At 48.0% G+C, this 141,776-nt stretch overlaps 4 protein-coding genes across 6 annotated transcripts; 1 reads left to right on the forward strand and 3 right to left on the reverse strand.

Annotated features, from left to right (window-relative positions):
* The first annotated feature begins 13,039 nt into the window (after positions 1-13,039).
* Ctsb (cathepsin B) lies at positions 13,040-33,531 on the forward strand. 2 transcript variants are annotated; one of them, XM_051160689.1, is made up of 10 exons: positions 13,040-13,174; positions 24,692-24,842; positions 25,368-25,453; positions 26,949-27,063; positions 27,921-28,039; positions 29,755-29,840; positions 30,065-30,208; positions 30,698-30,814; positions 32,766-32,894; positions 33,326-33,531. In XM_051160689.1, the coding sequence occupies exons 2-10, from the start codon at positions 24,717-24,719 to the stop codon at positions 33,421-33,423; spliced, it is 1,020 nt and encodes a 339-aa protein (XP_051016646.1). In that variant the 5' UTR covers positions 13,040-13,174; positions 24,692-24,716; the 3' UTR covers positions 33,424-33,531. The 2 variants fall into 2 exon arrangements, with proteins under 2 accessions (XP_051016646.1, XP_051016647.1); XM_051160690.1 differs by lacking the exons at positions 13,040-13,174; positions 24,692-24,842; positions 25,368-25,453; positions 27,921-28,039 and having other exon boundaries at positions 26,990-27,063.
* A 3,733-nt stretch (positions 33,532-37,264) lies between these two features.
* Fdft1 (farnesyl-diphosphate farnesyltransferase 1) lies at positions 37,265-63,971 on the reverse strand. The gene is made up of 8 exons (XM_051160678.1): positions 63,778-63,971; positions 53,731-53,828; positions 52,431-52,614; positions 47,867-47,995; positions 45,241-45,432; positions 40,980-41,156; positions 40,040-40,192; positions 37,265-37,843 (listed from the first exon to the last, which is right to left on the reverse strand). The coding sequence occupies exons 1-8, from the start codon at positions 63,874-63,876 to the stop codon at positions 37,622-37,624; spliced, it is 1,254 nt and encodes a 417-aa protein (XP_051016635.1). The 5' UTR covers positions 63,877-63,971; the 3' UTR covers positions 37,265-37,621.
* Positions 63,972-67,935: 3,964 nt separating this feature from the next.
* Positions 67,936-80,476, reverse strand: Neil2 (nei like DNA glycosylase 2). The gene is made up of 5 exons (XM_051160692.1): positions 80,327-80,476; positions 77,394-77,533; positions 73,260-73,603; positions 70,922-71,118; positions 67,936-68,507 (listed from the first exon to the last, which is right to left on the reverse strand). Exons 2-5 carry the CDS (start codon positions 77,529-77,531, stop codon positions 68,194-68,196), a joined length of 993 nt encoding a protein of 330 aa, XP_051016649.1. The 5' UTR covers positions 77,532-77,533; positions 80,327-80,476; the 3' UTR covers positions 67,936-68,193.
* A 5,955-nt stretch (positions 80,477-86,431) lies between these two features.
* On the reverse strand, positions 86,432-120,732 carry Gata4 (GATA binding protein 4). 2 transcript variants are annotated; one of them, XM_051160677.1, is made up of 6 exons: positions 119,912-120,732; positions 90,695-90,861; positions 89,755-89,880; positions 89,452-89,539; positions 87,802-87,956; positions 86,432-86,848 (listed from the first exon to the last, which is right to left on the reverse strand). In XM_051160677.1, exons 1-6 carry the CDS (start codon positions 120,522-120,524, stop codon positions 86,666-86,668), a joined length of 1,332 nt encoding a protein of 443 aa, XP_051016634.1. In that variant the 5' UTR covers positions 120,525-120,732; the 3' UTR covers positions 86,432-86,665. The 2 variants fall into 2 exon arrangements, with proteins under 2 accessions (XP_051016634.1, XP_051016633.1); XM_051160676.1 differs by having other exon boundaries at positions 90,695-90,864.
* Positions 120,733-141,776: the final 21,044 nt, after the last annotated feature.

The raw sequence follows: 141,776 nt of genomic DNA on the forward strand, positions 1-141,776 counted from the left end.
ATTTCTTCGCTTGTTTATGGTAATATACCTGTATTCAAACTACCCAGGCTAAAGTTGAGAAGTAACACGCTTCCTTCTGGAAACCAGTGAAACAACAAAAGCTACCTAACAAGGACATTCTTTGGATGTTCTGTGGGACCAAGAGACTCTGATAGCAGTCGTGACAAAGAAAAGTAGCCATGGGAAGGAGGAGTCTGTGTGCACAGTCCAGCAAGAGAGGAGGGAGAGGGGGACTGAGAAACCCAGCACAAGAACGCTGATAGTGGACTCCTGACCTTACTCCTCCAGACCCGGGGCAGACAGCACATGGAAACACTGCCTTCTTCCTCTCTTTCTCTTCCTCCCTCCCCTCCCCTTCCCTCCCCTCCCCTCCCCTCCCTTCTCCTCCCCTCCTCTTTTCTCTCCTCTCCTTCCATGCCTCCCCTCCTTCCCTCTCTTTCTCGATTTTTTTTCAAGACAGGGTTTCTCTGTGTAACTCTGGTTGTCCTAGACTCACTTTGTAGACCAGGCTGGCCTCGAACTCACAAAGATCCACCTGCTTCTGCCTCCTGAATGCTGGGATTAAAGGTGTACATTATCACATCCAGCACACACACACCCCTCTTCCCTCCCTCCCTCTCTTCTTCCCTGCCTCTCTTTCTTTCTTTTTTTTTAAAAGACAGGGTCTCATGTAGCCTAGGCTGTAGCCTGAGGATGACCTAGAACTTCTGATCCTCTTGCCTCCACCTCCAGAGTGCTAGGAACTCAGGTGGGAGTGTTCCTTTTAAAATCTGAAAATTACATCAGTCTATTGAAAACCCAAATCAGGAGACTAGAGAGATGGCTCAACAGTTAAGAGCATTTAACTGGCAGGTACCTGGGTTTGGTTTTCAAAACCCACATGGCGGGCTCAAAACCATCTGTCATCCCAGTTCCAGGGGTTTGACTCCCTCTTCTGGCCTCTCTGGCACTGCATACATGTTGTACACAGACATGCACGCAGGTGAAACAAACACACAAAATAAAAATAGATCCTCAAATTACTTAAATATTATGGGTAAGTCTGGATAGAGTGTTCAAATACAGTCTTTCAGAGGGTAAGGGGGAGCTGTGCATAGAGTCACCTCATTTGTAGCACACATGCCTAGCATGCACACACCCCAAGGTCAACTCCCAGCACTGTAGGGGAGGGAAGAAAGTGGAAGAGCAAAAACTCAACGGATCTAAAGAAAACAAACACAAATACAAATACATTATCATGTATAACAGTTCAGGCCTATAATCCTACCACTTTGAGAGGTCGGAGGACTGCCATGAGTTTCAGGCCAACCTAGGGTACATAACAAGTTTCAAGCCATCCTGGGTTGGGTATTGAGTATCTGTAAAACAAGCAAACAAATAAAACAAAACAAAACAAAAAATTAGTTCTCATGTACAAAAACAAACATGTATGGAATGTTTTAATTTATCAATGTGTAAACTGTGCATGGTGGCCTTTGCCTATAGTCCCAGTACTGAGAAAGCTGAAGCAGGAGGATTACTTGAAGTTCAAGGCCAGTCTGGGTAAATATCTTAAACAAACAAACAACAACAACAAAAAAAAAAAAAAAGAGAAAAGAAAAGAAAAAGAATTTTTAAAGGCCATGTATGGTAGTGTATTTGTGTAATCCCAGCACTCAGGGAAGCAGAGGCAGGCAGATCTCTGTGAGTTCAAGACCAGCCTCGTCTACAGAGCTAGTTCTAAGACAGCCTGAACTACACAGAGAAAGTCTGTCTTAAAGAAAGGAAGGAAGAAAGAAAGAAAGATAGAAAGACTAGACAGGGTCACATGAGACCCTATCTCACCCTCCCCACATGATAATTAGGAAGCATTGCAGCTAATTCAAAGGACACTATGATGAGCAAGCGCATTTATAAAGCAAAAATACGGCCACTCGTGGGCAAACGGAAACAGGAGGAAAGGTGCTGCACCGGGCCTTCCCAACCAGAGGTCTGTGCTCAAAAGAGAAGAACCAGTGTGTGCTGCTATCACTTATCTACAAATGACAGGGCCGTCACAGAAAACTGGAACCACACCCTGGGAGGAGGTGCTGAGGAGGCAGGACTCGGCAGGTATCGAGGAACAGCATGGAGGGTGTGTTCCTAGGGGTTCCTAGTAATCATGGCGTTATAGATGACAAACCGGCCACAGGTCCCTGATGTGTACCTGTCGCTGCCTAATAGGAGACTAGTTCCTTGGGAGCGTAGGGGCAGGAACGACTGTTTTCTATTAGATAACTGGCTAGCTCAAGTTTTTGGAAAAAGAGAAACTAAAGCCTACCCCCACCCCCCACCCCAGGAGTAGTTTTTGTAGTGACACAGGTACCTAACATGCACGGGCCCTGGGTTCAATCTCCAACACTGTAGTGAGGGAGGAATGAGGTGGGGTGGGGGGAGGTAAGTCAATAGATCTTTAAAGAAAAAAAGTAAATACAGTAGTTCGTGCTATTGACCCAGCATTTGGAAGGCTGAGGCCGGGGGATTTCTATGAGGTTATGTAGCCAAAACTGGCCTTGGTCTCCTGATCATCCTGCCTCTACCTCTCAGTTGCTGGGATTACAGTTGCACGCCACCAGGTCTTGCTTATGTGGGCTACCCCAGGGTCTCACGCATGCTGAGCCACATCCCCACCCACGTTTTACTTTAGATTGTGGTTTTGTGCTTGTAAGACTACACCACTATTCCAATATTTTATTGTGTCATTTTTCCAAATAATGTCCCTCTGTACTCATGGAAAATTGGTTCCCAGATACTATCCTCCTAAGGATACCTGAATGCTCCAATGCTCACATCCCTCACACAAAACAATGTATTGTTTCCATAGAACGGTGAGTCTGGACCCCTTTGGGGGTCGCATATCAGATATCCTGCATGCCAGATGTCTACATTACAATGCACAACAGTAGCAAAATAACAGTTACGAAGTAGCAACAAAATAATTTTAAGGCTGCTGGTCACCACCACATGAGGAACTGTAGTAAAGGGCCGCAGCCTTAGGAAGGTTGAAAACCACTGTCATAGGGTCTTTGGACTTCCTCCTGTGTGTGTTAAACCATCTCTGGGCTGCCTTCTAGACCTAATGATGGAATGCTATGTAAGGGTTTGTCAAGCTCCATTGTTATCAGAACAATGACAAGAAAATGTACTGCTTGTGTTCATCTCGTGTGTGTGTGTATGTGTGTGTGTGTGTGTGTGTGTGTGTGTGTGTGTGTGTGTGTGTGTGGTGTGCCCAGAGGAATACGCTGGGTCTCTTTGTTTCACTAATTTCCTCCTTAGTCTCTTGAGACAGAATCTCTAACTAAACCTGGAGTCAGGCTGAGGTTCAGCAGGCCTCAGCAATCCTCCTGTCTGCACCCCCCACAGCACTGAGGAGATTTCCCTGCAATCTTGCAGCCGGGCCAGGTTTTTATATGAGAGCTGGGGGTTCAGCTCAGGTGTTCTTGTTTGCACAACACGCTCCCTGACCCACTGATTGGTCTCCAGCACCAGACACAACTTTTTGTGTTGTTATTATGGTGAGTTGTATAGCGTTGTGTCGCAGTATACCTGTGGAGGCTGGAGGGTCACTTTCATGAGTCACCTCTCTCCTTCCACCTTGTTGAGGCAGAATCCTACTTGTTTTGACCCTGCTGGCTACTCCAGGATAGCTGACCTGCTGTAAAATGCAGCTGTGACAACTGTATGTCCCACGTGTATTAACATGTCTACACCTGAGGCCAGGCATAGTGCATACATGTACTCTCAGCAGCTGGAAGATCATGAAGTTGAGACCAACTTAGGCTATATGAAGAGCTCCCAGCCTGCATGAACTACAACGCACAAACATAAAAAGAAGAAAACACACCCCTCAACAACACCCAAGAAATGCAATTCCCATGGAGAGACGGCACATGAGTCTCACTCAGGAATTTCTTGTGAGTCTCCATCCTTACCACCTTCCTCGGTGGTACCAGGGCTAGGATACCTGCTGCGCCCTCCGTGAGTTTTGCGTGATCTGGAAATTCACTTGAAAGGACTCATCCCATATTTCCTCTCTACCATTGCATTTAAAAAGGTCTTTACGTTTGTATATGTGTCTGCATGCACATATGGGGGGCAGAGGACAGCTTGCATGAGTCATTTCTTTCCCACCATGTGGGTCCCTGGGATTGAGCTCTGGCTGTATGCTTGGCGGCGATTGCTTATACCAACTGAGCCCTTTTGCCAGTGCAGTCAATATGTTTGTTTTTGTTTTTAAAAGTGTATTTGTATATGTAGGTTCTGTGTGTGCTCTTGCCATAAAATGCATATGGAGATCAGAGGACAATTTACGGGAGTTACTGTGTGGGCCTAGGATTAGAACTCAGGTTGTTAGGCTTGGTGGCAAGTGGCTTTATCCTCTGAGACAAATATCTACAGGCCAGTGTGTACTCTTTTAAAAGGAGGTTTCTCTCTCTTTTTTTTAAATTTTAATTTTATTAATTTATTCAGATTACAACTCAATTGTTATCCCATCACTTGTATCCTCCTGTTCCTCCCTCCCTCCCCCTTTCACCCTATTTCCCTCTCCTATGTCTATGACCGAGGGGACCTCTTCCCCCACTATATGGTTATAGGCTATCAAGTCTCATCTTGGTAGCCTGCTTATTCTTTCTTTGAGTGCCATCAGCCCTCCCCACCAAGAAGAGGTGGTCAAATATGGGGCACCAGAGTTCATGCCAATTTACAGATTCAATGAAAAAAGAGGTTTCTCACACAGCAAAACGCCTTTGTATGTGACATCTCCTCAGCTGACCAATTTTTGTAACTGGAAAGTACTATGAAGGTGCCGTGCCCTGTTGACTGGGTTTTCTGTAGGAGATCACCTGAGCTTTGAAATTTTGGGCTGCATTTTTTTTTTTTTTTTTTTTTTTTTTTTGTCTGTTTGGTTTGTTTTCAATCAAGATCTCACTATGAATCAAGGCTAGCCTTGAATTCACAGGCCTCTTGCCTCAACCTCTTGAGGGCTAGTATTATAGGAATTTGGAGCTAGTTAGAAGAAAACTGCTGATAGCTCTTCTACAGGTCACTTTGTGGCTGTGTTTTCTACTTACCTTTTCTTCACTAAAAACAGAATTTCTGGGCCATAAAGTAACTCAGCAATATTTGTGTGTTTTGTTCTTGGTTTTTAAACTGTAGTTCTCAGAAAAGAGACTAATTGTCATCATTAAATTATGGTGTCTCTGGGGAAGTAGACACACCAACATTATCTTTTTTAAAACATTTGTATTTATTCTTTGAAAGTGTATATGTGTATACTGTGCACTTTGTTTTAATCCATCTGTCCTCACTATGTTCAATTCCACTCAGAACTTACCAACTCACCTCTCTCCTCACTTCACAGTCTTCTGTGGCTGTTGTCAACAGTACCTTGCATTAAGTTATTGCTGCCCATGTGCTAATATAGTTAAACTATCCACTGGGGCCTGCAAATTCTACTAGCAACCACAGTGGCTTGCCTTCCATCCACCCTCCATCAGCAACCAATAGCTCCTAGGCCAAGGGACACTTAAGACAAAGTGACTGTCTCAACAATATTCCCCAAGAGCCGCCATTGCTCCCTGTCTTGGCCAACATTTGATGGTATCAAAGGGTTTCTCCCCCCAACCCCCAGTATTTTTTTAATATATTTTTTGTTTGTTTTTGTTTTGTTTTTCAAGACAGGGTTTCTCTATATAGCCTTGGCTATCCTAGACTTGCTTTGTAGACCAGGCTGACCTTGAACTCACAGAGATCTGCCTACCTCTGCCTCCTGAGTGCTGGGATTAAAACCACACCCTTTTTTTTTTTTTTTTTTTAGAGATTTATTATTCTTTATTTATGTGCGTATGTGTGGTGGGGCACACCTTTAATCCCAGAATTTGAGAGGCAGAGACAGTCAGATCTCTGAGTTCAAGGCCAGCCTGGTGTACCTAACGAATTCCAGGACAGCCAAGGCTACACAGAAACCCTGGCTTGAGAAATGCAGCAAACAAAAAAGTTCTTGGATTTTTGTTGGTGTATTTGTTTGTTTGCTGTCTTTGCTTTTGCTTTGCTGTTTTGTTTTGGGGACAGGGCATCTTTGTAGCCCAGGCTGGCCTTGAACTTCTGATCTTTTTGTCTTAGCTTCCAGCCCTGAGATTACAGGTGTGGATGCCTTAATTGGCTTTATTCTATAATCCTAGAATAGGGCAGCTCCTCCTTTCATAAAATGGAGTGTGTTCCCGTGGTTGAGAAGAAACCAAAACAAAAGATGACTGCTGGGGAGGCCAGATCAGAAAAATGGAACATTAGCTCAACAATGCTGGTTTGAGGCCTGGCCAGTTCAGGTCACCTTTCTGTAGAAAGCGTAAGGCATGTATGGTCGACTTCATTGTTAGGTCAATTAAACTTGCCCTTTGAGTGATGTCTCAGATCAGCTCAACAGCTTTGTTTCAGCTTAATGACATGGAACTTTAGCTCTACTGTGTGGTGTCTACCGGAAAAGACAGTTCATGCATGGGTTTAAGCCAATAGAAAGTCTCTATGAGCTGGCCGGTGACTACACTGGGTGTTTGGGATCCCAGTACAGGCTGGGTCCTTCCTCAGTATGAGCTTTTAAGCACAAAAGTCATGTCCTGGGTTGACATACCTCAGCTAACAAGAATAGTTAGCCAGAAGAAGAACCATAGAGGCCAAAAGGAAAGTACATTTAGAGACTTTCCAGAACTATGGACTTTGATGGTTTAGCTCTTTGTTTCATTTTGGCTGGTGTCTCTGTGCTAGGTTTTATGGATACCTCACAACAATTTGTTTTACTTTTTTCCTTCTGTTTTGTTTTGTTTTTTTGTGATGCTGAGGATCTACCAAAACCTCAGGCAGGCTGAGACTCTTCCACTACTAAGCTGTATTTCTAGCCTTCAGTTTACTTTTTATTTTGAGGTTGGGTCCCACTAAGTCTCAGGCTGGCCTTGACTTGTCTCTCTAGTACAGGTGATGGGTGCAGGAGGGACAGATGGGGCACTTCATAGTCTGTATTATGAAGACACAGGTGTACTCGTTGTTGTAAAAAGAACCAGCACACCACACACACAGCAGTTTGTTGTTCTAAGTTAACCAACGGCCCTTTCGCCCAGGTGCCCCTAGAGCGGTGCTTCTCAGCCTTCCTACACTGCCACCCTTTACTACAGTTCCTCGTGTGGTGGTGGCCCCAACCATACAATTATTTTCATTGCTTCTTCATTGCTGTAATTTTGATACTGTTGTGAGTCATAATGTAAATATCTGTGTTTTCCGATGGTCTTAAGTGACCCCTGAGAGAAGGTCATTTGTTGACCCACAGGTTGAGAAACACTGCCCTTGGGTTCAAAAATCTGTATCTTCACCTCTTGAAATTCTTCTTCCTTTCCCTCCTCTTCTGTCCTTCTCCTCCTCTCTTCCTCCTCCTCCTTCTTCCTCTCTCTCTCTCTCTCTCTCTCTCTCTCTCTCTCTCTCTCTCTCTCTCTCTGTCTCTCTCGGTTTCTTGAGACAGGGTTTCTCTGTGTAGCCTTGGCTGTCCTGGACTCACTTTGTAGACCAGGCTGGTCTTGAACTCACAGCAATCCACCTGCCTCTGCCTCCTGAGTGCTGGGATTACAGGGGTGCACCACCATGCTCAGCTATCTCCGTCCTCTCTTTTTTTTTTTTAAATAGAGGCAGGGTCTCATAATAGCCTAGGCTGGCTTTGAGCTCACTATGTAACCAAGGCTGGCCCTAGATCTCTGTCTCAGACTCCTCAGTGCTGAGATTATAAGCATGTACCACCACAACCAGGGTTTTTTTTTTTAACTGTTGGGATCATGCTGGCCTCAAGGCTGAGACCCTCCTGCCTCAGTCTCCTGCGTGCTGGGATTCTGCTCATCAGGAGTCACCTTGTGGAGTTCAAATTCATCCTTATGAGACAGGACTGGCCAACACTAGAACCATCATGGAATAGTCTTTTTGTTTTGTTGTCTTTTGTGATAGGATCTCATTATGTGACAGTGGCCTGCCAGGAGATTTGCTGTGTAGACTAGGGAAGTTTCAAATTCAGAGATCCAGCTGCCTCTACCTCCCAAGCGCTGCCACTAAAGGAATGTCCTGTATGCTTCAGTGTATGGTGGTACACACCTTTGATCCCAGCACTAGGGAGGCAGGAGCAGGAGGATCTCTGTGAGTTCGAGGCCAGCCTGGTCTAGATAGTGAGCTCCAGGACAGCCAGCACTACATAGAGAACCTTGCCTCAGAAAACAAACAAACAAACAAACAAACAAACAAACAACAGCAACAACAAATCCCCCTAAAGTGTTAAAAATAAGATGAAGTGTATGAGCCCGCAGTTCTCAGCACTTTCACTGGGTTGTGCACCCTCACCGAGGTCTTAGAGAATTTTTTTTTTTTTTTTTTTTTTTTTTGGTTTTTTGAGACAGGGTCTCTCTGTGTAGCCTTGGCTGTCCTGGACTCGCTTTGTAGTCCAGGCTGGCCTCGAACTCACAGCGAGAATTTTTTTGGTTAAGATTTATCTATTTATTTTATGTATATGAATGCTCTGTCTTCATGTACACCTGCATGCCCGAAAAGGGCACCAGATCTCAGTATAGATGATTGCAAGCCACCGTGTGGTTGCTGGGAATTGAACTCAGGACCTTTGGAAGAGCAGACAGTGCTCTTAACTGCTGAGCCGTCGCTCCAGCCCATAGAGGATGCTTATAACTGCATGCTCATAGGGTCCTTTCCCAGGCTCAAGCTCTTCTCCCCAGGCTGGGGCATCACTGATTCACCTGCTAATCTATCTCTATATTGGCTTTCTCTGGACACTTGCCATAAGTGTAAGTGGGATGGTACAACATGTAGTCCTTCCCTTACTTAGCCTTTAGGAGGCTTATCCACGCTCTATGTGGTAGCACTTCTTTATTTTTATTTTTATTTTTATTTTTTTTATAGTTGAGCAATACCTTGTTTAGCAATCATATCACATTTTGCTTATCCAAGCCTCAGTCGATGAACATGAGTTGCTTCCACCTCTAGGTGTGCATGGTTGGTAACATTTGTGTGAAGACCTATATTCATTTTCTTGTCGTTTCTTCTGGAATGTGTGCCTAATCTCCTGTCCACGTGCTTAGCAGGAAAACATTTTGACACAATCAGGCCAAGATCCCTCTAAACATTCTAAGAACAAACCTTGAGCCCCAGACATGGTTTATGAGGCTGAAAGTGTACCCCGTTTTCAAGGTCCACTTCATTCACATGCACACTCATTGGATAGGTATCTTTTATCTTCTGGTGACAGGCACTGTGCTGTATACAGCAGGGAGCAACACAGAACATTCTTATCCTTTAGGAGGCCGAGGATTCAATGTGTGCACGAAGGGAATTAAATATGCTGGTATAACTTCCTCCTACAAGCTTCCCACAGCATCTTGAGAAGAGTCTACTGTGGTGGTATTAATTTATTTACTTGAAACACGGTCATTTGTAACCCATCATGCTGGCCGCAAATCATTACGATAGCTTTGAGCTTCTAAGATTATTATTATTAAAGTGTGTGTGTGTGTGTGTGTGTGTGTGTGTGTGTGTGTGTGTGTATCAGAGTGCAGGGGGTGTGTGCTATGGCATGAGTGTGGAGGTCAGAGGACAACTTTTTGGAATGTGTTCTCTTCTTCCACTGGTGTTCCAGGGGTCAAAGTGAGGTCACTAGGCGTGTGGGAAGCACTTTTTGTTTTGTTTGTTTGTTTTTGTTTTCTTGAGACAGGGTTTCTCTGTGTAGCCCTCACTGTCCTGGAGTCGTTTTGTAGACCAGGCTGGCCTCAAACTCAGTGATCCGCCTGCCTCTGCCTCCTGAGTGCTGAGATTAAAGGTGTGCACCACCATGCCCGGCGGGAAGCACCTTTTACTAACTGGTGCTGTGGCCTTGAGCTTCTGACCTTTCTGCTTGTAGCTCAGGAGTTCGTGAGCCACGATGCCAGCTTTATGTGGTGCTAGGGATGGAATCCAGGACTTCATGCATACAGTCAGGCATTCTACCAACTGAACTATATTCACAGGCCCCCCGCCATGTTGGTCATTTGAGACAGGGTCTTGTGTAGCCCCAAGTTGAGGTTGCTGTGTAGTTCAGATTGGCCCTCTAGCCTGCAAATTTCCCAAGTGTTGACACTACAGGCTTACGTCATGTTTGACTATTTGCCATTGTCTTGCTTCAAAAGTGACTTCTTGATGAACACACTATGATAACGCGCATGCCCTTGGCACATCAGAGTGCTATGAAGGAAGGATTTGCCGTAGTCTATGTGTCCTCCCATTTGTGCCCTTGTGAAGGATAACATATCAAAACACTGGCTTGCAGTCTGGAATCCTCAGCTCTAAGGACAGGCTGGGGCGAGCAGACAGCAATATGGGACTAGGTTAACGTTTAAAATAAAGCCTTTTTCAGCTCCACCAAGGTCACCGCAAGCCAGAGGCTTTCGGGTTCTTTTCTTTCAATTTTGAATAATGAAATTCATGGACCACAGAAGGTGAGTTTTGGGGGGGGCGGGGAGTATTGTGGGGAGCTGAAAGGAGAGAAAGAATGCAGGACTTCTGAGCAGTGGGAGGGTTGTAGTGAGACTTTTGGTGGTTTTGTTTGCTTGATTTTTGATTTTTTGAGACAGGGTTTCTCTGTGTGGCTTTGGTTGTCTTGGACTCATTTTCTAGACCAGGGTGGCCTCAAATTTACATCCATCCTCCTGCCTCTGCCTCCCGAGTGCTGGGATTAAAAGTGTGTGCCACCACAGCCTAGCTTGAATTTTGGTGTCTTTAAAAATCCAGTTATGGCCGGGTGTGGTTGGTGGCGCATGCCTTTAATCTCAGTGCTCGGGAGGCAGAGGCTGGTGGATCACTGTGAGTTCAAGGTCAGCCTGGTCTACAAAGTGAGTCCAGGACAGCCAAGGCTCCACAGAGAAACCCTATGTCGAAAATCAAAACAAAACAATGAAACAAACAAAAAACCAGTTATGTTACATAAACATGATTTTGTTTTAATCCCAGGTGTGGAATACAGGGCTGCTTCAGATTGTCCACAGCAGCTGACTATTTGCCTCGTGTGTGCTCTGGTGGGGGGGCATGCTGCTGCCCCCTGAAGGCAGTTTAGTTCTGGGGACTCTACAGAGGGTATACAAAGACCAGAGCTCAAAGAGAGGAAGCACGCCTGTTCATCCTGCTGGTTCGTCAAGTGGTAGAGAGAGAAAAGACAAGAAGAGGTTAGAGACGTCCAGACAAGATGAAGATGGGACTTGCCTCAAGGCATTCTACACCCCCAATCAGGAGGAAGTCGTCCAAAAAGAACTCAAGGCCCCTTTTCCCCTCTAACCTTCTGTCTCTTTGACCTGGTGTTGGGGTGCTGGAGGGGATGGGGTGGAGCAGCGTGGTAGACATAAGAACCGAAATGAGGTAGCATAAAACAAATATGGGAAGAGGAGGAGTCCCGGGAGGGAGTGGGATGCCCGAGTCGAGCTTCCTGCCGCCTTTAGGAAGGAAGGAAAGAGGACGAGCTGGTAGGTCCAGCTTCATTCCAGGTGTTTAGGTCATTGCAGTGTGGGTCATGTCCTCAGTATGGCCTCCAGGGAAGGGTACTCCTTTGTGGAAAACAGATGAAGACCCTCTTCTGGTAGCCTCTGGCCGCGGCAAAACCAGAAACACTTTTGGCTTAGGCACTCTAACCGATGCCAAGGATAAGTCTCTGGACATGCTCCAGGACACGCTTGGCTTTTAGTCAAGAAAGACTGGTCGTTTTGCTTGTTTGTTTGTTTGGGCTTTTTACCCTGTAGTGACTAGCCAGTTTCCACCTGTTGTCAGCAGCCGGTATGGCTTGCCTTGGACCTGCCTTTCCCACAGGTTTCCTGACTTCCCCTCAGCATTCCACTCACCTGGGGTTCAGTAACCATACTCCCACTCCTGTCCTTAACTTGGAGCCTACTAGACCCACAGTGTTCTTATCGTTACAAGCCTGGCTGGAAAATACTATGCTCTCATGGGGCCATTCCTATATTACAACGTAGACCCCTAGGGGTTGGAGAGATCTGAGGTTGCTTCAAGGAGACCCTGGGGTGGTGGTAGGGAGGTGTTATGACCTGTCAGAAGGACCAGGTCAGCCAGTTTCTTTGCTGGCTAGCCTTACCACACAAGGCTCCTACATGGTACTAATGTACCTGGCAGAAGTTCTGAATTTCATAACATAGAAGTTCAAGGGGCTTGGGTTTTTTTTGTTTTATTTTAACTTTTATTATTATTATTATTATTATTATTATTATTATTATTATTATTATTATTATTATTTATTTTTTGGTTTTTCGAGACAGGGTTTCTCTGTGTAGCCTTGGCCTTCCTGGACTCACTTTGTAGACCAGGCTAGCCTCGAACTCACAGCGATCCGCCTGCTTCTGGCTCCCGAGTGCTGGGATTAAAGGCATGCGCCACCACGCCCGGCTTTGATGTTTTGAATGCATGTATGTCTGTGTGTGGCTGTCAGGTTTTGGAGCTACAGACTGTTGAATTGAACCTAGGTCTTTTGGAAGAGCAGTCAGTGTTCTTAACCACTGAGCCATCTCTCCAGCCCCAGGTTGTTTAAGAACAAAACAAACAAACAAACAAACAAACGGGGGATTGAACCCAGGGCTTTGGGCTTGGTAGGCAAGGGCTCTACCACTGGGCCCCAGCCCCAGCCCAGTTCTAGTTTTGATTGCTTTCCTTGGTCTGAGTACTTCTAAGCCTGGGCACTAAACCATTATGGTCTGAGTTTAAGAATATGAGACCAGAAGACTCCACTGGGACGCCACCCATTTACAGGTCCGTGATCCAGCGGGGCCTTCCCGATGAATGCAGTAGGCAATGCCACATCTTCCCAGTGCAGGGCTCCCGCGGAGGTCCCTGGGGAGCATCTCTGTGCCGGATGAACACAGCAGACAAACCGAGCCGTTTCTTTCGGGTTCAGAATAGAGAGGAGGCAAGGATGTGGACTAGGGGTCTTTCGAGTCCCGGGACGAAGAGGCGGGGCCGGCGGAGATAGGGGCGCGGCCGGCGGGTCACGTGACGAATCAGCACGTCGGCAGGCGGAGCTGCGTGAGTACTTAGGGGTGCACCGGATCGGTCAGGAGTGGTTCGGTTCAGCTCGGCAGCGGTGCTGCGCTTGGTGAGTGCCCGGGGCGCAGCGGAAGTCACTTTGGCTGGGTCGGGGGAGCGACTCCGCAGCGGAAGTCACCTTGGCTGGGGTCCCGGGGAGCGGGAGCTGGAGCGGGTTGCGCACGGGCGGCGGTGATCGGCCCTTCGCCAGCCCAGGGCGCAGGCGCGGTTCTTGCGCCGCCCTAGATGCTGCGCCCTGTGGCGGGTCGCGGTCCTCCTGGAGAGGAGTCCTAGACTCCTGCGGGCGGGCAGAGCTTAGGGTCTTCACGCTTTAGGCCCGGGCCTGGTGACCCCCTCGCGGGTCGGCTTCCCTCCAGTGGCCTTGGCGCACCCCAAGGGCGGAGTTGGGGACTTCGGAGAGCTCCGAGGGAGGAGCCTGCAGGGAAGGGCTCTGCCCTGGCTCTCCTTCCAGCCAGCTGGCTCCAGGTCTCAGGGGTGCTTAGGACGAGTATCGACGTGCATTTAGTGCAGGTTTGTGGTTTATTCTAAAAGAATTTGCCCCGGGAACTTTCCACATACAAACCCACGCAGTGCCTGGCACCTTAGAAGACCGGTTCTATTGAAAAACAGGAACCTGGTAGTGGGTGGCTGTGGTGCATGGAACCTGCACGAAGAGTTAAACCGAGAAACAGGAAGAGAAACAAAACGGAGTAGAGGATTGGGGCTGCAGTCCCTTTCTCTGGAGGAGGATGGCCAAGATAATAGGAGCGTGGTGGGGAAGAGGTGCATGCAAGACAGCATCCTTCAGCCAGGACCCTTGCTGGCCGGCCCAGGTAGCATGCTGGAGGCGGTGTGGGCTCTGCACTGGTAAGGTGTTCGGGCGTGCCGATCAGGAGATGAGTTAGTTCGACTTGGTCCCTTGGGGGCCCGGAGTAAAAGACTAAAGCCCACTCTCACCTTGCCTCCTCCCGACCAGATCTTCTTACCTGTTGGGAAGGGAGGTAGATTGTGGGGTTCAAAGGGAAACCTAACACCTTTTGGGTGTCTCAGGAAGACCGATCCCCAGGTGCCTGCACTCCAGATCCAGAAGGGGAGCGCGTGCAGAACGTTGGTGAAAGTCCTCTCTTTTTCTGCTCACAGCCCTTTTAGGGGAGCATTGCTTCCCATAGCCTGGCCATGGGGACCTAAAACTTGAGAGCTCCCAGAGGCATACTAGAGCCAGGTAATGAATGACAGCACTTGGAAGGCTGAGGCAGGAGGATTCTCTGCATTGGAAACCAGTCTGGGCTACATAATGAATTCCAGGACAGTCTGACTGTAGAGTGAAACCAGTTCACCTCAGAACCCTCCTTACCTAAAAAAAAAAAAAAAAAAAAAAAAAAAGTGTGATTGGAAGAAGGCACCCTGGAGGAAAGTGACCTCTGCTCCTTAAAGACTGGTGTCCCAGTCCCACAGGGACTGCTAGGGGGTGAGGGGTGGCCTCATGTGTGTGCTGCTTCACTGGCCCAGGTGGCTTCAGAGGCTTTGCAGCACTTCCCTTGATGTGTTGGAGCAAGTGTTTTCAGACCATTCAGGCAGCGGAGGGAGGCTAGGGCCTCTTGGCTCCAGGTTGAAACGGCCCTCCTGGAGGTGCTGATCCGGCAGTTTTAAGCGGAAGCTTTTATGTGATAGGGGTGGAAACCTTTAGGGTCTCAGGTTGGCCACTGACTTTTAATGGTCCGATGTGAGGAAACTATTACATATGTGTGAGGTTGAACTATAGGCGATTGAACTTTTGAACCTCAAAGAGGAAACCAGGGAGGTGGTGGGGCCGCCAGAAGGCGAGGTGTATTAAGGCATGATGTATAAAGCGTGTATTGTCTTTGCTTAGTTAACACTCCCGAATCCATGCCCCAGTCGTCTGGGCACTCCCCTGGAGCTGCCTAGGAAAGGGCGGAGGACGGCTCTGGAGCATGGTGGACGTTGTAGGGGTGTGGCTCGGCTGCATGCTGAAACTGTCTTAGCTGTCCTGCTGAGATCCAACCCAGAGCCTTGGCCCTCTGCTACTGGACTGTGTCATACCCAGCCAGCTTCAGCCAGTCTCCTCCCTCCATTATCCCTCTTGGTTTTTTGAGACAGGTATTACCCTGTATAGTCCACCCTACCTAGCAGTCATTTTTAGTTCGAGCCTGAACCCCAACACCCCTTTCTGCAGACCTGAGGCCTCCCAGGTTGAGGTTTCGGATAGAGGTGGGTGCCCTCCCCACATGGTCGGTTTGGCTCCTGGACTTGCTTTGTCCTTCACTGGGACTTTGGCAGCTGTTCTTTTCCTTATTCTTAACTGCTTCTGCACTTGAAATACAACATATCGGTCTATAAGTTGTTTTATGTAACTTAATCACCTGTCTTATTTACTTGGTTTATGACATTCGCTGATGCTGATACCTGCGGATTTAAAGGTCGTTTTAATTTGTTGGGGATAGGTGGCAGTGTGACAGGAGGAACTCACCACATAGGTGAGATGGCTTTGAACTGCTCTTCCTGCCTACCTCCCAAGTGCTGAGATGACAGGTGTGTACCCTGACATAACCAGGACATTTAGCTTTAGTCTTTTTCTTTCTATATTTGAGACAGGGTCTTTCTATGTAGTCCTGCCTGTCCTGAAACTCAACTATGTAAACCAGGCTGGCCTTGAACAGAGATCTTCCTGCCACTGCCTCCCAAGTCAAAGGTGTGTGCCACCACTGCTCAGCTTTGGTTTGTTTATTTGTTTGTTATAGTGCTAGGGCTTTATCTCAGCATGGTAGCGCTCTACTTTAATCCCAGAACTCTGGGAGTTCAAGGCCAGCCTTTTCTAATATAGTGAGTTCTAGGTCAGTCAGGGCTACATTGTGACCCTGTCTCAAAAAAGCAAAATCTCTCATAGCTCAGTATGGCTTCAAACTTGATGGGTAGCCACATGTAACCTTAAACTCTTCTGTCTGTGCCTTTTAAGTGCTAAGCTTAATATGCCAGCACACATCTATAGCTGTCTGGGTTCTTTAGGTCACAAAGCTGGGTATCTGCAATTGGATGTAGTTTCTAAGTACTTTTTTGTGTACATGTGTTGGTGAGTGGGTAGCACCTGATAGAGGCTGACAGTGGGCGCGTTCCCTGATCCGCTCTCCGATTCAGGAGGCAGGGCCGGTGACACTCAGAGCTTATCAATTTGGTTAGTCTGTCTAGCCAGCTTGCCCCAGGAATTTTCTTTTCTCTGATTCCCTATAAAGGGGTTCAAGCCAGGTCCTCATGGCTGCACAGCGATGCCATCCCCTCTGAACCATCTCCTCCAAGCCCTAGTTTCTAATTTTTGAAGTTCAGGAGGTATGTGAGCTTGGGGGACTTTCTGTCAAAGTGAAGTCACCTGCAAGGCCGTGAAATGATTAGTCACTTAGGTTATGGTGGTGGAATGTGACCTAGAATTCCATCTCCTAACGGTGATTGATCTTTTTACTCGGGTATATCCACTCAGGGTCTTGCCCAGTGGTCTCTTCTCATGTCTCCAATTTCCATGTGAAATAGAAGCTTTCTACAAGACTGGAGGGCTCTTTCCAAAACTGTCATTTTATAAGAGTTTATAAATGCTGGGAAGGACCTGTAGTCTGTGATCTCTGTTAACCTATTTTTTTGAGGGGGTGGGGCAGGGGCAGGGACTCTATAGTCTGGCCAAGATAATAACACTTTTCCAGCAGGCTGGGTGGAAGAGGATAGGCTGATAAGTGCCAGGTTAGCATCCATAGACCATGCGAGGACTCTTAAGATAATCTGCTCTCAGAGCAGAGTTGGCTGCCCTTTGACCCTCTGACCTGCTGATCTGGCCCAGGCAAGAGGTGCTCACCCACGGCAGTCACATGCTCTTCCCAGCTTGCACAAGGTAGATGGTATTGGCCAGCTTGTGCCAGTCAAGGGTCTGTCAAACCGTAGCAGGATTCAAGCAGCCTGCCACTCATTCTCAACTTATTGATGCCCTCTGGGTTTGGGGCTGTGCTCTGATTCACTAATCAAATAGTAGAATAAACATCAGCCTTGAATTTAGTGTTGCCACGGATGACATTGAACTCCTTACCGTGCCTCTTTGTGAGCTGGTGGCATAGGCATTGTATCACTCACTACCTCTGGTTTTAATGGATGCTGGGAACTGAACCAGGACACTAGGCAAGCACTCTGCCGGCTGAACTGTATCCCTGGTCTCAAACTGGGACAGGACAGTTGAATGCTGACTGCTGTGTGCAGAGAGAGCTCTGGAGTCAGCATTGACTGGAGGTTGTATCTGGTGGCTCTGCCTGCTGCTGGCTGCCCCCAGCCTGGTACAAGGAGGCCACTTTCCAAAAGAGTAGCTCTGTCTATCACTTCCATAAGCCTTGAGAGGGACTGATTTCTTCCTGGCACACTCCCCCCCTCCCCCCCAAAAAAGGAGAAGGTAGCCAGCTGACAAAGTGTTTCTGTCGCTTCATTACCTATCTGCCTGGGCCTCAGTCTGGCCAGCCTGGAGCTTAATTTAGCCTGCAATCGAATTAGGGAGCAAGCTGAGAAGCATAAAACACTAATCTCATCTTACATCTCAAGGTCTTTAAAAGCCTTGCACTGTGTATAGTCTAGGAGCAGACTTGGGGAATAATATACTAGCCCGAGCGTCTCGGAAGCATCTCTACAGGTCTTGAAGAGTTGGAGAAGAAAGGTTTCTGAGAACGTTGACTGTCCGAACAAATTGTCTTGTTTTCTATCAACAATTAAATGTTTTTCCCTCTTAAATGAGGGCCTGTCCTAGTTAGGGTTACTAATGGCTGTGATGAAACACCATGCCCAAAAGCAAGTTGGGGAAGGAAGGGTTTATTTGGCTCACACTTCCACATCGTAGCCCATCATTGAAGAAAGTCAGGACAGGAATTCCAACAGGGCTGGAACCTGATGCAGAGGCCATGGAAAGGCACTGCTTGCTGCCTTGTCAGCCTGCCTTCTCTTATAAAACCCAGGACCAGCAGCCCAAGGGTGCCCCACCCAGGATGGGCTAGGCCCTTCCGCCTTAATCACTAATTAAGACAATGCCCTGCAGTTCTGCCCACAGCCTGACCCTACGGAGGCCAATCTCAATTGAGGAGTAAGAGTTCAGCCTCTGAGTGATGGCTCTAGCCTCCCCTTCCAGGTGTGCCGTGGGTGGATGGTAGCTGTGGGCAGCAGCCCTTATAAGCTGTTCTTCTTCTTAAGGGTCAGCCATGAATCAGTTACAATTCCCTGCTAGGAGCAAAGATGTGAAATCTGGAAGCCCACGTCAAGGCTGTGATTCAGACTGAGCCAAAAGGGGAGTCCCTGGCCTCCCTCAGGTCTGCTCTGCTCTGCACACCTTTGAGACTAGGACGTCTGCTCCCACTATAGCTGCCCCCCCCCCCAGCCTTGGACGCACCTGGGCGAACCAGTCAGAGGGGAATGAAGAGAAGATTCCCAAGGTCTTGTTGTGTGGGTAGACTGAAGTGGTCAAAACTTGAGGAGCAGGTGCCCTTAATGACAGGCAAAGCCCAGACAAGCTTGTTATGGAGGAGAAGCTCATAAAGTGCAGTTTCATGGTCCCCGCAGGCCTCTCCATCCTCTTGTCCCACCTTCCTGGTGTAGAGCCCCCTGCACACCTGTGTCACAGTTTGTGGCTGCTGGCAAATGAAGTCATCCCATGCTTCTGATAGTCTAGAGCTGGTGTGTGAGAGGTCAGCCCCGCCGGTGTTCCTGTACTGCTATCAGGGAGAGAAGGAGGAAGATGGCTCTGTGTGTGTGTGTGTGTGTGTGTGTGTGTGTGTGTGTGTGTGTGTGTAAACTATCCTGTGACAGGTGGCCTGTGGGACTCTCGGGTCTACATATTCTGCCTCCTTACAGCCTTTAGATTGTAGATTTAGACTCTAGTCTGCCAGAGTCTGCGTGACTACCCAAGAGAGCTTGGGGTCCCCCTAAATTTTTAGGGTGTCATTACATGCGGGTTTCCTTCACGCTGGCATCAGCTTCTCCTTGAATGGTTTATTCCGTTTTCTTCCAGAGCCCCAGGGGCTGTATTTGAGGAAGGGCATCCGCTAGTTGGGAAGCAATTGGGCTGTTGCTGTATAGGTTTGGAAAGGAAGAGAGCTGTGGAACCCAGGACCAGCTGGCATGAGCTAGAAATAAACTGTGCCCACAGCAGCCCTCTGCTTGCACACCTGGAAGAGGAGGCTAGTTAGCGGTGAATGTACTCGTCTGTTCCAGCCCCCTACTTTTGTGAAATGAAGACTTTCTGTTAACTAAAAATAAAAATCACAGAATTGGGAAATAAAGAGAAGTAAGTGTTGGCTAAGCCAGGGGAAGTGAAAGCCAGTGGCTATTTCAGGCAAAGACGTGGAACCCATGACAGGTTGACAGGTTATGGACAGCTTAGCTTGTCACTGTCGGCAGTGTCACCAAAGTGCCTGTGTGTGTGATGTCTGGGAAGACTGGGAAGACTTCAGGGAATCAGCTCTTGGTGCTCTGGGTGGGGACAGCAGGCTTCACACACGTCAGGCGACAGTCTCAGGACCCTCAAGCCTTTTGATAAGGCTGGTGGATTTTCCTGAGGGGAGGAAGCTTGTTTTAATTCAGACTCCTGCCAAGTAGAGGCTTTAAGAGTGGGTTTGGAACAAACTGGAATTATCCAGCACAAGCTAGAAGGTGGGGGGCTGGCTGGCGGGGGAAGTAATAGAGCCTGCTCTAGCTAGTGGCCATCTTTCTCTCCTTGTGCACTGAGGCAGGGTTTCCTACCCCCCTGTGCTCTTTACATCACCTGGAAACATGGGGCTCTAACATTACCCCCTCCGAGGTGCAGAAGCTGAGCCTAGGAGAAGGGTGCTGTCCAAGGGTGACAGTGGCCGACAGTGAACCAGTACCTGGATGTTGGTGTCCAGTCTCCGGGAGAGTGTGGCCTCCTCATGCAGCCACAGTGGCTGGTGACCAGGTGAATCACATCTTGATCCCACCCCTCATCCCAGCCTCTTGGAGGAGGAGTGGAGAACCTAGGGATTTGGGGCTGAAGTATTTTTTAGATATTGGTACGGTTAAGCTACTGAAGCCTCGATACCTAGGTTTGCCCCTGGGCAGAGACCTGGTGATGAGGATAAACTCCTGTGACTGCAGTGGCCAGGGCTGTAGGCTATGGAACCTGGGAACCCTTGGGGGCATGAGAGTGCCTGTGCTCTTTGCCACCACAGAAACTAAAAAGTTTCACGTTACCATAGAAACGAGCCTCTCTCTCTATATATATAATACATATATAACACATATTTATATTTAGCTTATATTTAACAGCTCAACAGATGCCAAGTCCCTATGGGGCATCTCAGGACACTCTTACTCTCTAAGAGAGTATGGTGTGAACCCAAATATGTCAGTCCACCAACCCCTTCCTTTATCCAGACTCCAACCCCAGGGAGTGGACGATGTTCCAGTGTTTCTGCATCGGTGTCTCTTGTCTTGGAGGAAAGAGTCAGGTTTGGGGTTTAGGAGATGACTTAGCTGAAAAAGAGTTTGCACAAGATCTGAGTGATTCCCAAGGACCCGAGTGATTCCCCCAAAACCCATGTTTAAAAAAAAAAAAAAAGCCAGGTGTGTTGGTGCACACTTGCAATCCCAGCCCTGGGGAGGCAGAGACAGGCTCACTGGCAGTAGCCAGCCTTGTCTGTTTGGTAAAGTCCGGGCCTTGTTTGGAAATAAGCTGGATGGCACCTGAGCAACAGCTGTTGTCCTGGTCTCCAGAGGTACAGACATACAAACATTCTTATATATACTTGAACATGGACACACACCAAAAAATGCACAAAAAGGTTAAGATGCCAAGTACAGGTCAGAGAGTGCATCTTAAAAAAAAAAAAGGAAGAAAGGAAACAGTTATCTAACAATATAACCACGGAGGCCATTCGATGGTGACACATGGTCATGTGAGACAGGCTTCCGATGAGTCAGTGGAAATGGGGACTGTAAGTGTTGGATAGAAAGCCTTCAGGGAGGAAGTCTTACTGGTGGCAGGAGATAGTGATTTTTCAAAGGTCTTTGGTCTGTGTGGCTGTGATTCTTTGTAAGACAGTGGGTTCCTTGCTAGGTGTGTTGGGGGTATGCTTGCGGTTGCAGCCTTCAAAAGGCAGAAGCCCCAAGAAGGGACTTGATACCCTGTGAGCATATACAGGGGGAGGAAGTCTCCCTCAGGCACAGTCATAGGGGAGGGGAGTAAGGGGAAAATGGGAGGGAGGGAGGAATGGGAGGATACAAGGGATGGGATAACCATTGAGATGTAACAAGAATAAATTAATAAAAAAAAAAAATTAAAAAAAAAAAAAACAAAAAACAAAAGGCAGAAGAAGCCAGAGGGTCACTGTAAGTTCAAGGCTGGCTTGGTCTGTCTAGCAAGTTCCAGGCCTGTTAGGGCTACACCCAAGACCCAGTCTTAGAGGGATGAGGTAAGGAAAGGAGAGAGGACTCTGAAATACAGGAACGTGTTTGTTTAAAGATGTGCGTATATGTACGTTGTAGACCATTTTCTGCTATTATAAGGAGATACCCAAAGCTGGGCACTGTAGAGAAGGGCATTTATATAACTCACTGCCTGGCCGGGAGTGGGGTGCACTGTGAGTTCGAAGCCAGCCTGGTCTACAAAGTGAGTCCAGGACAGCCAAGGATACACAGAGAAACCCTGTCTCAAAAAACCAAAACCAAGACAAACAGCAACAACAAAAATAACTCACTGCCTGGGAGGCTAAAAGCTCAAGGCCAGGCCCCGAGGTTTTGGTCCCTGTCCAGGCTCTCCTGCCTCAGAGCACACAATAATGTCGGCGCTGTGGCAGGAGTGCCTGTGATAGGGGCCCTACATAGCTAGAAGGGAAAACAGAACAGCAGGGAGGAACCATACACCAAGACCTCCCTCCAAGCCTGACCTTTTGAAACCACCTATTTCAGCTGAGAACCGGGCGCTCTACACAGGAGCCTTTGTGGGGCACTCGGATGCACCGTAGCCATAGGAGTCATCAAAGCGCAGTCACTGCCTTTGTGCGTTTTCCGTACAACAGAACCTTGTCTATGCACCTGACCTGCCTGCTTAGTAGTTAGTAGTCACAGCCCCTGTGTGCCCCCCCCCCCCATCTTCTACTTTCTTGCCTAACTGTCTTAGGGTGGTTTTACTTCATTTCTGCAGTATGATTTGCTTCAGGTGGTTCATTTTCAGTGGCTGTTGTGAACTGTCAATGCCACTTGTAGTGATTTAACAGGCACTATGCCATTGGACCTTTGCCTCACTTAATGTTCTTGTGCTCATGCAAATTTCTCGGTGGACATTGGCGTCCTTGAGTTGTGTTTTGGGGTCACTGTATATGTGTCCAGGTGATTGTTCAATGCTGACCCCATGCATACAGGTTTCAGCTGACAGGTCTAGGCTGGCTTCTCTGTGGTGGTTCCAGGCTCTAAGAACCAAATTGCTTTGGCCTCTGGGACCGACAGTTTCTCGATTTTACCTGAGCCTCCCTGAGGTTGAACGTATTCATGTCTGCATTAACCATTTGCACTTTTTCTATAGTCACGCTATCCATTTTCCCATCATGCTCTTTGTTTTTGATGTGAGAGAGTGTGGGGCTGCGGTTGGAACCAGAGTCTCGTGGATGCCAAGTCTTGTTTCATCCAGGACACAAACCCTTTAAAGGGAGCACTGTTTTTCCCAGGTGTCTTGGTTGCTGTTTTTATTATGAAGACTTATTTATTTATTATGTGTGTACATGTGGAGGTCAGAGGACAACTTGTAAGAGTCAGTTCGCTCCTTTATCAAGCAGGGGATCGAACTCAGGTCATTGGGCTTGGCAGTAAGCACCTTTACCTGCAGAGACAAATCACAGCATAAGACTTTTAATTTTAATGTGATGCCTAACAGGTTATGTTTTATGCCGGTTTTAGGCTTTCCAGAGAGTTAGTTTTGTTTGGGGCTTTTCCCTCATTTTTTGTTCTGTGTATCAGAGTATAGCCAAGGCTAGACATGAGCCCTTGCCCCTCATGCCTTGGCTCCTGAGCCCTGGGATTGCAAGCATGCCTCACAACCAGCTCAGACTTGCATGTTTCTGTGGTCTTTTTACCATGTAGCAATTTTTTGGGGGGAGCCAGGTGTACAGAATTGGCCCTCCTTGTTTTCCAAGGGCAGACAACCAGCTGTACAAGCACATCTGCAGGAGTGTGTCACTTCCTCTTTTCCTGGCCCCCCGCATACTCTTCCCACACCTAAGATGAGTTTTGAGTGGTCTGTCGTCTCCTCCTCCTCCTCCTCCTCCTTTTTAATAGAATGTTTCTGAGCCAGTATCACCTGGCATTTTATAATATTTGTGATTTTTAATTTATTTATAATACATTTTATGGTATTATATATAATAGAAATATGGTTTATAATACATAAATACAATGTGATTTATTTATATTTATAATATATTGTGAAGGTCTCCACTGGAGACTTGCTGCGTGTACAACACATTGTTATTATAGATGGGTTGTTGCTCAGACCCCCCTCCCTCGTACTCCTCACACACCCACCAGACTATTGTTCTAACATTGAGGACACAATTCTGTTGCTTGAACTCAAAGGAGGATTTTTAGTTTTCCTTCAGGACAATTTTATGCCCGTGATCCAGCACTGAGGAAGTAGGCAGGAGTAAGTCTGTGTTCCCGTGTCCTTTGACCTTTGACCTTGATAGAGAGCACTCGCTCCTGTAAGCCCTAGAGTCAGGACAGGGCCCCAGCCTACCTACACCTATTGTTGCTCCCACCAGGCTCAAGCCTCATGTCAGCACCCAGGAAAGACCCTGCCTTTATTAGCTGTTTGCCTAAGAGGGTGACTCACAGGTTGAGCTGGAAATGACTGGTCTCCTGACTCTGGAGCCAGTTCATAAGGTCCAAGGGCCAGGGTATTGATGTAATAGTTTTCCTTCTCAGGACCAGGAAGCAAAGCCCTTGGTTGACTGGAAAAATCAGAGGAGCTCTGGGAGCCTGGTGCCCCTGGCGTAGTTAGTAGGCTTCCTTAATTCTTAGCAACTGGCTTGAAATGTGCCAGGAGTGGGCCTCACAGAGCTGGGGAGATGACTCAAGCCTGAAGTGGAAAGAAAGAACCAGCTCCCGGAAGTTGTCCTCTGACCCATGCACAATCACATGCACATACAAACAAAATAAACGTAAAATGTTTTTAAGTGAGGCATATGAACATTACTTCTTTTAGTTTTTTTACGCATTGCCTCTCCTTAGGACTTACGCAGATTGACTTTTCGGTAGGTTATAGCCACATGGCTCAGGCTGAACACTGACACCTCGAACTCCCAGTGCTGGATTTACACCACCACATCCAGCCTAAAGGTACTGTTCTAGAACTCTGGAGAGACTCTCTTAAACTTAGTTCGTCGGGCACATACAATTTAAAAATAGCCAGGAGGTGACATCCATACTGTTGAGTTGCTACAGTGTCCCGTCAAACCACGCTTCACTCACAGCGGGACCGTAAAGGCAGCCGGGAGGCCTGAGCAGTACCCTCGTGTGGAACTTGTTCTGATGCCACCTGTGTCCTTTCTAGGTGGGTGCAGGGTCTGGCTCCCAGAATGTGGTGGTCCTTGGTCCATCTCTCGTGCCTGCTGGCACTGGCCAGTGCCCACAGCAAGCCTTCCTTCCACCCACTGTCGGATGACCTGATTAACTACATCAACAAACAGAATTCAACGTGGCGGGTAGGTTGTGCTGCTGTTTCCTGTCTGTCTGTCTGTGTGTCTGTCTGTCTGTCTCTGTGGGTCCCTGCTTTGGGTCACCTTGTGCACACTGCTTCAGAGGTGATTAGCTGGCTGTAGGACATTATTTTCTGGAAGGTGAAGCTCACAGACCACGCCAGCTTCCTCTCTGGTCTCCACATTGTGTGCATGGGAGCACACATACGTGTGAACACTCGTACATGGAGGTGTGTGGGGGGATGTGAGCTCCAGAGCCAGATGGACCCTGGGAAAGCTACCACGGAAGATGAGATGGTTTCTTACTACTTCCCTGCCGTCATTTCCTCCAGGTCTTGGGGCAGGTCTCCCACTAACAACTGAAGGTAGATTAGAGAAGACGCGATGGTCTGAGGGCTGCGCTCCGACTCTGAATCACTCTGCCTGTTTCCCCAGCTCCCTGAATCGGGGAGGACCCCTGCCCTACACATCCCCATCTTGGGAAACCCCTTGGGTTGGTGGATGACCTGTCCTGGTGTGACTCTCTTCCAGGCTGGACGCAACTTCTACAATGTTGACATGAGCTACGTGAAGAGACTGTGTGGTACCAAACTCGGTGGACCCAAGCTGCCAGAAAAGTGAGTGACACAGTCTGGAGTAGACATGGTCCCCACACACTGGCGCGGGAGCAGTGGTGCTAGTGTTGGGGTGTAGGGAGAGACAGAGGAAGCCCCCTCTGAGTTCCCTAAGTGTGTTCTTCAGAGACTGTCTCAAATGCTGGATTTGGTCCCTTATCTCCAAGGCGTCTCACATCCTCACGTGAGGCCCCAGGCATGGCAGTTGAGGTGTGGCTACAGTCCATAGGAGCTGCCATTAATATTTTATTTTTCTGGAAAACTGCAATGGACATTTATTCTCCTGTGTGTATTGTTCTCAGCAAGGCTTAGGGATGTCTGCTAAGGGTGCTAATGATGTTGTCTTAACTCAAGTCAGGCGCTAGGCAGGACACTGTGTAGTATTTTAGGAAGCCCAAGTCAGAGCAGTGGGAGAAGACTGAAGGCATTGCTTTAGAACTAGGCACACTGCATAGAGAAGCAAAGGTTCACACTGCACGTCTCTGCTTCGCGCTCTCCCTTCTGATCCGATGACAGACACACAGTGTAGTCCTCGGATACGCTGTGCCCTGTGGGCTTTGGCTGTGGCCTTCAACTTCCTGCCAGACACACACCTTTATATCCAGCCCCCACACCAGTCTGGGCATCAAACTGGGGACTCACACATGCTTGACACGTGCTCAGCTGTCAGCTACTTCTGCAGATCTGAGGGGAGAATTTGAATGCTTTCTGTAGACAGCTGTAACACCTCGCCTAGGCACATCGACCCAAGGGCATTGCTAAATGTCTCTTCAAGGAAAATGGAAATAGAATGAATGCCAGGGCTGGAAAGATGGCTCAACGGTTAAGAGCACTTGTTGCTCTTTCAGAGGATCTGGGTTCAGTTCTTGACACCTACATGGTGGCTTAAACACATCCATAGCCCCAGTTCCAGAGGATCTAATGCCTTCTGACCTCTGAGGGCCCCAGGCACACATGTAGTGCCCAGACACACATACAGGCAAACCACTCACACACTAATTAAGTCAAACTAAAAGAAAAGGATGAATCACAGCTGCCTCCCCCTGCGTATCCATTACATCAACTTAAATATCACCCTGGAGAATCATTGTTAAGTGGCTTGAATGAGATGTGATGAGGTAAGACTAAGGACTTGCTCAACGTGGGAGGATGAAGAGTCCTAAGCTAGCCTGGGCTACATAGCCAGACCCTGCAGAAGAAGGAGGAGGAAGAGGAAGAAGGAGACGAACAAGAAGAAGAATAGGGGTTGGAGCGGGGGAGACTTACCTGTGTCGCATGGGTAGGACAGTTGACCAATATCCATTAAATAAGCATAGGAGGAAAGGTACACAATGCTGAGTCCCACTGGAAAGTGGTAAAGGATGCCACCTGCCTGTGTCTCACCACCTCTCTAGGAGATGCCGCCTAATCTGGGGACAGCTGCTCTCTGAGTCTTTCAGGGGTAAGGGAGTGAACTGCAGTTTGTAACAGTCCTCTTTTTTTTTTTTTTTTTACCCAGGGTTGGGTTTGCTGAGGACATAGATCTGCCTGAAGAGTTTGATGCACGGGAACAGTGGTCCAAATGCCCGACCATCAAAGAGATTAGAGACCAGGGGTCCTGCGGCTCTTGTTGGGTAAGACCCTGCTGGTTGGGGAGGGCTTCCGGGCCGAGATTCGGCATATCTAAGGAGGGACCAGCTGTGACAAGGCAAGTGAGAAAATATTTGAAGTCAGTTTCTTTCCCTCACTGTTTGTCGGGAATTACTGCAAGGCTAAAGTGAATGGTGGACATACGATGAGGAATGGGCACTGGGTTTTTTTATATCTAGGTCCATGTGCACAGGCTGTGAAGCCACTTTCCCTCAGTAAACACAGCAGCTCTGATCCAACACAGCTTCAGGAATGTTCTGTTTGTCAACAAGCTGTCTTGTGTCTTTTCTTTCTTTCTTTCTTTTTTTAAATTTATTTTTATGTATATGAGTGCTCTACTTACATGTATACCTGCATGCCAGAAGAGGGGATTATAGGGTTTAGATGATTGTGAGCCACCATGTGGTTGCTGGGAATGGAAGAGTAGACAGTGCTCTTAACCTCTGAGCCATCTCTCCAGCCCCTGTCTTGTGTTTTTTCAATTGTGGCAGAATAGTCACGGCAGAAAATGCAACCCTTTTAACTAATTAATACAGTCCAGTGGCATTAAATATGTTCCCAATGTTGGGTGGCCATCTACACAGTCCTTTCATCTCCCCGTATATGAATGGGTCAGTCATACTGACTCCTTGTGTGGCTCTTCTGTGCCCATGCTGGCTCCCATCTGCTCCGTGTGAGCCAATTCCCCAGGCAAAAGGCCTTGATTGGTCTCTTTGATGCTAAGTGTGAGCCCAGGAGCCTCACCTGACATTGAAAGGGTCTAATCATTCAGAAGATTGAGAGCCCTCGGTGCTTTGAGCAAGGCGGGCTCCTTTTGAGGTGGGACTTACTATTACCACAGGCATTTGGGGCAGCAGAAGCCATGTCTGACCGCATCTGCATCCACACCAAAGGCCAAGTCAACGTGGAAGTGTCTGCTCAGGACCTGCTCACCTGCTGTGGTATGCAGTGTGGGGATGGGTAAGTGTTGGGCACCTGTTCCTGGAGAGTCTAGCCCCGTCCTCCTTTCCGCTGAGTAACTCAGGGCTCCCTAGGGAGGGGAAAGCTGTTTTCATGGCTGCGACAGAGGGAGATGTGAGGGACTCAGGCACACTGTTGTAGTAGCTACCGTTGAGTTTCTTGGAACCTCAGCTCAGTGGGGATAGAGTCCTGGCAGGACATGGCCTCTAAACGTGCTTGCTTGCTGTTTCCTGTCTGGCTTTTGCCCTCACTTGTCCCCAATCCTACCCCACCCCCTGCTCAGGGACACATACTGCTGCTCTGGTCTGTAAGGATGGCAGGCCATAGTTGGGGCTGGAGGTGGGTGGAGGTGGGTATGGGTGGGTGGAGGGTTGGGGGGGGGTCACATTAAACTTAGTCTGTAACTCAGGTGCTCACCAGTGTCATCTGGCTCTTAGTCTGTAACAGTGTTGCAGGTTAGATACTCCTGAGAGTTCCAAAAGAAATGTGTCTGGGCCTCACACCAATAGTCTAGGAGCCGCAGGAAGAGGAGAGGAAGGGTAGTTCCCACTTCTCACCAGGCAGAGCCTCACACTTCCATAGTCTGCCTAGTGCATTAGAGCTGCGAGGGACAGCACACCTTGTTTCTCAAGGGGCTCCCCTAAATACAGCCCCCAACCCAAGTGGATGCCTTAAGCCAGGGGCAGGACCCGGTGTTGGCCTGTTCCCTCATGGCTTGTTTCCATCTTAGTTGAACATACATTTGCTGTGCCTGTGTCTCTTTAGAGTCCAGTGGGTGGCAATGAAACCTACATGAATCCTCCTTTCTTCATAATCAAAGGCATAGAAGTTGTCCTCAGCAACCTTACTTTATGATTTTCTTCCTCTCATTACGTTCAGAACTTGGCCTTTTCACCTGAAGAAGGCGTTTACAGCTTCCGTTTGACATGTCTGAGCTGCCAGCATCACCACTCTTAGGCTTGGCTGTCGAGGGTAGCTCGAACCCACCCCGCAGCATCACAGCTGTGGATTTGATAACAAAGATGGCTAGTGATAGGAGCGTATGCTCAGTGGATACTCTGGATGGAGATGCTTGATACTCTGTGCTGAGCTGGACCAGGGAGTGTGAGGTCTTATCACGCTACTCAGAACGGTGTGCAGTTTAAAGCTGAGGGATGAATTCTGGAAAGTTTCGCCTAACGTGTTTGGACCTTAGTTGATGGCATCACTAAAACTTCAGCAGTCAGACTACCCTGGGTGTGGTGGTGGCACATGCCTTTAGTCTCAGCACTTGGGAAGGCTGAGCAGGAGATCTCGGGCTGGTCTATATAACGAGTTTCAGGACAGCTAGGACTACATTGAGAGACCCTGCCTCAAGGGGGAAAGAAAAGGAAGAAAGAAATCAAACTACAGATAAGGGAGGGCCTGCCATACTCCAGGAAATTGTGCAGTTGAGAACTACTGTTTCAGAAAGGGGAGTATTGAAGCTCAGTTTAATACGCACGTTAAAAAGAGTCCTTGTGGCCTTATGGATGGAGGTGGAAATTAGTTAAATCCCTGGCGGAGGGACAGGGACGAATTGGAATGTTGAGTTGTGGGAGGAGTCCTGTGAGGGCAGTGTCTCCCTGGGGATGACCTTGGTGTCTGTGCCATGTAGTGGTATGTGGGAACAGCAGGAAGTGTCGCGCCATTGACCAAAAAAAAAAAAAAAAAAAAAAAAAAAATGTCTTTTTCAGCTGTAATGGTGGCTATCCCTCGGCAGCATGGAGCTTCTGGGTAAGCAAAGGCCTGGTTTCTGGTGGACTCTACAATTCTCACATAGGTGAGTGAGTGTGCGCATATAACCCCTGTCTCTCAGGTGGATTTCCTAGGCAAGTGTTGGTGGTTTTCTTTTTCTGTTGTAAGGGGAAGGTCACGGGCCAGCTGGTAGATAGATAGATAGACCACCTACAATACAGGAGCGGCCCTCGCAGGGTGTAGACATGGTATGGCCGCACCCCAGTTCTACCTAGCCTGGGATGACATCCTGTCTCCTCCATCTGTCAGGCTGCTTACCTTACACCATCCCCCCGTGTGAGCACCATGTCAATGGCTCCCGGCCCCAGTGCACTGGAGAGGGAGAGACTCCTAAGTGCGTCAAGAGCTGTGAGGACGGCTATTCCCCATCCTACAAAGAAGATAAGCATTACGGTAAGCTGGGGCCTGCGAGGGAAGAAGAGGCTGGTATCATTGAGTGTTAAGAGTCCAGAGCCAGGGATGGGGTGGGGTGGGGGTGGCACACACCTTTAATCCCAGCAGAGATGGAGGCCAGCCCGGTCTACAGAGAGAGAGAGAGAGAGTCCCAGGACAGCCAGGGCTACACAGAGAGACCCCAGGAGCTGCAAGAAGGGAAGCTGAGTATTCACACCTGTCCTACTGGACAGAGCTGCACACTTCATAATCAACCTGGGTTCACACTCTAAACCTGTCTCAGCCCCTTGTGATCTCCAAGGGACCAGGCAGACAATTGCTTAGCAAGGGGTTTGCAAGAACCTGGCTTTAAACCGTGTGGTCTTCTTGGCCTCTTCTAGAACTGTATAGCTCTCCTTACTTCTCACCCAGGGAAGCCTTCCTTGACCCCTTCTGGAGGGCTGGAGGGGCTGGAGGCACTTCCTCACCCTGACCAGCTTTGTTCTGCAGGGTATACCTCCTACAGCGTGTCTAACAACGAGAAGAAGATCATGAAGGAAATCTACGAAAATGGCCCAGTGGAGGGTGCCCTTACTGTGTATGGAGACTTCTTGACTTACAAATCAGGTACCCTTTGACCCCCAAAGGCAGCCAGGGTTGGAAGGAAGAAAGGCAGGGGCTTTGGGAGGGTGGAGCCCTGGGTACTCGGTCTCCTTCCTCAGCCCTCTGGTCTGGACAGCCTGTGGCAGTGTGTCACTGGCTCCCTCTGATCATGGTCTCCACAGAGCCTCCCTAGGAGTGGGGTCCCTTTTCATCCCTGCCAGCCCAGCTCAGCTTCCTATTTGCTGGTGCTTCTTCCTTTCATAGCCGCTGTCACTCCTCTTTCTTTTATCTTTGCAAAGGTGTAGATCACCTCAGCGTTCCACAAGCTGTGGCTTGTGATCAACAGTTCACAGTGTCGGGGGGTTCTCCAGAGCAGTGGTTCTCAACCTCTGGGTCAAGAGACCCCTTTGATTCCGTTGGTAACAATGACGGCACATCCTGCTTGTCAGATACTGACAATTCATATTGTGAAGTAGAAACACGAATAATTGCATGCTTGGGGGTCGCCGCAACATGAGCTGTTTTAAAGGGTCTCAGCATAGTAGGAAGGCTGAGAACCACTGGCCTAGAGGAACGGAGCTTACGGACTGAAGACTCTGCAAGCCATATATAATGCTTGACAGATGATCCCTGATGTAGGTAGACTCTCAAGGTGGAAATCAGATAATTGGCCCTTGTGCTTTAAGTATGCTTTATAACTTAGGGTTTATCAGAATCTTTATTTTAAAGGCAACCAAGCAGTGTTTTTGTAGGATTCCCACTTTTTACATTTGCATACTTAAATGCGATGGGCTTCCAAAAATATTTTTTACAGTGCCAGGCATGGAGATTATACCCTGCTAGTCCCAGCACCCAGAAGGCAGAGGCAGGCAGCTCTCTGAGTTTGAAATTAGTTTGGTATACACAACAGATTCTAGGCCAGCTATTTTTAATAAGACCCTGTCTTTTCTCTCTCTCTCTCTCTCTCTCTCTCTCTCTCTCTCTCTCTCTCTCTCTCTCACACACACACACACACACACACACACACACACACACACACACACACACACACACACACACACAAAAAAAAAAAAATCAGGTATAGTGGTACCCATGTGTAATCCCAGCATTTGGAAGCAGAGGCAGGAGGATTGTGAGTTTGCAACCAACTTGGGTTTTTTAGGCCCTTTCTCAAACACACATTTTACATCTCCATACATACATAGCTATATAATCTCCTAATACCGTTGGTGCCCTGTGTCATAGACAGTGTCGAACTGCTGTAAAAAGACACTCTTTGTCTTAGTGACTGTTCGGTTGCTCTGGGGAGACACCATAAATAACCAAAGCAACTCTTAGGAAAGAAAGCATTTAATGGGGGCTTGCAGCTTCAGAGGGCAAGCCCCTTATTGTCACGGCAGGGGACATGGCGGCCCATATATGCTGGAGCAGTGGCTGAGAATGACATCTTGATCCTCAGGCGGTGACAAGAGACACTGTGCCCACCCCCAGTGACACACAAGGCCACTATTCTCTGACTCTTCTAATCATTTCATACAGCGCCGCCCCTGGTAACTAATTTAAATGTATGAGCCGATCTTCAAACCGCACACTGAAGCCCTCTGATTAGGACTGTGGTTTTGTTGGTGCTGGAGATTCAACTCAGGGCTTTGCCATGCTAACAAGTGCTCATCCTGAGCCCCCTCCTCCTCCAGCCTTCTAGAGGTTTCTGTGTTGGAGGCCAGTTGGTTCCTGTCAGCCTGTTACTTTTTTTGTTTTGTTTATTTGCTTGTTGGTTTGTTTTTGCCTGTACAAACGTCTGTGTGAGGGTGTTAGACCCTCTGAAACTGGAAGCACAGATGGCTGTGAGCTGCCACGTGGGTGCTGGGAGTTGAACTTGGCTCTTCTGGGAGAGCTGGCAGTACTCTTTTAACTGCTGTTTAACTGCTGAGCCGTCTCGTCATCTTCAGTCAGAACTGCCTTTTTTCTTCCTCAGGAGTATACAAGCATGAGGCCGGTGACATGTTGGGTGGCCATGCCATCCGCATCCTGGGCTGGGGAGTAGAGAATGGAGTCCCTTACTGGCTGGCTGCCAACTCTTGGAACCTTGACTGGGGTGATAATGGTGAGTGGCAGCCCCCTTCCTCAGACTGCATAAGCCTTGGGTCAGACCATCATAGCACCTTCGCTCTGCTGTGGCCTGAGGTGTGGCCCTGCTTACATGTATAGATACTTTGGTCTAGAGACATCTCTGTACCCAGCAGCCCCACATGGTTGTGTGCATGGTTCCCATGGCATGGGTAGCATTTGAGGGGAGCTGAGGGATGTGTCTCGGATGCTGCTGGGGCCAGGTGGCTTACCCTAGGTCTGACGAGTCTGAGCATATCAACAAGGGTCAAGGTCCAAGGCTGCTGGACATGGTGGCTGTAGCCCTAGCACTCAGGATGCCTAGGCTAAGGATGAAGTCTGTGGCCAGCCTGGGCTACAGAGTGGGGCATCATCTGAAGAAGAGCATACTTTGAAAACACCTTACTTTTTTCCCCCCCCCCCCCGTAGGGCTCTTTAAAATCCTCAGAGGAGAGGACCACTGTGGAATCGAATCAGAAATTGTGGCTGGAATCCCACGCACTGACATGTACTGGGGAAGGTTCTAATCTGCTGTGACCTGGTTGGCCAGTCCTTAGGGACTTTTCCTCTACCTTTAGCCACCCATGCTGGAAGTGAGTGATGCAGACAAGAGAGTATTTTATTCTTTGAGTTCACCTAACATACACGAAGCTTTTGACAAGGCGTGAGCGACTGGACCAGAGCGCCTGCCATCAGAGCTGCCCTCCCAGCCTTATCCCATGACAGGGATCACAGCCTGCACCCTCGCCTCCCCCTAGACTAGTGCTGTTAGTGTCTGCTGCTCTGGCTCCGCCTGCCACCCCTGCCACCTCCATCCCACCAGCCCAGCTTCCCAGCAGGACAGACCCAAGGGCTTTGGCTGCAGGTTTTCCAAAAGAGTGGAATGGCAACTTCAGGATGAGGACAAACGCCACCCGTCAGGTGCTCCTCGAAGCTAGTCACTTCCTGGGTCTGTGGCAGGCACTGATGGCCCAATGCAGTTCTCTGGGGAAAGCGACCTTTTTCCAGGGCATCTGCGTCCATCTCCCTTGGTACTGTGGGAAGCCCTCCCTGCTCTTGTCCTCAGCCGATGGTCTTTCAGTAGGGGTTTTACTTTTGTGTACCTCGACTGAGAATGAAGAGCTGCACTGGGTTTGCCGATTGTCTCCTAATTGTATGGCTAAGTGGTCCTGGTTTGCTGGGTGACCCACTGGCCTCAGATACCACAGTGAAACTAGCCTGGGAAAAACCTGCTTTTTTTGTTGTAGAGTCACTACTTAACCCTGCCAGTTTAACAAAGAATGATTGTGCCAATAAACCAATTCTATCCCCTGCTTGACATCTGCTCTGATGGCCTCCTGGGGCAAGGTGAACAGTTGAAGATGTTTGGGGTGTCTGTCTCCCTGGCTTCCTGTAACCCTTCTCTAAACCGTACCCAGAGCTGGGCTCAAGCCTTAGAGCGCTTCATCTGCTTGGAGATAGCGGAGTTGCACTTGAGGTTTTATTTACCAAGCCCGGCCCTGCTGGCCGTGCTGGCAACTCAGAGGTTGAGGCAACGTGGCTCGGGTGCGGGGGCTTCAGGTACTGCAAGATGGCTCCGCATATGTCCCATCTAGCTCCCTCCATCACTGCCTTTCTTGCCTCACCACATGCTCACCTGTATCTGCATTCCTACCCCCCAGAGCCAGTGGAGAGGCACCTAAACTAAGAACAAAGGGCCTGGGGTATTGGCACTCTCGCTGAAGGAGCCGCCCGAGAGAAACCTTGTGGGTACATGTTTGGCGGACCCATCTCCTGTGGGTCATTTCCTGTGCCCAAGTCAGTGGCAGTGTTCCTTGGGTACAAGATGACAGTTGGGCACTCAGGAGGCAGAGGCAAAGGGATCTCTGGCAATTTGAGGCCAGCCTGGTCTACAGTGAGAACCTGTCTGGAAAATTAATTTTAAAAGTAGCTAGAGGAGCATATCCGTTTGAACCTGCCTGCAGGGCCTGATGATTCAGTGTGGACGTGTCCCACCCTTGCTACAGTCACCTGGAACAGTGTTTTAAGAATCCTGTTCCGCATGTGGGCCTCAAACTGAGCCAGTGTCAGGCCTTTGCATCGTCATTGCAGCCTAACTAGGCCACTCTTAGATGCAGTAATTAGTTTGAGCACTGGTCTTCAAACAGGTCCTCTGACCAACAGGTTCATGCCACGCATGAACTCGTTAGGTACCATGCCAGACCTACTTGGTCAGAAGTCTGGTTCCAGAGTGATTGTGATAACACACTGGACCACAGCCTTAGGGCTGTCACTTCCCACCACACAGAGACTGGAAAAATGACTCAGCAGGGGAAAGCTCCAGGCACGATTTACAGATAACCAAAGGCCCCTGAGAGGTGGAGAGCAGGCCCTTCCAGCTGTTAACAGCGCTGGATGTGGATGTGGAAGGAACCAAGTGGCTACAGCAGAGATGCTGTGGATTACACTGTCAAAAGCAGGCTGGGGATGGCTCGGTGGTACAAAGAGGGCTTGTCCAGCATATATGGTTCAGTGCCCAGCACAACAAAATGATGTGGGGAGGGAAAAAGGTCTGTCAGGTGTAGTCAGTATACAGAATGCCCAACTAAATTTATTTCAGATAAATGGCTGTGTAGAAATGTTCCATCCTAAATATTTGGGTATAAACAAAACTGCTATCTGAACTCTAAGTGGAGCTTGGCATCTTGTTTTATCTGCCAAGGAAAAAAGTCAGTTTCAGAGTATTTTGGAGTCTGTCCACCCCCATCCCCCTTTTAAAGGTTTTTTATTCATGTATTTTATGTACATGAGTGCTCTGTCTTCATACACATCAGAAGAGGGAATCAATCTCATTATAGATGGTTATGAGCCACCACAGGGTTGCTGGAAATTGAACTTAGGACCTCTGGAAGAGCACGCAACCACTGAGCCATTTCTCTACCCTCAACACTCCCCCCCCCGCCCCCCGGGGTCTTGTTCATCTTGTGTTGGTCTTATTTGACCAGTTTCAATAGGATGATATTTGTTCAAGGCTGGGCCTCAAATTACCTGTTAAGAGTCTCCATGCCCCAATGGTTCCCAGTAGTCATATTACAGTTTGTGTGCTTACATACAATGATGTGCCTCAGTGATGAAATCAGCATACCCAGTAGGCTGAACAGGGGAAGAGTGTACCTATACATGTCTCTGTGGTTTGAGTGTCCTGCCCCCCTTCCCCGCCCCCACCCGCCAAAAGGATCCTATGTTGGAAGCTTGGTCCACATTATGGCAGTGAGGGGGCTGAGGCCCAATGCAAGGTGATTAGGTTTGGAGGCATTGTCCTCCAAGGGGGTGTGAGGGGGGCAACCAGTGCTGGTCCTCCAGAGTTCGTTCTGAGACCAAGCTCTGAGGATAATAGTAGCATGGCTCTTGCATTCAGAAGGCTGAGGCAGGGGGACCATCAAATTCAAGACTATATAGACTTCTAGACTTAGCAATGCCTGGGCTTCGATTCCCTCGTTTCCTGCCGCATATGCTCTTCCCTGCATGTCTTCTCACTGCTGTAGGGTCTTCTCCCATTATGCCCTCCAGAGCCTAGAGGTGGGGGCCACGTTATCTTGGATTTTCATTCTCCTAAGCTGTAAAATAAACCTTTTCTGGGTAAAGAGTTGGTCTCATGTGTCTTGTTACAGTGGGAAACAGGTCAGCATGTTTGCCTAGAGCCTCTCCACTGTCCTGCCTGCAACACTTGTTTTCAGATACGTGGGAAGCCAGCGGCCATCCTGACAACGTAGCCGACTAGCCACGCTAGGATTCAGAACGAAGACTACAACACAGAACTGATCTCCCTTCCCATCGTCATTTGTCTTGAGTCTAAAAATGTGGGGAGGAAAACTAGAACAAATGACTAGAGACGTGGCTGGAGGCAATGCCAGTGGCAGGCTACAACAGCAAGATGATGCTACTGCCTGCTTACCCACCACCAGCGACATGGACAGCCATTAAGCCCTTCCCAGTCCTTGCTAACTGGCTTGTTGGGGTGACAGACGACCCTGTCCTAAGATCACTGTGCCATCTGCCTGGGCTTTCAGGTGAAGTACACCTGACAAACTTAGTCATTACAAGGGATTTATAGTTTGTTATCTTGTGACACAGGGGGGATCTAGTCTACAGCCTTGTGCATATGCCCAGAACACATAGGCAAGTGTTCTGCCACGTGAGTTATAGTCCAGCCCTTGGAGGAGGAGCCTTACTAGAGGCCACCCTTCTGACAAGTGGCCAAAGCAGCTCTCTCTGAGTGAGAAAGACAGACCAGCACTCTTGGGAAGCTTGGCAGCATCACCTAGAATGACGACGATTAATGCCATCCACTGTCAAACTGATTGAGAAAACCAGGAACCAGACAGAAGGAAAAGTCACTTCATGTTCTATTATGATAGGTATTCAAAGGCTGTTCCAAGTTAAATAAATTCAATCAGCGCTCTAGCCAGGTTCACTAGATCTTGTGACCATCACTGTGGCCACTCCATCTAAAGTGCAGCAGTGGGTGAGCACGCTGCCAGTGGCTACAAGAGGCAGAGGGACCACAACCCAGCTGCACCAGGCTGCTGAGGGCAAGACGTCCTTTCCTCTGCACAGTTCCTAAAGGTCCCACGCACAGTTCTCCGAGAGATGAAAGCAGGAGGGAAAACGAAAGGGAAGTCAAAATCCAGCTGGAGGCAAAGGAAAACCCATTTCACTTCAACTTCGGCTTCCGGCCAAACAAAATCAGTGATCTCCTGTCTGGACATAGTCTTCTGTGACCTGGGACAGGGTGCTCAGGTACTGCCAGCTCAGGGCAGCCAAGAGCATGACAAATGACAGGTAAATGGGGGAGTAGTGGCTTCGGGAGATGAGCTGGCAGTTGGGAAGGTTCTGTGTCCTGATGGTGGAGATGATCTCCTTGGTTTTGCTAGAAGACGGGTCTGAGATGGGGATCCGGTGATAAATCTGTTGAGAAGAAAAGCTATTTAACGTTGTCTCAAATACACCATTTTATAGACATTCCCAGTTTCTTTTAACAGTTCTCAATAGGTAGGTGCTGTATGTCATGTCACCAAGGAGAAAACCAGTTCTGAGAACAGGAGTCACTTGCTATGCTATGCTAAGGCAGCAGTGCCACCTAGGCCCTTTGAGCAAGGAAGCGCAGTGCAGTCCAGTGCACAAAGCTCACCAAGGAACCACTAGGTGCCAGGAGAGCAGGCACTGCACCCCTTCAGATCGCTGCTGCCTCACAGTGGCAGGTCCGTGGAGTAAGTGCCCACGGTGCATGTCGGCATAATTCAGTTAGGCATCTGACCAAAGGATGGAGAAGATCCCAATCCTAGCAACTGGGCAAAAATAGCTAGAAAAATAGGGCTTATTGTAGTGGGAACACCAGAGCTCACCACTTGATTGACTCTGAGTCTCACGTAGCTCAGGCTGGCCTCAAACCTGCCATACAAGTGAGGATGACCTTGAACTCCTGAACCTCCTGCCTCCACCTCAATGCTGAGATTATAGTCATGTTCCACCATGGCCCATTTATGTGGTGGGTGCTGGGATCAAACCTAGGGCTTGTGGGTGCTAGACCAACACTGTACTGGTGGAGCTATATTTCCAGGCTACACGTCTTTCTTATAAAACATCATTGGGAAATTTTCCCTAAGGCTGACATTAAAGTTCAGATTTTACTATTTGAATTTTACAATTTTTAAATTTTCTGCATCAAATCAACTTAAATATTAATAATCCTTTACCTTGCATTCCACTGGAGTAACTTTTAAAGAAAATTAGAAAGCCGGGATCAGAAGTCAGCAAGCTTTCTCTTAAAGGGCCCAACGCTATTTTTAGCTATCTGGGCTACTCTGTTGTAAATTCTCAACTCTGCCCTGAAGTTGCAACATCAGCCAGACAAGGAGGGAACAGTAGCGTTTACAGAAGCTGTTGTGCCACCTTTCCCCTCAACTCAACCACCAGCAGTACTTCATTCTAATAGTCAAGAAACACACAAAATCAGATATGAACTTTAGTGCTCATGAGGTTTTTAAAAAATTAATTAATTAATTAATTAATTTTTGGTCTTTCAAGATAGGGTTTCTCTGTGTAGCCTTGGCTGTCCTGGACTTGCTTTGTAGACCAGACTGGCCTCGAACTTAGAGAGATCCACCTGCCTCTACCTCCTGAGTGCTGGGATTAAAGGTGTGTGCCACCACTGCCTGGCCTTAAAATCTATTTTTATTGCATTTTGTGTGTATGTCTGTGTGAGGGTACTGGATCCTGGCATTACAGACAGTTGTGAGCTGCCATGTGAGTGCTGGGAATTGAACTTGGATCCCCTGGAAGAGCAGTCAGCTCTCTTAACCACTGAGCCATCTCTACACCCCAGTTCATCGGTTTTCAAAAATGCTTTCCTAAAATTAGTGATCTTAAGTAAGCTGGGTAATTTCCAAATCATGCCTATAACCCCAGCACTTAGGGGGTTGAGGAGGAAGGATTACAGTGAGTTCAAGACCAGCACGAGCAGACACTGCGCTCCAGTCATTCCCTATGCATGCTGTCAACAGCTTGGGGAGGTATGCTTTGTTTTATAAGAAATAAGAATTGCAGGAAAACAAAAGAAAATAGTAAAACACTTAAGAATTGATTATAACTTGCTGGGCATGGTGGCACACGCCTTTAATCCCAGCACTTGGGAGGCAGAGGCAGGCGGATCACTTTGAGTTAAGAGGCCAGTCTAATCTACAAAGTGAGTCCAGGACAGACAGCCAAGGCTTCTTAGAAACCCTGTTTCAAAAAACCAAAAAGTTGATTATAACTCAATAATCTGACTTTGCCTACATTCCCCATTAGAATTCTTCAAGCAAGGTCTGTATGATAGAACATACTGGCTGTCAGGGCATGAGCACTGGGAATATGAGATTCACTTAGCCGTGCTCTGCATTAGCTTCCAAAAGCCTCCACGTTACATCCTTCACCCACAAACAAGCATGGCTGGCCTCAAACATCATCTCACAGCTCAGGAGGCAGCGTTCTTCCTAGAGGCTTTGGCATCCAGCTGTGGGTCTCACAGGCTCTGTGTGTTATTTTCTAGTAAGGGATGCCAACTAGCCTCTTTAGGTAGAACACTAAGTAACGAGGACGCATATCCATAATTTAATTACTCACCTCTTCTATATACTGGTATATGATAGCTTTGACAGCTGGCATGTTGGTGGCATCCATCATGAGTGTAACTGCTTGCCCCTTCCGAATCTTCACTACCCCTTTGAATACCTGCTGATTATTGTAGCAGGCAGCCAGTGTAGCAATGGCCATCACCTATAGGCAACAGGACACAGGAGAATCAGTTGATGAAGATGAAGCAAAAGGTGCTGCGTGCACTCACGGGAGCAGAGCCTTCCTGTGGGATGCACAAGTGCCAAAAAGCCAACATGTGCCAGCCAAGCAGTGGTACCCAGAAAGCAAGCCAGCTCTCCCTTACTCAACAACAGGGTTTAATGATTCTTGGACTGATGGAAACCTAGGCTACGTTTACAGATTTAGCTGAGCACCGTTCAGAGCTGTCAGTATAACAAGAGCAAACCAAACTGAGGGAGTTAATTACAGAAACGATTGGTAAAGGAAATTTCTAGGTGTAAGGATATATAGGACCAGACACTGCTATCTTGAGTACAGAAAAAAGAATAAAACACTTAGGTTAGTGAAGACGTTGTTGCATGTGTGCAGGCCATGTGGGACGCCAGGAATCACACTCAGGAGACCACTGAGTGACAAGAGCCCTCACCTGGGAGCCATGTTATGTGTCATGCTAACCGGCATGCTGGTCATCTAGGCTGAGGCCCAGGCTTTATTAGCATAATGATCTAGCTAGTTTAGAATAGTTGATGGAAAATGGGTAAACCCAGAAGGAAGGTTCTGGAACAGTTAACCTTGTTCCTGAATGTGGTGCAAGGAATATGCCGTGACTCACCACCTACTCCTGAGATAGATAGTGAATACATCAGAGTCACTTTCTTAAACCATGACCTGGAATACAGCAGAGCAGGAAAGAAGGCGTATTCTACCCAGTCCAAGCACCCCATTGCTTTAGCACCCGACTCCATACCTGTGGAATAGCACAGAAGTTAAACACGCTTTGGTTCCGGAGCCTTGACAGGTAGGTGATGACGTGGGGGATGTGTTGCAAGGTATTGGTTATGAGTTCGTTCAAGCACTGCACGGCCACATCTATGTTCTCTGGTTTAGCAAAGTCTTCCAGCTTCTTAACGTACCTGCCCCACACCTGGCCAGTCAGGAAGTACAGAACAAGTCAACAGGTGCACGGGTGGAGAATTTACATGTAGTATGCATTTCCTCAGGGGCTGAAGGGGCCTCAGTGTAGACCATTAAGCGTGCAAAGCTAAGCATGAGTGGGGCCTAGGTTCCAGCCTCAGCACCAAAAACTGGCACTAAAACATGAGTGAGCGCTGTGCTATGTGCAGTGAAATCCTTTCACTGTTCACTGAGATCCACTGTTTAAGGCTTCGGCTAACAGCCACTTAATGTAGCACGCACCAAGCGATATCATAATGACCTCAACCTACAGAGGCCTCCTGCTAGCCGAGAGGCTGTGAGTCTCTTACTGAACACCCCCAGCTATATACAAATCAACCCTGGCACCACAAGCTGACCGTTCAAAACCCAAGACGGCCAATTCCGATAAGAATGCTGTTGAGCAAGAACCTGTGGGGAAACGAGCAGCTGCGCGTGGCAGGGCCAGCATCTCCCCAGGGCCCAGGAACCTGAACTTAGAGCAGAGCTCTCAGGCCGGCATTGCTGAAGTGTGAGCTTAGCTGTCTGTTTTCAGTGGAGGGGGTGCTGCTGTTTTCTTGGAACCAGAATCTCATTAAGCAGCCTCAAACTGTAATGTATTAAAAACCTATTTTTATATACACTTTATCTGTCTATGTGTGTGCATGCCACATGTATGGAGGTGCTAGGGCCAAACGCGGGTCCTGTGAGAGCATCAGGTGCTCATAACTGTTGAGCTCAATCACCATGTTATCCAGTCTTAGCCCAAGTCTACCTCCAAAGAGGGTACTAGACTGTTTTGTAGAATGGGAGAGGGGGAGGAGGGAGGGAGGGAAGAGCCTTACAGAATGAATGTGTGTATTGGTGTTATCCACCCACTTCAACAATTGTTGACACACAGCCAATCTGTTCTATCTGCATCCTACTCAGGGATTATTTTAAAGTAGAGCTAGATTTATCATTTTATCCATACATTATGAACTCCAAAAGGATGCTGAACTTAGAGTCTCATGCATGCTAGGCAAGAGCTCTACCACTGAGCTGCATTCCCAGCCTGGAACCTTCTTTTTTGTTTTTGGTTTTGGTTTTCGAGACAGGGTCTCTCTGTGTAACCTTGGCTGTTCTGGACTCGCTTTGTAGACCAGGCTGGCCTCAAACTCACAGAGATCCACCTGCCTCTGCCTCCTGAGTGCTGGGATTAAAGGTGTGTGCCACCACGCCCGGCTCCTGGAACCTTCTTGTATATATAAAATATCAGGTCACATTTAAACATGAATGATTAATCCATACCCAACATATGCTGGACAGTACTGAGGAGGTGTCCCCAGCCATTTACTTATTAAAGGAAGGGGTGTGTCGTATCCAGAAAGATGTCTCGATTTTTCTGTTTCTCCAACTGCATCCCATGGTGTTCATTCACGTTGCTTTTTTTTTTTTTGTAGTGATAGGTCTGGCAAAAATACTTTACTGGCGATCTGTGCCATTTGCCTAAGTGTGCCTCCTGGGAAAATTGCAGATCCTATGAAGCCAGCAGGTTGAAGGCTTAGTCTACAAGACTGTTCCCCTAGCTCGGATGTCCATTGCAAGACCCAAGCTGTCACCTGTTCAGTGCTTACCATGAAGGATGCAGACCACAGGCCAGAGCTCAGAGTGAGCTGTGGGATATGGGGTGCAGAGCCTCCCTGTCCGCTCCAGTGTGCACCCTGCGGGCACCTCCACTTACTCAGCTACTAAAGCTCAATGCCTGTCCTTCTGGGGTTCTGGTGGTGGCTTCACCACGGAGACGATATGAATTAAATCAATGGCCAGTGGGGGTCAATATTATCTCCAGTCCCTTCATCTTTTGTAACACCCCTCTCCTTTTTTGTCACCTAATTTTCCTTGGTGGAATCTGCCTCGGGCCCAATGGGCACACTGAGAGCCCGAGTCCTCTACTCACAGACTCTTAGGAGCCCACAGCCATTAGACATCTGTTTGCAAAACACCTTTAGTCTTCAAAGGATTCCAATCTTAACACATGGAGGTTGGGGCAGGGTGAGCCTGAGTTTAGGTCAGCCTGGGCTATGGTGAATCTTGTTCGAAAAATGTAAAATAAAAGACCCCAAGGAGAGTTTTGTGCCAGAAAACAGCCCTGAGTGCATATTCTTGCAATAAATCAAAGATCAGATTAATGGTATGAGCACTAGCAACTAGCAGCTTCATGTTGCCAGGTTTATATAAGAATTTTGGGAGGTTTTGCAGTACCAGGTATGAAACCAGAGCCTTACATGTACCAGAAAAACACTCTGAAGCATATTGCCAGTCCCTGCCCAATTTCAATCCTTTTTTTTTTTTTTTTTTTTTTTTTTTAGTGTTTACGCAGGCTAGCCTTGAACTCAGGGTTCTCCAGCATCAACCTGGAGGGCTCTGGGATTGTAAGGGGTCACTATACCCAGCTCTGTTATAAAAGGTTTTTATAAGAGGATTACTTTTTTCTCTCCTTCCTTCTTTTTTAGCCCCTGCTCACTGTTGAGGCTAGGGGTCTAAACCACAGCCTCCTGCATGTACAAGAGCACAGAGCCTCTGAGCTGGATCCCCAAACCCACAACATGGTTACAGGAAACACTGTGGAAAAACCATCCATTTAAACAGTAGCATAGCCCAGTTTCTGTGTTGGGATTTTTTCACTGGGACATAATCTGGAGACGATGCCACAGTAGCGTGGCTATTTTATCTTTGCTCTCCTGTGAATAGACATTTGAAATATTGAGAAACCTTACCTTTACACACAATGCTACTGTAAACAGCCGCACCAGCAGCTCAGCACTCTGTGGTCTTCCCTAATGAGAAATGCCATCTTGGTGTCTCTTCCTATTCAGGCTGTGTGAGCTGACTAGCCCTGTGGACTGGACATTTGTCCCTTTTCTGTCACACATCTAGCCTGCAGTGCAGGTGAATGCTTCCATTTCACTCTGCACTACTGCTCATGAGTCACAGGCATTGGACCCATGCTGTGTCTTTGAGACTGTGGGTCTGTCCTCTTCCTGGGTGGCCATGGATGGCAGGGCATCATCAGACAAGGCCTTTACCACTCTCCACCATCACCAAACCAGAGAGCCAGGCAGGAGCCTTTCTCAAGGTCATCTGGGAAGTGTGCACCACCCTACTCACGCATCTTTCTGTGATGGCTGGTTTCTTTTTTCCCATCTCAGGACCCACAAAGCTGAGGCTGGAAAATCTTGAGTCCAAGGCTAGTGTGGGCAAACCCTCAAACTTTAAAAGTTCCTTTTATATTAGAATATGAATTTTGCATCTGTTATATACACTGCAAATACATTTTTTTCTCACTCTGAAACTTTTTTTGGGTTGGTTTTTCAAGATAGGGTTTCTGTGCCCTGGCTGTCTTGGAACTATCTCTGTAGACCAGGCTGGCCTTGAACTCACAGACATCCACCTGCCTTTGCCTCCTAAGTACTGGGAGTAAAGGCACTTAGCTTTAGGAGAACATTTTCTGAAAAGCAAGAGGAAATCCTGGAGTGAACTCAGTAAAAACCTACAGAATCGTCAAGCTTTTTCAGTGTAGTTAAATCATGTCTTATATAATGGACATCTGTAGTTTTTCCTACCCATCACCCCATCTGCCTCCCCCCCCAAAGATATGGAGATTTGAACCCACAGCCTTGTACATCCTTAGCATGGATGATAGCGTGAGCCACAACGCAGCACCTTCCACCCCTTGTTGTCTGAGAATTCTTGGTGCAATCCTTCCCTCTTGTGTTGGGCAGACCTAATTAGCACAGGTCTGCAGTCAGACACCCAGCTGTCCCTGGCTCCAGTGAGAAACCTGAGCCCTGAAAGCCAGGAGTGATGAGACTTATCTGTGGCATGGGGGAAGTCTGCCCAGAGAGAGAAGTCAACGCCATTACAGCGCCTGAATCCCTGGATGAAGCCAGCTAGTCTACCCAGAGCAAATGGTCTATCCATTCTGATGCTGCCTAGGGTAGTTTGACTTACTTTAGTCATTTACAACCATTAGGTTAAGTAATTTCATTTTTCAGAGCCCAGAATTTTTCCCCCAAGTACCCCGTATCAGTTACCTCTTGAGGCCAAAACTCTCTTCCTTCTTTCTGGTCTTCCAGATAATCACGAATGATATTTGTTTTCTGCAGGAACAGACCCATCGAGTTGGCACACTCTGTGTCTTCACCAACTAAGGGGTCTTCAAACTCTGAGGCCGAGAATAGACGAGAAAGGCCGATTCCCACCAGCCCAGCAACATAGTGGCAATACTGTAAAAGATTATTGTGTAAAGTACTTTAATGACACAGAAGGGCCTTGCCAGGCACCATCAGCTACAAAATACCAAGTCTAGAGCAGAATATGTCTGAGTTCTCCTTTTGATTAAAACACATGTACGCATACAATCAAGATGGAGCTACAGCGTGTTCCTGACCCCGTGCGAGCACTCTGCAGGCAAACACCCACAAAGACCCACTGTTATCACCCCTGCTGCACAGGTGACAGAACTGAGAACTTCAGTGGCCAACTGCCTTGCCCATGAGCACTCATCTGCAAAGCCTAGGACCAGGACCCAAGGTGTTTATTTTAAATCTCTTCTTTCTTTTCTTTTTGAATTAGGGTTTGAACTGCAGAGCTTTCCTTTTCTTTTTTCAAAGGCAGATCTCACCCACTTTACTTCTGTCATATTCTGTAGACCAGGCAGGCTGCAACCTTGAGATCCTCCCACCTCAGCAAGTAGAGTAGCTGGGACTGCAGGACTAGGCAGTCATAGCTGGCTAAAAAGTTTCAGAGCTATGAATCCAGCCTTACAAACATCTCTGAAAAGATCTCCCAAAGATTTTTGGCAAATGTAATGTTTAACTGCCAAGGAGTTTATTTCCCATGAAAGCACCAGGTCCCCCGTCCTCCAAAAAGGGTAAGTTGTTGACAGTCAAACACGCCTGCAGCCCGACGCAGTGGCACCCCTGTAATCCCAGCACTCGGGGAGGCAGAGGCAGGTGGATCTGTGTGAGTTTCAGGCTAGCCTGGTCTACAAAGCAAGTCCAGGACAGCCAGGGCTGTGATACAGAGAAACTCTGTCTCAAAAAAACCAAAAAGAAAGAAAAGGAAAACACGCATGCAACCACAGTGCTAAGAAAAATGCATTTCAAGATACTAGTTCTCGAGCAGAAACACTTCTAGAACAGAGACCCATAATTCGTCTGCCTTCAAAGCTGAAGAGAAAATAACTCATAATACATTCAATTACATCTGATTAGAACTTCAACAATTATGTTTCCTAAACAGCTCTGTGCAGATGAAAGGGGCGGGCATTGAATGAGCCATGCCAAGAGCTGGACAGGATTTTTAACTTTAAAATTCAGGAACTGGTCTAGCGCTGACCACACTTTTACTAACTTGGACACTATAAGCAGCAGTTCCAAAGGCATACCTTCGAGGTTTTTTGTTTTGTTTTGTTAGTCAATGCCTCACTATGCAGCCCCTCACTGTCCTGGAACTTGTTACGTAGACCAGGCTAGCCTCAACTCAAACAGATTTCTACCTCCTGAGTGCAGTGGTTAAAGGCATGTGCCACCATTCCTGGCCAAGCTTGGGGTTTAATCTTGTTTTGTTCAGTGCTGAGGTCAGAGACCAGGGTCTGACTACACCTATGTCAAGATCTGATCCTAAGCGCTATAAGAGATACAAACACAAACTCTCCAGGTGTTTAAGAGGTCAACAAATAAGTGAGCAAGCCATTGCTATATTGGTCCCTTTGTCTAGATGAGCAATCTACTGTAGCCTACTAAATCCTAGCCTGGCCAGTATCCCACAGTGGGTAAGAAAGAAACTCTGGCCAGACAAGCTATTACTTTGTTGGCTTCATTCATCTCCTCTCTCCCAAGTCTCCTCAGGAAGATGAACCATGCCCACAAGAGGAAGATGCACCATAAAGACAGGGATAACTCAGTTCTCCATTCGTCAGCAGTTGCTATGGTTTCAGTGTTGCTCTAACAGTTGGGAGGTCTCCAAAGCAACAGTGCTAAGATGGGGATGCCTCCTGGGAGATGAAGGCCATAAAAGCTCCATCCTCATAAATGGATTAGTGGAAGTTATAAATGAGCCCCAGACTGGGGCTTCTGCCTCTTGCTCTCTTGTGTGTACTCTCTGGACATGTTAGTGAGAAGAGCGAGAAGGACCTCTCTAGATATGGCTAACCTTCCCAGACTTTTGAGAAAGAAGGCATGACAAACTTAGATGCATTAATACAACCTTTATCTTTCCTTTTGCCTTTTTTGGCAATGCTGCGGATCAAGCCCAGGGACTTGAACATGCTGGGCAAGTACTCTACTGCTACTCTAAAAGCTAAAGAAGAAACCACTCCTCTGGTGCCCACACATTAAAGCATGTGCATACACTGAATTCTATAATGGAAAAGAAAATAACAGCAAACAAAGCATTGTTTTAAAAAATTGAAAAGCACTGCTATTTATATAGCAGAAAATCATTTGGCCATTTACCTAAAATTTCACAGCAACTTGGAGCAATGTCACAATTGACTTTGCAACAGTAAGCCCTTGTAGGGCCTCGCTGTCACATTAACATGTTGGCTAAACTAGAAAAGCTACATCTGGACACTATGCTGTCCTTGTTCTGAGCTTCCCCATGGGGACAGCTGGCTGTCTAACTTAGCAGATGTGGACCCTGTTTACAGATACTGACCTTGTCCCAGTCCTGTTTGGAGGTCACATGCTTGTCCACAAATTCTGCCATCCCACATCCCATTTTGTGGCAGATGTCAGCAATCACTTTTTGGTATTTCTCAGCCAAATTTCTAAACTCCAGGGAGATCTGAAACAGACAACAACAACAAAAAACCCCACCAGATTATACACCTCATGGGACCAAACAGAAACTCACAACCCTGTAGAGCTCACAAGCTGGAGACTGGACAGCTGCTTCCCTGTATCAGCCAGGTTCCCCGGGGACTTGGTGAAGCCACTGTCTGCCTCACTCCCAGGCCTTTAAATTACTCAAGGGGTTCGGTTTAATGCAGTATGTCTGCTGCCCAGTACTGTCTTCCTTGTAAGCCCAAGCTCCAAACAGAAGTGTAGTACTGACTGTTTCGGAAATATATTGCCACTACACTTAAGCTCAAAAAAGCATTTAAGAGTTCCCAACATACAACTGGGCACGATGGCTCACAGCTGTAATCCCAGTACTCGGGAGGCAGTGGCAGGTGGATCTCTGTGAGTTCGAGGCCAGCCTGGTCTACAAAGCGAGTCTAGGACAGCCTACACAGAGAAACCCTGTCTTGGGGTGGGGGTGGTGGGAAGAACGCAACACACAACATAAACACAATGAAATGTTTGTTTTTATTTTGGAGGCAAAGTCCCTTTATGCTGCCCCCGGGCTGACAGCTAACTCACCATCCTCCTGCCTGAGGCTCTCTTAGGCCACCACAACCTGGCCCTCCACGAAAGTTCACAAAGGAGCCGAGCTGTTAATATGAAACACTCAGCAACTGTGAGCAGGCAGTGTTAAGACCTCACACAAGGGAGCTGTATAAAGCTAGAAGCCTTCCTCGGGGCACACCAGCTGGTCACAGAGCCACCATGTCATTTCTGATGAACACCAGCTAGAAACGCCTCCCTCCTCAAATTACATAAAAGTCAATCTGGTCTTTCCAGAACTCTCTTCTTTCTAGGATAGCTGATCCAAGTCAGAGGCAAAGGGCAACTCCTACATGGACTGAAAGCATCTACCGCTCTCCCGGGACTTGAATCCCTGTGTGTCCCCAGGACTCTGCTCTTTGCAACAGGGCTCTGTGGCTATGGCAGTTCTGCTTAGAAGGGGGCAGAAAAACAAACACCCTAAAGGGCACGCCATCATCTTCAGCAGCCTTTTGGAATTTACTATGTAATTTAAGCAAATGAAAACAAAAAGTACCCAGTAAAATAAGGGAGAAATCTGTCTTCCTGGAACCCTGAGGGAAGGTCCATTTTTTCCCCCTCCAGGTTCTGCTGTGTGACCACACAAGCCACAAGGGCTTCCCCAGCCCTCAGAGGACCAAGCCACAACTACAGCACACTCTCAGGTCCCTGTATCACTTGCTGGCCAGTCAGTCACCTGGGACAATAAAGGTCAAGTCTCAAACAGGCCAAGAGGATTGTAGCACTTCCATTAACTTTCCAAACTCCTCCCTGCGTAGAGGGCCTTGGACAGGCTGTGATGAAAACACTGGCTGGTTGTCCTGGCATGCCTCCCCGCCCTCCACCTCACTCCCCGTTTAAGACAGAATCTCATTATGATACTCAAAACTGACTTAAACTCTTGGTCCTCCTGCCTTTCAACGTGCCTGGCTGGCTGTTTTAACTTTTTTTTTTTTTTTTTGTCCTTTGAGGTTTTTTTGTTTGTTTTTCAGATAAGTTCACAAATATCCTGGTCCCAAACTTACTTCCTAGCTGAGGCTAGCTTTGAACTCCTAATCCTCCTGCCTCATTGCTACACCTCACTCAGGTACCAATCTGTTAAAGAGTTAGCAAAAAAGGGCTGGAGAGATAGATGGCTCAGAGGTTAAGAGCACTGGCTGCTCTTCCAGAGGTCCTGAGTTCAATTCCTAACAACCACATCGTGGCTCACAACCATCTATAATGAGATCTGGTGCCCTCTTCTGGCATGCAGGCAGAACACTCTATACATAATAAATAAATAAATCTTTTTTTAAAAAAAAGTTAGCAAAAAGTTAGAGGCAGCAAAAGAGATGCACAAGTCAGCATGGGGTTTCTTGGGCCAGGAACCCTAGACTCCAACCCTGACTCCCCTTTTAGGCAAGGGACTTCAATTTCTCCATACCTCAGTTTCCTTATATGCAAAAAAAAATGTACACTTTCTTTATAGGTAGTTTAAGGTGCACCACACAGGGTGTAAGTACAAGCCTTTGGCACATTCCAAAGGCTGAGGCAGACAAACAGGAGGCAGCAGGCTCATGGGCTCCCTGGACACAGAAGTGCATCAGGTAAAGAGAGTTCACTTGGCTTATCTCAGAACAAAAGAGAATGCAAATGGAGGGCCACATGCTATATGTGGCCAAAAAACCCTTTAAAGTTTATCAAGGGGGCTAATAAACTGTCCTTTAAAGTACATTCTATCTATCCCACCTTGACAAGCATACTTTGCAAGAACCTGGACCTTTTAGGTTTGACTTTAAAATGCCTTACGGAGAAGAGACTCGATATTCTAAGAGCATATATAGGGGGAGGAGGTCTCTCTCAATCACAGACATAGGGGAGGGGAGAAGGGGGGAAGTGGGAGGGAGGGAAGAATGGGAGGAAACAGGGGAAGGGCTAACAATCGAGATGTAATATGAATAAAATAATAAAATGGAAAAAAGTGAAAAAAAAAATGCCTTACGGTTTTGTTTCAAACGGGCACAGGTCAGCTCCCTTCCCTTCCTGCAGCAGCTCTGTGCAGCACTGAGAGGGACCCTTTACTCCTAAAGAAAGCTACCCCAGGGCCAGACTTCCTCAACACACCTTTTCCATGTCTTAAGCTAATGCCCAGAATGCAAGGGCCTCCCTCTCTTTCAGGTACAAAGCACGACTTCCCGATGCTTCACAGTCATCAGGATATGAAAGGTTAACAAATGACATCGGGCCTATACTTTCAGCTTCCTTTTCTATACCTGGGACAGTTCGCTGCTCCCCAATCTCCTGCTCAAACAGGAGAAGATCAGTTTATTGCTCACCCTTGAAACCTTCCGAAGCAGAACATTCCCTTCCCGTTAGGTTGCCGCACGCGTTACAAACTTACTGGATGAAGGCTGAAAATTACCTATCTCCCCCAAATCGCTTTAGCATTTTCACACTTGTGTGTTCTTTCTTGGGGGGAAGATGAGGCTACCTTGAATTTTTATATGATCCATATAAGGAAATTGTCCCGTGACCAGAAAGTATTCAGACCTTATAATGTCCCTGCATGAGAAGTAGTTTGGGTCAGGTGTGGTAGCACACACTTTAATTCCAACACTAGGCAAACAAAGGCAGGTAGATCTCTGAGTTCAAGATCAGTATAGTCTCCACAGTGAGCTCCAGGCCAGCTAGGGCAACATAGTAAAACCCTGCTTAAAAAAATAGAAATAAACAAACAAAAAAAGAAACAAAGAAAAATGTATTTTGGGAAGCAAGTCTGGTAGTGTTACTCAGGAGGTTGGGGTAGGAGGATTACAAGTTCAAGGGCAGCCTAAAGCACAAATGAATCCATGGTCAGCATGGGCAGAGTATTGAGAACTGTCTGGGGGGAGGGGAGGCTGAGACTATAGAGCAGAGCAGTAATAGAATGTACCTAGTGATCATAGTGCCCTGCGTTCCATACCTAGTACCAACGAGAAACCAAACAAAACCAAAACCCACTTCTGTTATTAAAAGGTGTAACCAAGTGGCTTACAGCGTTTCATCTACACAGGGGTGGGGTGGGGGTGGCCAGTACCTCCCTAGGTCTGAGATCTAAGGGCCCTCTCAGTTCCCTACAGACTTCCTCTGAGCTTTCACAGCACAACATACTATATTTTGGACTTTGGCCACGAAAACATGATCTCAGCAAGTGGAAACAGCTCTTGCTCAAAAAGAGTCTTTCTCAAACCTGGCTGGGCTCCCCCCTCTACCCATTCAACTCCCAACAACTCCCTCCCACTCAAATGGAGAGACTAGATTCTTTGACTGTAAAAGTCCTATGAGGACTGTCCTCCAAAATTCTAGCAAACAATATACAAAACAAATGCTCTCTTTAGGGTAGCAGGGACCACGTGACTTTGTTAAACACACAAACTCTAGGAAGGGAGGCCCATATACAGCATGAAATTTAGGTCCCCCAATGCTTAGGGCTTTACCTGTAACCCATCTCACGCTAATGCCTGCAGAACACCTACTACGCTCCAGGTACTGATCTATCTTTGAGAAGCCTGAAATGCGAATGCATCCTTCTGCTAAGAATGGACCTGGACTTCTCAGCAGCACCGGGTAGTGAGGACCACAGCCACGCCATCCTAAGAGTATTAACAACACTACAAGTGGGAAGCTGTTCCTGTCTCTACCACACAGAGAGAAAACAGAGGTAAGGAGGAACTGTATACCTCATTACCGATTAGTAAGCTGTGATTCCAACCACAAAAGTCTGGTTCTGGACTCTCGGCTGCCCTCAAACTATTCGTTTCACTGTCCCCTTAGCTCGGGGGCTGACAACTGCGCTGCCGAATATCAATGCCTGCACTCAGAAGAGAGTCCACTACCGTGGGGAAGTCCTCCAGCACTTGGCGGTCCTTCTCCTTGCTCTCCGTGAACCGCCACTCTGGGTCATAGAGGAAGGTGTGAAAGTTGCACAGCAGAGGGATCTTCTTCTCCACACTGATGGTCATGTCGTCCTCCACAGTGTCCAGAGCCCGGAGAACCAGATAAAACACACACACCGCGTGGCTGCCAAGAGGGAAAGGCTGTTAACATGGTGACAAGCATAGATTTAAAAGAAAAACAACATATATTTACTTGTGTGTGTGTCAATGTATATGGTGTGTGTGTGTGTGTGTGTGTGTGAGAGAGAGAGAGAGAGAGAGAGAGAGTGCACGTGAGTGTATCCCCCAGCCTGTGTGGGAGGTCAGAGGACAACAGGGACTTGGTCCTCTCTTTCCACCATATGGGTTCTAGGGACTGAACTCAGGTCACCAGGCTTGGCAGAAAGTGCCTTAGCTTGCTAACCTATGTCATCAGCTTCTACTTGCAAATATTTATTTTTAAGTACATTTAAAGCAGGGTAGTGCTTCATGCTTATCACCTCGGCTGTGGGGAGGCTGAGGTGGGAAGATCCTGAGTTCAGGACCACTGGGAGCATAATGTGAGACCCTGCTTCACCCAACTTGAGGAAATGTCATTTCACTGTGCCAGGTCATTTTCTAACTAACTCCACAGAACTAAGAAGTGATATCCAAAGCCTGTCATGCTTAGCACTTACATTTGTTTTCGTGTCTTAAATGGGAGTAAAGAAAGCTACCATTTATAAAAAGTAAAATGAAAACCGAAGCAGGTGGATGCTACACCGCTCCTAGAGTGCTGTATGTTTAACCAGTGCACGTCAGGGACCAAGTGGCCAATGTTTAGTGGGAACTAGTATTTTGCAGATGGAAAACTTCTCAGCATGAATGTTGTTCCCAGGACAGTAAATGCTGTAACCTTGTGTGCAATGTGCACAAGAGGCACTTCTGAAGACTCAGTATGCTTGAAATGTAAGGTGACAAACAGAAGCCAAGGGATGTCTGGCCTGCTTCTGACAGGCGCAGGTGCCAGGACTAAAGGAAAGAAATAAACATGGCCGCCCCACCCCCTTCTCTGAAAGGGCTAGCCTAAAAGGACGCTGGTTAATGGCCAGGTGCCTGGAAGGGCATTTGCAAGTAAACACAAGCGGGTGTAGTGGGGGGAGGTAGTCTTGCCTAAGCCACAACAAGAAACCCATAATTCTAAGCGGTGTGTCAACGTGACTGCAGTGACTCAAAGGTCCCTGGAAAAGCAGTCCTCCCCCAGTCAGGGCTCTCCACTAACCGAATTTCCCCATCCAGAGCCTGGATAACAACGGCGAAACTTCGACTGGTCTGGTTCAGATACTTGTAGCAGGTCTTCAAGCTGCTGCTGAGTGAGTCCTGTGGGCAGAGAAGACACACCGCGGAAGCAGACGTGGAGCAGGAGTGAGACTGGGGCAGGCAGCTAGCAGCCGGGCTCCGGCCGCGGGACCAGTCCTTGCAAGGCCAGGCGGTGGGGGGCCAGGAGCAGCACCGTTGGGGTGAGCCCGGAGTCCTGGGAGCGGCGACCGGGCTCAGCACCAAGGTGCGCTTGACCAGGGCCATGGCCTTGGTGCTGCCAGCGGCTGCCATGGGGAGTGCGATCCGGAGCCCTTCCTCCATAAGCCCCAAAGAGCCGCTGCGAGGCGTCTACCGCCGGGCGGGATCCAACAAGGTTAGCTCTGGCCAGAGTAGAGGGAGCCTCACAACGGGACACGTGCAGGCCCGGGCCACGCCCCCTGCTGCCTCTGGCCACGCCCCCGAGGCACAAACCCCTGGCCCACCCTTACAACTGTTGGGGAGAAGGGGGTGGACTGGCTCAGCTCTGAGAAACTGGATTTCCCACTCTGTGACAGGGTCATTTCTAGACAAAAACCATGTGTGCAGGCTCCCCGACTCCTCTTCCCAACACAATTGGCCTTTGGTAAACTAAAGTGCTCTCTCTGTGTTTGTGCTAAGTCTCACTATGTAGGTCGGAAACCTGTGTACACTAGGCTGACCTCGAATTTGCTTGTACAGTCCTTCTACCTCTGTGAGTGCTGGGATTACACATACGGACAAACACACTCAGCAATGTGTCTGTCTTTGCACTGACCAATTTTGGTTGAAAGCAACCAATCTGAACACGTAACCTCTTAGCCTCTTACATTTCTCTTTATTAATTTCTCGCTCTTTCTTGTACATAATCTGGATGCTGCCAATCCTTTTCTCTTAAGAGAATCTGGCTTTCCAGGAACACTGTACTGCTTTGCAGTCCCTAGCCCTGCTAAGACTGCCAGAAACCTTACAATTCTTAGAAGCGTGGTAGGACTTTGCAAGGAGCAAGAGGTTTGGAAGGTGTCGTACTACGAAGACCAGCACAAAACTGCTCTTTGTGTTATGTGTTGTGCTGTATGTACATTTTAGAGGAACTTTTCGTTGTTGTGGTTTTTGTTTGTTTGTTTGTTTTGAGTCAGGGTTTCTCTGTGCAGCCTTGGCTGTCCTAGAATCCCTTTGTAGACCAGGCTGACCTTGAACTCACAGCCATCCGCCTGCCTCTGCCTCCCGAGTGCTGGGATTAAAGGTGTGTGCCACCACACCCAGCACCATATGAATGTCTTTTTTTTTTTTTTTTTGGTTTTTCGAGACAGGGTTTCTCTGTGTAGCCTTGGCCATCCTGGACTTACTTTGTAGACCAGGCTGGCCTCGAACTCACAGCGATCCGCCTGCCTCTGCCTCCCAAGTGCTGGGATTAAAGGCGTGCGCCACCACGCCCGGCTTATGGAGCAGGAAAACTGAGCTGAAGGTACGGAATCCTACAAATCTCTCCACTCATTTTAATAAATGGGGAACAATTTTCTAACGAAGGAGTCGCTTTTGAAACACAGCTTTCTGCTAGAAGGTAAGCCACAGCTGCACTGCAATGTCAGAGAACCTTGGACCCTGATGAGTCCTGTGAGCTCTGTCCTTTTTTTATTTGTATTTCCTACATTTCCTAATATGGATACACATTCGTCTGTCTAAACAGTAAGGCGGTCTCTTATAAAGTTCCGTTTTATTGCCATTTCTAATGGACTATATCAGTGAAGGCTAGTACTTACTGATCAGACAGAGCAGCATGTGTAAATACAGCTCATAGTCCAGCACACGAAAGCCGCCTACTGAGTTTCAATGATTAACGCTATACATTCAGACAATTGTAAAACAATTCACCAACTCTTTCAAAGCGTAGAACGACAAGATTTCATAGAAAACAACAACAACAAAAACAACTGAGTAACTGTTCTCTTTTGAGTCAGTGCCTTGCTCTGATAGCCCAGGCAGGCCTGGAACTCATGGCAAGCCTCCTGCCTCAGCCTCTTCACTGCTCAAATTACAGCTGTGATCTACCACACCCAGGATAAGCAGCTCTTTGTGCAGCTCACTGCCCTACAAATTTCTTCTGCAGAGGTGAGGGCCTAGGGCGGCGGTTCTCAACCTGTGGGTCACAGCATCTTTGAGAGCCAATGACCCTTTACAGACGTCACCTGAGACCACTGGAAAACATATTTACATTATGATTCATAACAGTAGCAAAATTATAGTTATGAAATAGCAGCAAAATAATTTTATGGTGGGGGGGTCACTAAAACATGAGGAAGTGTATTAAGGGGTTGCAGCATTAGGAAGGCCGAGAACCACCAGTCTAGGAGCTGCTTTCACCAGAACTGCAAAGGGGCAATGGCACTGGGTTTGAAGAGCAGTCTTAGGGAACACTTGCCCCACCCTGACACCCCAAGAAGACAAGCAACAGGGCTTGCTTTCTTGGTTCCCTCCACATCACTTCTTTGTGTGTGTGTGTCTGGTTTCAGTATGTCATCTTGAACAACAGGTTCCTAAAATAACTAAGAATAATCCTATTAAGGATGGTACTGCTTTCTCAATGTTGGCAAGATCTCATGGCCGTGGGCTCCCTGTATGTCACAGCTACTGTCCCTAGAGCCTCCTTTTTTTTTTTTTTTTAAATTGCTGCCTGAAGCTAACTACACACCCAGAACTCTCCAGTGAGGGAAAACAGGGCTCAAGGGCATTCAGGGCAAGGGGACAGCCGACTCATTAATGAGGCTGAACTCCCAGACCGACCAAGGCTCCAGGCTCCAGGTGACAGCTACCAGCACCACCCTTGCCAGCCTTCCCCTTGTTTTTAATAAGACAGGTTTGCTTAGGATGGGAGAAACCAAACCTCAAAACCCATGAACCTCAGAAATGGACAGCAAGATTAATAACTGCCTTTTATTAGGCACTGCATGCCAAGCACAATACAAACATTACCTTTAACCCTTACTGTATGTTTAAGGAAGGTTTAACAAGCTACAATCAATGTCACACAGCTAGCAGAGTTCATACTTTTAGTGTTTTAACCATAAAGTGTGAATATAGCCCTGTTACTGGGGATTAGGACCCCATGGCTCATTAGCAACAATTCTTTTTTTGTTTTGTTTTTTTTGAGACAGGGTTTCTGTGTGCAAGCCTTGGCTGCCCTGCTTTGTAGACCAGGCAGGCCTGGAACTCCAGCGATCTGCCTCCAGAGTGCTAGGATTAAAGGTGTGCAATTCTTAAGCAAAAGAGCCAAATATTTAAACCAAGTAGGACAAATGAAGCCCCAGCCTCAATCAAATCAGGTTCTACTGCCAAATAATGTTGAGTTTTAAGAAGAAAGAGGGAGGGAAAAAAAGCCCTTTCAAGCTGTGACCCAATACTTAGTAGGCTGAGGTAAAGGCTGAAGAAGCCACCTGGACTACACCCCAAGACCTTTGGCATAAAGGAAAACAACAACAAAAGAAACAAAACCCCTTTCGTTCCCAGCCTGGAGCTGGCAGGCTGTGGCTAAGGCCCCCACCTCTACATACTGTCTTACCGATGATAAAGAAACACTAAGATTAAGTTATGGTGGAGAGCATGCTTGGCTAAACAAGAGTTAGACTTGACAGAAGCCAGATCTCCTTAGAAAAGGCCATTTTGTGGCCTCTGAGTAACATCACACAACTTGCACGTGGGGGAATGCATTCAGATGTGCTACTATGCCCACTAAAAGACAAATTATTAGAACTAGATTTTTTTTTAATAGATAATGTCTCACTGCCTGTTCAAAGAGTAAAAGCTTGCACCACCACGCCTGACCTGAACCCACATTAATCTTTCATTACAGAAACAGTCAGCTCTCAATATTGCCCAGGGAACACATCCTTCAGTTTTTTGTTATTGTTGTTACTTAAGAAAGGAATGTTAAACAAAGGGAAATATCTGGGCATGGTGGCACACTCGGGAGGCAAAGTCAAGCAGATCTCTGAGGGTTCGAGGCCAGCCTGATCTACAGAGTGAGCTCTAGGACAGCCAGGACTACACCGAGAAACCCTGTCTCCAAAAAAAAAAAGCCCTAAATGAAGGGAAATGAATCTTTTTGTTTGTTCCCCCTAATTAGAGGTACATTAAACTATTCTATCTTCTCTCTCTTCCTCATCTATCTATCTATCTATCTATCTATCCATCCATCCATCCATCCATCCATCCATGCATCCATCTGAGGTGTTACCATTACATCTCCACTGGCCTTAATCTTCTGGGCTCATACAATCCTCCTGCCTCCACTTCTGGAATAGCATGCACCACAGAATGTACTTCCCGTGGTAGCACTTGGTTAGCACGCATGAGGCCTTAGGTTCAATTCTCAGCACTGGGGTGGGGCTCACAGTAGCTTGCAAAGTGCTCAGCAAACTGATCATCAACTTCTCTAGGGAGGAGGACTAGCCCAAGGGTCACTTTCTCTGCCCCTTCTTCCCTTCACAGAGGAAACCAGTCTCCACCGATCTCATTCAACAGAGGAAAAAGAGAAACAGTCCCCAGCTCTAGATCACAACCCTAAAAATCTGCCTTCTCCTGACCTCACCACCCCGACCTCTTGCAACTATGCCTTTTGGTAATTGTTTCTGCCTGAAACCTCCCTGTCCCAACAGAACACGTTTGACAAAAAGCCAAGTATTTTGTCTAGTTGCTGTTGCTGTTGCTGCTGCTGCTGCCTTTTAAAATTATACACACTATTTCTGGCCTGCTAGCTGGGTTTATGCAACATCTGAGCCTTTTGAGGTGCACGTGTGGCCAGGCCTGGCTGGGCATCCCAGACATACACTTCAAGAGTTGTGAGGAAAACATCTGTAATGCTCAAAATGGCAGCAACAACAGTAAGAGTGATGCGGGGCAATATACTGTAACCATGGCAACAATAATTTGTGACTCTGCCCATGAGGAAGAAGCCTTCCTTTCCTCTCATACCAGGCTGCCCTGGTGACATTGGGGCGGGGGAGTCCCATCAGACACTAACAGATGTGACTCATGCTGAAGTCTGAAAAGTGTGGGTATCGAGGTCTCCTCCCTTGCAGTGCCCGTGAGTCCCAGGACAAGCCTGTAGGCTGATGAGATGTGGCTCCCTGACACTGGCTGTCGCCTGCTGATCTAGCACTCCTTCATCAGCCACAAGCTGCCTGTCAGCTGAGCAGGCCAAGAAGAAATGGCTCCAGCTGTTCCACACCAGAAGATTCTCCCAGCTGTCCCAGACAACTGTGACCTAAGAAACAGCTGTTACTTTAAGCCTCTAGCTTTGGTTTCCTAAAATTAGGATAAGATCTACCCACTGCATGTTCGACCACCTCGCCATCTTTTAGTAGTTCACTTGTATCTGGAAGCAGTACATGCTGTACATCCAAACTCCACAAATGCAGCCCTCCCTCAGCTTTGGGACGGTTTGTCCTCAGTAAAAGCTAAGTGAGACGCTGGCCAGATGCCTCAGTGGATTAGGAGGCTTGCTGAACAAGACTGGTGACCTGAGCCCAACTCCTGGGACCCATGTAAAGGTAGATGGTGGAGAGAACAAACTCCACAAAGTTGTCCTACGATTGTCACATGTGCGCAGTGGCATATGGGCACACTCACACACAGAGATGCATTAATAATACACTTCAAATATTCAGTTTAAAAACCTTAAGTGATACACTTAGATAACAAATAACTATAAGACAGCATCTTCTGACCTGGATGGAACTCACAGACTAGCTTGGGCTAGCCTAGAACTCACAGAAATCCCCCTGCCTCTGCCTCCCAAGTGCTAGGATTAAAGTCATATGGCTCTGGGCAGGCTGCTTAATGTACTTCTGTGGTTCATTACCCTAAGGATGAACAGCATATTGGGATAAAGAGAGCTCAGTGGGGTGCAGTTCTCAGCATCCATATCAGGCAGCTCACAACACCCCAACTCCAGCCCCAGGCATCTGATGCCCTCTTCTGGCCCCCACAAGGTATTGCACTCACCTCCACAAACCCACACAGACATACACTTAAAAAATAAAAATGATTCTTTTTTTTAAAAAGAGAGACTGAACAAGCTCTGTAGTCACTAGCAGCCACTCCATAGCCACGGGACCTTAGGTAACTCACTAACCAATCAGAGCCCCATCTACAAAGCAGGAAAACATCCTCAAAGGGTGACTGGATGTTTCTGGAACAGATGGGAGGTATGAAAAAGTGTTTGGCACATTCCACGAGCTAATAAACATTAGCTTATTTTTATGGCACTCTCTTAACTAAAGGCAAGACATACAATCTCAAGTTCAAGTCTTTCAACAAGGCACAGTAATGGAGGAAAAGGTCCCAGACAGGTGTCATTAGGGATCTGGAGTGACCACAGTTCTAAGACCACAGCTTGAGGAGACTGCCTGAAAAAGCCAGGTGAACACTGGCATGAGGAGGGCAGGCCAAGCTCAGATGCTGGGGTGCTTTGTCTGCAGGGACTGTCCACTTCCTGCCATCTACACGTGTGTTCAGCTCTGAGCTAAATCTGCATAGTCTACTGTTTTAATTGTTTCTGAATATTTAATTTCTTAATAAAAACATATATGAAGAGAAGTATATTTCAGAATACATATTTAAGCTCAGATACAGTGGTTTGTTATGTTGTTTTAGGTATTTTTCTGCATGAAATGATTTGGGTTTTTTTGGTTTTGTTTTTGGTTTTTTGGTTTTTCAAGACAGGGTTTCTCTGTGTAATCTTGGTTGTCCTGGGCTCACTTTGTAGACCAGGCTGGCCTCAAACTCACAGCTACCCACCTGCCTCTGCCTCCCAAGTGCTGGGATTAAAGGCGTGCGCCACCACACCCAGCTCAATGAAATGATTTGTAATGAAATGCATTTTTAATTTGGCCTGGAGGCTCACACCAACAATCCTAGCACTCAGGAGGCTCAGGGGTCAAAGCCAGCCTGAACCACAAAGTGAGTTTCAGATCAGCTTACACTACAAAGTGACAGACCCTATCTCATAAAAAAACAAACAAACAAACAAACAAAAAAAAACACCCACAGATCGCTTTATATTAAAACCATCTTAAAGTATGGGAATTAGAAATAAGGGCATCAATAAGAAAGAAACGTAAACCTGTCACGGTGGCAAATGCCTGTGGTCCCAGTACTCAGGGAGGCAGAGACAGGCGAATCGCTTTGAGTTTGAGGCCAGCCTGGTCCACAAAGGGTGTCCGGGACAACCAAGATTACACCGTCTCAAAACAAACAAACAAACCACACACATACACAAACACACACACACACACACACACACACAGAGAGAGAGAGAGAGAGAGAGAGAGAGAGAGAGAGAGAGAGAGAAAGAAATTCTGAAGTAGCCAGACCAAAATTGCCCAAGTACCGCGCAATTATGGAAGCCAAACTTTAAAGAAAAAGGAGGACTGGGTACAGGACCGAGAAAGAGCAGCATATGACAAATACCTAAAGAAAGGATGCAAGTTTGTAGCAATGCTTTTTTGGTCTTGTTGTTCTAAACAAGGTCTCAGCATGTATCTATGGCTAGCCCTTAACTCAGTATGTAGACTAGGCTGACCAGGAACTCACAGAGACCCACCCTCACTCCTTCCCTTATGCTGGGATTAAAGGCATGTGTGCCATCACACCAGGCTCTGTATCAGTATTCTTAGACAATAGGAGTTTAATAATTCAGGGTCTTAGTCCAAAATAAAGCCTAATCGCCCTCTGGCTCTAAAAGCAGAACAAAGTGTGGACGTTCAGTCCAAAACTTCCTAAGCCTGAACTTCCTGGAATGAGAAGGCAGTGGCCACACCTCTGCACAGGTGTCAGGAGACCAGACAGCCTGGGCTATAAGCAGAGATGCCTTATCTTAGGGTCCAGATCCCTGCAAAAAACCTGACAAGTAGTGGCGACTTTGCACGGTAAAAACTCAGACTCCTCCAAAATGACAGCGTTTAGATTTCTGAAGACTTGTAAATGTGCAATGAGGAGGTATCTGGGCAATGAGACCCAAGTCCAAACACGCATTTCTTTTCTATGTTTCATGTATGCCTTACACACACACCTGACAGATAATTTTCTACAACACTTTTAACATACCTGCATTTTGAAAAGGACTTGTCACACGCATGCGTGAGGTCAGGTGTACACATGTTAGTGCTCAAAGAAATCTTACTAATACTGAATTTATTCACAAAAGCCACAGAGACACTTGACAGCTCTGTTTCCTTCCGGCAACCCCAGGAAGACTAAACTTCCATCCTAGCAGGCAGTGACTTTCCTCCCTACTCCTGTACATTCCCTTATGACAGTCACTATTCTGCCACACTCAGGTAAAGTCACCTGGTTTAAAAGCCTGAACGCTTCCCCAAGGCAGATCTGCTCACTAAGTCATCTTCACATATTTCGACATGAGGAGAAGACTCTTATTTTCAAGTAGGTGAAAACCTAGAATTGCCAGGGGTGGGGGCGCACCTTTAATCCCAGCATTCAGGAAGCAGAGACCGGAATCAGAGCCAAGGGGATCTCCATGTGAATACAAGGCTACCCTAGGCTACAAAGTGAGTTCCAAGACAGCCAGGGCTACACAGTGAGACCCTGTCTTGAAAAAAAATAAATAAATAAAGTCCAGAATCAAGGAAGAGAATTTTAAATCAGAACAAGACTGAAATACAGACTCTTACATCTGAAAGTGACTTTGGGAACCGAATACAAGACTACGGGAGCTCTGTAAGTTACGGGGGGTGGGGGGTGGGGGGGGGCTAGAGAAGGCAGGTAGGGTGACCTTGCAGGTCAGAACGCCATCCTCGGCTTTCTGCAATCTTCTAACACTTTCTAAGAGCCCTAGTGGGATGGGGTCAGTAGTGACGATCTGGAGAGGGCAGAGTGACCTGGCCTCCCCAGGGGAAATGAACTACTTACTGTCACTGGGGCTGTGAGGAGACCAAGGGACTTGGATTATAAAGCAGGGACTCTTTGCTTTTAGTTACTTATCCTTGCAAGAATCTGACAAGTGTACATTCTTTTCCCCTGAAATGTACTCTTTGCATTTATTTCTTTGAGGGTCCTACCTTGTCTTTGCTCTAACTACATTGCCATCCACGCTTTACCTAACAGAGCACCTATGACCATGCAGGTGTCCCCTAAGTGTCTGTTTAATGGCACAGAGCACTTGTCAGAGAGAGCTAAATCTTAAAAAAAAAAAAAAGTTACGAGTGTTCCAATAAAGGATGCCTATTAAGAATACCTTTAAATAAAATACAGTGTCTGATGTTTCCAGTGGAGGGGAACATTTTTAAAGTTTTTGATGTAACCCACTAATTCAACTGGATGTGTGTTCATGAAATTGCCACATGCTTTTTTTTTTTTAAAGAACAAAATATTGTCATAAAAGCACGCATTTAACAAAGGGTTCAGTCCGATGAAATTCAAACTAAAACCAAGTTCTGCCCTTCCAGCAGTCAATAACTTACTAGTAAGAACTTGGTGACAATGTGCGTGCGCACAACAAAAGACCTAGGAAGCAACCAGGAACAAAAACAGTGGGGGCCGAAAAGTGAGGAAGCAGGGAGGTGATGAGTAAAAACAGGAAGGGCTGTGTGGGTGCGAAGGAAGTTTTCATTCCAAAGACAGGCATATGATAATTCCTACAGGGTTCCTGATGTTGACAAAAATTTTCTCAAGCGTGTTCTATCTAATTTCAATTCTGGAATGCACCTATTGGAGTAAAAATAAACCCCAATCAAGCTCCTAGAACAAAATGCGAAGCCAAACAACCATGAAAAGCAATGGCTTGAACAGGCAGAAACCTTAAAGACAGGTTGGGGGGGCGGGGCCTGTCAAGAGGACAGGGTCCAGCCTGGATGCGCGACCCAGGCCCGGATCTTGCTTTCCAGGAGACCAGGGCGACCGAGATCGTCCTCCGGAGACCTCCGGTGTGCGCAGCATCCACAGCCCCGCGAGGGTTGAAAGGGATGCTCCGGCCTACCTGGTCCATCTTGGGTATGAACTTCCGCTGGCCTCCCATGCGGAATCGCAGCAGGTTGTAGAACTCCTCCGGGTGGCCTAGGCATTTCACAAACTCCATCCTGGCGACTGTCAGGCACCGGGCTCACTTGTCGGGATCTGCCGTTCCCACGGGTGTCTAGACGCCGGGGACCGGCAGGGCGAGGAGGCGGGGCCAGGCCGGACGCCTCGCCTACCTCCCGCCCTCCTCAACGGGCCGCGCCGCTCGCGCCGCCTGGCTAGGACGCGCGGAGTGGACTGACGGGCATTGATTGGCTAGAGCCGCTCGCACCAGGAAGACGCGGGCCAATCGGCGGCTAGAGGAGCCTGGCGCGATGACCACACCCTAGAATCTGATTGGAGGGCTGGAAAGAAGCCAGCGAGCGCGATTGGTGTACAGAAGAGAGCCTTTGTTTGCGGGCTGCGTGTCGGAGGCGGGCGGGCAGCGAGCCGCATGCATGGGGGTCCCGGGGTGTGGAGAACCGGCTCGCTCCACACGCGCCCAGGCGCTTGTGGGAGGGGTCCGCTTGCTCCTGCGGGCCACCGCCCCAAGAGTTTACCTGTGCGACGCCTACGGGATGGGCTAGCAAATCGGAGTCAGGCTGGGAGGGAGGCGGGCACTGGAAACGGAGACTGAGCTGCTGCCCGACACCGTAAGCAGAAATTCCGCATCCCCCGGTGTTCTAAGGAATATCGCTAGGTTTTTAAAAGCAAATAGATTTCATGCTTTTTTTTTTTTTTTAATTAAGCTTGAAAAGAGGTAAAGCAAGAGTCTTGGTTTCCCTCCGAGGAGAGTTTCCTGCGGCTTTCCTGAGCTCGATGAAGCTCCAAGTCTCACACTTCTCCATGACTCTTGGATGGTATTCTCTGGACTTTCGATGGACATACTGGTTGATGTGAATGAAGATTTATTAGGGCGCGCAAAATCTGCACAAGATTGAGCCCCATGTTGCGGGGGGGGGCACAATAAATAATAGCCTCTCCCCATTTAAGTATTACAAAGGGCGGGGAAAGGCTCTCTGAAGATCTATAGGCGGTTAACGGTCGCTAGTGTAATGACTTTTTAAAAGTTACTAGCATATGAAAGTCAGACCCACTCTCCACTCAACTGTGAAGAACATCCTGTCCGTTGGCTAGATCTGGGTAGGGGTTCAAAGTTTACTGCACGTATTGTCCTTGGCTGGTGCCATAGTTTGCACAGGACCCCTGGCGATAGCAGGCTACCTAGAAGAGACGTGATACCCTATGAACATATACAGGGGGAGGAGGTCCCCCTCAGTCACAGTCTTAGGGGAGGGGAGTAGGGGGAAATGGGAAGAAGGGAGGAGTGGGAGGATACAAGAGATGAAATAACAATTGAGATGTAATATGAATAAATTAATAAAAAATGTTAAAAAGTTACTAGCATAAATGATACACAAGTTTTATTATGTATGAACTTTTCATATATATATATATATATAATGTATTTTTATTATATTCCCCTTTAATCCATGTAACTTTCACTCTTGTCAGTCCTTACTCTTTTAACTAGTCCCATTTCTACTTACACATTTCTTATGGGGCAGAGATTTTATTATTGGTACGACCACTAGTAAGTTGCCCATGCTTCTGTTAGTATTGCTTATTAACCCTATTGATTGATCAAGGAGAAAAAAACGACAACGAGGAGGAAGATCAAGAAGAGTGAGTGGGAGGGGGACAAGAGAGAACAGTAGGGGGTGAATATGATCAAAATACATTATCTCCATGTATAAAAATATAATGAAAGCCATAATTATATGTGTGAATGTTAAAACATTCTAAAGTATTAGAGACCGGGGCATGATAGGGATTGTATATAAATGAGGTTATGAAGGCAGGTCTTAAGATAATTCCAAAGGTATTGGTGTCCTGACTGCAAGAAAAAAAAAATCAGAACCCTCCAATACACACACACGCAGGCACACACGCACACACTCACGCACGCACACACGCACTCACGCACGCACGCACGCACGCACGCAGGCACACAGTATTCTAGAAGGTGCCATCTGTATTCCAGGAAGGGGACCCTCATCAGATAACTGAAGCTGCCTTGATCCTAGGCTTCCATCTTGCAGATTTGTGGGAAGTGAAAGACTGCCCAATCACTCATGCTTCGATTTTTTTTTTTAATTTTTCATTCAAAATATCAGTTTTCTAGAAACAGCTAGGACGTCAGTTAGACTTGGCCCCATACTTCACCCAAGAAGAGCCCATGGTAGCATTTAGGAACTTACCTGCCTCAGGGCGGCCTCATAGGCACCCAGGTCCAGCAGCAGCCAGAGGGCTTGATTCCCTGGGTGTGGTGGGGCCACCCCCACAGCCTGTCATCTTACTGTGGCACTCACCCAGTGCCACATGCTGAGTCCCCTGTTGCTAATGACAAGTCCGGCAGAGAGTTCTCACCGATTAGCAGGTGGATGATCTCAAAGGCATGCTAGATGATGCACGCAGTCATCAACTCACCATTGTTGGGATGTACCACCATGAAGTTAGTGAGATGCTCCACACGTGACGTGAGCTTTGGAGATGCACTGGGTAACACTACACCAGGCATAGCACCCTGCACCAGCACCCGTCGTTATTTACCTGCACATCATCAGTGCTCCAAGTCCCCAAAAGCTTGATGTGAGACATCTCTGTTGCCACCCTTGTGACCATCTCCCACTCACCCTGGGGTACATCGAGGGCATCTACAGCACAGATGGGGAGAGCTTTCGGTTTTTTGGTTTTTGTTTGGTGTTTGCTATGGCAGATTAAAGTATGACAGTGGCTTTAAACCTTGTTTACTGTTTGTTTTCCCTTTGAGGCAGTGTTTACATTGGCCTGAAACACTGGATCCTACTGCCTCAGTCTCCTGAGTAGCTGGGACTACAGGCATGTGCCACCACATCCAGTTTAACTGTGTAGTCTTAAATTCCATAACCTCTCCAGACCTCAGTTTACTCACATATAAGTAAGGACAGTAAAAATAAGTTCCCTGCATTGAGAGCTTAACTCCCCGCCCCCCACTTTTTTTTTTTTTTGGTTTTCCAAGACAGGGTTTCTCTGTGTAGCCTTGGCTATCCTGGGCTCACTTTGTAGAAGCAGGCTGGCCTTGAGCTCACAGTGATCCTCTTGCCTCTGCCTCCCAAGTGCTGGGATTAAAGGCGTGCACCACTGCATCCTACTGAGGGCTTACCCTTTTTAAAAGAACTGAATTTCAGAGAGGAAAGTAAGGGAACATCAGCCACTGTTTTCAATGTCTCTCAAAAATCACACTATCGGGGTTGGGGATTTAGCTCAGTGGTAGAGTGCTTGCCTAGCAAGTGCAAGGCCCTGAGTTCGGTCCTCAGCGCTGGGGGTGGGGGGAAACAAAATAATTAAAAAAACACACCATCTGCCAAAGGAGGGCAACAGAAGCCAAGGTCCATCTTGGTCTCCAGGGCAGAAGGACAGTTTCTATTTCCCTCCTACCCTGCTCCTGTTCCTGAGGGGATTCATCGGGCCAACCCTGCAAGGCCACCTTCACCAAGGGTGAGGGCTGGACATAGCTCAGTGGCACAGCCCTTGCTTAGCACAAGTAAAGCCCTGGGTTTCATCCCAGCACCATAAAACAGCAAAAAAATCCATTTCTGCCCAATGAAGACAACAGAAAGTATCACACTGCTTTATTTTCAATTGCTACCCCAGTTCCATAAAGTTGTTGTAACAACTTGACAGGTTGTCTCTCTACGACCCTGGACACATGGATTGTTTAAACATCAATAGTCAACAAACGCCTAACTTAAGGGATAAACCACCAGCTTTTCTCACAGTCCCTGAGAACGCCCTCCCTACACCCCGGTCCACCCTGGAGTTTTCAGCCAGTGGGAAGGCAGCAGGCAGGCTGACCAGCAGTGCCTTTCTGCGGCTTTGCCCCCATCCCTGACCGCTCCATGGGAAAGAAGAAAGAAAACGGAGAGACTCAAAAATCAGCCAGTTGCCAAAACACAACACAGAACACCGTTAGCAAAGTGGCCTGGGAGTACAGTATACTCCAGCTGTTCCCCCCAGCTGTCCCATCCAGCTGTTCCCTACCCTCAAGCTGCCCTCGCATGCCCCGCCCCCTCGCTCTTTTTTTCTGATGCACTGCTTGCTGCTCCAGGCAGTTTTCCTTAGACCACTGTCAGGATTTTGACAGCATGATGGGATTACACAGAATTAACTACACAAGGAAAACATCTATCGCTATGAAAACTGTAACTCAGGCACAAATGAAGATGAATGTCACCAATACAGACCCTTCCGACCCTATCTTTGATCTGTAATAGAGTCCCTGCCTACACCCATCTCTCAGGACACAACGGTATCTGTGTCTCTAAAGTTCCAAGTTCCAAGGGAAAGTCCAAGTGTTTTAGGAGGACAGCAGATTCTGTGGCTCCTCAGACGACAGATGGGGCTGGCACTGAGGGCACCACCAGGTGAGCCTCTGAAGCCCACCCGGGGGCCCAAACATCTCTTTCCTGACCTGGTGACCAGAAGGACACTGTTCCCTCTGGTAGATCTGTGTGTGCTGTTTCTTGCCTTGGAATTTGTCCTGAAGCCAACGTGTGCTGAACTCCACCACGTGATCCACGAGGGCGCCCAGGGAGGAAGGAGTCAGGAGTGAACCAAGGGAGAGGGGATGGATCCCTGCTCTGTACAAGGCTTCGTTCTTTATAATGTTGCCTGAAAACAAAGACAGACATGAGGGCAGGCAACACTGTCTCCACAGCCTCAAACTCGCTCTGTAGCCTAGCCTACATTCCTGATTCCCCTGCCTGCGTCTTCCAAGGGTTGTTAGATGTATGTGTCACCACACCAGCTCACAACCTGTCTTAAGTTATGATGAGTGGAGTCCAGCTTGCTGGGTCATGGAGCAATGACCTCGATACGGAGAGGACACAGTAAGCGAGAAGACACAGTTGACTTTTCCCCCGGAGTTTCATAATCACAGAATTACAGGTTCCCAGCAAACCTGAGTGGCAGCCTACCTGGAGGGCTCACCTCAGCTGCACCACTTACCAGCAAGGTGCCCTTTGCTTTAGTTTCCTCATCTGAAGAAAGGGGAAAGCTAACACGTGATGATCTCATGGGGACAGCAGTGAGGACAGCTCTGTGTGCCTGAGTCCTTCGAGTCACGTGTGTCACGCTGGCTGTCACCAGTGTCATCGTGCAGTCAGCTTTCTGTACACATCCAAACGCCACTTCTGGAAGCCTTGTTGCTCCTCTGGCATAGAGACAGACTCCACAAGTTCTCCCATGAAAACACAAGGCTTTCCCACCTTCCTACAGTGACTACACCCATGGCAGGCAAAGTCACATGATGTATAAGGGTGCAGCTTTGCTAACACCAAGTGCTTTAACATGCAGCTGTGGTGGCACTTACTGCTCTACCTGTGGGTAATAGCTGTCCTCCTGGTACTAAGAACTACATACTTCTGGTCTCAACTGGAAATGATCAGTTTCACTACTCAGATCTCCAGAGCAGAGACTGACCTACTTCTTCTTTCTTGTAGAGGAATTTTAATCCTGCAGCCATGGCTGCTCTGGCAAAGGATCACATCCAAAGACCTAGGTCTGTGTGATCCGCTGGAACGCAGAAACCTCTTAATATACACCTTTAACCCCTTTGGCTGAAATACACACCTTTAATCCCAAACAATGATGTCTAATTGAGGGACAAAGTGACGATCAGAAGAAGATTTGACAGAATCAGTCAGAGATGGGATACACCCAACTCTCATGAGAACAGACAGGAAAGAGAAGACACTGAAGAGCAGTACAAGAAGAGGAGGGGGGAAAGAGTACAGTAGAGGAATACAGTAGAGCTCATGCAGCCAGTGCAGCACGGTTGAGTGCAGTTGGTTGAGTACGGGACAGGCAGTTCGGTGCAGTTCAGTACATGGAGTTAAGAGGCAGTTTTTCCAAGCAGAATAATTCAGAGAGAAGCGGAGAGAAGCCAATTTGAATCAGTCAGCTTGGAGAGGAGTTTAAGCCAGAACAGCTGAGTTGAACCAGCCAGCCAGAGTTCAGAAAGAACCAGAAAGGGTGAGCTTATTCAGCAGTAAGTCTGAGAGGCTGAAAAAAAATTCTAGGCCTCGGTTAGCAGACAGAGGCTGGAAGCTGAAGCCTTCACAGTCCAGGCCTGCAGAAGATTAGATTGTACAGAGGCTAGAAACTTCCATGCCTAGGCCTAGGGATAGTTAGATAGTAGATGGAAATGCTCTGGGCTCAGCCCAAGCCATGTATTAGTAAAGCTTGTGTACTTTACAGCTCTTACCTTATCCTATCATCTGAGGAAATAAAAACATTTCCATTTCTCTTGCCTTCTAAGAGCCTGGAGCTGTCTTGATGCCTGCCTCTGCTTTGGTGGCAGGAAGTTCCATTGCCCAAGAGCAGTCTAGACTTTAGAGGATGCCAGGTGCACAACATGACCCCTCTGCTAAGAGGTCACACCAATATGCCAACAGGAGGTTCATAACTGACAGTCCCGTTATGTCAGAACATGGTCCAAAAAGGGAATCATGCGAGGAGAGTTCTGAGTGCTTATGAGAAAACAAGGCAAGAGTCTTGTGACCTCAGCTTCCTTAAATCACGGAATTGTTCCTGAAATGTGTTTTCGTGCTCCTTCCAGGTGCAGCAGATACAAGTGAGTTTATTGCATGTTTCATTAGAACTCACTAATTGTTATTTGTTTATATGTCTCTAAGGGAAAATGTGTTTTTGCCATGTGTGGCTTGTCCTTGTGAGATTGAACTCACGAGAACTTTAACTCAGGTGACCTTCCTCTTAACCCTCAGAGTATGAGTTGTTGGATGCTTTGAATAAAGTTGGCTATTGCATGAGACTTTAGTCCATCTTATTTATTGGCTCCATTTTCCCAGGTCCCGCTGCCTCTAGAGGAGTAAACAGTATCATGCATGATGTGAGTGCTCTGCCAGGGAAGGGAGGACCTGCCTAATGTAACCTCTGAGTCTAAAATCGAGAGATGATAAACCAACTTCAAAACCAAGAGTGTTGGCACAACTGGGATAGGAGTCCTGAGCATCTTTTTCCATTAATCAACTCAGTGGGGCTCCTCCCCACCGCACAGGTCATACCTAATCCTGAGAAGTATCTCTGGTCCAATAGAGTGTAGCACACAGGCTGAGCCTGGCTTAGAGCTTCCAAGGCTTGTCCTCGATGGAATTTTTCGGACAAGATGTCGCAGGTGGGCTCAAGCACTGGGGGAGGGCTCCATGACATCTGGCAATTATAAAATGCCAGGAAGCCACCCCCACCAAAATGGAGTACCAGTCTGAAAAGACATAAGAGATCATACGTACAGTATTCTCACATATAATGAGATCATACATTACAACAACCACTGTGCTGATAGCAGACCCCTGTCCGGTCAGTTCACATGTATATATAATTAGCTCATACATGCAACTACCAATGTATGTCACCATACAGTTACCGCTGTATAATCGTGTCACATGTGCATACAATGACCACGATATAGGTCACATTTACACACAGATACCATTAGATAGATCACACATACACACAATTTATACTCTACAGTCAGTTTTATCTGCACATTAAGTTTCTATAGTAGTCTGGATCAAACTGGAAAGTTAAGGTCTCATGGTCTGAATCATAAACATCTCAGGGCCAGAAGGCATGAAGCCAAACATGCCCATACATTGTTTTCTAATTACATTATAACAACACATATGGACAGAAAGAAAGCTGCCAGTCTGAGACCAGGAGGCTAGTGGTAACCTCAACAGAGTGGGTGGGACAGGCTCATTAGGGAAAAGATGAAGAAATGGTGAAAAAGAGAAAAGACGTCTCACACACTCTGGTAAGGAAATGGTGGGATGCTTTGTAGGGATAGCTAATCCAACAAGAGCTGCCTCCACACCACAAGCAGGGGAGCCTGAGTCCATATCTGACCTAGTCCGTGTACTTGGGAAGGGCAGAGGCAACTTCCGGAAGCTAGGATCTGGGTACTGTGCTACATGCCTGTAATCTCAGAGGTCAGAGTGTCTGAGACAGGAGGATTATGAATTTGAGACTAGCCTAGGCTATACGGGAAAACTCTTTTCATACATTGAATAGCCCAGCAAATATTTCTTGTTTTCTTTGCTTTTTGTTTTTAGTCATCAGAGTTGGTAAGACGGATCGGAGGGTAAAGGTGCTTGCCATCCACCGTGATGGTTTGAGTTTGATCTCCAGGACCCACAGAAGTAACTGCTTCAAGTTGTCCTCCGATCTCAGCACATGTGCCATGGCATGTGTGTGCGCGCACACACACACACACACACACACACACACACACACACACACACGGGATGGATGGATGGATGGGTGGGTGGATGGATGGATGTAATAAAAATCACTCTGACAAGGCTTGGAGGTGAGGCTCCAAGGCATTGCTTAGCAACAAGGCACAGTACCACCAAACCACCCACCAAACTTACGAAATAGAACACGCTGTGACTCAGTAAAAGAGAAATCCTCTGCTAAAATGAAAGTCAGAAGTGACCATTGACTACATAAAACTTAAAAACTCCCAAGTGCCAAAATGCTTTATAAACACAATCAAAGATGTACACTGTCTAGAAACAATCCTGATTAACACAGGCTACCAAACTTACTATCCCAAAGCTTAAAAAAATTGCAGCATGAGGCTGTTGAGACATGCTGGCAGGCTTGCCATGAAACCTTAACCTGGGTTTGATGGGCACAACTCACAGTAAAAGAGAGTCAACTCCCAGAGGTTGTCCTCTGACCTCCACTTGCATGCTGCATTGCACATGTTCATGAAACAATAATGAAACAGATCATCTTTATTGCTAACGTGTATACAAATAGCCCGATGCCAGTAAGAACCAGGCAAAGTCAGCCATAGGAATGTTCACTCCTGGTGACTTCCTGGAATTCCAAGGTGGACCCTGACCAGAGTCCATCCTCGTTAGTATTTATTTAAAGCTTGAAGGAGAAAAAAAAAAAGAGTGTTGAATGTTCATTCTGTTCCAGCAACTGCGAGTTGCCTCTAAGGAAATAACCCTACACATATGTACAACCCTGTTCTCAATGTTCACAAATTACTAGGAACTATATAACTGGGAAATAAATACCCATATCCCTACATTCTGAGCACAAGAGTCTAGATATACGCTTTTCTTCTGAGACGGTTCACCCTCAAGTGCCATGTAGATTGGAAACCCCACGCTGTTCTCTCAGAGACTCAAGTGGCTACAACCATGTGGTGTGTAGACTACAGTCTGGTTCTTATGGATAAGCAGGCTCCTTTTCTGTCTCCTGGATAGCAAAGCCTAAACATGCCCAAGCGTGACCCGTCTCAGTCAATGCCATGCTTTGTCATAGAGGGAAACCACATGGACACTGATGACCCTACTACGATCCCCGCACATGTCACTCCATTACCTGGGCACTGGGTCTCTCCAGTCGCCTCTTTTGTTAGCGTTCTTTGCTCTGGAGAATTCATTCACCCGGATACTGCCAAACAAGCCAAACCTCATCTCCAGCCACCTCTGGACATCTGCTAAAGGGTTCTGTCCCCCAAGACCAAAGGGGCCATCAGACCCACTGGGAACAGGATCCCCAGATCCAGAGGGGCCTGGTGAGGTTTCCTGAGCACTGGGCCCCAAAGCCAGCTCTGGGCCCATGGCCTCCTCTTTCCATACCCCTCGTACAGACTGTGGGTTGCTGCTGTGTGGCTCCGACTCCTCATCTGGATCAAACCGAAGGAATAATTTTTTTCCATGCACCTAGCAAAACAAAACAAACAAAACCAAGTATATATCAGAGTCTGAGAGACCTTCCCAAGGGTTGAAGCGTCACAAACAGCTAGCTGCCAACAGTCTGGCTCCCTCCCCTGCTCCCTCAGAGCTTCCCCAGCACAGAGGATTTCTCTGGCCTTTGCCCTTTTGCCCCAGAGGTGAGAGCAACAGGTGCATGGCTTTACAAATGCCTGGAAGCACCTGGAGGAGCTGGATTAGTGATGGGACAGGTCTATGCCAGACAGCAAAGCCACCTATAACAACCAAGGAGGCATGCTCCCAAAGATTTCAGGAAGTCATCAAAAGAGTCTACAAATGGTCATCCTCTAGTCATGTCATGACTCATCCTTCTAGGCTGGGGCAAAGCAGCGTGCGCACACCAAGTCTGATCCCAGTTAAAGAGAGAACACCATGAACTCCAGAAGCATCCCGTACCCAGCAGATGGGACCCGGAAAAACTTAGCAACCACAAGAGAACTCACAAACAAAACAAAACAAAACAAAACAAAAGATTGCAATCTGGTGAGCACGGCAGCTCACAACTGGAGCCTCAACACTAAGGAGGCTGAGACAGGAGGATTGAGAGCTCAAGGTCTGGGCCACAGAGATGGCTCACTGGGTAAGCTCAAACTCCCTACTTTCAGCAGAGGTGACAGGGCATTCATCTGTGAAATGGGAAGAAGGCACAGGACGGTGACACACTCGGTACAGCCCGGCCATCCCATGCACTTTGACCCTAGATAAGTCTGAGGGTGAGGCCTCAGGAACTGGGGAGAGGGCATGCGGCTGCTGCCTGGGTATGGCAGTTTGAGCCTGTAATCCCAGCACTGGGAGGTGAAGCCCCGAGAATCCCTGGAGCTCTCTCTTCAGCTAGTTTAGCCAAGTGGTAAGCTTTACACTCAGTGAGACATGCTGTTTAAGAAGATAAAGTAAGGGCTGGAGAGATCGCTCAGTGATTAAGAGTACTGGCTGCTCTTCCAGAGGTCTTGAGTTCAATTCATGGTGGCTCAAACCCATCTGATGCTCCCTTCTGTCATGCAGGCAGACATGCAAAGATGCCTAAATATTTATATGCGCAAATAAATAAATCATTAAAAAAGAAGGAGGAGGAGGAGAAAGAGGAAGAGAGGAAAAGGTGAAGCCCGGCACTGGTGCACATCTGTAATCCCAGCACTCGGGAGGCAGAGGCAGGCAGATCTCTGTGAGTTCAAGGCCCAGCCTGGTCTACAAAGTGAGTCCAGGACAGTCAAGGCTTCACAGAAAGACCCTGTCTTGAAAAAAGAAGAAAGAAAGAAAGAAAGAAAGAAAGAAAGAAAGAAAGAAAGAAAGAAAGAAAAAAGAAACAGAAGAAGAAGAAGAAGAAAAGAAAGAGGAGAGAACCCTTGAGGAAACCAGCCAGCATCGACTGACAGCCTCCATGTACACAGGCATAATCATGCAAACACCCTTGCACACTTCTGTCCCCTGCCACACACAAACTATCTTCTCCCCAAGCCCCACCCCCTCTGGGCCAGAAGGACCCCTTCTCATCAAGGCCATTACTGGGCCTTAATTACATCTATGAGTCTCACCATTAGCCTTGCTGGGCAATTTCCTCATGAAAATATGGATCCTTCCTCCTCGTGCAAATCTATATTCCTCAGGTGAAAAGACCCCTGAAAGCACTATCAGGCAGCGCTAGGCTTAGGCCTCTCAGGGTTCCCACAGCATGGATGTCTCCTCTGCTTCCTGGGAAACAGGATCCACTGCCCTTCCAGCTCTGTTGCCACACACCTGTTCCCAAATCTATTCGGTGATATGTAAGTGCCAGCTCTGTGCCAGCTCCCAAAGTAAGTGCTGGGACAACAAAGCCATGGGACTCACACCATGCAGGACAGCCTCTACAAAGAGGCCAGCAGCCTAAAGTTTGGAAGACCTGGACTCCTGAACTGAGATGATTTGGAGCCTAAGTGTCCAAAGATGAGCTACAGACAAAGGGTTACGAGACATCTTCCACTCAAAGACCGTTTCCGTAGCCCATGAGGAGCATGTGTGTGCACACACGCACGTGTGCAGCGGAAGAAGAGAACTAGCAATTTATCTGCTATATAACATGCCTTGTGTGGGGTGTAAGTCTACTCCTACAAGAGTTTTAACAGATAAGTGTGTCTTGGTCCGTGTTCTATTGCTGTGAAGAGACACTGTGACCAAGGCGACTCTTAAAAAAGAAAGCATTGAGCGGGGGCTAGCTAACAGTTTCATCACGGCAGGAAGCAGACAGGCATGGTGCCAGAGCAGTAGGGGACAACTCTATGTTCAAATATATGAGCCTTTGGGAATCAATCTCACTCAAGCCACCACAAAGTGTCACACACACCCCTACACAGACACACACACACACACACACACACACACACTTCATCTACAGTTGAAGACATCAGAGCTAAGAAATTGAGAACTTGCTGTAGCTGGGTCTTTGCCATTTTGTGAGTTCTTCTTTTTCCCACCCTTTTTCTCCCTGGTTTCACTCCCTATCACTAGAGAGGAGAGAAAGGATAGAGAGGACAGAGAGAGAGAGATCGTTGAATCTATTTTCTTTCTTCTTTGAGCACAACTGCTAACAAATCACAACCAACCGTCCCTAAATGACCAACAATCACTGACACTGCCTCTCGGGTCTCGGGGCCCTAACACTTACATATCCTCAGAAAAGTTTTCAGAATTCCAAATGTCACACAATCGCAGAAACTACCTGCAGCTGGCGAAACCACACCTCTGCTAGAGCACGAGGCAAATCATAATCAGCTCCTGCGGACAGTCGAAAGCAGCCCCATATCCCCACACCTGGGATTAAGACAAAAACATATTCTTATAATATTTCTGTGGGGTTTTTTTTTGTTGTTGTTGTTAAAGAAACCAAAATTCCAGACTGGACACTACAACCTGCCTCAGATCACCCAGCTAACAGCAGCAGGCTCTAAGCATAGCGTTATTGGATAAAATTCACCCCACACCTCCTGCATGCAGATACTCATAGCTAAGCAAGAAGAAGACAGATTGACCAGGATACAGCCTCGCCCCGTTTCTGCCTCCACACTCAACATGATGCACTGACTCTGGCAATAAGGAAGCAACAGGAGGAAGTAGAAGATATCCCCGAAGCATGGAGGACTCATCTCTCAGCCAGCGTAAAACAGGCAGGCCTGCACGACCAAGTAGAATCTGAAGAGAGATTAAAATTACCATAGTAGACTGAAGAGGTGAGAATGGAAACAGCTAAAGAAAAAAAAAAAAAAAAAAAAAAAAAGAAAGAAAGGATGTGCCTAAGCAGAGGAAACGTCCATATTAAGGGTAGGAACTAACTGGGCTGCAGGTAGCTAGTACAGGCAAAGATGGACTTGGGGCTGGGTGCAAAGGCCAGAGAGACAGACAGCATACCTACCATCCACAGGGAGTCCCTGAGTGCCCTGAAGGAATTCCTACTTCCACTGAGGACATTTTCTGAGTCCTGATCTTTGACAGAACTCATTCCTTCCTTTACAGCTGGTCTAAGGGGCCTGGTGGCACCACAGCAAAGATGATATTAAGATGATGAGAGAACTCCAGATTATGCATAGGGTCTTCACAGCCCCCAGTCCACTGTGACAGGAAACCGCATACTGAGAGTAGAGCCATATGCAGTCCTAGCATGGCTGGCCAGTGATTAAAGAAAGGCTATCTATCGTAAGACATCTTGGCTGGATGTCTCCAGGGGATGTAGCCAGCACATCCAATTGAGACCCGGGGAAGCAAAACTCACCTGGGCATCCTGGAGCCACAGAGACTGAAAAGTGGCAGGGAGTAGCTTCTTACTGCTGCCCCCTGTCTGGACCACCTTCTGGCCCACAAAAGGGGTGACAAGGTGGTGGAACTTCCTCACAGATGGCCCTTCTGGCATCTCTGCAGACAGAAAGAGGCAAAGGAGACCACTGACTTAGCCTGATCCTCTCCAGCATGTCTGACCAGGTGGCACCCCAAGGAGACAGTATGGGTCACCCACTTTAAGAGTATAGATGCTGGGCTGGAGAGATGGCTCAGCGGTTAAGAGCACTGGCTGCTCTTCCAGAGGTCCTGAGTTCAATTTCCAGCAACCACATGGTGGCTCACGACCATCTATGATGTGATCTGATGCCCTCTCTGTCAAACATGCAAATAGAACACTCATAAATAAAAAATAATAAATAAATATTTTTCTTAAAAAAGAGTCTAGATGCTAAAAGTGGAGCCTGACTTGTGGTAAGGGATCAGATCTCAGGGAAGACTGAGCTGGGCATGGTGAGAGCCAGCTTCCCTTCGATGGTTTCTCTTTCTGGCCCCTTATCCACACAGCAAACAGTAATCACCACAGTGTGCTAGCTGTCACGTAGCGGGCACTGTCTACTTCAGCGGCACTGCCACCTCAGTGGTCAGCCACTCCTTATTTGTTTGGTTTCTTGAGACAGAGTCTTGCTCTGTAGCCATGGGTGAGCTGGTCCTATGTAGTAGTCCTATCTGTCCTTCAATTTCCATTCCAACCCCATGTTGACTTATCCATACTTGGCTTGAACTCTCCCAGAACCACCTCAGGTAAAGGAGATAAACACCCAGTTATTAGATCTCTAAAAATGGTACTCTGGGGGCTGGAGAGATGGCTCAGTGGTTAAGAGCGCCACCTGCTCTTCCAAAGGTCCAGAGTTCAATTCCCAGCAAGCACATGGTGGTTCACTGCCATCTGTAATGTGATGTGATTCCCTCTTCTGGCCTGTGGGTGTGCATGCAGGCAGAATACTGTATACCTAATAATAAATAAATCTTTTAAAAAAATGGCTCTCTGTCTGTGACCACAGTGGGGGCAGAGCTCAGAACTGTGACAAGCAGATACCAGGCAGGGAGGGCAGCTGCCAAACTGCGTTAACTCCCCATACTATGCCTGCCGGCTGAAATGCCACAGTGAAGACAAGGCAGGGACTGCCTGTCACCCCTTCCCTTCCTGTCCTCAACCATCCAAAGTCACTGAAAGCCACCAGAACGAGATAGCCTGAGTGGCCTGCCTCCTGACGTCACTAAGCAAACTCTACCCAACCTTACGCGCCACTCACACGCACCAGCTTCATAAGTTATGGTGAAGGTAAACAGAGGCACACAGCTGGTGTCCCTAAAAGCCAGGGTGGTGGCTGTTGTTTTTTGGTGTTGGTGTTTAAGTTTTACTCTGTAGCCCAGGCTGGTCTTGGAAGCCTTTGAACAACCCCCCTGGCCAAGTCTCCCAAGTGTGAGCCGCAGACAACTCCCTCCCTACTAAGACACTTAATATTTATATTTAAATCGAAGAATCGGGTTGCCTTAGACATCCCATAAATCGTCATAGCTTCATAAGCAACACATTCAATAGTGCTATTTTCTTTTCTGTCTTGAGACAGGTTTGCCTATACTCCAGATGCCTAACTGGCCTGCAGCCTGCTGTGTATGCTCCGCCTCCACCTCCAGAGCACTGTCTTTATAGGACTGCATTCCCACCCCTATGCTAAAACCCAGCTAAGGCCTCAGTAACGCTGAAACTAAATTCATCACATTTGAAGTCCCACTCACACCCTTGGAAATGTGGTAACAGTTCAACTACTCAGACCTTCAGGGCTAACTGCTGGGCCAGAAGGTGGCTTGCCAGGCACTGACTTCTAAAGCCAGAGTCCTTGCCTCCATCAAAGAAAGTTCTGGAAAAGACCACCAATGTAGTACACTGTAACCTTACATCTCTCCAGATGGGCATGGTGATGTAAACCTTTAATGCCGGCGGATCTGGGTCCAGGGGTTCTGCTCAAACTATGGCACCAGCCAAGGTCAGATCCAGCCAATGGTCAGGACATTCTCCACAGTTGAGCGGAGAGTGAGTACTGACTTTCACACGGAACTCTGGTGCCCCATATTTGACCACGTCCCCTGGATGGGGAGGCCTGGTGGCACTCAGAGGAAGGATAGCAGGCTACCAAGAAGAGACTTGATACCCTATGAGCATATACAGGAGGAGGAGGTCCCCTTCAGTCACAGTCACAGGGGAGGGGAGTAGGGGGAAAGTGGGAGGGAGAGAGGGAGGAATGGGAGGAGACAAGGGATGGGATAACTATTGAGATGTAAAATGAATGAATTAATAAAAAATAAAATAAAATAAAATACCGGCAGAGGCAAGAGGCAGGGGGCAGGGGGCAGGGGGCAGGAGGCAGGAGGCAGGGGGCAGGAGGCTTTCCGCGAGTTTGAGGCCAGCCTAGTCTATCGCAAGGCCTGACTGTACGGACTTAGACCCTGTCTCAAAACCACAAAACAACAACCCTCCCTCGGGCATGCTTTGATGGACAGGAAAGGGAGAAGATGAGAAGATGAGAACCTTCGGCTTGTCCGCTAGGGCGAGGTGGCAGGCGGGGGAAGTGGTCCCTGTTCTTCCAGAGCCAGGGAGAGTCTTAGGCAACTGCGTTTCCCAACTCCTCGGTGTGATTGAAAGGGGGCGAAGGCGTGTGAGCGTTACTAGGGCCCGGATGGGCGGAAGGCAACGTGATCAACAAAAACAAACATAGGACCAGGCTGCGCGTGTACGGAAGGGATGCTGCTTAATTTTTCTGTAACTGACTTTTCATCAAAGATTAAAAGGGGAAAAAAAGTGTTGACAACGTGCACCTGTGTGGTCCCCCGGAGACCGAAGAGGTCAGGGAGGTATAGTACGGGTACCTAGGCGGGTCCCGCGGAGTTTACTCTCTGGGAGCCGGTCTCAGCGGCCGCAGCAATCAGCTTGTGAGTTCCAGAACTGGGCGGGAAGACAAGTTCACCTCGCTTGAGAGCTGGAGGCCGGGTGGACCGAAACCGATGAGCTCCTCCTCCTCCCCCAAGATGGGCACGAAGCTACTTCCGGGACTTACGGGCTCCTCCCCGGACCAAGCTCGTCCAAGGAGGTGGGTTGGGAGCCACGGGCTTCTCTCCTGGGAGCTCTGGAGGTGGGGAGCCTCTGCCAAGGAGGAGCTGCAAGCTTTTCTCTGTGGGTGCTGGGGGTGGGGTTCACTCCGAGATGGGGAGTTGCAGCTTCTCTCCTGGAGGCGCTGGTGGTGGGGATAGAGGCTGTGGGCTCCTATTGGGCTCCCACAGTAGGTGGGAGGGGTGCTGTGGTCTACTCCCTGCAGTGACCACTGGGGGCGCAGCTCTGAGCGGAGGTGCAAACTCTACCTCTTGCTTGAGGTGCTCTTGGAGGGGTCTTCGGCCCCCGACCCCCACCCCGAGCCCTCCACAACTCTCAGACTTCTAGGCCCACCGTTACAGCTTTCAGGCTTGCCAGTAAGGGTCTGGGAAAGAGAGGATTGGTACCAAGAAAAGGCAAGCACTCAGATTGCAATGGTCTTGGCGTGGTTCAGGCCAAGACATTTTAGTCCCTCCACACTCTTCGTGAAGGCTTGTTGTTGTTGTTTTGGTGTGTGTGTGTGTGTGTGTGTGTGTGTGTGTGTGTGTGTGTGTGTGTGTGTGAGAGAGAGAGAAAGTCTCGCCGTATAATGCAGGCTGGCTTGGAGCTTACTATAACCCTGGCTAGACTAGAACTCCTTGGTGATCCTCTGTCTCTCAAGTACTGGGATTTTAAACACACCTCGCACTGTAATGCTTTTAAAGAATGAGACTTACTTTTACTTCATATTATTTTAATAATATTTGAATTTTTACTACACAGTTTTACTTTATTAATTTTTTTTATCATGTATCGAAGTTTTTACTTGGAAGATTAAAGGGAGTGGCAAGATATTCAAAGATAGGATTCCAAATAGGGTTGGAGCCAGCACTTTCCGGGAAGTTAAGGGAACTTTGTCGAACTCTGAGCAGGCCTTCAAGAAGTGACTAGGGTGTCAGTCCCTGCACCTGGTACCTGAGGGCCAGAGGAGGACGTGGCCAGCACAGGGAGACAGCCCTGCCTCAGGGAGCAGTTCGGTTAGCTGTCCACCATATTGCCTGCTGCCCGGCTAGAGCAAGAAGCAGAGAAAGGAGGTATCTGAGGTGCGAAGCTCCCCTGGAGGCTGAGGGTGAGCTTGAGGGCACAGCATTTGCAGAGGCGGGGTCCCTGCTTCGTGTGGAAGCACTGAGGTGTGCGGTCCTGCTTTCTGCAGTTGACATATTCAGAGAATCACATCTTGTACAGGATACAGTGCTTTCCGCTGGCAGCTTCCAGAGAAACACACACACACACACACACACACACACACACACACCTCTATTGTAGACTAGCTGTGCTGGCCAGAAACCATAGCCCAAATCCTTGCCTTATCTGGTGGAATAAGAGCTGTGCACCTAAGAGATCTCTTCTGAGACCAAGGCACTCTACAGCTGAGAAAAGGAATGGTTTATAGTTTGCTGCTGTCATGTATAACCACAATTATAGTTTACTGAGCACATACCAAGCATTAGATACCCTGGAAAGTCCCCACATGGACTGCCTCCTTGTTAACGGTGGGAAAACAAGCCAGTCAGAATACCCAAATCTAGTCTTTAAGTGGGACATCTGTGTCATGGTATTAGAGATATAAAGCCACTCACTGAAACTCTAAGATATGTATGAATCACTCAGAAATGCTGAAGTGTGGATTAGGGGAAATCTGTCTCAGGGCCAGAAACGTGCCCTTCAGACATGCCTCCAGTGGCACTGATGCTGCTTGTTCAGGGACCACACTCCTGGTACAGGAGGTTGGAGGGTGGTGCTGGGAGATCACGTTAATTGAAGGCATGCTTGCTCATAAGCTAAAGGTTGTTCAGCTCAGGATGTACAGGGGCTTCCCAGTTAGCAAAGTTCTATAGAAATGGAATTCTGAGGTCCACTGGACAGGTTTTTACATCTTGGTTCTATCGAAGGTTCTGTGAGCCTCAACAGGTGACCTTTGTGTGCAAAACGTATCTGCAAAGATGTCCAAATGTTCTCCCTGAGGCAGGCTAAAGCTGTCAGCGCCTGGCGGGCAGTAGGGCTCAATAAACAGCAATGCTTTTGAGTAGCAGAATTTGGTTGGGGCGGATCTCAGATAAAGGGTTTGAAAAACCCGCCTATAATGGAGGTGGAAAGGGAGACGAGAATGACTGCGCCCCCGTGTGGTGAATACCTGAACTGCAAGTGCAGTGCTTCATGGAGGGAGAAAGGGAAGTGAGTAAATGTAATCTTCTTCTTCCCACCAGCTCTGCGGCCTTAAGGAAGTTCTCTCGATGGCAGCACTAGAGGATCTGGACCTTCAGATGATCTCTGATGTCACCATGATCTGGGATTCTTTTTTTTATAGCTAGGTTGTCTTTGTCCACCTCTCCCAGGCCGGCTGTTGGAGACCTTTGAGGCAGTTTCCACTGAGCTCCTGTAACCCCATTAATTTCTAGGATTGTCTAGACTTGTACCTCCAGGAAAGGATGGAGAGATTACTAGAAATTATCCAACCCTCATTCAGCTAAATAAGGCTTTCTTCAGGCCCCATTTGTCCCACCAAGAGCTGGGGCATCTTAAGGCCGACTTCAATATGTTAATCTGATAGCTTTCCAAGCCTAAACTATACCAGACACTCAGAACAGGGCTTCTTCTTATTTTGTTTGAGGCAGGATCTCATGTAGCCCAGGCTGGCCTTGAACACGTGATCCTCCTGCCTCCACCTTGTGAGTGCTGGGGTAACAAGGCATATACCACCACATCTGGCTTATACCATGCTGAGGATCCAACCCAGGGTTTCATGCACAGGCAAGCGCTTTACCAATTGAGGAACATTCCCAGCCTAAAACTCTCTTTTAAGTTAATTGTCTCGGTGTTTTGTTATGGCAAGGGAGAGCTGACAATTAGAGTCAGCATGTCAACTTTCGAGGTCAGGGCTTCCTCCTAGTCATCCTCCGACTCCATTTAATGAATATTCGATGAGAAACTATCTGTCCAACTGGAAGCAATCACAGCTAAGCTGCCTCCTCCTCAGAAGCCATGGCCAGCGCATATCTGACTATATAACCACGTAGCCTGGGCTCCAGAAGGTTTGGTCAGAAGGTAATGTGACCACAAAACAATATGATTTAAAAAACAATTTTTTTTTATGTGCACTGGGTGCTTTGCCTTCAATGTATGTCAGATCTTGGTGTTACTGACAGTCATGAGCTGCCATATAGGTGCTGGGAATTGAACCCAGGTCCTCTGGAAGAATAGTCAGTACTCTTAACCGCTAATCTCTCCAGCCCCACAATGTGATTTCTTATGTAGACTTTGCCCCTTGAGAGAGTGATTTAGTCTAATGACATCATTTCGCACCGCCCATCAGTTTCTGCCTAATCCCAACCATGTCCCAACAATTTAGAAATGCATCTTTGTTGTTGCTGATGATGACGGAGACCGTGTTCGCCCTCCGGCCTATCTGCATCTTTTATAGTCTCTTGTATACAGCAACTCAGGTCCCTTAAGGATTGGTTGGTTGGGGAAAGCAAAGGAGAGAGTTGCCAGTTACGATTGTAATCAGGAAGAGGCATCTACGGAGACTGTGTAGAATTTCCCGAAATCCATTTCTAAAGAGAAGTGATAGAAATGTTTTAAGCTAAACATTAAGCTGACCCCAAATCATGAACTTCCTCTGGCCAACAGTTTGGAATCCGTCTTCTTACTAGGCCTTGTCTTACCTGATTGACAGTAGCTCTCAGTTTAATGGGATGGGCTGTTATTCTTTTAAGAGTTGAATGCTTTCCTTGGGCCAGTAAGATGGGTCATCTGAGCTCGCCACACGAGCCGGAAGATGCTGGCCTTGATCGCCTGGAACGTATGTAAAGGTGCAAAAGAGAGAACAGACTCCCAGGAGTTGTTCTCTGACCTCGCTGGTGTGCTGTGGCATTTGTGCCACTTCTCACACAGTTAACTAAATAATTTTGAAAAACGTTTAAAAAGATTTTCTGGTCCTACACACAATGGTGTCTCTGCGTGTGCTATTAACTACCAGAAAATAGTCAGGGTGCCATGAGATCTGGGGTCCTGGATGCCTGGTAGATTTGGCATAAACCAAGTGAAAGGTAGGGTAGCCCTGAAGATGAGCGATATGCAAGCCCAGCCAACGCGACAGGGACCAAATGAGACCAATGCTGCCTCCATGTTCCTCATACTTCTGAGGTGAAGCAAATAGGAAGTCCTGTTGCCTGAGAAGGTGAGGCCAAAACAGATAAAGGAGACAGAGTTTTGTCATTGTCTCAGTGAGGATAAGTATTTGTCCCGTGGGGGCTATCCTTTAGGATGTGTCCTAAACCCAGAGGCGGAGGGATAGAGGGCTATCTAGTTGCTCTAGAGATGACATCTATGTGAGAAGGTGGGGGACAGAAGAGCTCCAGCTAAGGGTGCCCCCCTCACTCCAGCAAGCTGACCCCTGTCCTGAGATATTCCACTGCCATTCTCCCACCAGCCTCCACCACCAATTCCAAAGGGCCAACTGCCCAAACCTTGGAGGGGAAACTGGGTAGAGGCGGCCTGTGCCATTCGGTCCACTAAAAAGGACAAGAGCATCAGGCCTCCTAGAAAAGACATCTGAGGGAAAGAGGAGTATGGATAAATTTATTAGTTAAATACTGATTTTACAGCCATTTCACCTTAAGACAATGTTAACGGGTCGTGGAGGAGGGGATCATGGGAAGGCGGCCTTGAGGGAGGACACAGTGTAAATGATGGCCGTGACTTAGACTCTTAGTTCAAAGCTATTCTCTGCTACGGCCAGTAAGGTTTAGGGGTTGGGGCTGGGAGCTTGGGGTACAATAAGGGAATGCCACAGTTGGCTACAGCTCTGTGGGTGATGAGGACAAGGAAGAATCTTTGGGGGGGGGGCCTAGTAATGGTGGGGGCAAGGGGTGAAGGCCAATTCTAGGACAGCTACAAGCAACGGCGATCTCGTCGGGCTCGGAGACATCCTCTTCCATCTGTCACCTTAGCCTTTTCCCCAAGTTTCCTTTTGCTGTATCTGCTTTGAACTTATCTTGCAGAGACTCTGTACTTCCTAGAGAAAGGATCCGTGCTGGGGAAAGGCCCGGATCCAGGTAACTGCCTGACTGGAGAGGTCATGGCTTGGCCGCCTCAGAGCAAGCAAGCTGGAGTCCTGGAGCGGGAAGGTGCTGTAGGAACAACCTCCAGAGGGACCCACGGTGCCGAGGGGGAGGGGCTCAGTCCCCAAAGCTGCTTCTGTAGGTAGCATGTTTTGTTCCGCCTTGGAACCCCTGTGTGTGAAGGGGTTAAAAGGGATAATGCTAGGAGTAGCATCAAGTGGTATCCGCCTACTACACACCCGAGCTCTAGCTCTGCGGAGGGTGGGAGATGTTCAGGCTGGAGAGGAAAGGGGTTTGATGTCCCTGGGAGAGGAAGGAGAGGCCACCACTGCCGGGCTGTGGTTTGATGAAGCTCTCCTGTGTGATGGGTGATGTGCCTTCCTTCCCCCCTCCCTCTTTCCCCCCCCCCCCCCCCCGTACCTCCCCAGGAAGCACTCAGTAACATCTGATTGCACCCAGCACTTTTGGAGTCAGACCTGGCGTGTGGGGCCATGCAAGGGATGTGTCATGCCTCAAGGGGAGTGTTGGACAAGGGCAAAGGCTGCCACATCCCGTCCACAGCAAGTGGACATCCTGCTCGGGCTACAGATGATGTCTTCAAGCCTGAGCCCCTACAGCCACCCTAGGAGCACAAAGGAAAAACTCCGCCCCCTAGAGACCCGGGTAGGGATCTGGGGGGGGGGGTGGTGAAGGAGACTGTGTGTTTATCCTGAGTGGGCAGGCAGAGAAGGAGAAAGAAGAGCTGTGCTTGCAGCAAAGTAGAGGGGGGTGGGAGGGGCGCTTGTCTGTAGGAATATGCAGGTTCTTTCCAGTGGTCCACCTGGGAAAGGCAGTTGTAGAAAGCCAGTACCCACATCCCTAAGCGACTGTCAACAACTTCAAGTTCTACCCAGGTGTTCTTCGGGAGTTGTTCCCAGACAAAGGGGCCGGCCAGGGTACCCCAGCCTCAGACTTTGCTGGCCCCCTCCCCAGGTCCCAAGTCCGAGCAGGAATTTGAAGAGGGAGAGGGGAGGCTGATTATGCGGTGATTATGTCCCCGTGGCTGTCAGCCAGGACCAGGCTGTTCCAAGAGTCCTGCTTGGAGCTGGCCTGCGATGTCTGAGTGACAGGAGATGCATAGCCTTGTGGGGAGAGCTTCAGAGCCGACAGCGCTGGATGGATGGAGGGCCCATGGCTGGACACAGTACTGACAGAGAATGTCTGGAAGGCAGAGAGCATAGTGAGCCAGTAGGATGCTCCCAGGGCCCCAGGGATCAGGGCTGGGGGAGGGGACATGAGAGTAAGACTATAGCTGCTCCCCTAGGGCCCCCCCTCCGGTCCAGCTGCAGGGGCTCCGTGTGCTTCCCCAGTGGCTTCTAAGCCACACCCAGGAGTTTCGTGCTGCTGTGCTTTCACGGAAGGTTCTGACAGCAGCAAGAGACACCCTCATCACCACTTCCGGGTCAGAGAGAGGTCTTCCGGGTCAGACTGAGGTCACTCCCTTCATCCTGAAAGGGTCCTAACACTCTTGCTTCTGCGGAACCAAGGTCTCTCTCGATCATTCTATACTGATGGTAGAATGCTCAGACAGCCTTTCACAATTAGGGATAATGGGGGATGTGAGTTCCTCATCCCCAAAGAGGCAGAGGAACAGGGCTGCCACCATACCTTCAGGAGGCCATGGTCCCCTGTTGGACCATCCTGAGGCTCTCAGGAAGCTGGAACTCATGAAAACAGCTTCCTGCCCATGTCTCACCCACCCTGTCTGCTGTGGTTCCTATGTTTCTCTGTGTGCCATGCTAACAGGGTCCTCTGGCCTCCTCTGACATGCTTTCAAGGCCAAGGTCAAAGCTTCTCAAGCTCTCGAATTGAAGTCTGCTTCCAATCCCAAACACTCAAGACTGACTCAAGGAGTAGTTGTGCTATCTGCCATGTGCACCCTGGGTGCGGTCCCTCTTCTTGTCCCCAAAGGCCCCAGCACAGCACAGGGAAGATGCTAAGATGAGTGGCATTATTTGTGTCCAGACTGCAGCAACTGGTGGGGCAAGGGCTCAGAGGCCAGGCTGTGCCTAGCCCAGCAGCTCAGGGCCAGGCTGCAGCTCACCTCCCAAGGCTGGTCTGGCCGCTAGGGGATGGAGAATCTACCTCCTTATCAGCCCTGCCACCCTACCCACCTGGGACATGGAACTGCTGTGCCCATAGTGAGATGACAGCCCAGGCTCTGTCTTGATGGGGCGCATCTCTTCGCTGCTGCTGTTGCTGCTGCTGGTGGCATTGCTGGAGTTGCTGGAGGCACTGCTAGTAGGAGGGACGCTCTCTCCGGTAGGACCTGTGAGGAGGCAGAGGCAGGGAACCCAGTTCAGCTGCAGGGACAGCAGAAGCCTTACTGACATCTGCTGGAGGGTGGGGAAGGAGAACAGCGGTTCTCAAAGTCGGAAGGAAGGACCAGAATTCCAAGGAGATTCTTCTACCGTCTTAAAACAGTGTCTGCGGGAGCCCAGGGTAGTTGCAGACTCACTGTGTGGTTAAGGGTGCCACTGAACTTCTGATATTGCTGCCTCCACCTCCCGAGTGCTGGGATTACTGATCTATGGTGCCACGCCTAGTTTATGGAGAACTGCGGATTGAAGCCAGAGCTTCCTGTGTGCTGAGTTAGCACTCTACCCACCCAACTACACCACCAGCCCCCAAGGGAACTTTTTCAAACGACTCGGTGATTCCATTATGACCCTAGATCCATTAGACACCCTCCCGGCGACTGCATCAGTCTGGGATTGCACACTCTTAGGTGTAACTTTTAAATGCAAATACTATAGATTTCAGGATCCTGCCAGAGGGTTCTGGGACAACTTACAATTAATTCTATTAGTTTCTCTGTGACCAAGTGTGGACAGCTGCACTGCTTGGGGTAAATGGAGATAACAAATGGCCTGTCCTGCCCTTGTCTGCCACATGGGAGGAAGGAGGCTACCCAGGGGGGGCACTGCTACAGTGACAGCCTGGGAGGCAGAAAATAGGCAGGACCCCTGGGGAGTGGCAGAAGGTTCTTCTTCCAGAAGTCCCCGTTGAATTTAGGAAACTAGAATGCTTTCCAGGCCTCTGGTGGTGAAAATGGGCATCTTGGTGAGTCTGCCTGTCTGGCACGAGAAGGGGAAGTGTCCATCACGTTAGCCAGTCCGTTCCCTCTGCAACCGAAGGCAGTCAGGTCCTAATCCTAATTTGGCGGTGTGCAGCAAAGAAGGCACTGAGTAGAAGCTGTTAATGACCTTCTTATTAATCTAGAAACTGAGAGGGCATTGCCTGAGATAGTGGCTCATGCCTATAAACCTGGCTCTGGCAGGAGGGTCATGAGTTCAAGGCTATTCTGAGCTACATAGAAACCATGAAGATGGAAGAGCATATGGATCTGGGAGAACATTCCAGATCCCAGTCAATAGCAATGTGATTGTAAGCCATTGCACTGGACCCTCAGTTTGCTTATCAGGTAGACGGGATAAAAAAAAAAAAAATGCTTCTCTGAAGGGACTTGTGCAAGCTTGGAGCATTATGTGACATTACACATCAGCCTGTCAGGAGCATGGCTAATGAGAACTTGTCTGCTTTCGTTACAGCATAAAAGACAGGAGTTGGGGAGGGCGGGAAAGGTTCATGGTGCTGACTGCTTTACTGGGTTATTAGGCTGTCCTGAGAGAAGTGGGTGGAGGAATAGGGAACCATTATACCATGGCTGCCTGGGTTGGCCACTTTCCGGAGCATACACGGTTGTCATATGCCCTGGGAGCTCCTGACTTGTTCACACACTTACACACAGATCTATTCCTCACCTGCCGGTGCCTTAGATTTATTCAGGTTCTTGGGCTTCCGTTTTCTGGTTTGAATCCCCTCCTTCCGCATTGCAAGAGGCCTGGGTACCTGGAGGGTTGGAAGCTAAATATATGGCTCTCCATTTTAAACACACACACATACACACACACACACACACACACACAAATGAAGGCTTTCGAAAGAAGGAGCAAATGGATTGTCTTCTGAAGGGAAGACAGGTGAGACCCACAGAATAGGAAGAGAGGAGGGCGTGAGAGAGTATAGGTAGGGCATAGACACAGCAGGGCAGGGCATCCACTCACCCCATGGAGCTTCATGTAGAGGCCGCAGGCATTGCACACAGGCTCACCCTCAGCATTACGGCGCCACAGCGTGGTGGTGGTGGTCTGGCAGTTGGCACAGGAGAGGCCTACCCGGCGGGAAGCGGACTACAACATAGGAAGGAAGTGTTTTTGTGTCTAGCAGTGGTAGGGCAGAATAGTTTCATATGAGCCCTCGGACCAGTCTTAGCACCATTTCTGGGTACCTAGACCACTCATAGAAACAGATGCAGGCTAAACCAGAGAGAGCCTCAGGGTATGGCATGAGTGACCCGGGCACTGTCAACAGAGAAACTCTTCCCCAAGGAGGAGCTCTTGAATCTCAGTGCCTGAGGGTGTTTAGGGTGAGGGATTTGAGGAACCTCAATGAGGAAGCTTCAGAAGCTTCTATTCCCCTCCCCTGTCATACACCAGGGTTGGTATTGGTCAGAGTCAGATGGCATAAACAGGGCACAGACCCAGGCTGCAACTACATTGCCCCAGTGCCAGGATTTCCCAGCCAGGACCCAGATGTACTGCTTTGTCTTCTTGAATTCTGGGTCTTTCTAGGTGAGCAACTGAAAATAAGGTGGCTTCTAGTTTATGTTGGCCTTCAAGACTAAGGGGACTGGAGACTGGGAGGCCTTGATCTGGCTCCCTGTGGCCAGTACCTGGCACCACTCACTTCTCTGAACTTCACTTTCTACCATTGAGTGGTGATGGGGATGGATTAGCTGGGCCAGGATCGGTGGGGTGAGTGCAAGCTCACTCTAAAGGTGTGAGAGGCTCATTTTTTTATTTCTACCTACCCAAACCCTCAGTCCATATCCCTTAATTCCAAAATTTCAAGCTGAGCAAGAGCCTCAAATCCAAGTGCAGGATGGAAGGGAGAAGCTGACTGTTTTCTGGGCTGGTGGGTCTAAGCATAGAGACGCTCTCTTACCAGCCGGCGCTGAGGCTTAATGAGGGGTCGGTTGATGCCATTCATCTTGTGGTAGAGGCCACAGGCATTGCACAGGTAGTGTCCTGTCCCATCTCGCCTCCAGAGTGGGGTGGACATGGCCCCACAATTGACACATTCTCTGCCTTCTGAGAAGTCATCAAACATATCTACTGGGGGAGGACACAAGAGAAAGGACACAGGTAATTATTTCTTTGTTTGGTTTGGAGACCTTTCACCTAGAAGGCAGGGCACGAGGTCTCTCCAGGCGACTCTTTCTTCTTCAGCAGGGACTGCATGGTGAGTGGCTTTTACTGTCCACCATCCAGATACAGCTGGACTGCCTGAGGAAGAGTTGTCAGCTACCCAGGCTAGAGGGGGCATTTTTGAGTCCAGATCTTGCCTCCAGAGTCTTTATAGCACCCATCTACCTAACCTACTCCAACCCCTTTTGTCATTTTCCTTTCCGAAATTACAGCTGTGTCGATGATTTGAACATGAAATGTCCCCACAGGAACACCTGTTCCCCAGCCGGTGGCTCTACTTTGGGAGGCTGTGGAACTTGGTTAGGAGGTGGAGCCTGGCTGACAGCAGTCTCAAGGTTATACTGGGACCTTTATTTTGTTCCCGTTGTCCCTGCTTTCTGGTCTGTTGCACTCTGAGACTTCCACAGTATGTTGTCGGCCCTACCCACTCTCCACAGCATGCTGTCGGCCCTACCCACTCTCCACAACATGCTGTCGGCCCTACGCACTCCACAGTATGCTGTCGGCCCTGTCCACTCTCCACAGTTCGCGGTCGGCCCTATCCACTCTGCCGTGCTTCCTTTGCCACGGTGGACCGAATCCCTATGAAATCATAAGCTAAAATAAGTCTGTCTTCTGTTCAAGTATCCCTAGGTATTGCGGTCATAATAACTGTGAAAGTAAAGACATTGGTATTATAGGAGAATGAGTCCCCAAACATGTGAAGAACATACAGGTCGCTAGCAGTGTTTCGAGCATGTTATTGTATTCTGTCCTTGGTAAGACCTCCTGTGTTAACACATGCTCTTGCCTAGTTGAGGTCAAGCAATATGGCTGAGCTTATCTTGCTTTTCTTCTGTTTGCTTAATGCCTTAAGGTGTTGCCACACTGGAAATGTGTTATAAGCGCCCTCCAGCACGGTGTAATATAGTCACGGAAAAGTGCCCCCAGCTTCCCCCCACCCCCCACTTCCACTCCTGCTGTTCAAGAACTGCTTAATCTCTGTCTAGTTCCTCCTATTTTGTTTTGTAAATACCAGTCTCCCTACGTACATCTGTGAGTTTCTGACTATTACTCCGAATACTATCCCAGGAGAACTTTAGGTCACAGAGACTAGAGTTCTATTTACACTCTTCAATTTGTAGTTCACTCTGTTTCCCGACTTGTGACAGTTAGCTTTGTCAACGGGACACCTGGGACAACTGTCAACTAGAATTACCTCAGAAGAAAGTCTCAGTGAGGGATGGGTTACATGAGATTGGCCATGAGCACGTGTATGGAAGATTGTCTTAATTAAGCTAATCGATGTGCAAAGACCCAGCCCAGTGTAGGCAGCGTCATTCTCTATGCGAGGAACCCCCGAACTGCACAAGAACAGAACAAAGCGGCACAAAGCAAGCGAGCGAGCGAGCAAGCGTGTGAGCATGCATGCATCCATGCCTCTCTGCTCTTAGGGTAACCGTGCCATGAACAATTACCTCAAGCTCCTGCTGCTGTGACTCCCACAAGGATGGCCTGTAACTTGGAATTGCAACCTAAAATAACCCCTTTCTCCCCTCTGTCTCTTTTTGTCAGGATATTTTGCCAAAGCAACAGAAATGAATCTAGGATATTACTTCTAACCGTATGTATGACCTGGTGTTACTCTTTGCTCTGTTTCCCTGTATATGAAGCATACAATAAAGATGCCTACTGTGATCTGTAGTGCTTTAGAGTCCATAAAATGTGTCCGCCCTCCACCAGAAGGCTGTCAGTGTCGTCTTTTATTCACGACCCCTTCCCTTCTCACTGCCTGAGCGAGAGAGGTATGGTTGGTTTTCTCATTCCCTTTAGCCTATGTAAAGCCTGGTTAAAAACTTCCAGAAGTCTCTCTGGCTCACACCATCTAAGTTTTCTGTCTCTAAGCACAGCCACCTTGGTCTCCAGATTGCCCTTGTCCATATACCAAAGGCAATGCTGAGCTCTCCGGGGAGGCCGGCAGGGTTAAAGGTCCGTCACTCCTTCAGGCCTCAGCCCGGGAGTTCACCAGCCCCACTGTTCAGTAACCGACAGTAAGGGAATGTTGGGGAGAAGAGGATAGGGTGCCCTCCCCATAGCTCTGGGTACACAAACAGTCATTTACACCTGCAAACAGGTAGCAGTGTGTCTGTACCAAGCAAACAGTGTACAGGTGTGGGGAGCTGTTTGCTCAGGCCAGGGAGTTAAGGAAAGCGAGCACAGGGAGGCTATTTTTATACCTGTGTCACACTGAAAGCCCTTCATCAAGGTCACCTGCCTCTGGAGGTAACTCTTGTCCGTGGTAGCTTGCTCTCTGCTGGGCCATCAACAGCAGCACTAACACCAGCACCTTGCTTGGGGCCTGTCAGCCTGGCTCTTTTCTCTTAAGCCCTCTACTGAGAGCGGTAGGAAGGCCAGGAGTTCACAGAGCCAATAAATAGCCAGAGGAGCCAAGAGCTAGCCAGCAATGGCAGCCTTTCATTTGCCATGAACACTAGATGGCACTACAGCCTCAAAGTTAAAACTAAGACTGCTGACCGCCTTAACCCGCACCCTGGGATAGAGGATTATGCTCACTGTCCTAGTCCAAACCTCTTGAAATCCTTTGGTTTTGTTTTTCTTTATCTCGGAAGAGATAAAGAAAGATGGAAAAGTATAAAATAAACTCCTTTGTAACCATCAACTGGCTTCCAACAATTTGTGGACAATTTTGTCTTCCCTGTACCTCTCTCCATTCATTTTAACCCATCCTGTACTACAGAAGAAAACCTGAGATCCTGTTATTCCATCAATGTCTCAGTCTGTTTCTCTAACCGAGCATCTCCAACGCTTCCCTTAGAGATGCTCATACAAGGTTTTTTCTCACCGTGGTTCATTTAAGCCCTAGGGTAGAAAACCCTCATGATCCGTCCCTCTTTGTGAGAAGGGAGATCCCGACTTTTCTTCACCCTTGGGATATTACGAGTGGGCATATATCGTCAAAGGAAATTAGCACCATCCACAGATGTGTCCTCTCTGCTGCTCTTACTCTTTCCTGCTCTGAGAATGCAACACATAGGTTGACTTGGGGAGGCCAAGCGACTGCACATCAGAGAACAGGTTGTTATGCATTCTAGCAGCTGTTTTCCTGCCCAGGTAAAGTCACCGGGCATTGACCAATAAGTATTTGTCACCCACAAATATTTACCAAACGCAGATGCCACCAGAGCTAAGAGGGCGCCTTGGTCTCAGAATGCTAATGATCTAGTTTAACAAACTGGCCCTAAAAATCAATAGTGAGTGACAAGGTGACTCATTCCATCTTCAGAACTTTCAACTGGGTGTGAGGTTTGTGGCAGACACCAACCCAGATAGACCTGTCAATGTAACTCACCAACAAAGGTGGGAACTGGGCAGGAAGCAAAGACTGTGGTTCCAGCATACCTGTGTATGTAGTCCACCACAAAATCTTTTTGCCCAACAGGTTCGGTGGAATGTTACACAAAACTTTTATTTTTATTTTTTTAATTTTTAAAATTTTTTTGGTTTTTGAGACAGGGTTTCTCTATGTTATCTTGGCTGTCCTGGACTCATTTTGTAGACCAGGTTGGCCTTGAACTCACTGCGATTTACCTGCCTCTGCCTCCCAAGTGCTGGGATTAAAGGCATGTGCCACCACGCCCGGCTACAAAACTTTTATTTTATTTTATTTTATTTATTTATTTATTTAGGTTTTTTGAGACAGGGTTTCTCTGTGTAGCCTTGACTGTCCTGAACTAGCTTTGTAGACCAGGCTGGCCTCGAACTCACAGCGATCTGCCTTCCTCTGCCTCGCAAAGCATAGGATTAAAGGTGTGCACCACCACTGCCCGGAAAAACTTTTATTTAAAAAAAAAGATTTATTTATTTATGTGTGTGAGTATTCTGTCTATGTGTATGTATGCGTACCATGTGTGTGTCTGGTGCTTGTAAAGGTGAGAAAGCATTGAACCCCCTGGAACTAGAGTTACTGGTGGTTCTGAGCCATCATTTGGGTTCTGGGAACCGAACCCTAGCCCTTTGCAAGAGCAACAAGTACTCTTAAGCAACCAAGCCACCTCACATGGAAACTTTAAATAGTTAATACAAAGAGCACTATAATGGAAATGCTGACCTGCATGCGAACTGTAAGGTGTCCTACAGAGTGACAGCAACAAAGACAGACAGAAAGCAGCTTTGAAGGACTAATTGTGGGGGCATTTGTTCTCATGAGAGCACTGGTCTATAATAACATCATAACTGCTCATTTTAAAAATTCTGATTTTGAAAAAGAAGAAATACAATCCCCAAGCAGCTCTTAATGTCCCCCGGGAGGAGGGGGCAGGGAATCTTATGCTCATGTCTGACACAGAAATAAACTCCCCTTGCTCCCCTGGGCTGAGGAATGGAAAGAGTGCAGCCCATCTCTGCAGCTTTGTACTTACTCTGGGGGAAAATAGGTACTAGGCTGTGAGCCCCAAGTCAGCACCTCTTACTCTTTCACAGGAATGACATGGGGTGTAACTTTCCAGAGGGCAGGTTGAGAGTCCAGTCAAGGCTCCAGCTGGTGACACCCCACCCCTATCCAGTACAGGCCCTGGTCCATCCCACTGGGAGCAGTGGGAATCCAGCCCTGGAGAGTAAGTAGGTCAGCATCCCTCCACTTTGAAAGGACAGTCTCATAATAATAGCTGTAAAGTACTTTGCAAATAAGAGGAAAAACTTACAACAATGGCCGTGGAGTGCTCTGCAAACACCCAGCAAGATAACAATGATGGATTATTGTTCTAAGGTTGGAGAAGAGGGGCAGAGGGAGGAGGAAGACCGGGGACAAAGGAGACAACTAGGGAACAGTTGAGGACACAAAGGACGAGTAGGAAAGCTATGCTTTCTCTGGATAAGGCCATAGGGTTCCCAACTCAAAGTTTGAGGCTGCAGGCTACAAACACTGGAAGCGAAAGTTCACAGTCTAGGAGTTTTCAGAAGTGCTGCTCATGGGAAATGGGGAAATTTTTTCCTAATCCCAAAGATGGGCACCTAACTCCCACTAGCATCCCCTGCCCTACTTTAAGCATTTCTCTTTCAAACATTGTTAACAGGATGGATATTCCCAGACATGGCAAACTACAGACACTCAAGCACCTAGAAGGAAAATGGGGCCCTGACCTCTCTGAGGCTGACGCAACCGAAATCACGGACTCAGTCTACCCCTACCTGTCTATCCATTCTATAGAGCCCAGGACGTCACAGGGAGCAGGACTGAGAGAAGGAGGAGGAGAAGAAAAGGAGAGATAAAGGGAAGGAAGCCAGGTCATGGCCAGTAGCACTCCTCTCAGCACTGTGGAGAGCAGGGTTTGTGCCTTGACCTTTGGGGGAAAATCCCAGGTAGCCGATGCTGCGTTGCCAGTTTGTACTGTGAGGGCCACACAGGCCATCTGCTGTGGTGTAACCTTCCGCCTTTCACCTGAGGTTACAGAGCAGATTCCTTTCTGTACAGCCCATGTTGTTCCTCCACAGCCCATGCTGGAGGAACCCTTGCTCTATGCTTGCCTATCAGCTTGAGAGGGTGTTTTTCTGGACTTCTGCAGCTCAGACTTTCACCCTGTGTCTGTTAAATGCTGACCCGTGTGGCAAGTGCTGAACACACAGGCATGTCAGGAAAAATTAGAGCAAAAATCTCTGTCCAAGAGTGTATTGGCCCAGCTGAGGACACACAGCTCAAAACAAATAATTCTATTAAATGTGGCAGACTGCAGTAAATCTGACCCTTGGTACCCTCTCTCCGTTTCTGCTGTTCTAGATCATCACATCATTTATTCAGAGAGGGGTGGCACAGCACACAGTGATGTCCATGCCCAGGGCTCTCACGGCTAGAGAAAGGGCCAGAAGAGGAAGAAAATTCAAAAATAAAAATCTTTGTGGGAAAATCCAGATGCAGGCCAAGCTGTGTACAAGGGACCCTTCCCCAGGACTGGGGAGGGGGAGGTCTTCAGGAGCGAAGTGTGTAGCTTTACTCAAATGTCCTAGGCTGAACCCCAGTATCACACGCACCCAAAGTTCAGCACATTGGGCCTGGACTTCCTGACAGGCCCTGATCCATCCGTCTGTCTGGCTGGCGCCTGGGTCTGGAGCACAAGAGACAAACAAGCCCTGGGGTTTTTCTGGCAGCCGCTGAGCTAGCCCCAGCTCTCTGGGCTTCATCAGGCCACAACAGAAGCCCATGACAGGAGGCTGGCTGGCTGGGAGGGCCACAGCTCCCATGGTACTCAGATGGGATTAAAGCACCTATTTTAGAAACTAGGGGACTGTGGAACAGAAGTGGTTCCAGAGCCAGGCCTTGGGGTGGACGCTGTGAAGGCCTCCCTGGCCTCTGGCTCCTGTGCTGAGAAGCATAGGGCCAATCACCATGTGGGACAAGCCTCAGGCCTGTGGGAACTCTAAATGTGACTTGGGTCCTGAAACATCATATACAGGCAAGGACGTTCTGAAAGGGAGGGAGGGAGGCGGGAAGGAGGGGGCAGGGAAGGAGGGAAGGGAGAAAAGGAAGGAAAAAAAGAGGGGAGGCAAGACGGAGTTAGAGTGGAAAAATTGAAGAATAAATGATTAAAGAAAGTCTCTTCAGTTCATTGCTAAGAGGCACAGTCCTGCCACTTCAGCATCTGAGGCAGGAATAAGGACCTGTCTTTCCTTAGAAAGTCCCACAGTCTCAACTACCTGTTCCTGCTCCTACCTGGCCTGTCACTGTGGGTCAGGGTTAGAGGTCAGCCCAGGGCAGGGAGCAACTGAGGGAAGGCCCTTGGGTTGGTTGATAGCTGTGGCTTAGAAAACAGGAATCTTCTGCCGCTACCTACTGACCTTGTAGCTTTTCTGCCTGGCCCAACACTCTCTACCCAGAGTCTGTATCTGGTTGTTGTTCGAAACTCAGCCTCAACAAGATGTGTTAACAGCAGGACTGAGAGAAGTCCAGGACCCAAGTGCGCTGTCTTCCCAGCCTCGTCTGGGTCTCCGAAGCTTTCAGAGGGAGATTTCGTGTCATTGTCGTGCAGAGTGCCCACTAGAAGAATGCTCCCTAGCCTCATCACCATCAGGAATATGGCAAGAACAGGCTTCCCTGTTTGGAGAGCAGGATGCACTACAAAGCTTCAGGAGAATACTTGTGCTTAGCAACAAGTTGGCCCTGGCTGGATGCCTGTGCTCTGCGAAGCTGGGCCCGTGCTGGACACAGGAAGCGCCATCATATCAAAAGCTACAACTTCCTTGGTCCTCGCAAGGACATCCCAGATAAGGCTATCAAAGACTGCTAAGAATATGTTTCACAAAATCCTACCACGGTTGTATTTCTCAGGAGTGGTGACGCCCCAGAGCCCTCAGGCTCAGCTACACCCACAGAGTCCTGATGAGTGAGCAAGCAAAAGGCTTCCTGGACTCTGCCCAAAGGTGCTCTCTCTTCCATTGACCTGGCCATCTGACAGCTGTGCAGCTCCTGGCTCCCTCCCACAGGTGGGCTCAGGTCAGATGGCAAGGCTCCTGGAGAGTACCTCCATGAAGGAGGTTCTAAAACCAGCAAGTGAAGTGCATGCATTTTCATGAGTCTTGAGAGAAAATCGAGGTCCAGAGAAGACAGGTGACCTGAGGGTGAGTGCCACTCCCATGAAGGTCAGTGACCTAATTGTGCCCTCTCCCACACCATACTGCTATCCTCTGGGTCACTCCACCTGCAGTGCTTGGCACACACAACATGAGCTCAATGTACACTGACACATGGACCTCCAAAAATATCTGAACTTCCAAGTGTCACATGGGGTAGAAGAGTCCCCATGCCACACTTGGTACTGGCCTGAGAGAGTTATTTATGCAGCACCAAGGGGTTGCAAGAACACACCTGTATGCACATGTATATGAAATGTGTGTGCATGTGTAACTGTGTATTATGGATATATGTCTGTGCAAAAAAATACCACATTGCACTAACCACCGCTCCAATAATTCACTGGAGTAGTCTCCAAAGGGAGAAATGTTTATTTTAAATATTTTCACAGCAAAATACTGGAAATGATCCAACCACTCAGCGATCGGGAGCAAGCAAGAAAAACAAGTTTCAGTCAAGAAATAAAAAAAAAAAATTGGACTAGATTAAAAATAATTTATATTAGAAATATTAAGATTTCCTTCTTCATCTGGTGGTGGCAGCACATGCCTTTAATCCTAGCACTTGGGAGGCAGAGACAGGTGGATTTCTGAGTTCAAAGGCAGCCAGGTCTACAGAGTGAGTCCAGGACAGCTAAGACTACACTAAGAAACCCTGTCTCAAAAAAAAAAAAAAAAAAAAAAATCATTCCTCAAACATGATTTAAAGTAATTAAGTATGCAAACAATTAAATTCAATTAAACAATTAAAGCAATTAAATTAATCTTGTTAGCATGTGAAGGATGGGAGTTGTCTACTTTTCTGTCTTTAATTCCTTGGATATTTACATCTCAAAATAGATGAAAAGATCCAGTTGTGGTACACACCTGTAATTCCAGCACTTAGGAGGTGGAGGCAGGAGGATTAGGCAGTCAAGGTTACCCAAAGCTATATCTCAACTGAATCATCCTAAGACACATGAGACTGTCTCAAAAGCAGGGGCCAGTGCTGAGGCTCAGCTGGTAAAGTCACTTACTGACAAGCCTGATGAGCTGAGTTTGGTCCCTGGAAGCCACAGGATAGGAGAGGACGGATTCCTGAAAGCTGTCCTCTGACCTTTACAGGAGTGCCATGGCGTGCCCATGGAGGGGCTCGCAGAAAAGAAGTAAGTGGGAAAATAAACACCTCCCATCAAATACTTCTCCTCAGGACCAGGATTCTCCTATCGAGAGCCATAACCTCATCTGGCTCAAGTGTCCACCATGGTGTTGTGTTTTCTGCAGAGGAAAAGGGAAAGAAAGCTCTCCCTACAGGGCACAGTCCCAGCAGGTGTGAGAATGACATATAGCTCATCAAAGGATGCTGCAAACCATGCTGTGGACGAAGGCCAGCACTGGACCAGTCTCTCCCAATCACTGTGTGCCTGTGGCTCTTCCCAGCATCCTCCCAGCCCACCTTTTTTACGTTGCCCTGGGGAGGGGGTAGGAAACTGAGCATCAAGGGCATAATGAGCGGTGTGACAGGAAGCCTGGCACAGGCCAAGGATGTGGCCACTTGGTAATACCATACCCTGGGAATAAGTGTCATGTGAAATCTGATCCAACTATGCAATGTCTTGATATGTGTGCTGGGAGCATGCGGACCCTTGTGTAGATTCTGGCTTGTGAGGAGCGGATGCAGCCTCTGCATGGACCCCATTGCTGGCAGCTCTGCTTGGCATCTCAAGCACTGTTACACATGTGGACATGATCCTGGCTCCTTGACTTTCCTAGGAAGCCTGAGACAGGACTTTCCCAGGAGAGGAGGCTTCAGTAAGGCCACTGTGACTATTAGCCTCTGTGCCCCTGTCCAGAGTACCGCAGGCTGGCAGTCTAGACGGAAACACTGAGCAAATTGCCAGGGTCGCTCCCCTGGGGGCGAGACAATGGGTCTTTCGGGAAAGCCTTTTCCTTCCAGGCTTGCAGCCACTGTCAGAAGGAAAACAACTTCCTCTCTCGGACAGAATGGCAGCAGCCAGCCAGCCAGAGGGGAGATTTATGGAGATATAATGTGACCTCTTTATTGCCCTGAATGCTAGGGAGGTGTTTCGGTGGAGATTTACGCCTTTTCGAAGGGGAGGGGAACCAGAGTGCAGAAATTTACCCATCAAGTCTGTTTTCCCCCTGTCGGGGGTTGGGGGGGGGAGTGTGTGGGGGAGGGGCCTGTTTCTCAGGGATTACTTAATCAAAGCAAGGTTAAGCCTTGATTGGCTTCACTTAACATCTTCTCCTCCTGCTAATCTACTAAGTTACCCTGAAATGCTACAAGCTTTCTGCATGAAATACAGAGTCTGGTGTGAGCTGGCAGGATTCTGTTCAGTTCTGAGAATGGCTAGAGGAAAACAAAACAACTATGTTCTTCTCTGTAGGGTGAGGGGATTGGAGCCTCTTCTGGCAGTTGACCCTGGGCAGTCAGTTGATGCTTTGCTTGTCTAGGCATGGAATCTGTTTGTTTTGTTTTTTAAATAAAAGAGGCAAAATACCCACACACATAAAATAAATAATAGATAGATAAGGTTCTTATTCTCTAATTTAGAAAAAATTATTCAGATTAGTAGTGCTGTCTGCACATTACTCTTTTGGGAGTGAGGTGAGGTTTTTGTTTTTGCTGTTGTTTTGTTTTGTGTTGTTTTGTTTCTAAGCTATGTGTTTGTAGCAATGCCTCAAGCAAGCATCCCTTGTGCATATTTCTTTATAGGAGAAAATGTATTTTTTTAATCATAATGGACTTGTTATAGCCATGCTCAGAAGCATTTGCATAAATGACTTATGTTTAGTTTTGGTGCTGGTCAGAAATGCATCAGTCAGCTATCATTGGCTTATGCGGTAACAAACATCCCCCAAATCTCCATAGAGCTTACAATGAGCTTACAATAGTAAGAACTTTTTTCTGTTCACATTACATGTCAGCTTCAAGTTAGTCATATTCTGATATGTATGTGTGCTTCATTCTGGGATCTTAATTTTTAATTATTTTCTTATTTATTGGGAGTGTGTATAAAAGTCAGAGAGCAATTTTCAGGAGTTGGTTCTTTCCCTCCACCAGGTAGGATCTGGGAATCCGACTCAGTGTCAGGCTTGGCAGCAAGTCCCTTTGCCTGCTGAGCTGGCTATCTTGCTGGCTCAATTGCTGGCATTTAGACTGAAGGTGATCATACCTTCCATGTGGCAGAGTATGAAATAATGACAGAATAAAAGCCATCTGCTAGACGGCTGCAGGGTGGCGACTTCATGGTAAGTCCCGTTCCCAAGCCCGTATCTTCAGGGTGATTGAAGAGAGAGGGGCACACAGATCTTAAGAGACTGCATAACACACACACACACACACACACACACACACACACACACACACACACACACATTCTTCTATAGCTCACTTTCTTCCTGAAGGTGTGTGACATTTTCCACATCTGAGCAAATCAGCTTCATTCTTCTAAACCTACGTTTTAGATTCACTTTATGAGTGAGTTTTGCCTGCATGTGTGGCTGTGCAGTACATGCATGCAGTGCCTGTGATGGTCAGAAGAGGGCATCAGGTCCCCTGGAACTGGAGTTACTGCAGGATGTGAGCCACCTTGAGGATGCTGGGAACGGAACCCTGCTCCACTGAAAGAGCAGTCAAGTGTTCTTAACCACTGAGCCATCTGTCCAACTTCACTCTTTTAAGAGGACTTACTCGTTTTTACACTATAAAGGTACATAACATTTGCGTTTGGTTTCCCAGTCCTTACAGCTTCCCGGCTGTTCCTCATGCTGGACAGGAAGCCACGCTAATGCCAATCTTTCTGTGCTCACCTCCCCAGACCTAACCCCTTGGCTGGCTTCCAACAAGTAATTTTTCACTTCTACTCACAACACTGCTGTAATGAACATCGCTGTGTGTGTTTCTGCGCCAGGACCTCTTTAGTTTGTTTTGATTTCTGATAAGGAAGGTTCCCTTTTCTTAAAAGTCTTTGTTTTAAAAGTTATCTTGGCTATTCTCATGCAATAACTCTCCCATGGAGAGTCTATAATCAACTTGACAAGTTGCATTTGAGAAACCCTATTGGGCTGTTTCCTGGGACTGCATTAAGTCTATAGATTTGTTTGGGGAGGGGAGTGGAATAGGAAATGTTCGTGTGCGCCCAGGATTAGGGTGTCTGTCCCACTGAGTGTTCTTGTACGCCTTTCCACAGGTTTTATGGGCGTCCCCCAGGCCGATCTTGTTTACCAAGCTGATAATCTTTCATCTAAGAAACTTAATTTCATTTCCAAACTCATTTATTTGTTTCATTAACAGGGAAACCAACACCTGGCTGGAGGTCTGAAACAGGCTCTCAGCTTTTCCTTCAGTGTGGCCTGGATTTTCACTACATTTGGTAGAAAATCCCAACACGGAGTCAGGAGCTTCACTGTAACCTCACTGGTGGTGAAAATTCTACTTTACTTGGTTTTTGTCTATTATCTATCTTCTTTTTATTTATACTTGATGGACCGGTCTTGAGAGAGGAAGGGGAGAGGGCGTGACCATTACCCTGGCATCTTCCTGGAAGGCCCTGTGTGTACCTCATGTTTCAAATACAACTCACTCCGATTCTGTCACCTGCTCTTCCTCTTCAATCCACTACATGTCCCCATGGGCTCAAATGGCAGTCTGTCACTTTTATCTTAAGTCACCTATTTTTGTCCTTGCTTTGGGATATCAGTTAGATCCTCATCACTGGGATAAAATGTCTGAAAGAAACAAGTGAAGGAGGAACCATTTATTTTGTCTTACTGTTTGAGAGCATATTGCCCATCATAGGAGAGGGCATGGAGGCATGGGAGAGGGCATTTGTGGTGGCAGGAGTTCATGGCAGTTGTTTCTTACATGGTGCAGTAGACAGAATGGATTTACCTTGCCTTTGCCTGTTTTCCTTTTTATTTGGCCCAAGACCCCATTCATGGGATAGTACAACTCACATTCAGTGTGGGCTTTTCCTCCTTAATCAGCCTTTCTGGAGAAGCATTCACAGGCATTCTCACAGGTGTGTTACAGCGCCGTGAAGGTTTCTTTTCTTTTTCAAATAGTGTTACTTTTATTTTTAAACATTGTTTAATTATGTCTCTGTTTCTGCGTCTCTGTCTTGCTCTTTCTGTGTGTGTGTGTGTGTGTGTGTGTGTGTGTGTGTGTGTGTGTGTGTATGTGTCTGTCTGTCTGTCTGTCTGTCCATGATCATGTGGGTGCAGGTACCCTTGGAAGTCAGAAGCGTCCAGATCCCCCTGGAGTTGGGAGTTAAATTTGGGTCCTCTAGAAAAGCAGTATATATACTCTGAGCTATCTCTTAGCCTCCCCTAGGCATATCTTAATCCAGTCAAACTGGCAATCAAAATGAACAGTCACTCTTTTCTCCCAAACTGTATTTTGGTGCTAAGCTAGATCCTAAGTATACAGATATTAAATACACTTTACACTTCCGTTGGATTTATTTCCCTTCCCCTTTATTTGTTTTAGCCTCAGAATTCTTCAGCCCAGCAAACATCTAAAATTAAATACAAAGCAAATGGAGTGAAACCTCCTTGCAATGCTATTGGGCGAGGGGGTGCAGAGAACCCACCCAGCTCAGCAACTCCATACTCTTTGAGGTCAGCCCTCCCACCCCCGCCTCATGTTGTCCTACTGGGGCAGTTTGATGATAAAAAGCCCTTAAGCTCAATCCATCCTTTTACATCCTAGCAAAGGTATAGATTGGTTACAGCTGCAGAAGAGCAATTACAGCGGCTGGGGGACAAAGGGGCTCATGCAGGCTAGGCAAGTGCTTCTCAGCTGAGCCACGCTCCTAGCCCTCAATCCCGTGTTATAGATGTGAAAACTGGAGGACACTGCAAAGAGTGAAAGCAGGAGGAGTCATTCTCCAAACTGGCTCCCTACTCCAAAGACTCATTTTTTTTCATCTTCTAAATAGTAAAAAAGCTGGAAAACCCAGGAAGGAATCTAAGCAAAAGTCCTGAAAATGAAGACAGAGGGCTTGACAGCAGGGCTCCCCCTCCATGCACATGGCTGGTTACACTCTCCATGTGGCCAGCTCTCCCCTTCTTCTCCTCACCACCATCCCTGTCCAGGGAAAGGCTCTCCATTATTAATGCCGTTTCTGGAGGTGTGTTTACACAGGGCAGGAAACTTAATATCAACATTCCCCGAAGGAAAGTGTCTTGTCACTTCTGTGAGGCGCTTGCAGGCAGGCAGAGCTCTCCTCCAAAATCAACAGGCACTTACACGCTTTAAACAGAGTCTGACGGGGCGTTTGTGTCTCCAGAGGATCTCAGAGTGCCTCGGCCCTTTGTTATGACGAGGCTGAAAGGCAGGCACGGTTACATACAACTCCCTCCTCTCGGTGGGACCTGGATGCCACTCAGCATGAGGAAGATGGGAAAGAGTGGCCTTGGGCCTCGGCGATGAGAAATGACAAAGTGTGGGCCCAAACACAATCCAGGGAACGTGGCAGTGGACTGGCAGGCTGTGAGGATTTCAGGTGGCACCCTCTGAAACCTAAATGGGCGCTAAGTATGTTTTTCAAGGTATAACTTGGGTTTGAGGCTTCCTGCCTGTCAGCATATGTCCCTGCACACCCTACCGCCACCTCAGCCACCGTCTCCTCTTTCCTCTTGATTCCTCCCTGCTGTCCTGGGAGTCCCCTTCTGTTAGGAAGGTTTCAAATGGAGGCAATGGGCAGCAATGACCAGCACATGGCCAACTGCCTCCTGGACATCTTCACCTGGCAGCCCCCGTGCCCTGGCCTCAAATGCACCTCTTCCAAAATTCTGCTCATATTCCCAGTGCCCAGTTGCCCTTGAGACGTGTCATGGGAATCCTGCGTGACCCCCAACTTCTTAGCCTCATGTTAGCTCTGTTCACAAGACCTCACAGCTCCCTCAACCTTCTCCCTCTCTTCCTCGCTTCCTGGAAAACAGATTATGAATAAAAGCATGCTTACCTCAAGACCTCTGCTCCTAAGGGCCCCTTTACAAGGATGGCCCTCTAGAGGCGTGCAGTCTCAGCAAGACTGCACACGTGGCACCAATGTGAAACGGAGGGAGTTTGTCAGCTTTAGGCTGAATTCTTGAATTCATTCATGAATGAACATTTACCTGGACATTACCAGGTGACTAGGTTGCAGACAAAACAAAGTCTCTTACTCTAGAGACACCTTTAGTGCAGTGAAACACCAAATAAGAAGACAGCAGCAGGATGGAGAAGAAGCTTAACTCGTTAAGAGTGTTTGCCTGTGATGCACAAAGCCAAGGGTTCAAACCCCCAGCACTGCAGTAACTGGGCGTGGTGATACATGCCCATAATCCCAGGAGGAGGCAAGAGGATCAGAAGTGCAAGGTCATCCTCTGTACAAAGCATGCTTGTTCAAGGCTACCCAGGGCTCCATAAGACCCTGTCTCAAAAACAACAAAAAACAAACCAGGAAACCAGCCAAACCCAGTAGCACGAAGTACAGAGAGGCAGAGCACAGGCCATGTATTAAGTATTGAAGATTCTGTATCACACACACACACACACACACACACACACACACACACACACACGCACGCACTCCTGTGTACATTTTCCAATGTACTGCTTTTGTCTCACCTGCCCTGCATTCATAAAGGCCGAGCTTCTTCTGTCTGATTTTTAAAGCCCTCTTTACCTAGCACCACCATGGCTACTTTGCTACTCCTGGAGGGGAGAGGGAGAATGCCCAAGACACGTGTGGAGATACCCATAATACTCAGGTAGGCTGTCCATGGAGGGTGGGAGGTGGGTGTGGCTGCCTGTGAGCAGCTCATGCTTACAAAGGACCTCAAAGGCAAGAGCTGGGGGCAAGTCCAAAGTTAAAGGGTACAACCCAGATGTGGAGCATTTGCCTGGCACACGCGAGACTCTGGATCCCGTCTCTAGCACTACAAAGGGAAACTAAATTAAAAAAAAAGTGCAAGTAAAGGCAAGAATTAACTGAAGCAGGCATGGTGGTAGTGGTGGTGGTGGTGGGCTCCCCCAGAAGATGTGCTCATAACATTGAATCTGTGGGTGCTAATGAGCACTTACTGCCTTATTTGTCAAGAATAGGATTCTGGAGCCCATAAAATGGCTCATCAGAGAAAAGGCGCTTCCACCCAGCCTGAGGACCTGAACCTACATGGTAGAAGGAAAGACCAGAGTCCTGCACGTTGTCCTAGCTTCCACGCATGTACTGTGGCCCACTGCCCGCCCACCCCCCCCCCCTCCCGCCACCACATACAATAAATAAGCATTAAGAACTTTTAAATGAGGCTTTTTGTATAAATATGAGAATTCATGAAAGATGCAAAATGATGCAGATGCTGTGGGAAATGGGTTGGTCCTCAGAGCCACGTGGAACTGCCACATGAGCCAGCAACACAACTTCTGCTGCAGGCACCAAAGAAGCAGAAGCAAGGGCTTGAATAGACTGCACACTCATGTAGAAGTAGGAGCATTGCTTACAGCATCCGGGAGATAGAAGCGTTCCGTGAGCCCATTAAGGGATGGCTGGATACACAAAATGTGGCCTCTACACACAAAGGTGTAGAATGCAGCCTTTGTTGGACAACCACCCTACAAGTAGCTAAACAGGCTCTGACTGGTTTCCGGTACCTCCTCAGAGGAGAGAACCTTGGTGTCTCAAGAAATTGATCAACTTCAGGTTTTGGAGGAAAACATTCATCAGAGAAGCTTGGAAGTTTGTGTGGCATGATGCAGAAAAGCATTAAATTTTGTCAAATGACCCAGAAGCCAATTTGAACAAGTTCCCATTGGCAAAGATGCTATAATCTGGACAACAATCAGGGCATATGATCAAGACACACCAGAGATGTCTAAAGGGGAAAATTAAGAATTCCAGTTTTTTTTTTTTTAATTTAATAAATAATCTCTGAAGGATGCTAGGGTAGGGAATTTATTGCTTTGTACATTTAAAAGTAAAGTACTCATTTATTCTGCCTCTCCCTGCCAAGCTAAACTCCAGGCAGCCAAATATTAAGTAAGCTAAAAATGCGTTTTTTAAAAAATGATTTATTTATTTTGTGTATCTGCATGTACACCTGCATGCCAGAAGAAGGCATTAGATTATATAATAGGTGATTATGAGCCCCCATGTGGTTGCTGGGAATTGAACTCAGAACCTCTGGAAGAGCAGACAGTGCTCTTAACCACTGAACCCCAGCCCCCATAAATGTGGTGTTGTTTTTTTTTTTAATGAAGAATTTCAGGTAACAAATGAGGAAGGGATGACAGCATTAAAAGAATACCATTTGCAGCAGGGACTGATCAGGCCTGCAATCTCATCTGCTCAGGAGGCTGAGACAGGAGGATCCAAGTTTAAAACATACCTGGGCTATGCAATACCCTCAAGGTCAGCCTGAGTAGTTTAATGAGACTTGAAATCAAAATTATAGTGATGTGCTGGGGCAGGATAGTGTTGGCTCGAGTCTTTAATCTCAACCTTTGGAGGCAGGCGGATCTCTGTGAGTTGGAAGCCAGCCGGGTCTACACAACGAGTTCTAGGACATCTAGGGTAACACAGAGAAACCCTGTGTCAAACAAACTAACATTACAATGAGGTGTTTTGCAGAGACCTTCAGAATAAGACAGGAAGGCAGAATAACCAGAGTCCTTCAGCTTCACCGTAAGCCTTCCAGGACACAGGAACTTTGGTAAATGCGCCCCACAGTGTCCACTAATACTTGTACAAATACAGGTCAAAGCTGTTGGTACAGACCTGTCATATCCCAGCTACCTGGGAAGCAGAGGCAGGAGGATTGCGATTCCCAGAACTGTCTGAGCTACCAAATAACATCAAGGCTGCCCATTTGGCCTGCAGGATTCTGCAGGCCCCTTCTCCAGCAAGCCTGGCCTCTACTTCCTGTGCAGAGACAGGCGGAGACATTGCATGGGCTCCTGCATAATAGAGATTTCCCTTTTATCGCTCTTAGATTTGCTTACTTTCTGTTTCTCCCTTGCCTGCTGTGAGTTGCTGACACTTAACCAGCGTGCACTAACTCAACTTAGAGGCCTTCTTGCTCATGTTTCTGTCTTCAGAGCCTAGCTGTGAGGCTCACAGAGAGTCTTGGCTTGGTGGCCTAGGAAGAAAGGATGTGTCTGGCACCCGCTCTATGAGTCTCTGGAGCTCCCTAGGACCTCCAATAGTGAATAGGTTTATTAATAAATCAAAACAACAACACGTCAACACTAAGGTCACCACCCACGGCTTCTCCAAGCTGATTTCACATTTTAATGGGTCTACGTCTCAATATGTGTAAGAAAAAAACAGGATCACAGCATCTAGTTGGTTTATGAGTCAGGAAGCCATGGAAACCTCTTGACTCTGTAATGCACACCTGCTGCCGTGGAAGTCAATGTTGTGGTACCTACGGTCTGCACACACACGGTCCATCTGAGTTAGTCACAGGAGGTGCGTTGTATTTTTAAAAGGCTCCCTTGGAGCTAGAGAGATAAGTCAGAGGTTAAGAGCACAGTATAGCTCTTGCAAGGACCCATATCAGGTGGCTCACAAACCCCTGTAACTCCACCTTCAGGTGATCAACACCCTCTCTTGGACACTGGGGGTACCCACTGACATGCGTGCACGTGCTCATGTGTGTGTGTGTGTGTGTGTGTGTGTGCTATTAAAAATTGAATTAAATTCCCGGCATATTCAGATAATAAATTTATTCCTTCTCAAGTCTCTGAGGGAGTTGAAGACCAGGTAACTTAGCTTCATAATGAATCTTAATTGTTTAGGGGTTAAGATGTCTTTAGGTCTAGATAGGTGTTCTAAGTTGATAATGACAATATGTGATGGAGATTGACTTACATTCAGAAATTTAGACGCACCAAGATAGGAGAAAATGTCTTCTTCAAGGCTGTCAAATACAAGTAGCCAAAACACTAAGAATGTAACATTTATCTAATTCCTGATTGTGTCATGGTTCTTCTTGCTATAGGTAATCTTTTGTATGTGTAATAATATAAATGTATATGTAAAAAAAGAAAATAATAAAATAAAAAAGCAAAGACAAAAATAAATAAAAAAAATAAAAGAATTTAAATGTGAAAATAAAAAAAGATTGAATTAAATATTAAAAAGTCTTCCAAGGGCTCTAAGGCAGCTCCTTGCACCATTTCTTTGCCTGGCTTCCTCATTTACAATGCGGACAGGCATGCAAGCCAAGAGAAGCTTTGTAAGCTGCTCAAAGTCACCCAGCAGGAAAACAAGAGGTCCGACCCACAGACATACAGATCCACGACACTGGACCATGAGCCCATGAGCTGTCACCTCCATGTAGCTGCTGGGCTCCTGGAATCCACCATGGCTCACATTTCACTGCCAGGGGAGCCTCATAAATCAACACATCCTACAAGAAGGGACTTCGTTTCAAAGGGGCCAATTAAGAATCTACACATAAGCTAAGAGGATAGCTGGACTAGACAATGTGGTTAGCAGGCTCCAGGCCCAGCATCTGGTCCCCAGCACAAAAATATGTGATAATAAATAATAAATAATGCAAGTCTGCTTTAACTTTGTATTGCCTAGCCCGCCCTCAGATTCTGTCAGAGGGAAAACAGTCTCTTTACACAAATGTTCTTGTATTTGGTGGCTCTTACAGCCAGCGCTTGGGAGCAATTCTCTAATTTTGCTTTACTGAGGAACCAGTCCCTGGGAGCCAGTCTGGCTCACCAATTTCAAAGAAACTGTCTCCAGTGCCGAGTGATTTTAAACAGTGACTTTGATGATGATTTAAACATTTAGATATATCTATACACACACACACACACACACACACACACACACACACACACACACACACACACGTACAGCAACTAAAAAGCCGGGGAGTGCTACCTGGCACTTGTTAGCTTGGTTAGCTTCCTGCCAATTTACACTGGGAATTTTTCATTTTGCTATATTCGCATACATTAAGTTTTTACAAAAGAAAGATAAAGTTTTCCTGAGATGGGGAAAAAAAAATATCTGTTCTTCTGAAGCCATCTTCACTTGGAAAACATTCTTTTCCTTTTGGTTTTTCTTTTTCTTTTTTCTTTTTTTCTTTTTTTTTTTCTTTTCCCAGTCAGCAGAATTTGCCTGCTAACTGCAGCCATGAGAACCACATTCTTCCCGTGGGGTCAAGTTAAGTTCTTACAAGCTAGGGAAAGGTCACGTTTGTTGTTCGTCTTTCTGCCTACTCAATTTTGAGGGGCAACTTGTATTATTACCTCTCTTCACCCAGTTTGATTTATGATCTTGGAAGTCAGGTCATTCTTTCCTAGGTTGAAGAAAGAAAGGGGGGGGGGGGGGCTCTCCTTGAGCTAACACCTGATAAAATATCTGAAAAGGTCCCTGTAGACCTTGACAGAGACACATAACTACTTCAGCCCAATCTGATAAGGCAACCAGAAAACTTTATCAGAGGAAAATGTAGCCTGCCGTGGTGCAGCTCAATGGATGAGCCTTTTTATCTGAAATGACAGCCTTCATACGATAGGGAAAGCTGCAGATAAGAAACAAATTGAATTGTCCCAAATCCGATTGTCTGCCCCTGCTTCGAACTGCCACACCTGCTCGGATGGGTCAATGAGCACCTCTTGGCATGGTCCCCCCAAGGGGTCTGAAAACATTGCAAAGTGGTGAACTTTGAGACTTCTGCGTTTATTCTGCGATTATAATTAACCTGCTCGCCTGTTACTATCGATCAGCTCTGAGGAAAGGCATAGGGTTTGACTGCATTTCTGGAAGTAGTACTGGAAGTTTAAATGGGGTGGGGGGGAAGGAAGATAAGTCCATCCGCAGTTGGGAGATCCCACAGGACATAGCTTATAACCCAGAAAAAGCCCCACCCATCCTAGATGTGTGATTTTTTTTCATTTCTCATAAAAAAAAAAAAAAAAAGAAAGAAAGAAAGAAAGAAAGAAAGAAAAGAAAATAGTCTGTGGCTGTTCAGCACAGAGTAAAAGATAGCAACAAATACCACTCGCTGAGGCATTTTTATGACTGTAAACGTGGACTTGCTTACCTGGCTAGATTAGACTTATTAGTAAGGAAGGATATTTATTGTATTTATTTGCTTATTTACTTTGGTTTTTTCAAGACAGGGTTTCTCTGTGTAGCCTTGGCTGTCCTGGACTCACTTTGTAGCCCAGGCTGGCCTCAATCTCACAGTGATCCACTTGCTTCTGCCTCCCGAGTGCGTGGATTAAAGGCGTGTGCCACCACACCTGGCCTTAGGAAGGATATTTTAAATACAGTAAGTTGAGTACTAGGCTCCTGCAAAAATGCCAAAAGCCAGAAAACCAAATTCACTTCACGGAGATAAGAAGTTTGAATATCCTGGTCCAACGCAGATTAGAAAACAGCAATAGATAAAGCCACAGGCCACCTGCCAACCCCTTACACAGAACAACCTTTCCCAGCCTGGGGTTTCATTTCTAGTCTGCAACCATAGCCCATACTTGTCTTTATTTTGAGAAAGAAAGAAAGAAAGAAAGAAAGAAAGAAAGAAAGAGAAAGAAAGAAAGGGAGAGAGAAGAAAATAATCGAGAAGAAAAATAAAACAAACCAAGTCTACTTTTCCCCTTTTCTTTCTCTGCCTACCACAGCTACCTCTGAGGCAGCTGGTGAAAATGAAGAAGAGGTAACAGATTTCTTTAGAAAGAGTTTTTGAGAGTGCTGGGGGTGGGTAGGGGTGGGGGTGGGCAGCCAACAGTCAGTCCCTCTAGAGTTAGAAGAACACCTGGCTCTGAATTTGGCGGCTCTCTCTCACGCTCTGCAGACCAACCTCAGGGTGTACAAGGCTGGGGCTCCTATTGATGTGCTCAACCCTTGTCAGCTCTAAGTGGGAACGGTGCAATGGGGACTCAGAAAGACCCAGGTCCTGTAGAGATACTTGCCTGCAGGAAGCAAGGAGCCTAGCTGGAAAGCTACCATGTAGAAGGGAACCTGTCAGTCAGCTGCCATGAGCCTGGTGGTTCTGGATGGCTCAGTGAGGCAGTGTGGGAGGAGGAAGCTGTGAATCTAAAGAGGTTTCTTTTTGTCCTAAGGAGGAGCTCCTCCTGCTTGCTGCCAGGCCTGGGTGGGGAGCACAAGGCTTTCTGAGTATCACTTTCTTTCCAGCGAACAGAGACCAGCACCCCCACCCCAAGGACAACATAGCAATCAGTCCTACTCAGCTGAGGTCTTCCAACTTCTACTCACAGTGGGCTATTGTGTGGCGAAGGCTACCATCTCTTAAAAGGCTGCTAGTATAGGCATGTTCACAGACAAGACTATAAATAGATATTTTAACGTAGATTAAAACGGATTCAAGGTCAACGCCTATTATCCCCGCTCATATTATTTTCCTGTTTTCTGCAGAAGGTGGCAAAAGAGCAGCGGTATAGCTAGATAGCCAATAAAATGTGTGAGTAATCCACTCAGAGACTGCTCCACGAGGCCTCGTCATGATCTACCAAAGGTCAAACAGTTCCCTGGAAGTTCTTCTGGGCAGCAGGCCAGCTCAAAAGAATCGGGCTTCTAGAAAAGGCCAGGAGACCCTCACAGTCCCCTCATCTCTCAGCAGAAGCAATAAAGAACCTTTGCAGTGGTTTGTGTCCTAAATACAGCACCACTCCTTAACAGTGGAGTGCATGTGTGCCTTTTCTGGGGGGTGGGGAGCACAAGGCTTTCTGAGTATCACTTTCTTTCCAGTGAACAGAGACCAGCACCCCCACCCCAAGGACAACATAGCAATCAGTCCTACTCAGCTGAGGTCTTCCAACTTCTACTCATAGTGGGCCTTCGTTTTTGAGATGAAGTCTCCCACTAAACTGGGAGCCCACTGATTGACTAGACTGGCCAGTAAATGACAGTGGGTAAGTGAGCTTGCCTTTTCCCTCTCCCCCTGCCCCAGCACCAGGGTTACCAGCTTGAAACACTGCTTTATGTGGGTACTGGGGATTTGAACTCAGGTCTTCATGCTTGCACAGTAGACACCTCACCATCTGAGCCATCTCTCCAGCCCCAACTCTATTATTATTAAAGGCTAGTTTAGGTGACCAGTGTAAAAGGTTGGTGGTTTTCCAGCATGTACTCGTCTTAACATCAGCTGTGGGAAAACCAGAAGTGGTCACTAACTACCAGGTATCAGAGGATTTGCTCACAGGCGAGAAGGAGAGCAGGCAAATCACAGCCACAGAGAGCAGAATGAGATGGCTGCGGAGAGAAGGGACCGAGGAGTTGGTACTGTTCTGCAGGATGATCAACATTCTGGAGATCCACTGCACAGCAACACTGAGACCTGACACTGAACTGCACGTGTAGAATGCAGGATGATAAAGAAAATCTTATCAGGCCAGCGAGATGGCTCGGTTGGTAAGGGCACTCCCTTCCAAGCTTTAACAACAGGAGTTTCCTCCCCAGAACTATGTGGCAAGTTGTTTTTTTGGCCTTCATTCATTTGTGTGTGTGTGTGTGTGTGTGTGTGTGTGTGTGTGTGTGTGTGTGTGTGTGTGTAAGGTAGACATATATATCTATGTATGTGAATAAACATAACGTATTTGTTCTTGTTTAAATAAAATAATTATTATTTATTATATGTTTAAAAACTACACCAAAACTAAATTCCACCAGAGTTCAAATGTACTCTTAAAGATTTAAAATTGTGTTTTATGTGCTTATTTATTGTATATGTGTATGTTTGTGCATGTCCATTCACAGGCCACAAATGAATGTGCACATGCAGAGAATAGCCTTCAGGAATCAGTTTTCTCCTTTTACCATGTGGACTCACAGGGTGTGTGTGTCTGTGTGTGTGTGTGTGTGTGTGTGTGTGTGTGTGCGCGTGCGCGTGTGTGTAAAGGGGTTGTTCAGAACTCAAATTGTCAGTCAGACTTCATGGCAAGCTCATTTACCCACTGAACCATCTTGCCTGACATAGTGTGTTTATTATTTGGTAGAATTATAAAACACAAAAATGGTTAAGCTGGCCAGACAGTGGTGGCACCTGTCTTTAATCCCAGCACTTGGGAAGAAGAGGCAGATAGATCTCTGTGAGTTTGAAGCCAGCCTGGTCTACACACACACACACACACACACACACAGAGAGAGAGAGAGAGAGAGAGAGAGAGAGAGAGAGAGAGAGAGAGAGTATTCCAGGACAGCCAGGGCTACACAGAGAAATCCTATCTCGGGGTGTGGTGGGGAGGGGAGGTTAAGCTGACCAAAAGTGTTTTCAATTATACAGCACAGATGGGTAGAGCAAGCTGCTTTAATTTCTTTCTTTTTCTACCCCTTAGGCTCCCCATAGACAATCAATGTTACAAATTCTTTGCCTATAGCTTGAGGAAGGTTTTCAGAGATAATTTGTGTATTTGTTCAAATGAGTACAATAGTATTTCCCTGTTTCTTTTGACACCAGGAAGAGTGCTGCACACACCTCCTGCATGTCCAAGTGTCTTAGAAAGGATCTCATGGGGTCCAGTGGTGACTCCCATCATCCTCTATGCTCAGGTATGTGTGCAGCATATGACCACCTTCCCCTGACGGTGTGCATTTATGCTACTTCTGGGCTTTGTTATTGTGGATTGAAAAATATGCCGCAGTATGTACCTCAGACTTAATTATTTGGAGTCTAACGCTCCTGTCAAGGCTATCTGCTGTGATTTGACTGCTTTACCAACGACGCTCCACAAAGGCGCTACTAATGAAGATTCCCACCCATAGGTCCCCGACACCTCACAGCATGTTTGTTTTCTTAGTGCATTTAAAGAAGGGGGAAAAAAAAATAACAGGGAAGGGAACAGAAAAGGGCATTATCTAGAACTGTCTCCTGAACATATTCCGCCAGCAAATGTGGCCTGACCTTTTCATGGGACACAATCCGGCAAGTGACAGGTGTCGCTAGAGGCAGAGACACACCCCAGGCCACCCCAACGCACCTTCCCTATTTAACTGGTTCTCCACTTAGCACCGCAAACCAGTTCCCACTCTGATTGACCTGCGCAGGGTGGCAACCGGAAAATTAAACAGCTTTGATTTTCTTGAAGACTGACAAGTTGTTCTTGAGCTGAATAGGCTACTTCAGAGATCACAGAGGTCCCTGTGAACCAACTGGCCCTGAAAGCAACTGGCCTAATTGATAAAGCAGTTCCCAAAAGACCCAACAAACACTATGGCATTTTCCGCTGACCTCAGACACTCTCTCTCTCTCTCTCTCTCTCTCTCTCTCTCTCTCTCTCTCTCTCTCTCTCTCTCTCTCTCTCTCTCTTTCTGTCTCTGATAGAGTGACACCTTTCGCTTTCTGGATTGTTTCAATACTGCCGAGCATTACACACACTTATTTCCTTCTTTTATTGTCATTGGGGCCTCAATTGACTCCATTCCCTCTCCCCCAAATGCTTTAAGAATAATAGAATTGCTTATTACTCTAAGAAACAAAAGAATTACTTTCCCTTAGTAAATTATAATTCTTAGACATTTCAGTAACAGCTGTAAGCACATCATACCTTTTACAGTCTATTTATGTCTAATCTCTCTCTCTCTCTCTCTCATCTCTTTCATTACTCTTTCCCTCTCTCTCTCTTCTTTTTGCTTTAAGTCTGAACATTGCCTTAACAGGTATAAAAATCAACTAGACTGGGATATGTTACACGCACAATATAAGTCTCCTACTTTAAGAATATATCTCGGGATGGGGCGATGGCTCAGAAGTTTGGAGCACCTTGTTCTTCCTGCAGAGGACTTGGGTTTGAACCCCAGCATCCACAGGGTGGCTCACCACAACCACACACTCACAACTCTCTTTCCAGGGCACCTGCTATCCTCTTCTGGCCTCCACACTTCACTTCTAGCACCAGACACATATGTGATACACATACATGCAGGCAAAGCACTCATACATATAAAATAAATAAATCTCTAAAAAAACATGTTTTTTTTTAAAGAGTACATCTCCAGCATTCTTGGCACTGCATTCTTTAAAAAGAGATGGCCGTTTTTTTCCTGCTGTAGGAATGTTACAGCACACATATGCAGCCCTGGGAATATAAGAACTGCTTGACTAGCTGCATTGGAAGCTAAACTTCTAAAGTCCAGTAAAACTAGAAGACACGATGTGCTTCTACACAGCCACAGCCACGCACGCACGCACACCAGTATTCTCAACCCTAGCACCTGCTCACTGAGAGCAGCACAGGCTTTCTCTCCGGTGGTCCCACATGTCGAGAGCCCTCACCCTTCCCGCTCTCTCTGCTCTGAAACTTTCCGGAGTTTGTCTTTTTTCTTTTCTTTTTTAAGCAGGGGGTTGCTATGTAGCTCACACTAGCCTTGAGTGCTCAGTGCTCCTGCCTCAGCCTCCTGAGTGCTGGGGTCACAGGTGTATGCCACCACACCCATTCTGTGTGGTTTGACCAGGGCAGGGCAGAGTCCTGGGGCAATTACCTCCCAGATCTCTACTCAAATATTTGCTACGTGCCCAGCATGTGCCAGGCACCTATATATGAATAAGACTCTGTACCTAACTAGGTAAGGTCACAGAATTCCATTATTGTACCTAATTAATGCTTCTAACAGTCACTCCAGGGTCCTGGGTCTGTTGAACTTGGAATGAACTAAAGTTCACATACGTTACAGTCAGGGCACGGTAATTTCTTTCTTGCTAACTTCGTGTCTTTTCACACGTCCCTGTTGGCTTTTATCATCTCGATTTCTGCCTTATTCCAATAGCCAGCACAGCAACTTGTTGGCTGTTGGCTGTTAATACCAAAACAGTCCAACCTCCTAGAAAAGAAAATGGCATCTGCTTTTTTCTCCTCAACACAAATTTAAAATGTCTCAGACTTCTGAATCGATCTCTGAGATTCACCTTTGGAGGTGAATCTATGATTGAAGCAAAGCACGAGCTGTGTTGTATTATTGTGTCCTATATTGTATATGTACATATGCGCTGAGTAAGGGAGTGCACTTGTCTCTTTCTCTCTTTCTTGTTTTTCTGTTTTGTTTTGTTTTTGTTTTGAGACAGGGTCTTTCTGTGTTAGCCTTGGCGGTCCTAGGCTTGCTTTGTAGACCAGACTGGCCTCAAATTCACAGCGATCCGCCTGCCTCTGCCTCCCCAGTGCTGGGATTAAAGGCATGTGCCACCATGCCCCCTGGCTCCTCTCTTCCTTGTTTTAACTGCAGGTCCAGGTTCCTTTCCTAGCAAACAAGACCTAATGCAGATGGCACCCTAGGTGGACACCTCCAAGGGTTCAGAGGGAGCTTTTTTCCTGCTTTCTCTGTTTTGTTCTCAGCTCATTTCCCCGTACCTTACCACACTGACTTATATCTTACCACAATTTTCATATCTAATTAAAATAAACAACTATCCTGGCTCATCAGGGACTGTTTCAAATTTCATACTTAAATTTTCAAGTCCTCCAAATACATTGAGGCATGACAACAGAGTCTCACGATGCCCGCTGTCCCCTCATGACAATCCCAGGCATTTTTTTCAACACTTAGCTGTAAGCAGGGCTTTCCTGTGGGGGTAAGGATGGGGGTGGGGGTGGGGAGAATGGGGGAGGTAGGGGTGAGTGGGGGGAGATGTCTCCTATTGTTTTGCTTGCTTTATGTGGATCCTGGAATTCAGGGAACCTTCTTCAGCCCGCATGTACAGTCACACAATGTCACTGCATTTTGTTTTTATATTAAATACAGGAATGTCTTCCTCTTTGGATGGGGATTTCACTCTTTGCTGTATCCAAACACCAAATTCTAACTCTTTTTTTTTTTTTTTTTTTTTTTAGATTGGGACTGCTATGTAGCCCAGGCTACCCTTCCTAGTTCTGGAATTACAATTGTGGGGCAGTTTATTCCTTCTAGGAGTTGGGGTGTGTTGGAGGGAGCTCTGGTACTAAGGATGCAGGCCAGGGCCCTACAGGTCCACTTCCAACCTCCACCCTGCTCTGTCTCAAAGGCCAGAGCCACATTGGTCCGCTGACCCTCCTTCCTCTGGGTGCAGACTGCTTGGCTCTGCAGGGGAGGAGGACATTGGTAGCCACAAACCCAGCCCTGGCGCCAGTCCACTGTTAATCAGTTTACCTGTGATGTATATTTGGCTAGACTCCCCTCCCAGGGGGACCTTCCATGGCCACCCAGGGCCAGAGAATAACTTTAAATCTCTTCAAAGCCAGAGCCTCCACTCAGGAGACAAACAAGCACCCGGGAGTGGCAAGGGATAGACTTTACTCTTCAAAGTGACAGCAAACGCAAAAGGATTTAGCACTTAGTAGGTAGTCAATAAATGTTAACTTTGTTTCTCAGGTCTGTGCTTCCTCCCTTCCCCAAGAGCCAGCTCTGTCCAAACTCCACCTCCAAGCCTTCCCAGATATTCTACACCAGAATAGGGTCTTCAGCATTTACAGGAGTGCACAGCCACTTTCCTTTCCGCCCTTCCCCCCGCCCCCTTCCCGCCCCCCTCCCCCGTGCCCCAGCCCAAGTGGCCAGGACCCCTCTGAAAGTTACTTCAGTAGATTGGGTAAGTGGACAAGTTCGTTGTCTCTCCTGGATAGGCCTATTGGCCACTGTTACTGGTAACCTGGCCTTCCTCAGATGAGGAGGCCCTTTAAAAATCTCCACTTAATTTAGGCATTATAAAGAAGGCCCTCTGCCCTGTCTCCAGTCACTGATCTAAGGCATCTGACCAGGACAGTGGCACCGGCACCGTAGAACTTCACAACTTCACAGTATGCCTGAGGACTCAACTGGGCTAGGCTCCAGTTTAACCCACCTCTGGCAGTCTCCTTTGCTGATCTCTTCATTATTTCCGGTGTGAAACCACCACCACCACCACCACCACCACCACCACTCCCCGCCACACGCCGTCGCCCCCCTACTCGTCCTCCCCTCACCCCCTCACCCCCCGCCCCAGTCCCTCTGCCGCCGCCGGAAAGTCATCTATCTGCCACCCAGAGGGATCTTCCAACCTGGCTGCCAAATGGCGCAGGTCTCAGATTTGATGAGGACTCACAGGAAGGGATGGAGGGGGTGGGGGGCTGAGTCCCAGGTATCACATCGCCAGACTGCTCCAGCAGACCCAAGAGAACCCAACACCTCCCACTGTCACCAATAGGCTGTGCAGACAAGGCCACCAGTTACAGAAGGACGTTCGTTGCTGGACTCCTGGTAGCCTGGCCACTCATCACCACTATGGCGGCCCACAAGCACGAGCCTCCAGCTTCCAAGCTGCCTTCCTGGAGGCTCCTTGCATCAGGGGTGCTCCCCAACCCCAACACAATTGAGAAAGTTGAATGCCCCAGAGCTCAAGGCTCTTTGATACTCACCGAGATTGGGGTGTCTGGCAGGGTTGGCCCTTCCCGGTAGGCTGTGCAAGACTGGGCTGTCAAAGGGGCCGGCGGAGGCCGCCGCAGCTGCGGCCCAGGACGCACCCACATCGGCCATGTAGGCTGGGTAGGGGCTGGAGTAGGAACTGGCGAAGCCAGGACGCCCATACTGCTCACGGCCGCTCAGGCCAGCGCCCGCCGCCCCACCGCCACTGCTGTAGGCTGCGGCTTCACGGGCGGCAGCGGCAGCGGCCGCGGCGGCCAGGGACCCAGTAGTCCCCGGGAAGGAGAAGCGCGGGGACACGGGCGGCGGGGTGTAGGCGGCTCCGTCGGCTCCGGCCTGGCTCCAGCCCGGGCTGCCTTGCTGGGTTCCAGGCCCTGCACCCGACGGGGCGGCCCCAGAGCTGCCACCCGAGGTGGCTCCAGACGCAGCGCCCCCGCCTCCGCCCTGTAAGTAGGACAGGCCCAGCACAGAGGATGGTACCCGCGGCGTGGGCACGTAGACCGGAGAGGACGCTGCGCCCGCGCTGTGCATGAAGGCGCCAGGGCCTCCCGCTTCGTAGGCGCCGGGCGGGGGGCCGTGGTTGGCGGCCATGGCCAGGCTTTGGTACATCGCCCCAAGCTCTGCACGTTGGTGTCCTCCCTTTACTTGCAGGTCAAGGAGCCACGGGGGCACAGCAGATCAAAGTGACAAGAATTAAAATGCAGGTGTGCAGAACTGCCAGGAAATCGGAGATCAAAAATCAATAGGGAGAGGCCCAACTCGCTCAAAATATATACGAATTAACTCCAGCATCAGAGTAGCAATCTCTAGGCTCTGATTTGTTCAGGGGGGGAAAAAAATCCCAAATTGGATTTGTGGTTGCTCCAGAAGGCAGTGCCGGAAGGCCGACTCCACTTAAAGGCCCAGAGGATGGAAGTGCCCAGGTTGATGCTAGGCTCGAACACCTTGCGCAGGTTTTCAGATCACCCACCGGCTGGATGCGCCTACTCCTTGAGTTCCGCCTGCTGCTCGCCCAGGCGCAGCTGTTGGCTCCCCGCGGGGCTCCAGCGCAGAAGGATGAAGTGGGCTCCTTCCCTTCACTGTGGCTGCAGTCCTGAAGGAGAAAAGACAACGGTGAGAGTTCACCCCAAGACTTTCAGAGCCGCTGTCGGGGTTTTCCAAGCTTCTTCCTCACAGCAGAGGAAAGCGCCCTTGACTTGCCTGGTTCGGAGGTGGAGCGGTACAGCCGAAAGCGGTGTGGCCTTTGTTTAGTCCGTCAGTGGGAAGTATTTTGGAAGGCGACCTAAGGACTTGGAGTTTCGGGCATTCAGTTCTTGGTGGTGATCTGGGCCAATTATTTTTATATTGCTTATCAGGAAGGACTTTAATTTTACCTTAATCTCCTAGCACTTTTCCCCACTTTTTTTTGCCTCGGTTTTCTGAAAGTACAAGGTTTTGGGCTCCAAAGATTTCTATCGGCTTCCCGCCCCCTTCCCTCAATTGTCTCCCTACCTCTCCTCAAACATTTTCTTGGCAAAACAAGAACTGTGGATGGGGTGAGGACGATGGCAAACTTTATAAAAACCAGCAACCTATGAATGTTTTGTTTGTAATGTTAAAAAAGAACACCTAGGGGTAGAATCTAAATGTTTATAAATGAGCAAGTGTCCGGGAAAACCGTAAAAAGGATTGTGAAACTCCTTAATCGTACTGTGCACCATGTGGATGTCAAATTAGACAAGCCCCATGTTTCTGCAAATAGTTACATTTTAAACACTTTGCGGACTGTATATGGGGACCAGAAAAGCAGGCGGGTTGAACAAGGTCATTTTACAGAACAGGGAAGCACTCAAACTCACTGGCTGTCTTTTTCCTGGGGAACTGAAGGTACACCACAGCACAATTGGTTCTTAGTGCTTGACCGACCACATGAAGGACAGCACCCTGTGTTTTGGCATTACCAGAGAATATGGTGTGTTTTAGTGTGTGTGGGGGGGGGAGTGTTGTATTTTTCTAACACACCTGTTGTTTCAAGCCATTCTCTCTGCTCCTCCAGTAACTAAAGGTGTCTAAGTTTCCTTATTTGTTGATGATCAGAGTATAACTGAAGGCAGTTATTAGAGCGCCTCGAGCATTTGAAACTCCCAATACATTTACATTCTCTCAACCCCCCCCCCCCCCCCCCGTAAGAAGCGGCAGCTACTTTTGATTGGTTTCTATTTTCCAAGACTATAAAATGAAGTGGGCATGAATCAGGGTCTAAACCCACTCCCTGAATAAATAACCTCAGACACCTCAGCCCCTCATCTGTAAAGTGCAAATAGAAAGGCACCTATGTTTTATTGTCATTGGAGAGTTGTGGGTAGCAATTTTAATTTAATTCACACAAAACATTCATAATCAGATTCAAGGAACATATACAACAGGCACACAGAAGATTCTACATAATAGCTATTATTACAGATCTCTAATATATCACAAAAGAATACTTGGGATGTAATTTATACTTACAATAAATCATCATCTTTATTACTGTAAAATTTCTGGAACTGGGCATTTAACATACACAGTACTGTTTTGCACTGTCTTTGTTATTATCTCTAGCAATAATGGAATTATCTCAAAGTATGCAGTCACATGGTGACTGATAAATTGTTTAGTATTTACCTTTTCAAAATATATAATAAACCATTGGCTTGGTGTTTGGACATTTCATTTTAGCAATGCAATAAGCTATTGGCTTGGTGGTTGGACATTTCCTTCTAGCAAATTTGACTGGAGGATGGATACAATAAACCTGACTCGAGGTCACTAACTCTTCCCTTTAAAAAGAAAGGCAAAAAGTTTAAAACTTCCTAGAAATCTCTGGGCACCAATAAGCAAATATGCAGATTTATGTTGATAAAAATACCCATTATTCAATTTTTAAACCAAGCCTAATTAATTGCACTTTCTGCAATTTCAACTCAGGAAGTTGGTTTTTTTTTTTTTTTTTAAGTAATGTGAGTTTTCTTTTCTCAATTATATACAGTTAAAGGAAGAGATTTAGAATTCTGAAATCTAATTTACAGTACACTTGTGTTAACTTGTAAGCTTGAAAAAAAAATGCGAGCACTAAATCAGTTTGAGATCTCAAGCTTGTGCGCAGAAGCTCTCCCAGTTTCAAATGGCTGATATTTTAACCTGAAGTTGGCTTAGGAGAACAATTGAGGGTGGAGAAGATACTCCCCTCTTTCTGGGAAAGCCAGAAACTAGTCCTTTAGGTGGAGTCTCACCTGTGATGGGGGCCCAGTGACCTCCAGATTCTCACACAAGCCTAGCTCTCGGCAAAGGCTTTTCTCTTTCCTTTGAATCACTCCACAAAGTTCACCCCAAGTTCCCAAACGGAAAGAAAATACTTTCTCTTTTCACGATTTAGCCCACATCCCTTTTGGAACCTGTTTTTTAAGAGTTGGAAAATGAACCGCGCTGGAACGTGTCTTTTAACAAGACAGCTCGGCTCTAGTCCTGCCACGCTGAGAATGGTCACCAACCAACTTAATACACTAGTCCTCAGCTTGGTTTGGCCAGGCTCCTCCATACAATTTTGCTTTCTTTGAATGTCCTAAGTGTCCTTCCTGGCTCCCTTCCTTTTCCAAAGGTACAGGAAATAAATTCCCGAGGTGCTTCCCAGAAGCGTGGCCTTGTTGCCCTAGGTAGGCCACTATCTCTGGCCCCTCACTACCTTTTTTCTTTCAACCGAAAAGCCCCTCTTTTCTTCCACCTGGTAAAAGTTCACCACCTCGTCATCTCTTGCCCCCAAGATTAACAACTGCCCACTCACTCCCAGGCCATGTCTAAAGGATGCAATAAGTGGACCAAGGGAGCTAGAGGTGGCTAGCCAGAACACCCTCGCTGTCCACCAGAGTTTCGGCTTGGGGCCGCTTTCACCCCTAAGCACTGTGGGTGGGCATTAGTTAGCTAGCTGTAAGCTGCACACTTCATTTCCCGGGTCCTAGGCTGGAGATAGAGGAGGCTGGCTAGAAAGCAGAAAGGGTCTGTAGGCCAACAAGCCTACCTCTGAGCACCTCCAGCCCACCCCCAGGTCCCACTAGACATTGCCAGGCCAGAGAACGACCCCAACCAAAGTGTGGGGTTATGCGGCCTGTCCCAGGTCAGTTGGCCAGAGAGGCTACACGGGCCCTGTGCAGTGCAAAGCATAACTGGAGAATCTACAAACAGGGCAGATTAAAAGTGTTCAAGTTCCCCCTAAACAATCCAAAAGCACCTCAAGAACACCCACCCTTTTTTCTTTCTTTCTTTCTTTTTCTTCTAATCAGTCTCCCTCGATTTAAAGTCCTTGCTAGGCCAAAGTCAAAAGCGGAATAGTCTTTAGCCAATCTGGGGCCACTGGAGTGACCAGCGGCTCCTTTCCTACTTACCTATCTCCCTATTCCAGGCAAACTAGGCGGCGGAACACTCAGTTTCGCCTGCCCGGGAAAAGATCAGGGAGTCCGAGAACCCTACCTGGTCAGCCTGAGCTGCCCCGAGTGCCGGCGCGATCTCTCGGAGCCCGCAGAGCAGCAGCAGTGGCGGAGCCTCCAGTGGCCACTCTGCGGGGCCTCCGGTTTGTCCCTTGCTCCCGGCGCGGTTCCCCGGGCCCCGCGTTGTGATCGCCAGCGCTGACTGGCCTCAGAGAGTCACGTGCAAGGGCGGGGGGCGGGGGGTGCGCGGCCAGGCAGCACCTCCGCCCGGCCTCCGCTAGCGGGGCTGTTCCCAAAGCTCCCCCGGCAGGCAAAGTCCAGGCGCTCGGATCTCTCGGGAAATAAAGCGCTCAGTATGGGCGCCGGGCTCTGCCCGAAGTCCTTGAGGTCTGCTGCCCTTGCCGAGGATGGTGCTTCTTCTCTTTCCTCCCCACCCTCAGTGGTCTACGTCCAGCCGCGGTGGGCAAGGGGCGGGTCTGGCAGAGAGGAAGGTGACCTCCAGAGCTGGGCTCCTGGTCGCGCCTGTGGGGCACTGGGTCACCAGGCGTGCTTGGCCAGCCTCGGATCTACAGGGCCCTTGAAACGCGATTCGGAGAGGGTCAGGAGGCACTAAAACCTGAACTGGACCTTAAGGCCCGTGCCCAGAGACGCAAGCGTCCTTTTTTTCCTTCCCAACCAGTCGGCGGAGACTGCAAGGCGCCGAGAACGCGCCACCAGCCTGGGAGTTTATGTATTTAAACAAAACGCACACCCCTGCTACACTGCTTCCAACTCCTGCGGCCTCCTGTCCCTTCTCATCTGTCCCAGTTCTCCCCGTAGCACTCAGCGCCTGGGGTTCAATCAAATGGACAAAGTGGGGGCTGGGGAGCCTGTTCTTCATGGCACAAGCCCATCCAGGGGCTGTAGTGCCCTCCCTAGATTGGGGGCAGGGAGGGTGTCAGACCCGAATTTGGAGTTGGCGTCAGTGCCTGTAGGCCCTGGCGCAGCGGGGCTGTGAGGGGAGAGTCCCTCAGACAGGTCTAAAGGTTAATAGAGCAATCACAGGGCCCTATTACCGCGTAAAAATAACCCATCGATTACCACAGCCTTCAGCCCCAGATAACAGCTCGCTGGGGCTCTCACGCTTTGGGCTCAACTTTTTTTTTTTTTTTTTTTTTTAAGGCCACGTCTCTCTCCCCCTAGCACGGGTTTTTCGTACAAGATTAGAGGGGTCAGGAGGGGGTTGGAATACCACCCGGTAAGAAACCCGCGCTGCTAGAGAAGGCTCAGGATGTCACCCGCTCCGGCAGTTTGGAGATCGATGCAGATTGCCACGGCGGGCCAGTGCAAAGGCAACCCAGGTGCTTGGGATAGGCATGGACGCGAAGCGGACTAAAAGGAAAAACCCGTGGGACTTTGGCCAAGCCGTGGGGATCTCAGGAAAATCCCAGAGGAAGGACCGAGCGCGGCTGCGCGGGGTGGGGTGGGGTGGGGGTGGGGGATTCTCTTTTCCAAACCAAAGGAGCCGAAAGCCGAGAGCGGCTCTAGACTAGGAGGAGAGAAAACTGAGGCCGCCAAGGGTGCCGAGCTGCTCAAAGTCGCTCTGGACTGGCTCACGCACCCCGAGTGCTTAAGTCCTTTAAGCCGAGCTCCATGACTGGGATCTCTTCTCCAGCCTCCCACCCATCCTAAACAGTGCCAGGCAGAATCAGGCGCTGCAAGTTCGAGGTCTGGTAAAGTTTTAGGGACCATATTCTGGGCATCCCAAGGGCTGTCTCTGGGCATCAGCGATCCCCTCCCTGGGCAAACTTGAATCTGAGACTCTCAGATGACCACAGAGAATGGTGTGATCCTTGCTTTATTTTCAAGGACTTCTCAGCTACCCCTGCCCCATGGAAGCAAAGTCTTGGTCTCCTCTCTCTCTCTCTCTCTCTCTCTCTCTCTCTCTCTCTCTCTCTCTCTCTCTCTCCTCTTTCTCTGTGTGTGTCTCTGTCTCTGTCTGTCTCTCTGTGTATCTCTGTCTCTCCCTCCCTATAGCGATCCTCATAGATTAAAACGCGTTAAGCTTGTGGGTCAGACTTAGCATTTCCAGTTTTGTTTGTTAACACGAAGCCCAGGCTTAGTGTCTCGGGGAGCGGCAATATGATACCTCTCGGAGTTGTCCTTGTCCCTGGCTGTTGCCAGGCGCCATTCTCTGCTGGAGGAGCCTTAGCAAGGTGGCGTCCTGTAGCTAGCCTTCTCCATCCTTACCTGAAAGGTTCTAACATTTTACAAAGAAGATGCCCAAACTAGGGATGCTTTGTTCAATGTGGTTGTTAAACAGTGGGTCTTTTTAACAACACACACCAACAATTCTTAGCTCTTGCCTGCTGCAGACAGCCGGGGATCTCCTGGCTCACTTTTCCTCTCCAGGTCTCCAGCAGTCATCTCCTGCTGGGCGGAGAGCCCAGAGTGCAAGGCCCAAGACGATCCCCTGACTCTGTAAGGCGCCTGGGACAGAGACATTTGTTTCAGCTTCCTGTGACTTAACCTCCACCTGTTGGGACCCACACACCAAATTTCTCGCCCGCCCGGTGTGTGGGCTGGGAGTCAAACCAGACTTGTTTCTTGGGCGCTTTTGGTTTTCCCCTCGTTTCCTCCCTCTCTCCTTCCTCCCTCTCTTCTCTCTCTCTCTCTCTCTCTCTCTCTCTCTCTCTCTCTCTCTCTCTCTCTCTCTCCCTCCCTCCACCTCTCCTTCCCTTCCTCCCTCTCTTGCCTCTGGCCTTTCAGTTGCTCCTTTACTCTGCTGGAAACAGAGGGACCAAGGCGACCTCGGTGCGTTGCCAGGAGCGAGGAGCATTTCAAGGCCTTACAGGCTGGAGCTGGGGGGTGGGGGGTGGTTTATCGGCAGCCTCTAGAAGTTCCCAGGCTCCGCTCAGACTAGGGAGGCTGCTGGGGGAGGGGGGCTGGGTACGCTGAAGTCCAGACTTGGCTATTTTAAAGGAGGGTGTCACTGGGATAGTCCGGTGAGGGTGTCCCAACCTCACTCATGTCCCCCTTTCTGCTGCTCATTTCTCATGGTCTATGGGCAGAACGGACCAGGCTCACCTTCACGCTTCTTAGATGTTTTTGCTCAGAATGGAGGTTGGAGCACCTAATGACCCAGCCATAGGTCTGAGGTTTTCCACAATAAGACTGACTTAGGTGAGCAGAACTCCTAAATAATCTTTGCAGAATGAAAGAATAAATTTCATTTCTTGCTCCATGAAGGATCCGGAGATTTAAGCCTATCTCCAAGCTAACAGAAACAAAACTGTAGGCTGAACACAACGTACAGAAGAATTGGGACTCGTATTCTCTCGAAGGAAAAAAAATAAACAGCAGATGTTGGACTTCACACAGAGACCAAGGGAGGTTTACCCCCACCCGAAGTTGGGCACCTTTGGGACCTGTGTAGTTTCGGCAACATTGATAGCACATTGTCAGCTTTTCTGGAGGCAGATGCCACCCACTCCCACCCCCCAGTTTGGTGGGAATCAACTCTCAAGCCATGCAGTGAGAAAAAAACGAATTCCGGAAAGGATCCTGAGCTTGGACAATTTCCAGTGTCCTGTAATCGGAAACGGGAGCCAGAGGGAAGACTACAGAAGTTCACCTTGGTCCAATAGAACACACACCCGGGATGCAGCCACGCCTCTGTGGGCCTGCAAAGGTATTGGGTTAAACGTGCAAAGTGACCCGCACTGAGCGAATGCTGTGCCCTGCCCTTACTGGGTCTTTCCATTCCCCCCAGCGGAGCCTGGCACCACAGACACCACCACTGCAAGATTCCATGCGCAAGTACCCGGGCTCAAAGCAGAAAATCCGGAGTAGTTGGTTGCATCCCATCTTGTTCAAGGAAAAATAAAGAACCAATTAACCTGAAAGGCCATGTGGGTGTTTGTTCTCGCTCTTTCTCTCTCTCTTCTTCCCTCCGTCCCTCCCCTCCCTCTCTCTCCCTCCCCCCACCCCCGTCTCTTTCTCCATCCCCCCCCCCACAGTCATGCACACTCGCTTCCTTCAGCCCTGGGCCAACATGAATTCCCTGTTCATACAAACCCCAGAAGCAGCCCTACATTTACCAGGGTCAGATCTTGAGGAAGTAACCCTTTCTAACAGCTTTGCTTTAAATAATTGTTCAGTGTTACAAAATGAAGCTGTGCCTTCCTCACAGATGACTCAGAGTTTCCAGTCTGGAGGCCAGTTAGTGGCATATTTTACAGTCATTTCTAAATTACAAGTCACTCTCCTATTTTATTTTTCTTTGGGAAACAACATTGCAAAGCAAGAATGAGAAGACAAAGGTTACCATCATTTTAAAAATCACACAGAAAGGTTGGGATTCAAATTCTAGGTTGTAAAATGTGTGGGTCTGCAATCTCATCTTAATACTCTTTATTTATTTATTTAACGAATTTGTTCATATTACATCTCAATTGTTATCCCATCCCTTGTACCCTTCCATTCCTCACTCCTTCCTGCTTTCCCCCTATTCGCCTCCCCTATGTCTGTGGCTGAAGGGGACCTCTTCCCCCTCCATATGCTCAAGTCTCTTCTTGGTAGCCTGCTATCCTTCCTGAGTGCCACCAGGTCTCCCCATCCAGGGGACGTGGTCAAATATGGGGCACCAGAGTTCGTGTGAAAGTCAGTCCCCAATCTCCACTCAACTGTGGAGAATGTCCTGTCCATTGGCTAGATCTAGGTACCTTCTTAATATTCTAAAAGCAGTGATAAAGTACTTTTTGTAACAGTCATTTTGCTTTTTCAATCTCTACATTTCCTTTATCAAGAGTATCTAACATTTAAAAATTTGAAATCAATTCAGAACAAAACTGTTTCTATCTCATAATTTAAGAAACTCTGAAAAGCCTTGTGTAAAATTTTTTGCTGAGTTTGTGCACAATGTCAGAGGCTTTGCGGATGAGGAGGATGATCCGTCAATCAGGAGTCCCAGTCTTGGCAAGGTCGCCATCGGGTCTGGGACCCCAGAGCTGTAGTCCTGAAATAGACTTGCTGATACCCCCCCCCCCTTCCCCAAGGACTCCTTTACCCTTCCTTAAGGAAGGATGTCCATCAGGAAAGTAGAAAGAGAGAGTTGCCTACTTCTGGAGTTCCCCGGAAGCGTGGCCGCTGGCTCCTGAGACTACTGCCTCAGACTGCTGTCTGTAGGGGCCAGTCTCTTTGGAGATCTAAGGTGCCACCTCTGAGATCACTCTTGGTGACCGAGCGCTGCATTCGTTCATGTGTGAGACTTCCTTCTTCCTCATTCATAATGTTGAAGTCACCCAGGACTAGCACAACACCCAGAAACAGAGCACCATTAATTAATTCCCGATGATGCTATTAAACATCCATTTGATTTATCCATAGGTCTTTTGTTCCTGAGGTTAGAAATTCATTTGCTGTAGTTTCTGGCACACATTTTCACATGACCTATAACCCCTATCCCCAAGAAAGTACGCTGGGTGAGGTGAAAACCAAGACTGATACGCAGGAAGTGTCCAATGGGTGTTTGTTGAACAGTTGAATTTGCAAGAAAGGTCTGTTTGTTTGTTTTATTTTGTTTGAGGCAGAGTCCTCCTATACAGACCAGGCTGACCTTAAACACATAGATCTGCCCTGCCCCGGCTCTGCCTTTTTCCCTCCTAAAGCCATGCACCACCAGGCAATAGGGGCTGCTAATTGCATCTCTGGTGTTCCTGGGAGAGCACAAAGCTCTTTTTAAAATGGTTTGGTCCATTGGTGGTAGGTACATGGCCTTCCTACCTGGTCACAGAGGAGGTCCCTGGGGCCAAGTGAAGACACATCTGCAGAGTACTAATCCAGATCTGGTTGCACATATCTATAATATTGAATTGCCCACCTTCTAGACTATTCCCTAAGATGGGCTAAAAGAATTGATATCTGTGTGGATCCTGGAAGCCAGTTGGCGACGCCCGCTCAGGCAGCAGTGCAGCCATGACTGGCAGGGAAGTGGTGGGATCTTAGAGAGGCAGGCCCACCGAGGGGATGCTGCTGGGTGCAGGGCTCTGACACCTCAAAAGGCCCAGATCCATACATCCTGGAGGCAAGGGGACTGTCAGACACCAATACAGGGAGGAAATTGGAGAGTGGGGAGGACTGACAGAAGAGGAAGGAGAGAAATGGGGAGAGACAGAAATAAAGCAGGCAGAGACCAGCAGCTGGGGAGGGGAGGAAAGGTATGAGGTCTAGGGCTTATAAGGCTAGGGAAAGCCAAAAGAAGATGGGGTACAGCTCTGAGGTGGTTGTGAAGGCTTTAATGCCAGCACTTGAGAAGGCAGAGGCAGGCAGATCTCTGTGAATACAAGGCCAGCTTGGTCTATAGAGCGAGTTCCAGGACAGCCAGGGCTGCACAGAGGGGGGAAAAGATGGGGTGCATTTTATTTATTCAGTTTACATTTCTTGGACATTTTTTTGTGCCTAGAACTTCCAGGAGTATAAACTTGGTGCTGTCTTGGCTAGATCCTTTCCATAAAGTGAAGGCAGACGAAAATCACATCAAATAGATAGAATGTCAAATGGCAGATACAGTGTGTGGGGACTTGGTGGTGGGGGCTTCAGACACACAAAGATACAGGGCCAGCCAGAGGTGCTAAGGGAGGGAACTATCCCAGGGCAAGACTATACAGGACTGCTGGGCTTCTCTTTTCAGACTCCACAACTGGACACCGGCACTTCCCCCTGAGGGACTCTCAGCTCAAGCACACACCAGGGGAGACCCGAAGAGACTCCAGGGGCCTAATGTTCCGGGCAGCGCCAGCTTGGACCTACTTCCTCACAGACAGCCTCCTCCCTCACCCCGAGGTGGCCGGAAAGAACGCCTGCCGACCCCAGCACCCTTCACCTCACCCGTGCAGAGCCAGAGGTGACCCGGAGCCAGAGAAGACGCCCAAGCAGGCGCCGCTACGTGGCGGGCCCAGAGAGACAGGAAAGGGTCAAGGAAGCCCGAAGCCCAAGTGCAAAAACAGCGTCTGAACCACCAGCTCCAACTCTGGCCCGGTACCAAGCTTAAGGGTTTGGGGGCGGGGCGGAGCGGAGCGGACTGGAGGTAACTCTGTCCTCTACAGAGACCGCTCACCTCTAGGCTGGCCCAGATTCCCACTGAAGGACTAGCAACAAAGCGCACGTCCATCCACTTTCCACCACTGCAGCCCGTGCCCTTGGAGTGGTGGCTCCTTATCCTTTCCAGCGTGTCTCAGTCGGGAAATAGCCAGTACCTTGCGGCCACAGAAGGTGGAAAGGGAGCGTGGAGCTGGGAGAACTAGGGCTTCGGCTGCCGCCACTGGGTGCTTATAGTTTTCAGAACTGAGTCAGTTCAGACAGAAGCTTGGCACTTGCTTCATGGCTGGTTTCAACTTTTCCTTCGTTGCTTAGATGAGGGACAGGGCACACTCTCCTTAAAACCCGAGTTCTTCCCCAAAGAGGCTAACGAAAGACAAATTTCTAAGGCACAAAGATTTGAAGGGAGAATAGCCAAGGAGTGAAGAAACCGCGAGTGAAATGGGTACCCAGGCACTTTGCTCCTGGAGAAAAGTACCCAGCTCCAGGCAGCAGCCTCTTCTTCCCATTTCACTCAACAGAGAGAGTAGGACCTTTCCTTGGGGAGAGGTACAGGATCCAAATTTGCCCCACAGAATGTTGCCAGAGATGCCCATTTCCTGATGCCCACTCTGCTTTCCAGTGGTCGGGGTGGAGAAGCACAGAGCAAGTAACGACTTTCATATGCCCTTAGTTAAGCGCGATTAATTTCTGAATATGCACTGGGGGGACTAGTTTGCTCCAAAGCTAGTTCCCCCACCCTCCTACACTAGCTACCTTTGCTAGGGACTGTGCCATTCTTGCTCCTTTTTTTGAAGGCTGTCAAGCAGGGCCACCATGGAGTAGGACGAGCTTTCTTTATTCTATTTATTTATGCATTTGTTTTTGTTTTTGTTTTGTTTTTTGTTTGTTTTGAGACAGGGTTTCTCTAGCTGTCCTGGACCTTGCTCTGAAGACCAGGCTGGCCTCAAACTCAGAGATCTGCCTGCCTCTCTGTCATGAGTGCTGGGATTAAAGGCGTGTGCCTTTAATTAAAAAATAATAAACAAGATCTTATGTGACTCAGGGAGGCCTCAAATGTACTATGTAGTTGAGGATAGAGAATGACCTTGAACTTCTGATGCTCCTGCTCCTACCTTCAGAGTCCTAGGATTACCAGGGTGGGCTGCTTCATCCAGTTTCTTTTATCTGAGTTGGCTTTGAACTCGGAGTTTCACACATGCTCTAGCTGAGCCACATGCCCAGCTTCTCAGTGTCTTCTTTCATGGACCAAAAGGTATCACTGGTCTTAAAAAACACCTACAGGTTGTTCCTAATTACTCCAAACTGGGAAGCTCAGGTGGGAGACAGACAAACTGTATGTCCAACCATGCGATGGGATAGGGCTCAGCAACAGGAGTAAATAATTTACAACTATACCCAAGGGCATAGATAATTTGAAGTGCATTTAGTACCATGAAAGAAGAAAAGAAGATTCCAAAGTGTGTGTGTGTGTGTGTGTGTGTGTGTGTGTGTGTGTGTGTAGACACTTATGCATGGCATTCTGGAAAAAGACAAAACCGTAGTGGCTAAAGACAAATCAGAGTCAGCCAGGGCCACAGGGTGAGGCAGCGTCACATGAGGGTATACCAAGGGTAGAAAATTAGGAGCAGTATTCAGGCTGTTCCAACATCTTGATTGTATTGGTCTTTGCCAACACACACAGCACTCTAGACAATAAAAGGAATAAGTTTACAATTTAGAGAGCATATGCCAATAAATCTGACAATAAAAAAACAGAAGAAAGAGTGTTCAGGAGGCGAGATAAAATTCTTCAGTGCCTCTTCCCCTCTGCCTCGTTCGCGGTCTCCAGGGAGTTTTACACCCCTGGTACATGTTTGACTCCCACTTACAACACTCCAGAAGAGTGATTTAGACACACAGAAAGCTCTGGGCTTCTTTTTAAGGGATGCATACTCTGGCCTTGGTCCTCACCCGTTGCTTATCCAGTCTGCACAGAGCTGGCTACAGGGAGACACTGACATCCAATACACACACACACACACACACACACACACACACACACACACACACACCACGCATATTTCACAGCAGACTATACAGAGGGTAACACAGCATCTGGTGTGATCCTACCCTAGCCGCTTGAGAAGCTTGCTATTGCAGACTCACTTTCCCCAAAGTTCTGAAGCCAGCAACCCCTGGCCTACCTGGGAGAAGTACACTGGGGCTTGGAAGCCTGGACAGTCAGCAAGACTCTTTTTTTTTTCCCCACCCCAGCAGCCAAGTTCTGTGTGAGGCAAGTTCAAAGCTTGAGGGACTAACAGGTTTTCTACCTGCTTGGAGTGCTCAATAAGACAAGGGAAAAAACCACTGGGAGCTCAGCCTTTTCCAGTACAAGATGATGTCCTGCCCCCGAGGTGGGTCTATAGAAGTTCTGCTTGTGCTAGGATACCCTGCCACTGTCATTACACTCGGGCGAAGTTTATGAAAAGTTGTATCCAAGACAACCCCAAGCTCCACAAATGTCCCCTGTTAGAAATGAAGCAGTCTTGGCTTGGTCAGTTTCTGGGCTGGGGGACTTCATCCAAGCCTCTGGAGGGCTTGCTAACCAAGCAGTAGGGAGATAAAAGGTGAGGTGGGAAAGAAAGAACAGAGTAGTGCAGTGGGACAGAGGTGGCGCACGCCTTTAATCCCAGCACTCCAGAGGCAGAGGCAGGCGGATCGCTGTGAGTTCGAGGCCAGCCTGGTCTACAAAAACGAGTCCAGGACAACCAAGGCTACACAGAGAAACCCTGTCTCGAAAAACGAGAGAGAGAGAGAGAGAGAGAGAGAGAGAGAGAGAGAGAGAGAGAGAGAGAGAGACAGACAGACAGACAGACAGAGACAGAGAGACAGACAGACAGAGACAGAGACACAGAGACAGTGACAGAGAGTAGTGAAATGGGTACTGGGGTCTGTAGCTGAAACACCCTGGCCTATCCACATTTGAGGGGAGAGGAGAGAAAAGGAAAGGCTCCCTATGGGGCCACACCAGCTTCTAACCGTCTTAGGAAGGCCTGAATAATAAAATCAGGGCTGTGGTGTGAGGCTCTCTGTGGTGGGGTGAGACTGATTGTGTGCTGGGGAAGACGACGCAAACTTTGCAGGTGTGAGGACAAACTCAAATTTCTACCATCGACCTGTTCTCATCAGTAAGGAAACGAGTCCTGCAAACAGAATAAGGAACAGATAAATGTATGAGGGACTAGCCTGTTCCCTTTCGTGGGAGAAAAGGAGTGTGAAACTGGAAATGCTAAATAAACTCAAAGAATTCTTCGTTCCTCTTGAAATTGAGTCTCATGTAGTCCAGGCTTTGAAATTCTTATCCTCCTGACTCCACTGGCCAAGTGCAGGGTGCTGCAGATAGAACCCAGAGCCAAGTAAGCTCTCTACCCACTAAGCTGCCCCTCCAGCTCCAGAAACTTATTGTTTTTAATGTGTAGGTGTTTTACTGATAAGCTCGACTTAGACCACTCCACCTGTCACACTGTAGGTCACAACTGTACCGAGTGCCAGCGTGGCGGATGGCTCGTGACCTGGGTCCCCCCAGGTGAGGAGCTGAAGGCTGGCCTCAAGTTTCAGTCTCGATACAATCGTGAGGCCCCAGATGTGCCAGCACCGGATCGGGCCTCTGTTTCCCCACTTACGCAATGTGTGGGTTGCGCAGATCATTTCTAAGCAGTCTGAGTCCTGGGGAGCAGAATGGAGATTCTCTGTTGGAGAGAATAGCGCTGCCTGCCACCCAGCGGCGCGAGCACGGAGCATCTCGAGCCTCCCGGAGGCCGTGGCTCCCGCGCTGCGTGCCCAGCGCCCTCACCGCCAGGCGTGATGGATGGCTGCGGAGCCGGCGGCCTGTCAGGTCTTATTGATGAGGTGCGTGCTGACCGCCGCCGCCTAACCCGAGGCGGCGGGAGGCGAGTGCAGGCCGGTGGGAGGGCGCAGACTCGCCGGCGCTCGAGGTCAGCCCCCGGCCGCCGGCAGCGCCCCATTGGCGCGCCCCCGGGCCCGGCTCGGGGGCGCTGGAGGCCGAGCCTGGCGCCCCGCTCGCCGGCCGCGCTTCCTTCCCGACTCAGTGAGCCCTGGCCTCGGTTCTTACCGCTCTGCAGCGCCGCCTCCGGCCAAGGCTGACTCCGCGGCGTGGAATGCCTAGCCCTCACCACACCAATGACTATTGTTCATGAGTGTGTGTGTGTGTGTGTGTGTGTGTGTGTGTGTGTATACAATGACAGATGACAGATAAGATAGGCCAGTAACTAAAGACAAGTCTGTCCGCAGGTGAAGACAGCAAAGTCCCTTTGGTCTCCACTGGAGCAGGCGTTCCTCAACTCCAGCAACCCTCTACTGTCAGGGGTGTAGCAGAAACAACCCTAAAGGTCTCTTCCAGTGTATGCCAGCTCAGAAAGGCTCCTGGAGAAACAATGCCACTTAGCCAGAGTCTCTTGTTAGTCATAGTCACATGATCCCAGATACTGTGGCCCACTGATCAGTTCTGGGCCAGCCTCTCTGACAGGACCCTGGCTTTTCCCGTCCAATCCAAACAATGTAATTAGTGCCCAAAGGGTTAACAGACTTTTTTGAGTCACTGAAATTTTGGTGGCACAGCTAGCCCTGTAGCTGGCCATGACTAGGGGGTCTTGAGTGGTCATCAACCTGCCTCTCATTTCAATAAATCCCAAGAATGAATATTCTTTACTTTAATGTAATGCCCAGGGGAAAATGGCTGCAAGAGGGACATGGGCCTGAAGGCCAGGGAACCTGGTTTAGCTTTCATCCCTCACAGAGAGTTAGCCCAGTGATCTGCTCAGCAAGGCACGGAAGTGGGCAGAGGGAGGCTTGGTGACTTGGTAAAGGCTCATGGGCATCCTATGCCACCTTAGACCAAAGACAAGCCATTCCAATATTGGGCCTATATTATGTTTCTAGATTCTCTTCCCTACAGTCTTGTGGATCAATGTATATTCGTGTGCTCACAATAAAGGCACTGGGCACATGGAGGTCACTAGTGCTTAGTCATCTGAGCCTGCCTTGTTTTCCTTCTCACAGTTGACCCATGGGTGACACAATGTCCTGGGTTACCCGAGACAGGCCCAATGGATACCTGCTGCCCTGTGTAGTTACCAGCACACACTGCACTTGTGTTTTCACTGTCTGCATATGCAGTAGCTTGAATTTGCTGAGCCAAGGGAGTCTGGAGTTTTGGGTAAATCTCTTCCCTGTTCTTGTTCCAGGAGAGTCAGTGGTCATGTGCCTGAAGACACGAACAGTACCACACACTGAACAGTGAACAAAGCCACATGGTGGCGGTGCCTTGAGGCAGGGTCTCAGGGCTGCTGGGAGCAAAGTCACTCACTGGATTTGCAGGTTTCTCTGTTATTGATGTTGAACTTTTGGCCTGAGGTCCACCATTGGTGAACTAGGACTGATAAAATATTAATAAATAAAGAAGCGAGCTAGCTTCCTGAATAGCATGTGCAAATTCATTAGCGCTCACCTCCCCAAATTGTCGGTTGATTTATTTGTTTTTTTCAACGTATGTCCAAATGTGATAATAATGAACGGACAGATTCCATCAGCTATCTCCCAGGCTGTTGGTGTTTCATGGCCTTTGGGGTTAGGTTCTTGGCTGAGGCTATCAATTCATGGTGTCATTTTAAAAAAAATAAATTTATTTTTTATTTTATATATATTCGTGCTTTGCCTGCATGTATGTCTGTGTGTGGTTGTCAGACCTTGGAATTACAGAGAGTTGTGAGCTGCTGTGCAGGTGCTGGGAATTGAACCCGCATCCTCTAGAACAGCAATCTGATGCTCTTAACCGCTGAGCCATCTCTCCAGCCCCACATGGTGTCTATTCTATTTATGATGTCACTCAGCCTCCTCTCATGCTTCTCTGTTGGGGATAGAAGGCTGGTAACAAGGCTGTGTCCCCCCTAGACTTGACAGGCAGCCTTCTCTTCCCTCCTGTTCATTCCCAGGCACGCCTTCCTTTGACTCCAGCTGACCTGGGACATTATACAAGCAGGTCATCCCAAAGGCTCATGGGATTGAGATCATAGGTATGTACTTTCTACCTCATTAAACTTAACAGGTAGCAGAAACAGTTGGTGTTTAATAATGCAACCCCTCACAGTGTTCTGCATGCAATAGGTGCTCAGTATCACTTAGAAGAGTGAATTAGTTACCGAGTTCATATGAAAACCAAATAGGAGCTCTGTATAAGAAATATGCCTGGGCTGGCAAGATGGGTTAGTTGGTACAGACAATTATTGCCAAGCCTGGCCATGTGAATTCCATATGCAGAACTCACACAGTGTAAAGCAAGAGCTGACTCCTTCAAGGTGACCTCTGATCTCCATGTGTGTGACATGGCATACGCACCCCCAAAAGATTAATTTTTAAAACTTGTTTGTGGGCTGGAGAGATGGCTCAGCCCTTAAAGGCTAGGCTCACAACCAAAAATATAAGTAAAACTTGTTTGTGAAGTGCATATAAGATCCCTGGCTATTTTCCTTTTCCTCATCTCAGGGGACCACCTGGGCCTCGGCCACTATAAACGCACAGCTTTGTAGACTGTGCAGTTTTAGCTGTTCTCACCATCCATGTGTTGGGGGCTGCAACTGCTATTGGCTTCACTTTATAACTTGTACTTGCAGAGGTTAGGTGATAAATGAGAGATGAATAATTCCTTATTGCTACTTATCTGCTCAATCTATAAACGAGTGTCAGCATTTACTCAGTTGGAGTTAAAGCTGTGCCTGGTATACTCATTAACTTGCTTAAAATAAGCCATAAAAACGGGCTTGGTAGGCAGTTCTTTTGACTAATTTTTAAAAATGATATTGGTCACTCTCCACTTACACGTCTGACCTTTGGCAGATCACTTTAACCCCTCTAGGGTGTGGAAGGGATGGGGCGGGGCAGGCCTCCACAGGCCCTAAGGACCTAGAGCTGTGCTATTCTCTAACTGCGTGATTTTGGGATAGGCAAAACAAGAGATCCTGATAACCCCTATTAGAGCAATTACAAAGCAGTTGATAAGGGCCATCTGATCCCGGGCATCATGGAGGGCGGGGAGGCAGCTTGGGGTAGTTAAAGCAAGCATTAGAGTTTAATTCTGTTACTTATTAGTGATGCGACCTTTGGCAGGACAACCCCAAGTAGAGTCTCAGTTTCCTCAACCATCACAGTACTACCCACACTGATTACCCCAGAGGGCTGCAGGGAGGGGCAAATATGACACATTCCTGAAAGCCCTTGGATAGCCGAAAGTGCCAGTAGCATTCTCAACGCTGAGATGAGGGGGGTGGGGGCTAGTCCCTCACGATCTAGCACCTGAAGCAGAGCCAGGAGAGGGGCTCTTTGATTGTCCTTTGCTCTCTTTGGATTAGAAATGAAAATGATTTTAATATCACACAAACATTAAATACCTAGGAAGCTTCTCTGAGGTCTGTGGCCATTTGATAGAAAGAGACACTTCTGAATGCTGAATGGTACCTTAGTGAGAACAGCAGCCAGGGTCACACTCACAGACCCAGCAGCTCTTAAATATAGACATGAGGTACTCTGTTCTGTTCTGTTCTGTTGTTGTTGCTTTCCTCGAGGGCTGGGTACATACCACTCCACCTGGTCTTGCTCTCCTCACTTCTTGGTTTCCTTTGCTGGCATGGCAGCTCTGCTACAGCAGGGTTATATAAATGGCCCACTTCCTGATGTGGATTTGATTCTTTCCTCAAATACAGGACAGAATTGGGATGTCAGCAAAAGCATCTGGACCTCGCCCTTGTGAGACTCTTTCTCCAAGACAGCCCCCGCCCCACCGCCATGCCAGTGCTGTGAAGAGGGGAGGCCTGAAAACGATGACTACAGGGTCTGGCTGGGTCCTGCTTCCCTTGGCAGAGATGGGAAGAGATGAACCGAGATGGAGTTGAAGCCACACTGCGGAAACCTGAAGTTCTGCAATCTGTAGGAATCATCTGCTCACGGGGACAATCAAGGCCGAACTTGGAGAAAAAGATCGGTGTGGTGTCTCAGGACACTGCCTAGCATGTTACAGTACAGCTGGCTAATTAAGAGACCAGGAAAGGGTTTAACCTGCTGCCTGTATCTTCATCTTTTGCAAGCATTACTTTGACTCAAGCAACAGCTATAAAATCATTTGAAGCATTCCCTTAGCTAAGTAGGGTTTGCACTGCAGTTTGGTTTTGCCCATTCTTTTTGTCACTGCACTCCTCTTCCCTCCCATGGTTTGACTACAGAATGACAGGACTGCCAGACTCTGAAAATTGCTAAGAGATAATTTCAAGGTTAAAAAAAAAAGCACCTGGTGCTTAGTTACCCTGAGGTGCTTTTGGTCTCTGGAGTCCTGGCTGTAATTCTCTGGTTTTCACCAAGGTCTTTCTTTCTGAACACCTCTGGCCTCTAGGCCATGGCTGAAAGTCTGACTTCCCTTAGCCCCCAAGGCACTCTCTCCTCCTCTTCCCAGACTGGGATAACCAACTTGGCTTCCCAGATGGCCCAGCACCTGGTTGCCATCCTCAAATCTTTCTGCCAGCAAAGGGAGTGTGAGTTGGAGGAAAAGTTACAAGAACAGAGTGCTTTCAGTTTCAGAAACTCAAGGCTGCAGCAGAGATTTCAGACTGTCTGGAGAGCCGTGAAGCCTCCCTGCAGGCGGAGGGGAGGCGCTCTGTAGAAATCATCACCTCAGGCAGCAACCTCAGCAGGCAGGAAGTATCCAGGATTGTTGTAGGGTCTTACCAAGTTGAGTTGGGGGCTTATACAGTCTTTGCCTGACCCACTCAGAATCTGGTCAGCCCTCCCCATTATTTTCATGAAAGTTTTTTTTTCCCTCCAGAATTGAAACAAACACAATCATAACTCATTTGAAAATGCAGAAACCCACTCATATCCGCTCCTCTAGAAAGAACCATTCCAAACATGCTACTTCACTCTGCCTCTTAAGGGAGTTTATATCCTGAGGAGTGGTTCCCCATCCATTGTAATTTAATAGTTGGAGCTCAGTGGTAAGCATAGTTAGCACAAAGAGGGCTCAGAATACCATAGGTAGCAAACAATTAGAAAAACCTAAAAATAATAAAAAGGCTACCATGAGACTTTGCTTTAGCACTGAATATGTCAAGAAATACAACAATAACCATATTATGACTTTAGTAGTTTACAAAATACATTATAAATGTTTATAATGCATGCTGTTATCAGTTTTTGTTCCTCTGACTAAACTTCTGAGGTGGGATTGTCAAGTCCTGCGTTTTTGCATTTTCTTGTAGGCAAAGAATCGCAGGGACTTGCGTGGGGACTGACCTGTTGCCTTCCAACAGACGCCAGCCACGGTTTCTACAGTGCATCCCACAGCACTCAATTTTGGATAAGATAGTCAAAGATATGTTCATCGACTTAGGAAAATGTCTGCTTCTTATTAAACGTATTCAATATCTGAAGCGTTTTGTAAGTCATAAGTTTAGAGATTAAAAAAAAAAAAAAACCAGAGAAAGAAAAAACAAGAAGGCTATTAATGTCCAGCCAAATGCTTTTTACCCTCAACTATTGACTATTTTGGGAGCCCGGAGAGGCTTTAGTTTAGAAGGACTTTAAAACACAGGAAACTGAAGCACAGAAATTTTAAGTAATTTGCCTAAGATAACTAGCCAGTAAAGTGGCGGGAAGGCTTCCAGAATATTCTTTGTTGCCCATAAATTGTTTTTTTTTTTGTAACATTAGACTACTTATAGAGATCAATTTTTATCTTTGCAAAAGGTGGCAGGCTCAGCTACTGAGCACATTCTTGCATCTTATTTCTAGAATATGCTACAAAAATAACTTCTCCAAGGGTTACTTAGCTTGTCACTGAGCTGGACATTGGCTACTGCCCAGTGTTTCCTCTAACCTGGCAGCATACATTGCCTGCAGGCAACTGAAGAAAGTGTCAGCTTTTTCAAGGGGACAGCGCCAGTCATCCAGGAATCTCCATTTCCAAGACAGAAGGAAAGCGGTGGCACTTGGATGGGAGTTATTTGTAGCCTCTGGCTCCTGGTGCACAAGCCAGGTGGAGCTCAAAGCCACAGGGGTAGAAGGAGATTGGCACTCTGAACTTAGGCAAGAACAAGCCTAGATTGTGTCTCAGCTGAGGGCCTTGGATTGCTGTACTACTTTCAAAGTGGGTGGGTGGGGGGAATCCCAGAAATCTGTTCTTAGCTCCCTGTGGTGGTGGAGGGCCGAGTAAGGGGCCTCTTCCCTAGCATTCTGGGGAGGGAATTCTTGCATTGAATGGAAGGCTAACCAAGATAACCTCTGGAGCCCTTCCCACTCC

This window comes from Acomys russatus, chromosome 18 (assembly GCF_903995435.1).
Source record: "Acomys russatus chromosome 18, mAcoRus1.1, whole genome shotgun sequence".
Taxonomy (NCBI): Eukaryota; Metazoa; Chordata; class Mammalia; order Rodentia; family Muridae; genus Acomys; species Acomys russatus.

Bases quoted from the DNA above. Each gene is read 5' to 3' on its own strand.
- Fdft1 (XM_051160678.1), bottom strand. From the start codon at position 63,876: ATGGAGTTTGTGAAATGCCTAGGCCACCCGGAGGAGTTCTACAACCTG. The intron at 45,433-47,866 runs GTCAGTATCTGT...AATCTTTTACAG, and splicing joins CCAAACAGGACTGGGACAAG to TATTGCCACTATGTTGCTGG. The intron at 40,193-40,979 runs GTATGGAGTCGG...TGTTGCCTATAG, and splicing joins ACTTCTGTGCTATTCCACAG to GTGATGGCCATTGCTACACT.
- Neil2 (XM_051160692.1), bottom strand. From the start codon at position 77,531: ATGCCAGAAGGGCCATCTGTGAGGAAGTTCCACCACCTTGTCACCCCT. The intron at 73,604-77,393 runs GTGAGTTTTGCT...TTGTTTTGCTAG, and splicing joins TGTGGCTCCAGGATGCCCAG to GTGCATGGAAAAAAATTATT. The intron at 68,508-70,921 runs GTATGACCTGTG...CTTTGTTTTCAG, and splicing joins GAGATACTTCTCAGGATTAG to GCAACATTATAAAGAACGAA.
- Gata4 (XM_051160676.1), bottom strand. From the start codon at position 120,524: ATGTACCAAAGCCTGGCCATGGCCGCCAACCACGGCCCCCCGCCCGGC. The intron at 87,957-89,451 runs GTGAGGAATAGA...GCCTCCTCACAG, and splicing joins TAAATCTAAGGCACCGGCAG to GTCCTACCGGAGAGAGCGTC. The intron at 86,849-87,801 runs GTGGGTAGGGTG...TCTGCCTTCCAG, and splicing joins ACAGCAGTTCCATGTCCCAG to ACATTCTCTGTCAGTACTGT.
- Ctsb (XM_051160689.1), top strand. From the start codon at position 24,717: ATGTGGTGGTCCTTGGTCCATCTCTCGTGCCTGCTGGCACTGGCCAGT. The intron at 28,040-29,754 runs GTAAGTGTTGGG...TGTCTTTTTCAG, and splicing joins GGTATGCAGTGTGGGGATGG to CTGTAATGGTGGCTATCCCT. The intron at 32,895-33,325 runs GTGAGTGGCAGC...CCCCCCCCGTAG, and splicing joins CCTTGACTGGGGTGATAATG to GGCTCTTTAAAATCCTCAGA.